Raw genomic sequence first — 144,179 nt, 5'->3', positions numbered from 1 at the left:
GCACACACACACACACACACACACACACAGTTGAGCAGAAACCTGTACACACTGCACAAACAGACACACAAACACACACAGATGTGCATGTTAATGACACCCTGAGTCTCTTCTACAACAACAGGCTGCGTTAACTCGTGTGTGTGTGTGTAAGAGACTAACACCAACTCCTGTGTGTTGTTAAAGGGATAGTTCAACATTTGGTGCAAATTGGCCCATTGCCATAATCCCTATAGTCATAGCAGTAGGTTTGTTACCTTTAATTGTCGGTGCAAGCTATTTTTAGAACAGTGGAGCAGAGCCGTGAGCTGCTCAGAGCTACGCTACGGAGGCTCATTATGGGATTTCTTGGTTTCCCTCATCATCAAACTCATTAAATACACAATCCAACAACTCCACAACGCTCTGGTGGACAAGTTGTGAGCTGCACATTCACCACGCTATGAGATAATAACACAACGTTACCACACAGAGTTGTTTTAGAGGGAAATACAGAGACTGATGATGAAAAACTGTCCCTGAAGGCAACGTGCATCAGTGGTTTTGCATGAATTTACCATGAATTTAGTTATTATTATGTATGTAATGTAACCCCCTTTGTGTCTTTGTTGTTGTGTTGAATTGTATTGTTTTGCACAATTGTTAATAAAGTTTTGCTATAAAAAAAAGAGGAGGAGGAGATTTAAACTGAAGAAACAACATGACAGAGAGAGAGCAGCAATAATCTGATGTTTAAGTTTAAAGAAAGAACAAATAACTTTTCAGGCTCATGTTGTTTCTGAGCTGCTGCTGCTGCGTTCAATGTCTGCGTGTAAAACCCAGATGTAATAACAGAGCCAGAACAAGTAAATAACAGGCATCAAATCACCTGAGAGTTCACGGGGTTCCTGTCAGTCAGCTAACTTCTCTCTGTAACCCTTTCATTCACAGGCCATAAGTTACGTTAGATAATGTCAAGAAATAGCCGAGTACTAACGGTCAATTTCATAGTAGCCTAATGTTGAGAAATATCGGCAAGAAATAACACTTGATTGCGAAATAAGCCCAGAAATAACGGTCACTTGCAGAACTTGGCCTTTCCCAAAGAATCGCATGACAAGCATTTACTTTTGCCTTTAAGAAAAAAAAAATGACATTACTATGAAATCGGCTGTTATTTCTGCCATTTCTTGACATTTCAACACAGCTAGTTAGGCTATTTCTTGACATTATCACGTGATTAACGGCCTGTAAATTAAAGGGTAAACTAATTTAACACAGTTCGTTTTAAAAAAAAAACTGTTTCTACTTGATTTTCTCCGTGTTTAACCTCTGCAGGGTCCAACCAGAGCGATTGATATACCGCATTGAGAAAAAAAAAAGTTTTTTCACAGACTTCTGGAACTAAAGTCATAGTTTTATGGGAGAATAAAGTGGAGATTTTATGAGAAAAAAGCAGCGCTTGGTTCTTTCTGCGGAAACAGCTACTAGATGCATTCTTGCATGTTCTTTCCAAAGACCTGAAACTGACGACAACGGTGCTGATGAACCAAAAGATTAACTAGGCTATCTCCTGTTTGTGAAACACGTCCCTCATTTAACAACTTCCCTCTTATCTTCTAAAACAACAGGTTTAAATATTATGACTTTTTTTCCTCGTAAAACTGTGACTTTATTCTCGAAGTTTGTGATTTTTTTTCTCAATGTGGCCCTAATACTCTGTCATAACGTGGAAAATGATTGTTATATTTTCATAATTAACCACCGTCAGCAACAGTTAGCAAGCAGTTTTCTTTCCTGACTAGGGATGTCACGATTATACATTTTCTTGGTACGATTACTGTCAGAGAAATAATCACGGTGTTACGATTATCAAGATTATTACTGTATGCATTAATTAATTTCACAACACTATGAATGTGTAAAATAAAACACAGTCGAAATATATTTACATTACTCATTGTTTACACAAAACATTTCAAGTATCTATTAATATATGACCAATTATTAATCCCCAGAGGAAGTGTTTGAAATATTCAGGTCATAAATTGTCATCTAAACCAAATGTTTGCGTTTGTTTTAATCGTTTTTTGTTTTGTTTTGCTTTTTTTTAAATTAAAAATGACACACTAACATTTAAATTCCTATAAATTCAATGTTACGTTGGTTAAATGGACCAGTATCTGTGCATTTACTTTTATTCTTGCACACATCTGCCGATAAGGTTCCAACATAACATTTTTGTGAAAGTAACGGTAATTAGGAATCTTTACGATTAAATTATTGTGGCGTTTAATACCACGATTAATTGTGAAAACAAGTAATCGTGACATCCCTATTTCTGACACCATGGTAACTGCTGTGATGTGACGTAAGGGAATGTGGTTGTCTTGTCTCTGATGAGCACAGAAGTGTTTATTTTTAATTTAAGTTGTTGTTTTTTAAAGGTGCAGGATGCAGGCGAGTCGTCCAGACCTCGTCCTCAGGTCGGTGGCTGCTGGTCTGGGGCTTCACCACCGGCCCAGTGGAGGAACCAGCTCCACTAAACCTGCTCCAATAACATTTTATGGTGAGTTTCTGCAACTGGTCCCAGAACCAGAACCAGAACCAGAGGGAAACCAGCGGATCAGAGGAGGGAAACTCCTCCGTACTGTGATCGATCTGGACCTGGTGCCGAAGAAGGAAGCTCCAGTTAAAAGACACCGGGCATCAGCCTGTTGCAGCAGCTCTGTGTGAGTTCGTTTTGGCAAATTTTCCCATCGCCATAATCCCTATAGTCATAGCAGTAGGTTTGTTACCTTTAATTGTCGGTGCAAGCTGTTTTTAGAACGGCGGAGCAGAGCCGTGAGCTGCTCAGAGCTACGCTATATACAAAGGCTCATTATGGGATTTCTTGGTTTCCAACTCATCAAACTCATCAAATACACAATCCAACAACTCCACAACGCTCTGGTGGACAAGTTGTGAGCTGCACATTCACCACGCTATGAGATAATAACACAACGTTACCACACAGAGTTGTTTTAGAGGGAAATGCAGAGACTGCTTGATGAAAAACTGTCCCTGAAGGCAACATCATGCAAAAGTCTGGGCACCCCTGGTCAAAATGTATGTTAATGTGACACGCTAGTGAGGCAAGTGGAAAATGAAATGATCTCCAAAAGACATAAAGTTCAGATGACACATTTTCTTTACATTTTAAACAATATAAATATATTTATTTTCATCTTTTACCACATCTTTGGAAACTATCACAGTGTGTAAATAGTAAATATCTTGTCTGATACCTTGGTCAAAGTTATTTGAGAGCTCAAGTCTCCTGAGTTTCCCGTTCTTCTGCAGGCTGCTGCTTTGTTTCTCCTTTTTCACTTTGAAACTGTAGAAAACTAAAATAATACACTGATATAGATTAAAATATTGAAAAAAAGTGTTTCATGTTTAACTTTATGTCTTTTGGAGATCATTTAATCTTCTACTTGATGAACTCTTCACATGAACAGAAAGATTTTGACCAGCGGAGCCCAAACTTTTGCATGACACTGTATTTAATTTACAAAGAGAGGGGACAACATCTGACAGTGATATTCTCAGTTATCAGGATGTACCCATCACACACACACACACACACACACACACACACACACACACACACACACACACACACACACACACACACACACACACACACCTCATCAAACCAACATGTGTGTGCGTGCGTGTAGAACTGAGCCTGAGCAGCAGTGAAGTAGGAGGACAAGTGCAGAACAAAATGTGTGTGTGTGTGTGTGTGTGAGCGTGTTCATAACAAATCGAGTCCAGATTGTGAAATTCTCAGGCTGCTCAGACCCATCTGCCAAACACACACACACACACACACACACACACACACACACACACACACACACACACACACACACGCACACACACGCACACACACACACACACACACACACACACACGCACTCTCTAAACAAACAAATGTTTTTCTTTGCGGTCGATTCGTCCAGAAAACAAAACGTTTCTCTGGAGAAACTCGGATGTCAAAACGTCCGTGACGGTGTGTTTGTGTTGGTTCACACGCTAACACACAACACAAACACACATTAACACACATTAACACACATTAACACGCACACAGAGCTGGACCGACAGGACACAGAGGTCGTCTCTCTCTCTGTCTCTCTCTGTCTCTCCACCTCGGACAAAGAAAAGTGCAGTTGTGTTATTGTTGCCATGTGGACCAGGTGACTGTAGTTAACTCTGATGATCAGTCTGATGTGATGGAAAAACACCGGCTTCTCTCTCTCTCTTTGTGTGTTTCCCACGACACAAACACACTCGGTCCGTCTGTTTAAAGGTATAATATGTAGGAATTACTCCCATCTAGCGTTGTGGTTGTAGTCAACACACAATCAGAGTGACCTGAAGATGTAAATGTTTGTATTATTATTATGAGTTTGTCTAAATGTATCACAGAAATGAGTTAAACATTTTTTATTCATCTGTTATTGTAACTTTAAAAAAAAAAGAATATCAGAAACATTGAATGAATTTAAAGCTGTTTTAAGTATTTTGAGGAATTGTGTTAAACTAAATGTAAAAGAGATGAAAATGAACAGAAACATGAAGTAAAAATGAGAAAACCCAAACACTTTCTTTCTTTAAAAGTATATTGTGTAGGAATTCCTCCCATCTAGCGTTGTGGTTGTATATCACAAGCAACTCAGTCGTATTTTTCATGCTGCATTCACCTGAAATTGGGCAGACGGGAGACGGACGACAGCCGCTGCAGGTAACGGCATAAACAAGCCTCGATGTAAACAAGTGGTCGGTCAGCACGAGGCAAAACAATACACGTGACGATATGTTGTCATGGTGATGTGGTATTGTTTTACCGTCTTTCTCTGGACTTCATACGGACTTCTGGACGCTCATATGACAAACTACAAAAATGGGGGAAATAAAGTAGATAAAACAGCACGCAGACAAAAATAAAAATAAAATAAATAAAATAAAAAATAAAAATACAACATACAAAAAAACAAACAACAAAAAACACCAACAACAAGAAAACAAAATAAAAATAAATTATAATAATAAGAAACAATAAGAAAGCAATTTATAAGACCACAGTTTACCTAGATACATCTTTCATTTACTAAGAGTAGTACTAGTAGTACTAGTAGTACTAGAGTCATTCAATCATCATCTCTCGACTTCTGTGACTGACAGAGTACTCGACCCCCGTACTTGAGTAAGAGTACAAATACTACTGGTCAAAATTTACTCTGTTACAAGTAGAAGTCGACATGTTACTCGAGTAAGAGTAAAAAAGTACTTGCTTTTAAAGGTACTTAAGGATCCAAAAGTACATGTTTTTAAATGTACTTTAAGTCAAAGTCAGAGTCAGAGTAAATGTCTTATTGTTCACATCAATGAATGACTCTAATAGTTTGTAAATGAATGTAAGGAGCTTTTAACTCTTGTTAGTGAGAATGAACTCTTTGAAAGCAGCTGCACTGATGTGCTGCTTTTAGGGGTTAGGGTTTCCTTCACAGACAAACACAGCTTGTGTCCAATAGGAGTTTAGAAAAAGACCTGAAAGTAACCAGTACTTTTCAGCCGAACTACAAATTAACTCCAGTAAAAGTAAAAAATATTTGTCTTGGAAATGTATTCAAGTAAGAAAAGGAACACTTCACTTTGATGTTGATGGGGGGGATTACTGGTTAATGAAAAACAGACTTTTGAACCAAATAAGAAGTTACACAATGTCCCTTTAAGGCCCGACACGCCCATCAAGTTTGACTTTTCATCTTCTCTTGACGGTCCACAGAGCATGACTCAGGAGACGAGCATCGACAGAAGAAGGAGAAGAGGGACACCATTCATCTGTAAACTTCTGCTCCTCCAGGGTCTCTGACCTCCCAAGGCATGATGGGATATCGTGCTGCTGTGGGCGTCTTGTTTAAATGGCGCTAACGAAGGCTTAACACTGTTTGTCACAGGTGCGACCTTTATCTTTGACCTTTATCAAAACAAAGTGCAGCTCCTCCTGGGATTTGAATCCTGCACAACTGTGATTTCAAGTAACCGTGAAGCTTTAACGCACAACAAGCTGATTTATTTTCCTTTTTTTTCCTCTTTCAGTGAACAACGAGGCCGAAAAGCTGCGATAGAAATAAAAGTCCTGCATCCTGCATCAAAGTCAAGTTGTATATACATTTTTATTACATTTTACATTGCTATCTATCTATCTATCTATCTATCTATCTATCTATCTATCTATCTATCTATCTATCTATCTATCTATCTATCTATCTATCTATCTATCTATCTATCTATCTATCTATCTATCTATCTATCTATCTATCTATCTATCTATGTATTATCGTTTTTTATTTAGCCTTCTTTGTTTTGATGCTAATGCAGCATTACACTGCAAAAACTCAAGTATCTTAGCAAGAATATTTGTCTTATTTCTAGTCAAAATGTCATTTCTAGTCAAAACAAATCTCATTCTACTTTAAATAAGACTCATCATATTAAAAGTAGCTTGTTTTTAGACACTTTTTACTTCTTTCAAGCTGATTTTCACTTGGAATAAGTAGAAAAAATCTGATAGTGGAGCAAGTTTTTCTTCCTTATTACAAGCACAAAAAACTTACTTTCACTGGCAGATTTTTCTACTTATTTCAAGTGAAAATTAGTTTGAAACAAGTGAAAATGATGTAAAAACAAGTACATTTTTTAGGTGATGAGTCTTATTTTAAGTGGAAAGAGATTAGTTTTGACTAGAAATGAGACATTTGGACAAGAAATAAGACAAAAATTATTGGAAAGATGTTGAGTTTTTACAGTGTACTATGAGTATTAGTCAGGGTCTTACGCAGAATAAATCAGTCATACAAAGATTAGACTACTGGGGTTTTTTATGGGCCCCACTGGGCGCTGGGCCCCTAGAATTATCATCACCTTTCTCCCCTATACAACGGCCCTGACCTACCTACCTATTCACCTTGCTTTGTCATTACATTTACGTAAAGCTGCACATGGTCGACTCGTCTGTTCAGGAAGCTGAGGATGGCGATTTCTACAACACTCAGAGATGACGATGTGAAAAGATGAATTATTATTAGTCTAGTTCACTTACAGTAATCTAATACTGTCTGTTAGGTCCCTTTCACACCAGAGCTGTTAGGTCCGCTTTAAACGGTCCAGGGTTCGTTTACTGGGATTATAGTCCGCTTCGTTTGGGCAGCTGTGAAAGCTCATCTGAACTCTGCAGCGGACAGAACAAGCGAACCCTGAAAACGTGGGTCTCGGTTCGCAGTCGCTCATCGGACCAAATGCATGCAGGACCGAATGTAGAAAGTGTGGCAATACACAGTGCAGCTGTAACGTTAGCAACACAAACACCTCGTAGTCCGTCATCAACCATATTTTCCTTTAATTTTCTCATTGTAAGAGTGAGATGCTTTCTGCCTTTCTGCCACGATTATTTAATAATAAAAAGAACAATTCTGGCGGTAACTGTGGTTCTATGAATGGCGGCCAACCAGCCACATGCGGTGGCGTATATGAAATAAAACAGCTAATTTAAAGTAGAAGTAAGCGATATATTTGTGTTAATATAAGTCTTAAATAGTTGTATCTTCCGACAGCAATCACTTCTATAGAGTGTTTGGTCTGAAACACGGGTCTGTCAGTCACTCTGCTCTGCTCTGAGCCGAGGAGAAAACTTTCCTCGTATCCTACAACCTTTATCCAATGAGGAGAGAGAACGGCATAAAGGGGCAGTCCTCTCTGTGTGTGCAGCCAAGGGATGCGCGTGAATGTGGTGACGTAGGGACGAGGACCAATAGATCCATGACGAGGGCGGGGGCTGCTAACTCCATCTGCTGACAGGAAGTTAGACAAAACCACCGGATCACTGACTTCTGCTTTAACTGCAAATTCGTCCAATCAACGAGCTTCCCTTTTCAACTGTCTGGTGTTATTCAGAAACTTTGGTGCGCTTCAGAAATGAAAGCAGGCGTGAAAGCAGAACTGAAACAAGTGATAAATACAACAATGTTACAACTTTCAGCTCCTCAATGGGCTCTTTGCAGCTCCTTTGTTTCCTGTCTTACATTATTGGACAAACTGATTAATCCAGGTGTGTCTGAGGAGTCACAATGGTCAGTCACACCTGGATTAATCAGTTTGTCCAATAATGTAAGACAGGAAACAAAGGAGCAGCATTAAGTTCAGGAAGTGGAGCTGTGCGTAGAGCCCATTGAACCGAGTCCTTTCGGTCAGGTGTGAAAACGGCCGTAGGGAATAACAGCGTGCTGTAATACACACTGCAGCCTCTAGAGGCCGCTAAGGAGAGGGCTGTGTTCTGCAGGTAACGATACACTGTACGTCTAGCTTATATCTGCACACAGTCGACTAAAGCTCTGGAAACGAGTGTTTATCACAAATTTTTAGACTGAACGGTCGATTAATATTGATTCAAAATAGGGGTGGGCAATATGGCAAAAATATCATATCATGATTTTTTTTAAATGAAGTCACGATTTCGATTTCATCACGATCTTAAATTGAAAAAAGAAAAACAGACAATTTAGGCCAAAGAACCTTTCTGAACAGATTTTAATCTAAATAGTTGAAGTTTTGCCAACATGTGCAAACAACGTAAACATAGTAAAAGGTAAACAACACTCTGATAAAGTGGACTCTTGCAACATAAAAGGTATAGCGTTCAATAAACATGAAAGTAAAATATCAATGAAGACATTACTGTTTGTTTTATTCAACACAGTTATTTTAACAGGATTTTAAGTATCAAAACACTAAATAGCTGATTGAAAAGGGTCAAATAAAAATACAAACTAAAGTAACTGTTGTTATCTCTTTTAGCAAACTTTGCAAATGTCCTTTGTTTGCGCTTTGCAGCATAGAACTGCAGTTTATAGAATGAGCCCCAGACGATCCTACGATCTCTGCACTTTGGCAGATCGTCTACACGCTCTAATCCTTCACGATCTAATATCGCCATATCGCCCACCCCTAATTCAAAACATTAAAAACTAAACTTTATGACTTTATATATTTTTGCACAAACACAAATTGTGACCAAACACTCTATTAAAACCAACACTGAAACATATTTAACAATCTGAGTTCATGCGACAGAGCTGATTCAGCTGGCGTGGGCTTCGCTGCATAATGAGGAACGACTGGACCCACACACACACACACACACACACGCACACACACACACACACAGACACACACACATATAGACACACACACACACACACACATGAGCATGAACATGAACATGGGTAATCAGCTGTGCTACAGGTGTTCAGCTGTTCGAGCTGATTGCTGTTATGCAACAAGATGATTCACTGCGAGCCTGGACACGTCTGCACACACACACACACACACACACACAGACACACACACACACACACACACACACACACACACATTTACTGGCCTGGTTTTAGGTTTAACGTGTAGAAAGCTCAGTCACAGGTGCAGATTTCTGTCTTACCGAGGTCTACGACACCACTTATAAAGACTCCTAGTGTTGAGATGTGACTGACTGATGCAGCGGAGGAAACTGAATCTTATTTATTGACTGAAATGTTGAATAAAGTGACATCACACGGCCTCGGGGCTGAGAGAGTAAAGTCAGCAGTAAATTTACTTGATTACTCTCGGGGACACAGTGACAGTGCAGCAGCCTCCTCCTCCTCCTCCTCCTCCTCCTCTTCCTCTTCCTCCTCTTCTTTGAGCCACATAATCAAATGCACAACGATGACGGCGTTGCGGTGACAGAGGCTAAATGCTGGTTCTGTCTCTGTGCCAAGCGAAGCACATATTTTACTAAACGCCCTGAGGCCGGCGTTTCCTCAGAATCCACTTTGCAAATTCTCAGGAAAAACAGTCGAGCTGCTTTGAACTCGACTCGTCTGACCGCCGCCGCTGCACAGGCAGAGAAATCCTGAAATGCTAAAAAAAAAAGAAAAAAAAGCGTAAAACTACTACTAATAAACTACTTTATTCTTTAAAGGGATAGTTCACCCAAAATTGAAATTTCTCATACTCATTATCTCCTCCCCCTCATGTGGACTAAGGGCTGGGAGAAGTTTCAGAGTCCTCCATGGCTTCTCTGAGTTACAGGGGGTCTCGGCGTAGCAGTGCATGTCCATATAACGGTTGCAAATGGATACCAACTGTCCAAAAAACATCCAAATACCTCCATGCTGCTCGTATGTAATGTCCGTCTTGTATTGAAGCCCCGAAATGCGAAATTGTCCCGAAAAAAATTAAATAAGTCTATATTTCGAGCTTGTTTTGTAGTGGAAGCTTCTTGAAGCTCCTCTTCCCGGTTCGTCAAATTTGGACGAACTGGGAAGAGGAGCTTCTGCTTGAAACATAGACTTATTAAATTTTTTTCGGGACAATTTCGCATTTCAGGGCTTCAATACAAGACAGACATTACAGACGAGCAGCATGGAGGTATTTGGATGTTTTTTGGTGTGTCTTTTTGTTACGAAGACAGTTGGTATCCATTTGCAACCGTCATATGGACATGCACTGCTACGCCGAGACCCCCTGTAACTCAGAGAAGCCACGGAGGACTCTGAAAATTTCAATTTTGGGTGAACTATCCCTTTAAATGGCTGCACTGACACAACGAGAACAACTAAATTAGGTTTATTAGCTTTTTAAATGAGAGGACAATCCTAATCCAGGAGCGTTTCTGTCTCCAGAGTTTGATGAAGTGATGAAGATGTGAGCCGACACCGGGTCGACCAATCAGCCGGTTTCTACCGACTGAAACCCGTTAATCTGAGCGGTGGACTGAACAGGTGGTCCCCCGACTCGACCTGCAGCTCAGTGCATCATGTGGAGCAGCAGAGCCAATTAGAGACGATCAAGCTGAAAGGCCGTTAGTTAGTTTAGTAGAGGCAACAAAGACAAACCTCAGAGCTGCTGCAGTGGAACCATAGTACCTCTCTCTCTTTCTCTCATGTTGCTTTTCTTTTATCTCACACTCAGAGGTTTTATTGTCATTGCAAAAACAAAAATAAAAGGAGAAACAGTTTGGCAGTGAGAGCAAACAAAAACATAAAGATAAAAACTTTAAGTATTTAGTTTTAATTTCATTTAAAGGGGACATATTATGCAAAACTCACTTTTTCATAGCTTTAGTGTGTGTATTAGCCTCCTCACCCCTTAAACGTCAGTTTTGACAACTACGTCAATATTTTGTAAACTGCCATAGTCAGAAAATGTGTCTCTTAACGAGCCGTTTTAATTTCACCCGGTTTATTACATCACAAGCCGGGTGATGTGAATATTCAAGCCCTCGCTCCCATGGTTACCTCAGCTACCAGAGCAAAGGTTCTATCTAAATCAGGGGTGTCAAACATGTGGCCCGTGGGCCAAAACCGGCCCGCCAGAGGCTCAATCCGGCCCGCAGTATGAATTTACCAGATTTAAAAATTACATAGAAGACAGAAGAGGCATTATGCTGTTGAAATTGCATGTATTTTTCTCAAGAAATTTCAGGTTGGTCATAATATGTTTTGTAATAGGATAGTTCTTTAATGTAAACATCTTAATAATGCGCTTCTTTGCACTAAAACAAAGAGAAAAGTTAGAGTTCTTATTATTTATAGGATATTATTTTACCGGTCCGGCCCACTTGAGATCACATTGCACTTCATTTGGCCCCTGAACTGAAATGAGTTTGACACCTCTGATCTAAACCGACCGTTTAGAGCAGGGCTGTGAAACTGGTGTGTAAAGAACCCATCTGTGCTCAATCTTTTGGTTTTTCTGACCAAAGCATGTTACTAACATTACTTTTAGACATCAAGGTACCATGTCAAGAAGCAGAAATGAGCATATGTCCCCTTTAAATAAAGTATAAATGAGTTTTTTTATGAGTAAACGTGGCACAGGCTGTAAATAAAGATGGACGCCGCCTCTGTGACGGTTTGGTTGGTGTTTTAATGATTAATAATAAACAAGCTGAACTTGTTACACTGTTAGATTAGATAAGATTAGATTAGATTAGATAATACTTTATTTATCCCCGAGGGTAAATGAGTTCATGACAGCAACAGCAGCCTTAACAGAAGAAAAGCAAAACAAATTATACAAATAACAAGATACACAATTCATGTTACTTTAAACTTGTATGAGGTAGATAGATAGATAGATAGATAGATAGATAGATAGATAGATAGATAGATAGATAGATAGATAGATAGATAGATAGATAGATAGATAGATAGATAGATAGATAGATAGATAGATAGATAGATAGATAGATAGATAGATTTACTTTATTAATCCCGAAGGAAATACAGGTAGAAATGGAGCTGATTTTTAATCAACCACCTTATAAAAAGTGTGATTTTATCGTTTTTATACATTGAGGTTTGATCAGGTTTTAAAGGTCCAGTGCGTAATATTTGTCAAGGTTTATTGGCTAAATCTGAATAATCTACTACCCATACCATGAATACATTTGTCTAAGTGTATAATCGCTATAAAATAAAATCTGTTTGGTTTTCGTAGCCTTATAATTATTCTTTTATATATACATTTATGCTTTAGAGAGTGTCGCCATCTTGCGCGAATGAGTTAGTAGAGAATAGTGAGAAGTAATAGTGGAAGACGCCATTTCCACACAAGCTTTTTTGTCCTCGGGAGCCACCGTAACTTTGCCAACGGGAGGGGTGCAACCAAAATCTGAACGCTAGATGTCACGGTTTTCCTGGACCTTTAGCATAAAACAGAAGCTTTACTTTTGTTGTTTAAAGTTTAGTTGTTTGGTTTATTATTTAGCATTAGTTCTTAACGAGGTCCGTCACTTTTTTGCGTCCCTGGAAACAACCTTTTTGTTTGGTACATTTGTGTTTTTGCGTGTGTTTTCTGCTGTGATTTGTTCCACAGGAAATACCTAAATAAAAGCCTGTGTGGACATTAAAGGAATAGTTCACCAAAAAATGAAATTCAACCCTCATGCTGATGAATACTCCAGAGTAGTTTTTTATTCCTCAAAGTGCATCTGGAGACCCGGGAGGCCGGTTCCTAGTCCAACCATAACTTTATATGAGAGAAATAGGGCCCGACACAAAAATGTCCATAAAACTACACAAAAACCATTTAATATTCCTCCACACTGCTCGTCCACTGCAATCCAAGTGTCCTGAAGGGAGACAGTCCAGAGTTTACTGGAAACAACCTCATTTAGGACATTTTTACAGCCTCAACAGTCCTGGATTGAATTTGCCTGGTGGGCTCGCTCTCGTGTTCACATGCATGAACGTCAGAGCGCAATCCAGGACTGTTCAGGCTGTAAAAATGTCCTAAATTACGTTGTTTCCAGTAAACTCTGCATGGACTATCTCCCTTCAGGACACTTGGATTGCAGCGGACGAGCAGTGTGGAAGATTACGGTGCGTTCACACCGGACGCGAGTAAAATATTCGCCTCACTCTACTCGCTCGAGTTTGCCCGCTGGAATATTTGTTTTTACTCGCGGAGTTCATATTTTGAACTCGAGCGAATGGGCGAATTTTGCGTTTTCGCTTCATTTGCGTCATTCGCACCGCGCCATTCGCGCCGCCGGCACAAATTTGCGTCCATTCGCATCTGTACTTTGACTTTGTATGTAATCTGGTCGCGCGAAAAATTTGCCTCACGGCGTTACAAGGTTTTTTGAATGTATTTTTTTGGTAAACTATTCCTTTAATAAGAGAAAAAAAAGCAGCACAGCAGTTATTGGAGGTCAACATCTTGTTTTATACTTTGTGTTCACGGCTTCACGGCTCAGTGACCTGTTGACCTGCTGTCATCATCATGACACACGACTGTTCCCAGTAAAACGCGTCCGTCACTCCGTTGTCAGGCAGCGTCCGACCGAAGAGACACACAACGTCCACGTCCACTTTACCAGAGGAGACAGAATGTTCCTTTAAGAGGAGAGAGGTCGAGCAGAGCAGAGCAGAGCGTCCTCGCTGTAGAGGATCTCTGTGCCTCTGTGAGAACATTTGGTTCTGGCGGAGGAAACACAAGAACACACACACACACACACACACACACTAAGTCAAGGCTGCTTCCAGTGAGCAGAAGGAGCGACTGACTCACACACATTCAAATCTCACGACTGCGTAACAACGACACTTCACAGCACAAAAAGGACCGAGAGCCAACTGCAGGGTTCAGATCAGAGCATCTTTTTACATTATTTTTCCTCTTTTTTTATTTATTTATTTTTTTAGTCATTTTTATTAATTAATATGACTCAAAGTGTATTAATGACTATTAATAGTTTTGTTTGGAATTGTTTTTTTTTTTTTGCCGCACCAGAATTTTTTTAAATTATTATTATTATTATTTTTTTACACTTTATTATTTTATTTTACTGCAACTTTATTGCTATCATCATTGTTATTATTCTTTATTCAATTTTTGACATTTATTAATTTATCTTATTCTTTTATTCCTTTCTATCTTTATTTATTTTTATTTTGTCATGTGTGCATCTGATCTGGTTCTGTTCCCCTTTTTGTTTTTGTTTTTATTGTTGTTGTCCTGTTTGTTAGTATTGTCTATCGTTTATCTATCACACTCCCTTGTGCCCTGTATTATTCACTATGTTTTTTGGTTTTTTTTCCTAATGTTTTGAGGAATTAAATAAAATTTTGATCAAAAAACTTCAGGGTTCAGAGCCGAGTCACAGTTTTCTGGGCAACTTCCTCCTCTTCCTCCTCCTCCTCTTCCTCCTCTTCCTCCTCCTCCTCCTCCTCTTCCTCCTCACACCACCACAGAGATTAGAGATATTATTATTAATAACGTTAACGTTTCAGCCCCATCTTATCTCATCATCTCCAAATGTTCACGCCTGAGGCTGAAACACGTCTGTTCACGTCCAACCAGTGTGTCACCATCCTCTCTACTGGAAACTACGGTGGCCCCCGAGGGCTGAACCTGAACGCACCGCAGCTTAAATAAAGTTATGCAAACTAAGCCCATAAACGTCCATAAAACAGAGAGAGAGATAATAAATGAATATATATAAAATAAAACATGCTGTCAAATAAAAAGAGTATTCTCTATTGAACTGGACATTTTATTATGTTTTAAGTTTCATTTTAAATCTTTTAATCTCACACGCACGTTTGCAGATCTCGCAAATCTGTTTCCTTGACTTTGCCTCAGACTTTATTGCTCTGTGACTCACTCCCCTGTATAAACTACAGCTGCATGTCTGCTGTGTGAGATCAATAAAGTTTTATCTCTATCTTTTATCTTTCTCCTCATGGTGGTCATACACACTCTAGCTACAGACAAAACACTTCCCATACTATAAACATACAACTATAAACATCTGGACAAAAGACAAAACACACACTCATTCATCCACAGAGTGTTGGAGCAGAGCCGCGAGCTGCTCAGAGCTACGCTACCGAGGCTCATTATGGGATTTCTCACAAATCCAACAACTCCAAAACGCTCTGGTGGACAAGTTGTGAGCTGCACATTCACCACACTATGAGATAATAACACAACGTTACCACACAGAGTTGTTTTAGAGGGAAATACAGAGACTGTTGATGAAAAACTGTCCCTGAAGGCAACGCGCATCAGCAGGTTTTGCATGAATTTACCTCAAAAACAACTCTTTTGGAGTTGTTGGATTGCGTATTTGATGAGTTTGATGAGGTTCTAAAAACAGCTTGCAACGACAATTAAAGGTAACGAACCTATAGGGATTATGGTGATGGGCCAATTTGCCAAAATGTTGAACTATTCCTTTAAGATGGAGCAGAAAACTCCCAGTGAAACATGTTCTGTGTGTGTGTGTTTTGTCTGTTTGTGTCTTTGTGTGTTTTGTTTTGTTTTAACCTGCAGTGAGTTGAGCCTTCAGGGCCACCGTACAAACACATTATCGTCTTTATTCTCATCTTATCTTAAATATATATTTAATGGAGTATTTTTCCCAGTGAGTTGACACCTTGACCCCCATAAATAAAGTGATTATCTTTAATTGACACTTTGACTCAACGACTCACTAACTAACAAACAAGTGTTTAATAATAATCACAACGAAGCCACAGCGTTCGTCCACTAAGAAAAGTCCCATCGAACACACACACATCTGTTGGAAACATCTGTCTCTCCAGAGAAGAGTTCTTCTAAAGACACAATGTCTGTCTGTTTCTTTTACTTTGAAAAGAAGCCGTGGGCTGTCCACACACACACACACACACACACACACACACACACACACACACACACACACACACAAACACACACCAGAGAGTGAAACTGTGTCACTTTCATCGAGGAAGGAAAGAAAAACCCAACAACACTTACAGTAAAAAGCCGACGAGATGAAACCAGGAGAAGGGTAGGGCAAAAAAAAAAAAAGTAGTTTGTAGACGTGTGAAATATTGACAGTAAAACAACAAACTACAAACTCTTTCCGAGCAGCAGAAAGAGGAACGTCCCACACGGCGCTTTCATTTTTTTGTGTGAGCGAGGTGATTGGATTTTGGCTGGAGGACGACGAGTGGGTGAGTTGATGGAGTGATATCACAGATAATGGAGTCATTATTCTGTGGAAAAACCTCCCTGACAACCACATGTCTGGTTGTCAGGGTGTCCTGCTCTTCCTAGGAATCCAGCTCACAGCGTGTGTGTGTGTGTATGTGCATGTGTGTGTGTGTGTGTGTGTGTGTGTGTGTGTGTGTGTGTGTGTGTGTGTGCATGTGTGTGTGTGTGTGAGCCTCCTTCTAAAACCAGCCAGAAATCTGATCAGATCAGGTTCACTCACACTAAGATTTGTTCTTCCTATGAATGATGATGAAAGATTTTAAATAAGATAAAATACTTAAAACGTGCACGTGCATTGTGCATTGTGTCTATGTGTGTGTGTGTGTGTGTGTGTGTGCTTGTTATTAACTGATGTTTACACACCCCCTTTGCATTGGAAATTGACTGCACAGTCCACAGTTGGCAGGTTTCCACTGCACCACTTAAAGGACAGTGTGTTACAGTGTGTGTGTGTGTGTGTGTGTGTGTGTGTGTGTGTGTGTGTGTGTGTGTTCATTCTTTCCAGTGAATTTCCACAGAAACTTGTCTGTGTGTGTGTGTGTGTGTGTGTGTGTGTGTGTGAATCTCTCCCTGACCCTTTGTCCACGGTTACTGTTGGACAAACAATGGTCACGAAAGGGTTAACTGAACTCCCATTGGAAACCATTGGAAATGAGGCAGATTTAAATTGCTTGTAAGGGAAATTTGAATTAACTTATATATCAGAAAAATGGTGTTCGTGATAGAAGACAGACGTGGCTAAAGAGCGGTTGAACGGGCTTTACATGACTTTTCCGAAAACTGGTGAAAAATCATTGTTTTGGTCACTAGCTAGTAGCTAACAACGCTAGCTAACGTTAGCTACTAGCTAACACTTAATCTCCGCCGATCTCTCGATTTCTCTTCGTAAAACTTCACAAAGTTCAAAAGACATTAGCAACGGTAACGTTAACGTTTGCTAGATGACTTTGAAGGTTAACGTATAGCCTACTATACATAAGTAGCCTATGTTTGTTGATGTCTTGGGTTTGGGGAATGGGATAAGACGTTCCAGATATCGTGAGTCGCTATCGCAGGAACCCCAGGGACATTTTAACCATATTGAAAAGTTAAAAAGTAGTTTTTGCCAAAAAAATTGCTGTCTACCCATCTCGTTTCATACGGTTTCATCCCAGGGTCGTCCAACCTTACTGTGCATTCACACCAAAAGCTTCCAAAGCGCCAAGACGCCGGAAGTCAATTCATTTTCAATGAGAGCCCAGCGACACTGAGCGACCAAAGTGTGGGTGCATGACGTCTGTCCGACTACCCATTTCTCCGACCATACATTTCTTTATTTTTGCGTCCATCAGTCCGACCTCCCACTTCTCCGACTTAAGTAGCCCTAACCCTTAACCTTACCCTAAACCTAACCCTAACACTGTAGAATGGGTAGTCGGAGAAATGAGTCGTCGGACTTTTGGGCAGTCGGACTGACGTATGCTCCCCCCAAAGTGTCACCAGACAAGAAGTTGAGCCTTGGTTAACTTCAGGGTAATAATAAGCTATGACGCGGTTCGGCGGCAACCTGTCAGAATATAGAGACGTCCTTCTGCTCCCCAATGACCAGCGTGATCAAACTTTGACATCGGTCACGTGACGAGCGACCAAAGCGGCTTTGGAAGCTTTTGGTGTGATCCAAGGGGGCAGTTGTTGTTGTGGGTCTGAGAAGTGAAGTCACTTCCTCGTTCAACAAACTGCAATCCCCTCTTCTTCCTCTGGGGGCTGGTGTCAGAAAGCAGCATTCTCCATAGACCCCCATGTTAAAATCGCCGGCTTTACATCCTCAGTAAACATGTTAAAAGCCTGGTGTCACAACGTTTTTTGGTCTCAACCGATAGTTTCTACCCCCGCACACACTCTGAGGGGGGTGAATTTTTTAAAAACTCTACCGTTTTACTGTTATTAGGTTAAAACTCTGACCAATTAGGGCGCAGCAACGTTGAATGACAGGTCCGAGCAGCTCCGTGGACAGCTGCTTCGAGGCCAGTGGGCGGGTTCTCGGCCGGCCAATCCAACATGGCGCTGTTCAGGCCGCCATATTGGAGTCACAAAAACGACTCCCCAAAACCAATGGGTGACGTCACAGATGCTACGTCCATGTTTTTTACAGTCTATGGTGTGAACGCACAGTTAGATCGCTGCGCAACTCGTGACATGGGGAGAAGCGCTCTGATTGGTGGATCAGCAGACCAATCAGAAGGCCAACACAAAGGGTCAAAGTTAATAAGTTGGTAAATCCTTCATGAGGCGTCGTCTGATAAACTGAATAAACACGTACGGTGGTTTGAGGAAAATGTTTAAACGTTACAGAGGAGGTTTTCTGTCTCTACCGCTGACTCTCATTAACACAACTCTCTCTCTCTCTCTCCCACACACACACACACACACACACACACACACACACACACACACACACACACACACACACACACACACACACACACACACACACACACACTCCTGAGTACATCCTTAGTGCAGTGAGAGGTGGAGGTGGAGAGAACCAGGCTGGGAGTGTCTATAATTAGAGGAGCGTTCAGGAGCCGTACTGCTGAGTTGTTGAATGTTTAATGTCGGGCCTGCAGGCAAAACCTCTGAGCCACACACACACACACACACACACACACACACACACACACACACACACACGGTGCACGGAGATGGATGAGCTGTAACTGTAGTAAAGTGGAGGAGGGGGCTCAGGTCTCAGGGAGGAAGCAGCAGCACAAAGCTCCGACTGGGACTCGGACACACGCTCGGTCCATGTGACAGCGGAGCGTGTGATTCCCCACTATTGTCTTGTAACCTGAACCTCCCGTAACGACCCGGGAACCAGAAACCAGACCCTCCTCCTGATGAGGTAATGGTCACGCACATGGACACACACACACACACACACGGACACACAACATCACAGCCTTGGTTAAATCTGCTGGTTTTTCTACTCTGGTTTAAATCACTGATTAGCTATGAACAATAACAAAATATTCTTCTATTATCGTACAGTACACGTTTTGGAAATATCAAAAATACCAACGTTTATCATTTGATACCTTTAAATGTTTCAACAATAAGTTATTTTATCAGGAAACGTTCGAACATTTTATCTCAAATACAAAGATTTGATGATCTTCTGTTTAATTAATGGGCAGTAATATGAATACATTTGGGTTTTGGACTGTTTGGTCAAGACAAATTAATTCATTAATTGATAATGACAATAATCGTTAGTTGGAGCTGTTTTTGTCACTTTTATTAAATAACATTGTAAATTTGCATTAGTATTAATTTGTATTTTCAGGAACAAAGTGAGGAGTTGTGTTAAACCAGATCAGTGGGTTTTAATGGAGGAGATAATGATGACATCATTATAAACAGATGTGGTGTTGTCATCACTGACATCATTGAACTATGTGGAAAAAATGAGATTAAAATTTGGAAAACAGATTTAGTCTAAAAGTTAAATTTACAGACGACCTGCGGTCAGTGAAGTAACCACAGTTTATGTCGTCCACACAGAAAATAATGTGATTGGGTTCCAATGGGATCAATACTGATATTGGAGAAGCTGAATATTATATTTGGATCGACTTTATTACCAACAATTAAATCAAAAATTGTGTTTTATTAAAAATTATAGGCCTATTTGTCATATGAAACTGAACTGGACTCTTCAGCGCTCTCTAGTGGACAAGCTGTGTTTTACTGCTTTGTCAGTGACCCTGAACGCATCGTTAACATTTTTACACAGTGTGGATTCTTCTATTTCTTGTATCAAACAAACATTATTTATGATTTTCTATAAATATACATGAAGTGTAATGTCCACACAGACGGATTTGGAGACTAAAAGTGTTGATGGTTACGTGTCTGTCTACCTGCCCTAAGACAACAGACACTAATTTAATTACCTGTTAGTTTTGACACAACTACATTGAACAGTGTGCTGCTGTGTCACTGTAAACTTCATTGCATGAACAGATATTGATCAAACTCTTTGTGATCAAATCATGACAAAGCAGAATCAGAGTTTGCTGAACTCACTGCATCATCATCATCATCACACCTGAGCTGCAGGTGAGGTGATGTGACGTCACATGATCAGCTGCTTCTCCTCCAAAACAAAACACCAACAACCTCCTCAAATATTAAAATGTCATTATTATCAGTAACAACAACATGAACATGTCCATCACCACAGACACAAGACAACAACTCTCTGACAGGTCTTTATCTACCTGCTCACTGTTTATGTTGCTTTTTTAACAACATATTTCACATTTTAAAACAGAATATTTAATTTATTTTACAGTTCCCAGACCCTCATGCTGCTAAAACCTCCTCCTCCTCCTCCAACCTGACTGAGTGCTGTGACCATAAAACTGAAGTGAAAGCCCAAAATGTTCCTGTCTCTCAGCTCCTCCTCTGACACCACATCCACCGCTGTACAGTCACACTGCTGCTGCTTCCTCTTTAATAATGCACATTCATTCTGGTATGTTATGTTATAATAGGCTAATATTAGTTATCATATTATTATTATTATCATTCTTATAATAATGTGTCCTGACAGTAAAATAACAGCCTGTCCTCGTCAGACCTGCTGCTGGTGACCAGGGAGGGGCAGAGCAGACTGGACACACTCAGCTTTTATTTTAACTCTCTAACATCCTCAGAAAAACCAAACTGGACCTGTTCTGTTCTGGTTTCAGTAGCCTATTATCAGACTGGACCTGCTCCTATAGCTGTCAGTGTCCCAGTCTGACACTATGTATGTGGTCCTATATGGTCTGAGGAGGATCCTCCAGGTTCTGGTTCTGGTTCTGGTTCTGGACTGAGCTGAGCTGAGCTGAGCTGACCTTCCTGTGTTTCTGCTCTGCTACACTGAAAAAAAAACACAAAACAAACTGTTCTATCTGGTTTTATAACAGCCGGGTCTCAGAGCTCCGGGGAGCCGCCCGCCTGTCCAGCCCTGACTTCCCCGGGAACAGCGCAGCAGCAGCGGCTTCAGCCACCGACACTCACCGCGCTCTGGGTCCGGGTTCTGAGGCGCAGGCAGCGGCCGTGGAGCGATGCGACGCTCCGGTCTCTGTGGTGTGGCTCTCTCCGCGGAGCTCCGGCTTCTCTCTGCGGCTCTCTGCTGCTCTGTACCCGCCTGGCAGCTCTCTGTCTGCGGCTCTCTGCTGCTCTGTACCCGCCTGGCAGCTCTCTCTCTGCGGCTCTCTGCTGCTGCTGTATCCGCCTGGCAGCTCTCTGTCTGCGGCCTCTGGTTCTTCCTGCGCCGCGGAGCGAAGCAGCGAAACTCTGACTAATCTCCGCAGCTCTCTTTCTGTCTCTCTCTCTCTGTCTCTCTCTCTCTCGCTCGCCTCGGGCTGCTGCCGCCCTCTGACGTCATGAAGGAAAGCCCCGGCCGGTGACGTCACGCCGTCAAGGCCACGCCGCCCCCCCCCACGCGCCTTTGAACTTGGTGGTTTACAGTAAATGAGGCAACAAACTATACACGGAAGAGGAAGGATATGGGTCAAATAATCCTAGTGAATTTTTGTTTTCATATCCCCCATCTTTATCTTCAATCTATTAAAATGATGTTATATATGTTCTTTTGTCAAGTTGTTAATTTGCTGTGCATGTTTGTAGATTGCCTTGGCTAATAACTTTGTAATTTTAATCATATTCATATTCTGTTTTCAGGGTGACTTTTTAACATCCGTCTGGGGACTACAGATGAAAAACAGCCTCTTGGCTAATTCTGGTGCATTTACAGTGATGTTATTAATGTGCACTGTCCCTGTTTTCAAATAAACTAAACTAAAATAAATAAAAAAATTAAAAAAAAAATAATAATTTAAATTTTCATTACCTGTGAGGCTCTTAAGACAGTTGATGTTTAGTTTTATTTGTTGCAATGCCTCGACGAATCAGAGAATCACATAACTGAGGCTCTAGTCAGCCCATTGAAAAGCTGCTACCCATTCACTTCTAGGCTCAGGTGGCATTGGTGCAATAGACTGTATATTTTATGAAATGCACACTCCTCTTGGACTTTTGTACTTTATTTTTATTTTTTGATTGATTGATTGATTGATTGAAAACTTTATTGAACAACATTAGACGGGTGTTCAAAAGGATTAAAAACACAATAAAGCCCAAAGGCTTATTTCCATTGTGGTCCTATTTGATGGTAGACAGTAGTTACACATGGATTTAAAAACCAGGAAGACAAACACACAACACATGGACTAAAAACATGGGAGAGAGACACTAAGACACATAGACTACAACACTGAAGAAAAAGAACAAGATGAAATAGATAAAACAAGGGATTAGGTCCCAAAGGTTTTTGTACTATTTATATTGTTTGACTTGTGATATGGACCTGTGTCTGAAATAAAGCTTATATATTATTTAGGGGGAAAAAAATAGTTTTCAAATTTTTAGTTTTTTCCTCAAAACGTGTGAAAAAAGTCAATTAATTTTGTTTAAATTCTGCAAATAATTTATAAACTGACTCAACATGAATCAAAGAGCCGGACAAAGGTCACACTAAACAGTCATTTAAGATAAAAGCAACACGAGCAAACACAAAATTAAACATTAAACCTGTTGCTCATTTCACCTCATCAATAATCAGTAATCCAGCCTTGTTTAATATTAACATGAATTTGTTCTAACGGGGTGTGTGTGTGTGTGTGTGTGTAATAACCCATTTCTTCCCCACCAGGCCGGTGGTGTGACGTTTCATTCTTTACTGTCATTTCTGGACTGAAACAAAAGTGAATTCAACTTGTGGTTTAAAGAGAAATTCCTGTTATTAATAGACTTCACTTCCTCAAACAGGATTTCTCTGCATCTGTGTGTGTGTGTGTGTGTGTGTGGCTGTCACATTTACTCTCACAGCATCAAAGGGTCATTTCCTGCTGCTACCGTGTAAAACGAGTTTTATTTATTCATCAGAAATCAGTAGAACAGGTTCAAAATATTAAATAGTATTTATGTGGAGAAGGACAGAAGGATTTTAGTGTTATATTTTATGAAGTGGAAACAAAAGGTGACAATTATTTCTTGTCATTTGCTCACAAGGACATTTTTTTTGTTCTTATGTTTCCTTGTATTGTTTTTATTTATTATTAAATTACCATGATTCATTTTATTGTATTTTTATAACTGTACAGCACTTGGGTCAACTGAGGTTGTCTTGTGTGCTTTATAAATAAACTGTGAATTGACTTGGTGATTCAGCAGATTGAATTATTTTAAGTTTCTAAAGACAATGAAGTATTATATGTATTCAAGGTTAAAGCAGTTATTGTTAGAGTCCAGGGGTTGAATAGTTACAATAGTTATAAACAGGGCCGGTCCCTGACATAAACCCTCTATGTGGTTGTTTAGGGCCACAGCCGTTAGGTGGGGGGCCACATGATCAGAAAGGTACCGGGGTTCATCAAGTCATTTAAACATCCTGAGGTCTGCACGTGCAGCTATGAGCTTTATATGTAATGTGAAGTCAATATTCAGCTTCTTTTATCTCACATTTGAGACATTTGGTGAAAATAGAACGGCAGAATGACAACATTTCTGCTCAAAAAACAATCTTACAAAATGTCATTTTAGACTTGTTTTCTACACGTATCTATTACTGTATTCATATCCTATTTCAAGCACCAAAACAGTTCATTCTCATGACTGAAGGAGTGTTTTCACAAGGGATTGGACATTTTTCAAAAAGCAGACCTCAAATTTTCAGCATTTGGCCTAAATTATTTCTTTCTACAGTGTTCTAGGACAAACTGGCCTCAGTGTGCTTACAGCGGAGGTTCTAATATTTAGACATAAAACACTTGAAGTATCTTAGAAAGATAAATTTAAGAAAATGTGTAAAAGTCGAGAAAATGGCCTCAAAACTCAACACGTCTGTATTCAGTTTTAACCAGTGATTTGGTGTTTACGCTTAGAGTGCAGGGCCACAAACAAAAATCTTGTTTAGGGGGCCACCAAAATCCTAGGGCCGGCCCTGGTTATAAATATGTAACGTTTTAAAAAGGTAAAGTCTGTAATATTTAGGGGTGTCACGATTTCGATTTTTTATCGAAATCGATCGAAATTACGTCACGATCTCGACCATCGAAGTCAAAGAGAGGATCGACGGCCCCTGGATCATGATTTTTGGGGGCATGTTACCTTTATATTGTAAAGAAATTATTTAAATGTGACCATTAGTGCCTAATGTGATACATTATAGAAATTGCATCACTTATATGTATCCCATCTTTTGAAATAAGATTTACTGTACAAAATTTGATGAATAAAACCAATGATCGTAGACTAGACTAGTCTGAAAATAGCATAGGTGTCTGTGCTGTAAGAAAAAGAAAAAAAAAAATCGAGAATCGAATCGAATCGTGACCCTAAAATCGAAAATCAAATCGAATCGAGGATTTGGAGAATCGTGACACCCCTAGTAATATTCATTTCTCAGCAGGAGATCTGGGTGAATAAATAATAAAAATAAATAAATGAATAAAAGCATGACGCAGACAGACGGCGATAATTTAGAAAAGCATCAGATTTATTGGAGGGGAACAAGAGGAGACGGCTCAGATAGAAACGTGCTGACGACAAGAAGCTCCACAGCACAGCGCGGTTTATCCCGAACTTACACCAAGTCTTAATAAGACAAACACCCCCCTCCCCCCCCTCCCTCTCCCTGTCTGACCCCCCCTCCATCTGTCTGTCCAAACACCGAGCTCCTTCTGCAGCGCCGCTCCGTCGCCTCGGTGGAGACTCAACCAGCTGGAAGAGAAGGAGGAGAGAGAGAAGGAGGGAAGAGAAGTTCTGGGTCAATCACAGAAACTAAATAAAACAAAATAAAAATAAAAACATGATGCCAACTCTGTTTCCTCTTCTGTTTGTTTTTTTTTTGGTCGTTTAAAAAGCTGCAAATGTCAAAAAGTGCCGTCCGTCGTCTCACAGTGAAACCAGGTCGGTCGACTCGTCTGCCTCCAGTTTTAAAGTGCAGAGTTTAAAATTCACATTCATTTAAGGACAAATAAATAAAAAAATAAACACATTTACACACAAATGCAACAATAAGTGACAAAATGATAACAATAATAATAATAATGAAAAAGGAACAGGCAGAATATTAAAGCAAATTTAGCATGAAATCGCCTGGTTGTCTGAGCGGCGCCTGCTGGGAATGCTGAACATCTGCCCATGTTTTTCATCACAACCGCCCCGGGAGGAAAGAAAACACATCAGTATTCAGAGGGAGGAGCAGGTAGCGCGGTCGGCATGAGAAACACAAAACACCAGGTGACTGCAGAGCAGGACGGAGGAAGAGAGGAGAGGAGGAAGAGGAGGAAGAGGAGGAAGATAGAGGAAGAGGAGGAAGAGGAGAGGTCAAGGTGGAGCAGAGGATGAAACATCGTCACCAACACCGATGATTAAAGACAGACTGACTGATTTAAAAAATTTCCCAAAGTGACAGGAAATGTGAGTCAAAGAAAAGTGCAGAGCCGAGAGGAAACTCTGAGTTTGACTCCAGCTGCGTCCACACGACTACGATTAATAAGAGTCACTTTCACTCTGTTGTTTTCACTCTGGAGCTTTAGCATCTGGAAACTGAAGTTGGAATTTCTTCATTAGATTCAGTTTCACTCACAGTTTCTACTAAACTCAACTCAGTGCAGTGACTGTAACTATGACTGTCCAACATGACCAGTAGTTCAGAAATCACAGCTTCTATCGTCTGGACACTGAAAACAGAGACGTGATCAAGTCTCAGTCCGTACGTTTACATGCACAGCTCAATCCAGCTCAATCCAGCTGTGCTCAAAATTCGATTTTGGCGTCTAAAGCTGCGGAGTTTACATGTTAAGTGAATGCAAACGAGCGATTGAGCGTTTAATCGCCCAGACGGAAAATCTCGGAGGGCTCGGAGCAACAGCAACGGAGTGTTTTTTCTCTCTGTCTCTCGAGATGAGAAATCCCAACTCTCCGGCCGCCAGTCGCTCGTCGCTCAGCGCTGATTGGCTGCCGTAATCCCGGTGGTGCCGGTGTAAACAGAGACACATGGCAGTGGGCATGACGCCATCAAAGCCAAAATGTGCGTCTGTGCCAAACTGACGAGCGACTGCAGCTGAGCGACGGAGCGGTTTTTTTCGGAGCGATACGAGCAACAGCGACAAAAATAAAAAGGTCCGGTGTGAACGCAGCTTAATCCGACTTCTGTCCTTGTCCCAGTTCACATGCAACTGAGAAAATCTGAAACTGAGGGAACGTGTTCTCCTTCTAAACACCAGGTGGCGATGATGCGTCGTCAGCGGGTTAATACGGCCTCTTCTCCGGTTCACCTGTTAGCCAGGCGGCAGACTGGCATTTTCAAACGACAGCGAGATGGTTAATCATACGGCTTTGTTCATCGCATACGTAATGTGTGCGTTACTTATTGTGCAGATAAGGTGCTCGCCATCTATCTGGGGGCGGGACTAGATCAGCTTTTGCTTCTCCCGCTTTCCCTTTCGCCCATGTGTGTTGTATTATTTGAACTAAGATGAAGTGTGCTGACGATGATTTAAATTGACATGCCCGAAATAAACAAATTGATTGATATCTCTCGTGGTCATGGTGATTTCTAGAGGCTGAAACGCTACAACAGCTTTTGCGACCGGCTTTCTGGGATGTTTTTGTTCCAGGGTCTAACGCCAGCGCGGGGGGGATGTAGAGCATGTGCACATGCGTTGTCCAGTTAAACTCCGATTAAGACGTATACATGTGCCGGAGGAAGTCGAATTCCAATCACATCATCTGGGCGTCTTAATCGGAGTTGGAGAACTCAGATATTAGTCGGACTAACGCGTTTACGTGCACTCAGTTGTCCAGTTAGTCGGATTAAGGCAATAATTTAAAATAAAAGGTATATTTGGGTTCTATGATGTTAGATTAAATTGTAAATTTTATGAATTTCTTATTGTTATTGTAGATGGAGATACATATTTTATTTTCCTCCAGAAATAAATCATTTAATGCAATTTCTCCTTAGTGGCTCTAATGTTTGTATTCATGGACATTTTTGGGGGCTTTTATTTGAGTGGATTGACCAACAGTGGATTGTGGGTTGGATTCAAACCGAGGCAGCTGCTGCCCCTGTGAGGAAGGTATGCAGCAGGATTTTGTTTTTAAATAAAAACGTAGTCGTGTGGACGCGGCCTCATGTGTTAAAAACAAAACTCAACATTTCTCAGTCTAAAATCAAACTTCACATTAAAAAAAAGAAAAGTGCTTCATACATGTGATAAATTACATTCCAGTGCAGGTTTTGTAACGTGCAAGATTTAACATTAAACACGTGTTTCTAAGAATAACATCAGAAAGAGAAAAAGGAAGGAAGGAGGAACAGGAGAAACAAAAAAAAACAAAAAACAAAAAGGAGAAGCGTTGATAGGCTGAGGAAACGATGATGTCACTTCCTGCTTCATTCTAACTGTGATGAGTCTGCAGCTGTTCTGGGATCTGCTGTTCACTGGAAACACATTCACTTCCTCTGCTTCCTACAGACCAGAGGTCAGAGGGGGAGATGATGCAGGAAACCATGACGACGCAGAAAAAACATCTGCTGTTTTGGTTTCCCAATTAGTTTAATCTAATGATGTCATGTTTTTGTTTTGTGTAGTTACTCATTTCTTGACATGTTTCTGTTTTTCTATTGAACTGTGTAGAACTTCAAGAGAGTTCACAGTTTCAGATCAATACATGGTGTTTCTCAAAGTCAACTTAAATCATTGTGATCAATAGGGATGTCACAATTACTTGTTTTCACAATTAATCGCGGTATTAAACGCCACAATTAATTGATCGTAAAGGTTACTAAATACCGTCACTTTCCAAAAAAAGATTATGTTGGAACCGTATTGGTAGATGTGCACCAAAGTAAAGGTAAATGCACAGATACTGGTCCATACGTAACATTGAATTGGTAGGAATTTAAATGCTATAGTCAGTGTCTTTTGTAATAATAAAAAAAAATATTAAAATTAACTTAAACATTTGGTATAGATGACAATTAATGACTTATATATTTCAAACACTTTAATAATTGGTCATATTTTAATAGATACTTTGTGGAAATAATTAGTAATGTAATTATATTTTGACTATATTTGATTTTACACATTAATAGTGTTTGAAATTAATTGATGCATAATAATCATGATAATCGTAACACCGTGATTATTTCTCTGACTGTAATCGTACCAAGACATCCCTAGTGATCAATGAAAAATTTTTAATATTTGTGAATCGAGTTGCTCTAATTAAAACGACACATTTTAGATAATGACTTTGTTATTTCAGCTTCATGCATCATTTTATTTTCCTCTACACTGTCACTGCAAGTTTAGATGGAGAGATGAATATTATATATCCATCACTTTATATCCATCCCTCTGGTTTTCTGACCTTTCATAAAAACAAACTGCACCCAGTGTGAGGACGAGACAGTTTAAAGGTGTACAGAAATGGCCGTTTGTCCTGTTTGTTGCGCCGAGTTGTCACGAGCTGCAACACGAGTTTACCCGAGTAATGAAAACGAATTTGATTGGTCGTTATTGAGCGGGCGGGATATTCAAAGTTTGGGGCGAGACTGAGCTCCGTGTGCGTGTCTCAGACGTTTGAATGACGGATGACAGATCCAATATCAGTGGCTGGTGAATCGTGAGCAGGCTGACGTATAATCCGTGCGCCTGCATTATCCAATGCGAAAAAAAAAATACACACTTTCATCCTGGATTTACTCAAAAATAGAATTTTGCACAAAGTTTGGCCTACACCGTCTGAAAGATGAGTTATTACTAGGGCTGTCAGAGTTAACGCGTTAATCGCGATGAGATTAATTAAAAAAATTAACGCGATTACATTTTTTAATCGTGGTTAATCGCGGCCCATTTTGTCCTCTGTCTGCTGGACTGGAGGACTGGAGTGTGGGACCTCCAGTCCAGTAGGTGGCGGTAAGCCACCTTCAAGTTGGTTGCTACACAAATATACACAGTCTAACATATATCCACAGCTCCATCCATTGATTTTTTGAAGGCTTTGTTGTCAACAAATGCACATGGCCAGGCAGAGGCGTAGCAAAGTAAAGGGCAATTTCCACTGGATGCAATTCGTTTCAATTCTGTGTGAGTTTCATGCATCACGTGTTATGATTAGGTAGGCCTGCTAGGTCTGGTCTAAAAGTTGCTTGTCTAGAGATTATAACACTTTCGAGTGTTGAAAGTCCAAAGCGCCATATATAATATTTTTAATAGAGATTAATCGCGAGTTAACTATGGAAAAAATGCGATTAATCGCGATTAGAAAAATTAATCGTTTGACAGCCCTAGTTATTACACTAATTTTATGACCCAGAGTGGGCTTAAATTCAATTTTCTTTTCTGTACACCTTTAAAAAGTCAAAGTTCGGCTGCAGTTTGAGGAGGAAAAAAAAGAAATAAAAAAAAGGGAAAAGGAGGAAAAGTCATCGATTAAACAAGAGCGACCTTTGTCCACTACGGCAAACAACATGCAACACACGTCAGCGTCTTCAGACACCGGGTTGAGAGCAGCAGCTGTTGGAGGCAGCGTGTGGTGCTTTAGGCTCCGCCCCCTTTTGATTTCACCTCTCTAATAAAGGTCGAAGGTCGAAGCAGCAGCAGCAGTTTTTTGTTTTTTGCTTAATGAGGCGTGAGCTCCTGTTTTTACAACAGGGATCAGAGGCGTGGAAGTGGGTCGAACCTCCTGAAACGTCTTCCACACTCACAGCGCCGTTACATTTTGTTGCCACGTGACAGTCGGTCGACTCTTGTGTAAAGTTCCCGCCGTGAAGGAAGGTCGAGGAGGAAGAAGAGGAGGAAGAGGAGGAGGAGGAGGAGAAGAGAGGTGTTTAAATGAAGAACACGTGGTCTTTACAGGCCGTGGCGCGGGCGGCGGTTTCCGTGGCGGCGGTGAAGGCGGCCACGATGGAGGCGAAGACGACGCTGGGCTTCTGGGCGGCGTCGACGGCGGCGTGCAGCCCCCGCGCCTGGTAGTAGCGCACCAGCGGGACGGTCTGGCGGTGGTACGCGTCCAGACGGGAGCGCAGCGTCGTCTCGTTGTCGTCGCTGCGGCGCATCAGCGGCTCGCCTGTCAGCTGGGAAACACACACACACACACACACACACACACACAGTCAGAGAGAAACACACAGTCAGAGCCATGACATCATCTCAGAGACCAGACTCATCATGTTTTCCTCCATCAGCTCCTTCAAACTTCTAATTTCATTTAATTCATTTTAATTAAATTTCTGCTCCCTCTTCCTTCTTTCATCCTTTGTTCTTATCGTTCCTATTTTTCCTTCTTACTTTCAGAATTATTACTGTTATTAACACTATTATGAGTTATGTTATGTTTGCTTATGTCAAGCTAATGCTATCACAGCTGTTCTTAATACCTGATCCTTAATACCATTTATACTGTTATTATCATTATGACCAATGTTACTACTTACTACTATTCTTTCATTTATTTCTTTATTACTGCAATATTACAATCACCACACTACACTTACACTACACTTACACCTTGTGCACACTGTGTGTATCCATTGCTGTATGTCTGTTATGTTGTTGGTCTTATATCTCACTATAAAAAATCAGTTTGGGGGAAAGTGATTTAATTGTAGAATAATCAAAAGTTAATTTTATTTAGTAATCACTGTTACGTTTTAAAAATGAGGTGCAAAATATAAATCAATAAATGTGCATATATACTACATTATAAATATTGTTTATTTGACCAGTTTGAATTTAATTTAAAATCACATTTTGTTCCTGAAATCCACCTTGAATCCCCCCCGACTGCTGGGATCAGAATAATCCTGTTTTCCCGATCCTACTAAAAAGTTTTGAACGACACAAATTGAGGGTTTGATCCAGATTGATTACATGATCTGAACTAATCTCAGAATCCGTTTCTGGTTTTCAACCCATTTTCAAGATTTGATCCGATCCATTATCCAAAATTCGATCAGATGACTTTTGAACAACTGGTGATCCGAGTCTGAGTTTAAGAAGTTATTTTTTAAAACCTTTTACTTCCAAAACATAATGTTGGAAATTTACTTTTGATTTCACTTTCAAGTTACTTATTACTTAGGTTTTACTTTAGTATTATTATAGCAATAAAACAGCCTCAGTTCCCTAATTAAACAACCTTTGCTCTGTTTTATGCATCGGTTTAATAATTTTCTGAGCTGCGACTTTAAACCTCGACTTTCATCAACCTGTCAAACCTTTTTTATTCCCGTTAATAAAGTCGGCGTTCGACAGTTCTATTTCTTTCTCACATATATTTTATTTATGTATTAATCTTCATTTCTGTCTGATCCTCTTGAACGACGACGCGTTGCTTTAACGTCCAGCTGATTCTGAGTTTAATCATCCAGAACATTTCTCTACACGACACTCGTCCTCCTGCTTCTGTTGCTCTCTCTTTGCTGCTTTTTTTTTTTTTAAGTAGGTGGCTCTTTAGCCTGAAGTGGTTTCTAAGTGGGTTGATCGTCAAACTACTTACGTCATCCTTCATGGGCTCTTTGGGGGGGTTGAACTCCTCGTGGTACGAACGGCCGCTCGGCTGATGGATTAGTCTGGGGAGACGGAGGGATGAAGATGGAGGACGGGACGGGGACAGAGGAGAGAGAGAGGAGGAAGACGAGGAGAGATGAGGAGAGAAAGGAGGAAGAAGAGGAGGAGGAGGAGAGATGAGGAGGAAGAGGAGGAAGAGGAGGACAGATGAGGGTCAGCAGCCACAGTGACTCACTAACTACTTCACCGTCCTCTTCAGATCCCGTCCTGCCCTTGTCCTACTTGGGGCTGCAGCGGCGACAGCAGCCACTTATTGTGTCAAACCAGGACAAACATTTTACAAAAAACAAACCCATACAAAAGGGTTTTTGTATTTTTTTTTTTCTAAAGCGGCTGCGGCGACAACACGTGTTCAGGTGGAGAGAGGTCTGTGAACGCAACACGAGGGGTCAGATTCACAATCAGAGCACGATGGCGGCGGCAGCAGGTGGTAGTTATATAAAAGAAGCTACAGAGACGAGTTATAAAACCTGGAAACGACGAGACAAACGTTATAAAACCGGAGGTGACGCAGTTTTAACGTATTTATTTATCAAATCTCAACTGATCTGTGATATGAATCAATCAGTCCTCTATGTATTCTCTCAATTAATCAATTAATTCTGGTGAATAAACACAGGTGGAGCTCAAACTATTATGTTAATTTAAAAAAAATGTTGTAATATTTTGAGTAGGGATAGTTCCTCTTTGGTTAAACATTTGACATCTCAGCACGATGCAGAATATAAAGAGTCCACTTTTGTTTTGTTAAATTTCAGACACTATGTTTGGCAGTGCCATGTTTATAAAAGCACAAATGTTGAATGTCAGGAGGCTAAATGACAATTTTGTTACATTTGTGTTTGTACTGCAGTGACACTTGTCAGTCACCGATGTGTAAGAAAAACACAAATTTGAGGAATGTTTATTTAAATAACAGACGATATCTGTGGAAAAATAAAAAAAATTTCAAAGTAACTTTATGTGAAATCGATACTTGGTATCAGTGAGTACTAAAATGCAAGTACTCGTACACTACAGGTTTTGGAAAAAAGTGGTATCGGGATTGGGAGTTTTGATTTTGATGATTTTCGGACATAATCATCAAAATGAAAACAAAAACAAAAAAAAAGGTTTGAAATATTTCACTCTGCATGTGATGGATCTAAAAATTAAACTTTCAATGAACTTTTCCAAGAGTTTCATTAGCTACAACTGTAACGTAACGGAACAATGTTAAAAACAGCTGTAAGTAGTGAATAAATAGTTATATACATTTTGATTTAGTGCTATTGAATTATTTAAATAGTCATATATCAGCAATTTTTCTCACTCAGCGGAGACTGATAAACACTGATTGATCGTCTCTCTCTCTCTCACCTGCCACAGATCCGGCGAACCAGCAGAGAGTCGTCGACGGAGAACTCGATCACAGAGTCGAGCTGCTCGCGTCGTTTCTCCAGCAGGTCGTCCAGCTGCAGGAGAAACAAGACGAGAAGAAGGAGATGAAGTCAAAATGTTCTGCAGGATTTTAACTGTAACTGATATGTTCAATAAAACAAGTCAAAATCCTATTTACTTCTACTTAAAGGGATAGTTCAACATTTTGGCAAATTGGCCCATTGCCATAATCCCTATAGTCATAGCAGTAGGTTCGTTACCTTTAAGTGTTGGTGCAAGCTATTTTTAGAACGGCGGAGCAGAGCCGTGAGCTGCTCAGAGCTACGCTACGGAGGCTCATTATGGGATTTCTTGGTTTCCCTCCTCATCAAACTCATCAAATATACACAATCCAACAACTCCACAACACTCTGGTGGACAAGTTGTGACCTGCACATTCACCACGCTATGAGATAATAACACAACGTTACGACACAGAGTTGTTGTAGAGGGAAATTCATGCAAAACCGCTGATGGGCGTTGCCTTCAGGGACAGTTTTTCCATCAAGCAGTCTCTGAATTTCCCTCTAAAACAACTCTGTCTGGTAACGTTGTGTTATTATCTCATAGCGTGGTGAATGTGCAGCTCACAACTTGTCCACCAGAGCGTTGTGGAGTTGTTGGATTGTGTATTTGATGATGACGACATTTGAAAATGTTGAACTATCCCTTTAACAAGATAATTTGCAACAGGTTATTATTCAGTTTGTGCAAAACAAAAACTTGAAGTCTGGATTTTTCCTCTTGATTATGAGCTATGACATTTTGGATTTTTATTCACATTGTAGATGAACTCACTAATTATCTGTTTTCATCCTTAAAAGCTAAAAGGTTTAACTTCATTACACAGTTTGGTCTTATTTATTTATCTCATTAGTGACCATGGTGATTAGCAGCATTGATCTGAGACTAATTATAGATGGAGTTAGATAACTGTGCATGAATCATAATCTGAGACTCCAGTTTTGGTTAAAAAATAAATAAATAAAAATGAAAGCTGTATTTAAGATGCAAAGTGATGCATGAGCAGTTTGTCTCATTACACCATGGCTTCTCTTTTCAGCTGTTACTGTGACCTGAGGAAGTTTAATTCATAGTTCAACAGGATTTAGAGCGTTACAGTGAGCGTTAGCACTGGAACCAGGGGAAACGCAGTGACACGTTTATCTCTATAGACCCCTTCACAGATTGTAAACATCCGGGTGGGCGGGGCTTAGCTGGAGGCAAAACATCTGAAACACCGTAGCTTGTCAACGCTGGTCAGCATGTTTTAACGGACTGTTTTTCAAGAATGGACGAGGAAAAGTCATATTTTAGTGAATATGTTAGTACACCCACCCTCAGAGACCGCGAGTGTTATTTTAAAAAGTTGACTCCAGACCGTCATATGTACCGTAAATTCTCAAATAAAAGCTGAGTCTCAAACAGACACCGGGCCGGGTCTATCTCTATTTTCTGCTACAGTAACTTAGTTCTTGTAAATGTAGTAAGTTGAACCTCAGAAAGCCCACGATCGCCTGTTTGAGCCCTTTCTAAGCTGCTTCAGTCCTGCGACAGTTCTCAAAGACCCGACCTCGGTCAGATCCGCAGGCAAGTGTTGAAGCCTGGACCTGATGCGGCCCCGGGCTCACATCACGAGCATTAACTCTAGACTGGACCGCGGCAAAAAACAAAAAAAAAAAAAAAAAAAAAAAAAAAAAGAAGCCGGTGGTCCACCGACCCGAGCTATTAAATGTTTTCAACCTGAACCCGGTACGTCCGGTCGTGTTGTTCGGTCCGGCCCGTTGAGACCTCGGACTGAGGAGAGAGCCGGGGGCTATAACGTTACAGTCTGTGGGCAGAGTTCACGTTTATTTACAAGAAGTTTAATCAGTGCTTGTAAATGAATGCTGCGCTGGATCAGACTCTTTCCTTCTATTCTTACTCTTTTAAACAGAACCTGTTATATATTTTCCATGTTTGCTGAGCATAACATTTGTTCAAAATGAATTTAAAACCTGTCCCGTACACAGCAGGCGCCTGTCTAAACAGATGCTGGGTCAGTTGTTTTGCCTCCACAGTGACGTAGGCCGCGAAGGGGTCTATAAATGTGAAACGACTCCTTTAAACTTTCTCCTGCGAGCGCTGAGTTTTCCCTGGGCCAGTGAAGGCACCACGCGACCCGACGGCGTCCTCACCATCTCGGCCTGCTTGACCGTCCGGGGGAAGCCGTCCAACAGGAAGCCGTTCCTGCACGGCGGCGTGTCCAGGTTCTTCTCTATGAGCTCCACCACCATCTCATCACTGACCTGCAGCACAACAACAACAACAACAACAACAACACATCGGTCACATGGAGGAGACGGTGTTGTGTTGTTGTGTTCATGGAGGCGAGCGGAGGAAACGGCGACAGACGGACAGACGGAGAGAAAACAGTTCTGAGAAAATCACAATGAGAAATGAGTCACATGCTGAGACGCTGAGGAGGAGAGTTACGCAACAGCTGCACAAACACACACACACACACAATTACTGCACTTACACATAAATACACAACAAGACACACAATTATCTTCATCCCAGGAGACGCAAAACACACAATCACCTGCATGTGCTGTGTTTACACCGAGCCGCTGACATGATGTTGTGTCTCACTTCAGAACCCAAACACAAGTATGTTTGGTAACACTTTGTAATGTAAGTATAAACTATTAAACATTAGTTAAGCATTAATAAATATTGAATTCTTCATTTTAAAGCAGAAGTAAGTGATATATTTGTGTTAATCTAAGTCTTAAATAGTTGTATCTTCCGACAGCAATCACTTCTATAGAGTGTTTGGTCTGAAACACGGGTCTGTCAGTCACTCTGCTCTGCTCTGAGCCCAGGAGAAAACTTTCCTTGTATCCTACAAGTTTTATCCAATGAGGAGAGAGAACGGCATAAAGGGGCAGTCCTCTCTGTGTGTGCAGCCAAGGGATGCGCCTGAATGTGGTGACGTAGGGACGAGGACCAATAGATCCATGACGAGGGCGGGGGCTGCTAACTCCATCTGCTGACAAGACGTTATGGTGCGTTCAAGGCAACTCGTAACTCGTGTTTTTCCGACCTGTGAAGTGGTACCAGTTCGATCTGGTACGAGTTCACAGGTCAGAAGTTACGAGTGGCCGTTATAGTGACTTTCACAGGTAAAACAGGTCGGAGAAACACGAGTGGGTTGCCTGGAACGCTACAAAGTCGTAAGTTGTGACTTGAAGCTGTAATTTACGGTTTCAAAAGCCTGCCTGGAACGCAGCATTAGCCAAAACGACCGGATCGCTTACTTCTGCGTTAACACATGAATACTCATTAGTATGTAGTTTATAAACACAGTTAGTGTTTATCAATGATGAGTAACATGTTATAAATGAAGAATTCAGTATTTATTAATAATAAACTAATGCTTAAAGCAGAAGTAAGTGGTCCGGTCGTTTTCGCTAATGCTGCGTTCCAGGCAGGCTTTTGAAATCGTAAATTACAGCTTCAAGTCACAACTTAGGACTTTGTAGCGTTCCAGGCAACCCACTCGTGTTTCTCCGACCTGTTTTACCAGTGAAAGTCACTATAACGGCCACTCGTAACTTCTGACCTGTGAACTCGTACCAGATCGAACTGGTACCACTTCACAGGTCGGAAAAATACGAGTTTCCTTGAACGCACCATAACAGTCCTCGTCGCTACGTCACCACATTCACGGCGTCCCTTGGCTGCACACACAGCCCTGCATGCCGTTCTCTCTCCTCATTGGATAAAAACTGTAGGATACGATAAATGTTTTCTCCTGGGCTCAGAGCAGAGCAGAGTGACTGACAGACCCGTGTTTCAGACCAAACACTCTATAGAAGTGATTGCTGTCGGAAGATAGAACTATTTAAGACTTATATTAACACAAATATATCACTTACTTCTGCTTTAATAATGTGTACTTATTATAAAACGTTACCATATGTTTTTGTTTTAAAACCTGTCTCCTCTCGTCGTACCTTTGTTTGTTTTTTTTAAATAATAAATCGATGAGAAAAGAAATTTAACGTTTTATATTTCGACCACATCCCCCTGCTCGAGCTCCCCGATATAATTTTTTGCAACCAATCAACTGCAGAGCAGAGAATCTACTCTACTAACTACTACTACTACCTTATTTCTATCTTGTTTGTTTATCATCTATTTTATCTATTCATGCTTTACTCTTGGATGTCTGTATTTTGTTTTTAATGATAATGATGCCAAGCTGGAGCTGCTAAACAATGTTTCATTGTTTTTAACAGTGACAAATAAATTCTTTTCTACTCTATTCAGCTCAGCGACGGTAAACGATGATGCATGTGTATATATTATTTGCTTTTTTATTATATTTTTGCACAGATACTGCATGACACATCTGTTTGTTTCTTTTTTAATGGAAAACTTTATTTATTTTATTTATTTTTTATTATTAAAACAGACATTTTAAATTTCTAGCTTGAACTGCGACTTCAACTTCTAGTGACGATCATGTTGTGTTACCGAGAAGACAATCTACTTCCTGTTTACACCGGCTCGCCCTCTCTCAGTGGAGGTGAACGATGATGCGTGTGTGTGTGTGTGTGTGTGTGTGTTTTCACAGATCGTTTCTGGTGTAGATGAACTGAACATCCAGACGGATCATTTCAGTTAAAAATAATAATAATAAACCTGATAATGTTAAAGCAACAACCTGTTCACACAAAAGACGAAACACAACAACAGGAACAGACATGTCGGCTCTTTTCCTCCTACACAAGTCCATGTGCACAGATTACACAATGCACGGACACACACACACACATCTCGTACAGATCGATCATGTAACGCCTGCAGGGAGAATCTGATTGGTCCCAAATTCATTCTGCTGCTGCTCCACAAACAAACACACAAACAGACAGAGGAACAACGAGTCCAGCAACAGATGGTCCAGCCCCCACAGAGACAGAGACACAGAGAGACAGACAGAGCATCTCAGCATATCCGAGTCGCTCTGGGATTAGATGGAGAAACTAAAATCCACAGACGAACCGTGGAAACGACTCAGAGACGCCGAAACAACCGACTGAAAACTGAAGATTCAGTTCTTTCTCTGTCAAATCAAATGTTGAAGCATTTCTCACTTTTAGTGGCTTTAAAATGTTTGGCACAATAAAAGACCTGTTGTATTTATGTAGTTTTTACTCATTTGCTCTTAGTTTTCTCACTATTTCAGCTCTTTTGTAATTTTTTTAATGTATATATTTTGCACAAACATATCATTTAGAATAGCATGAACAATTATTATGATTGAGATGTGCAAAGGGGAGGTATGAAACCCATAAGGGCTTATATGAAAACCTCACCCATGAGGAACATATTCAAAAAGTAAAGACAAGGAAATAAGGAATAATTAAATGATAAGATGATAAGAAAAAATACGTTTTAAAAAAGGTTAGTGATTATACAGAGAATATAGGGGAAAAAGGAAACATTGTGAATAATGCAAAACAATAATAATAATACATGTGACAATGAGAAGAAAAGCAGCGGATTCAAAAACACAGTAAAATCTAAACCATGTGGGACCACGAGGGGCCGTGGAGTCTACGGAGCCTCAGAGGGGCCAAAAGGACAGAGAAACAAAAACACAGAGATCGTGAGAAGCAGGAACAGATGAGAAACAGAAACGGAAACTTTACCAGTTTTCCGGCGTCCATCGTCGTCTTCAGCCTCTTCCCGAGCTCGGAGCCCGAGGCCACCATCGCCCGCAGCATGTCGCCGGTGGCCAGGTGGCAGACGCAGTACTGCTCGGCGAGGCGGGGGGCCTGAGGTGGGGGAGGAGAGACAGGTTAAACACCATTAAATAATAAGAGCTTTAGTATTTGTATTTTAAAAGGGATAGTTCAACATTTAATCAGATCCTCCTCTCACCATAATCCCTATAGTCATAGCAGTAGGTTCATCGCTTTTAATCATAGTAGGGCTGCAACGAGTGGCATATTTCACTATCCAAATATTCAAAAAGGTAGTTCCGGCTGTATTTACCTCTAAAACAACTCTGTCTCACAATGTTACACGATTATTTCATAGCGTGGTGAACCTACTGCTACTGCTGTGACTATAGGGATTATTATGGTGAGAGGAGAAATTTGACAAAATGTGTGAACTATCCCTTTAAAAGTTAATCTGTTTGCTCAACTTCCTGTTGAAGTGGCAGAACCAGACTCGAGGTGGGCGGAGCTACCTGCCTCCACAGGTGAGGTTAGAGAGAAGAGGGGAAGACCAGTGACTAATTAGACTGTGTCATCATTAGGGATGTCACAATTACTTGTTTTCACAACTAATCGCGGTATTAATCGCTACAATTAATCGATCGCAAAGATTCCTAAATACCGTCACTTTCCAAAAAAAGATTATGTATGAACGTGTCGGCAGATGTGCACCAAAATAAAAGGTGAATGCTCAGATACTGGTCCATTTACCTAATGTAACATTGAACTGGTAGGAGTTTAAATGCTAGAGTGTCATTTGTAATTAAAAAAAAAAAAAGATTAAAATGAACTTAAACATCTGGTATCGGTGACAATTAATGACTTGAATATTTCAAACACTTCCCCTGGGGATTAATAATTGGTCATATTTTTTATAGATATTTAAAATATTTTATAATTAGTAATGTACATTTTAACTATATTTGATTTTACACATTCATAGTGTTGTGAAATTAATTCATGCATAATAATCGGGATAATCGTAATACCGTGATTATTTCTCTGACAATAATCGTACCAAAAAAAAATCTATTATCGTGACATCCCTAGTCATCATAATAATAGTGAAATATCAGCAATTAGTTTTTACTGTGAAGCATCTACTGATAATAATCAAAGCTAATTACAGTAATAACTATTAATGACAGCAGGAGGAGCTTAGAGGTAATGTACAGTCAGACAGGGTTGTTTTCATTTGTCATTTGGCCCCCTAACTTAAAATTTCAGGAGCACAAGTAGAAAATTTGGGGGGCGTAAATCGACTTTCAAAGCAAATATTCAAATTTCCTTTTCATTCATAATGCTCACACACATTGGCCTGACACCTGTGATGACAGATTCCTGATTCTTTCAGTCGTCCCTTTCACATTTCACAGTGTTTAAAAAAAGAAAAGAAAAAAAAACAAGGTAAATGTACTGGTTGCAGACAGAACTGATCCAGGCCGAGGGGCGTTAAGTTTCAACATGTGCAGCTGATCTGAGAGCAGACAACGATGTGTGGAGGTCACAGTCACACCAACAGACCGACACCACTTCACCCACATCTGCGTTTGTGTCGCAACATCCAAAACTGAAATTCCTGGATCATGCAAGTGTGACGCTGGATCATACGTCTTCTCCTCTACTGCTCTTTGAATAAACTGTTCTGTAGTTCTGTCCTGGTTTTCCTTCCTTCCACCTGAGCTTCCTCTGATCCCAGACCAGCTCCTCCTGACATCCTGAATGAGAAAGAGCTCATTGTTCCAGATCTGTGAAACCTTTCCTCTATTTATTAAAAATAGACAAAGTGCATCTGACCTTGTTCAGATCAAACTCCAACAAACATTCAGTTTATATTGAGCCTGGATTAGACTAGATCAGATTAGAGGAGGAGAAGTCTGATCATATCAGACCTGGACTGGATAATAAAAAAATAAAATAAATGACAGACTCACAGTCTTAGACATTGAACCAGGCTTCATCCAAATAAAATATGTTAACAGGTGGACTGTGATGACAGGTTCAAAGACATTTTCAGTTTAACGCATTCTTATTCTCTTTATAAAAAACGCTGAAAACTATGATAATATCACTGTTTTTTCCTCTTATTTAAACCAGATCAAGATGAAAAACTCAGTCAATTCAAACTCAAACAATCCTGACATAAAGATACAGAGTAAAGACAGTGTCAGGTTTGTGGAGACCAGACGGAACCGAGTCTGAACTTCACTTCGGCGTCGTTTATTACAAATAAATTAAATAATAAAAATGTGTTGGAGAGAGAAGAGAATATAAACCCAGAGCAGCTGCTAAACGAGCTAACTGTTTGGTTTAACTATATAAAAACACATGGTAACATCCTTGTTTATGTTTTTTTTTTCTTCTAATATGTCCGGTTTGTTCTGGTGATGCACTTCACCATGTAACTGGAGCCGAGGTGATGAACACATCAACAACCCGCAGGTAAATCCAAGGTAAGGTTACTTAGCATTAGCATTAGCGTTAGCATTAGCCTGTACCATGCGCTTTACACTGTGTTCTGCAGCTAGCGGCTAACAGCGGCTAACCGTTAGCTCCGGGACTTCACCTGAGTCCCCTTCCCGGCCCCGGGCGGGCCCAGCAGGATGGCCCGGATCCCGTCCTGCACGTCGGCTATCGCCTCCTTCAGCTGCGCGCTGGGAGCCATGGTGACTTGGACCGGGACAGAAACTTTAACTTTCACCGAAGTCCGACCGAGCGACCGAGTCCTGCTGCTGACACCGCAGCCGAAAGGACGCAGCCCCGCCCCCTTAACGCACACCACGACCAGGCCCCGCCCCCTCCTTGGAAGACGTGGCTTCTGATTGGCTGTCGCGCGGCTCTGTCAAGGGTTCTGCGCGTTGATTGGATGGAGAAGAGCGTGACGCCACATTGTGTAACATCCGAAGGAGATTTCAATGATCCGTATTATTTGCTACCATGTCAATCCAGAAGACCGCGCTCTTGAACATGGTGATGAACTTTACCATCATTTATGCTTTTTTTTTTATTCACAAACAAAAAATCTTTCAATTTGATCGACAACAACAAAAAAGCAACACATTAGTGAGTCTCTATGAAAAGTTTTGACTGACCCTCTTTTTGTTGTTTTGTTTGCTGTTCTAATTTCTCTATTTTATTTTAATCTTTACCCTTTTTTTTTTACCCTTCTTTGATTTATTTATTTACCTTTTCTTTTAACTACATATTTTTTGATCACCTAATATTATACAATGCTCTGACTCTGTTTTTTTGATTTCGCTGTTCTGCATCAATGTTACGTTGGTTCTGAATATTATACTTATTAATAATAAATAAATTCAAAATGTCAAAATTAAATTATATGTAGAGTCAGCGTGAAAGATGTAAAAGTATTTCTTATGCAGAAAAAGTACAGTACATTATGATCAATCAATGAATGTATGTTTTTGTTTTTTTATTAATAGGAGTAATCAGCAAATTAATATAAGTAAATCTATATTCAATATTGTCCTCTGAAATTTAAAATGTATACGTATACTGTATATTATCATCTTAACAACTTGGCTAACTTTCACATTAATGAAAGAAAATTTACTAAAGTTAAACTAAATAAAGTTTTATCAATTCCTCTGTTCAACCCTCAGACATCAAACTGACCAACAGACGAGAGTCCAGAATATAAATGAATATTGAGGAAGTGAAACACTGAAACAACTTGAGGAAATTCTCACTTTAACTTTAGGGAACAACAGGAGGTTTTTATCTTTAGTTGCGTTTCAAACTCTCTGAAGGTCACACAGCAAAATGCCTGAAGCTGAAGTTCTGCTGTACAGCAACGTCCAGTATGAGAGGGTGACCGGGAGACCCACCAATGGTGAGTGTTATCTTTTTTTTTTGTCTTATTGGTGCAGAATGAAATCAAAGATGTATCCTGAAGGAAGTGAAATGTTCATTTTAAAACCATCTCCTGTCTTCAGAGTGAACTGATGGACCTGACTCACTTCTCTAATATGTAAACTCTAAATACTTCAAGAGTTGTTTCTTTTGTTTGAGATGTGAAACATTTTAACATTCACCTTCTTGAAGGTCTGCATGAGTACACACACACACACACACACACACACACACACACACACACACACACACACACACACACACACACACACACACACACACTCCTTTAAACACCTGTTTGGTTTTATGTTGCAGCGATCACTTCCTCATCAGATGAAACAACTAACTCTGAGGTTCAGATCTTGGAAAGTGAAGCAGCTGCAGAGCTGCCAGGTCAGTAACCAACAGTGTGGAGTCAAGATGAGGCCGTTACCTGATTGATTGATTGATTGATTGATTGATAAAATCATAATTAACATTATTAAATTAATAAAATATATAGCTGAATCAGAGGAACTGGTGTGTGGATAATAACACGTAGGAAAAAAACACATTTTGTGTTGACGCCTTGCAGTCGTGGGAAATGTTGATGTGTGATATTATTTTCATCCGTTCAGCACTATCACTTCCTCTGATTTTCCCATAAACTCAATAAGAAGAAATTATGTTAGTTTGCAGAGATGTTCACAAGTCTTTTTTTGCAAGTCCAAGTCAAGTCTCAAGTCTTTGGTCACGAGTCCGAGTCAAGTCTCAAGTCTTTGAGGGGTGAGACTTCATCAAGTCTCAAGTCTTTGGTCACGAGTCCGAGTCAAGTCTCAAGTCTTTGGTCACGAGTCCGAGTCAAGTCTCAAGTCTTTGGTCACGAGTCCAAGTCAAGTCTCAAGTCTCTAAAAAATAAAAGTCTCCTGTCTCTTCTGGTTGTAATGACCCTTTATCATCTGCTGCTATCCGGTCTACTAAGAATACTGCACAGCTATATCTAGGAGATTCAAAGCATTTACTGTAGAATATTATCACTCCTTTATCTACATTTATACAGTATTGATTAGTCGTTTATTATATGATCACTTTAAACAGGATATTGCAATGCAATATGAAGAAAACACACAATGAAAGCTTTCCTTTAAAGGTGTGCAGAAACGGCCGTTTGTCCTGTTTGTCGCGCCGAGTTGTCACGAGCTGCAACACGAGTTTACCCGAGTAATGAAAACGAATTTGATTGGTCGTTATCGAGCGGGCGGGATATTCAAAGCTTGGGGCGAGCCCGAGCTCCGTGTGTGTGTGCGTGTCTCAGACGTTTGAATGACGGATTACGGATCCAATATCAGTGGCTGATGAATCGTGTACAGGCTGACGTATAATCCGTGCGCCTGCATTATCCAATGCGGAAAAAAAAATACACACTTTTATCCCGGATTTACTCAAAAATAGAATTTTGCACAAAGTTTGGCCTACATCGTCTGAAAGATGAGTTACTACATTAATGTTATGATCCAGAGTGGGCTCAAATTCAGTTTTCTTTTCTGTACACCTTTAAAAGGAAACTGTATTCTGAGTCAAGAAAGAATCAAGGCTGCTCTGCCCCTCTGCACTGGCCTTTTCTCTTTTTTTTTTTGCTTTGTTGAATTCAGAAAACCCAGATGAACAACATGGAAAATGATTTAGGCTGTTAATTATAGGTCATAAGATCTGGATGGTATAGCTCACATCTTTATGTGCAGCAAAACCTTTCTGGAACCGCATGTTTCTGAGAGAAGAACTGGTTGTTATTATTTTTTCTAATTAGCTCCGTCAACTCATGGGGGCGTGTCGACACATGCAGACTTCCATACATAGCCTACATGCCTTCAGTCATATTTCGCAGCAAAAACATAAATAAACAGGAGGATTTAGCCTACAGTAGCCTGATATGTGCCAGTTATGCAGCAGCTAGTCCCCGTGAAGGAAGGTCTGACAACAAACATGTAGGCTACGGACGGTGCCGCTATTTAAAAAAAAAAAAAAAAGGGGGGAAGTTCACAGTCACCTGTCACTCACCTGCAGCTGACTGCGCTGTCAGAGGAGCTCTGCTGTTCCTCTCTCTTTAGACACTGCTGTTTGGCTGCACTCTGTAGGAGTTCAATATGAAGATCTAACCTCCATCTGAGTAACGTTACCGGCCATGTGGCGCTGCTCCGCTAGTGGTGTGTTAACGGCAAAAAAAAAAAAAAAAAAAAAAGAAGATCGTCGGTCGTCCTGTCAGGAGGGAGGCACGAGCCAAAAAAATAATGATTGTTCACGAGTCTCAAAACACGAGTCCGAGTCGAGTCTGAAGTCTTTAGGGCACGAGTCCAAGTCAAGTCTGAAGTCTCTGTGGGTGCGACTTAAGTGCGACTCGAGTTCGAGTCGCAAACTCGAGTCCCCATCTCTGATAGTTTGATTTCAAAGTATCAGGAAGCAGCTGTGCACACACTGATCCAGATGTGACTCTTCCAGATGCAGGTGAGCAGAGCTGAGCAGGAGCCCCCTCCCCACAGTGATTCACCTGTTCACTACACTCACAAACCTTTTCACCACAGCAGCAGCAGCAGCAGCAGCAGCAGCAGCAGCAGCTCAGCTTCCTCTCTGTTCCTCTCTGGTCTCATGAGCTGTGTCTTTGCTGTTGGTCAGTCTCCCAGCAGGGGGCAGCAGAGCTGAAGGGACCAGCACAGGTGAGACGGCGGGACGTGGCCCTCCTGGTCCTCAGTCTTCTCCTGGCAGCTGCCGTCAGCGCTCTGGCTGCTTCCTGTGAGTCTCCACTCTTTTCTCAGAGAGTCAGTGGATGTAGATCTGTCTCAGAGTGAACAGCAGAGTGGAGTTAATGTGGGGGGTCGTTAAGGTTACTAGATTAAATAAGATGGACAACAACTGATTGATTAGCAACCTCTGTCCAGTCAAAAACTGTACACAACACACACATTAAAATCAAACTGGAGATGTCTTCTTCTTTCTTCTCAGTAAATCAAAACGTTCAAACTAAGGACCAGCTCCAAAAGCTGCAGTTTGACCTCGAAGCTCTGAAGAGAAATCTCTCAGGTCAGTTTGTTCACTTTTATTATTCAGACAGGTGAAGACTGATACAGACATGATTTAAAATGTATCACTTTATGTTTCTCATGTGAACAATGAGAAGAAAATAAATAACTTTTTCTACTTCAAATTACCTCTTACATTCTACTGTCCTATTATATAATAAACTGTCACATTGGTCAAGTTTTCCTTTTATAATCAACAGGTTCAGTGAACAGCTGTAGTGTTTTGTTTTGTTTTTTACAACCAAGGGACCATGTTGGCTCTGGCACATTTACATAGATGTGGAATCTGAAATGTTTAATTCCAGTGAACATTTGTAGTGGGGCAGATAAGCTCATATATGGAAGGAATTGTGCGTTTTAATGACTAAAGCATGAAACTTTCAGCATTTCATCTACATACCCCAAGGTTTATTTTCAGACGTGGAACCACTTTGGTGGCTGACCTTTAGGGGTCTTAAGGGGTCTCTTTCCACATTATTCCATTATTCTCCATTGGAAACCTATGGAAATCTGGGAAGTAAATCATTACCAATAAATTTCTTCACCATTGTGTTTAGGAGGGTGTGTAATATCATGTAATAAAATGTTGACATTCAACTCCAGTGGGAAACCCCCTAAAAAACTACTCAAAATCTACCGTAACCAGATTTTGCGAAAATTCCGAAATGTTAAATTTGGCCTAAAGTATCTTGTGAGGGGTCAAACTAGGGGTTTTTCATGATTCTGAGTTGATCACAAACATTAGTTTTACACCCAAAGCATTCCTTGGTGGAAAAAAACAGCCACACCCACTTTTCCTGCTCATCGGAACCCCCCCCACCACCAATAGAATGTATTGCAGAGAAGCCATTCCTTAGCATGGCAGAGGCTGTGTCACATATTACTACTAAATACTCAATAATATAACTTATATTCTAGCCTTTTCTTGTAGGACATTATACAGACCCTCCAGGATTTTGTGATGTCGCTAAATTTATATAAAAAAAATAATAATAAAAATAAGAAAGCAACCTTTTAATTTACATGTAGGCTACCCAATAGTGAGAAGGGTGTGTGTATGTTTCAGTTTTTACTGGTATGTGAAATCTGGTGTGCACCTGATGTCTTTCCTTCTCTCTCACTCCCAATCTGCATAAAACTTAATGTTATATGAAAACAATAACTAGTAATAAAAACATAGACACGCAAAAAAACATGTAATGGAAACATTGTGACCACAGCGGTCTATGACAGTAAATTTGCAGAAAAGTTGCAGTGGCAAGGCCAAAGAATTCATAAATGAATTTGCATTAATAGTTGCAATCATGACATCACAAAATCCTGGAGGGTCTGTATAATGTCCTACAAGAAAAGGCTAGAATATAAGTTATATTATTGAGTATTTAGTAGTAATATGTGACACAGCCTCTGCCATGCTAAGGAATGGCTTCTCTGTAATACATTCTATTGGTGGTGGTGGGGGTTCCGATGAGCAGGAAAAGTGGGTGTGGCTGTTTTTTTCCACCAAGGAATGCTTTGGGTGAAAAACTAATGTTTGTGATCAACTCAGAATCATGAAAAACCCCTAGTTTGACCCCTCACAAGATACTTTAGGCCAAATTTAACATTTCGGAATTTTCGCAAAATCTGGTTACGGTACCCCAATTTTGAGTCGTTTTTTAGGGGGTTTCCCACTGGAGTTGAATGTCAACATTTTATTACTGATATTACACACCCTCCTAAACACAATGGTGAAGAAATGTATTGGTAATGATTTACTTCCCAGATTTCCATAGGTTTCCAATGGAGAATAATGGAATAATGTGGAAAGAGACCCCTTAAGACCCCTAAAGGTCAGCCACCAAAGTGGTTCCAGGTCTGAAATTAAACCTTGGGGTATGTAGATGAAATGCTGAAAGTTTCATGCTTTAGTCATTAAAACGCACAATTATATTGCTTATCTGCCCCACTTTTGGTCTGAAGTGGAACAAACTGATTATAATTACAATAACTATCAGCTTTTAACTGTCAAATTAAACCACAGCTTCATTAGTTTTCAGTAAAGTCGACTACTGATTCTTTTCAGTCCTGAGCTTCTCTCACTCTGCTCTGTTGTTTTAAAGACTTGGAAAATGTAAACACTGAAATTAAAGACAAGCTGCAGTCATGTGATAAAGATCTGGAAAAAAAAGTCTCAAGTAAGTTTGTGTTTTAAAATTGTTTAGTGTCACGTTGAATTTACTCTTCTCAACATTTTTCAGTCATGTATAAATATTTTTCTCCTGATAAGTGAACAAACACTGTTGCACTGACAGATACAGGAAGTTAGAGTGTAGTTACCTGATTGATGCCTTGTTCATCTCCTCCAACAGATGAATCATGTCTGAAGTATGAAGGAGACTGGGAACAACATGGAGGACGGTGCTACAGGTTCTCCTCCATTCATTCATCCTGGACCAAGAGCAGGAGGAGCTGCAGAGATCAGGGAGGAGACCTGGTGAAGATTGACAGCAGAGAGGAGCAGGTAGAAAACACAACTTTATGTTTCATCGTCTCACAACAGAAACATCTGAGCAGAGAGAAAATCACCAAACGTTTCCTCTTCAGACGTTCCTGCAGAACAAAGTTAAAGAAAGACAGAAACATGCTGGTGATTTCTTCTGGATCGGTCTGACGGACTCAGACAGAGAGGGAGACTGGAAGTGGGTGGACGGCTCAACACTGAATAAAAGGTTTGACTCCTTAGTAAGAACATTTTTTTCATTTCCAGGTCAAAGTTTCCTGTTGTTTCTGATCCAGTTCTTTCTGCTCCTCTTCTCTTAGACTGAGTTTCTGGGGCGGACAGCCAGACGACTGGAAAGAGATGGATCCTGATGGAGAGGACTGTGTCATACTGGGAAATTGGTGGGGGGATTATTCCTGCAAAGCACAAAACAGATGGATTTGTGAGAAACAAGCAGAACAAAAAGAACAGCTTCATGTCTGTAATTCAGTTTAGTTTTAATGAACTGTGGTCTGATGAAGTTTGAGTCAAAACGATGGAAGAGCAGAGAAACATTTAAAGGACCACAGCTTGTTAAATTATATTCACTCCCTCATTTAGAGTCTGTAAATAATTCAAATTTCTGACTGGATACAATTTTTTCTCAGCTTCATGACAAGAATAAGTCTTAAAGGGACAACTAGGAGTTTTGGAAAGCGAAGTGTTTTCACACTACATTTCCCATGAGCCTCTGCACGCACGGTGAAATTCTTGGAGACAAGTCGGACTAAAGCGAAAACATTTGCCAAGAATGTTTTGATTGATCAAGAATAAAAGTCGGAGGTTGGAAGACGATCAGATACCGTCGTAGTTCCGACCATAAACGATGCCAACTAGCGATCCGGTGGCGTTATTCCCATGACCCACCGGGCAGCGTCTGGGAAACCGAAACTAGGAAATTCTGGGTGAGCCAACCACTAAATAATAACAAAATAACTACTTGGCCAGGTCTCTCTTGCAAAAGAAATCTTGGATCTCAATCATAGACTGTAAAAAGAATGGACGTAGCGTCCGTGACGTCACCCATTGGTTTTGGGGAGTCGTTTTTGTGACTCCAACATGGCGGCCTGAACAGCGCCATGTTGGATTGGCCGGCCGAGAACCCGCCCACTGGCCTCGAAGCAGCTGTCCACGGAGCTGCTCGGACCTGTCACTCAACGTTTCCACACCCTAATTGGCCAGAATTTTAACCTAATAACAGTAAAACGGCAGAGTTAAAAAAAAATTCACCCCCCTCAGAGTGTGTGCGGGGGTAGAAACTATCGATTGAGACGAAAAAACGTTTTGACACCAGGCTTTTAACATGTTTACTGAGGATGTAAAGTCGGCGATTTTAACATGGGGGTCTATGGAGAATGCTGCTTTCTGACACCAGCCCCCAGAGGAAGAAGAGGGGATTGCAGTTTTTTGAATGCGGAAGTGACTTCACTTCTCAGACCCACAACTGCCCCCTTGATCTCAATGGGACAAACCTGGTTAAATAAAGGTTATAATAATAATAATAATAATAATAATAAAAGACAAAACCATATATTTATCTAAAATGGACCCTTTAACAAGTGGTAATGTAGATTCATCCACATAAATATGAGACTCTTTTATAACCAAATACAAACTCCTCGTTGTCCCTTTGGGCTCTATTTTCGTAAACTAGCGCAGGCGTGGCGGTCTGCCCTGCGCTTCGCCAACGAGGAGTGTCCAGGAGCAGTTTGCAATTTTCCTTCATTGCATGGCGAAGCGCATCCCGCCTACTTCCCTCCCACCGGCGCAAGTGGCATAGAGGGAGGAGAGAAGGCGTGGAGTGGGTTTAACGCAGCCGAGTCAGAACATCACCAATCAAATGAGCTCCTCTCCTCGCCTTTAAATCCGCCGCGCGCGAGGCGGAAGTTTGATTTTACCGTGGAAGAGGGAGGCAATTGACTCACCAAGACCTCACAGGCAGGTTTCCACAGTTCCAGGCACATTTAAATGCAATTAATAATCACAATAACCCCAATTTATTGTAACTATCTGAATCAGCACATACACGTATATCTATACCGATTGTCCCGTCACACTGATGACGGATCAAAGGCTGTCGGCATGCGTAATGGAAACTCAACCTGACTGAATTAACACAGATGAAACCGCTATATTTATTTATTTACTTATTGATTTATTAGCGGGCATCGTCACGCGACCATAACAAATAAAACTGAAAACAAATAAACAATCATCTCTCACAGCAAGTGAGACGGGAGGAAACTGATGTTCTGGTCCGGTCCAAGCTGGCAGTGTCCGAATATATGGTCGCGTGAACAGACCTCACGGGCTGATGATGCAAAAGTAGTCTGGGAGGGAGGAGGTTATGATGTTATCCAGGTTTGCTCTGACATTGAGAGTTGTTGCCCAGTAAAAAAAAAATAAATAAATAAAACACACACACACACCTTTTCCATTAATAAAGACACTCATATTTAGTAACCTATATTTAAACCCGTGTGCACAGATCACAACATAAACAAACAGCTGTGCGTAACGGAGGCATCACGGAGCGTCTCTCTTTTTCTTTTTTCTTTAGAATTTACCTGAGATGGGAGATGTGAATATCTGCTCACTATCTGATGCCGAGGCTGATTGTGGTTTGCTGTGAGAGATGATAGTTTATTTGTTTTCAGTTTTATTTGTTATGGTCGCGTGACGATGCGGCCGCTCGCCCGCTAATAAATCAATAAGTAAATAAATAAATATAGCGGATCATCGCAACGGCACAGTGTGTAGTGTCAACACAGCAGCGACATGCAGTCATCCACCCTCACTGTCCTGCTCTTGGGACGTCCACGGCTGCTTTTTTGTCCCAGTCCCTCCCTGGTTTCATCTGTGTTAATTCAGTCAGGTTGAGTTTCCATTACGCATGCCGACAGCCTTTGATCTGTCATCAGTGTGACGGGACAATCTACCGTATTTCCTCTAATAGAGGCCGAGGCCTTTATTTACTTCAGCTGCCCAGGGGAACCGGCCTGTATTGGAGACCGGCTTATATTTGAGAGAGGCTATTATTTCTTCCTCTGTTTCATGCTGGTGCTCAAATTTGACAGTTACCGTGCTCAGTTTTCATTCTGCCTACAATTAATTATATTTTTTTACACATTACTGTAGCAGGTACCGCAACAGCAGCGATCAGCTGGACAGGATTAGGCTAATAAACGCTGGAGCACAAGTGACCAGTTTTGTCACAGATCGGGTAGCGTCGCAAATCGGGTAGTGACACGCCATGCTGCTAAAGCTCTCTTCGGTCGAGTTGTCAGTGACTGTTTCCTTGAAGCGTGGGTTCATGTGGCACTTCAGATCTAGCTACTGCCATCTGCTGGCACTTGTGGGTTACTGCATCCGTGTTTGGCCGCCTGAGACCAGTGCATCCACAGTGACTGAAATTCAGGTTTTTTCTGTTTGTTTGTTTTTTTCCCATTGACCCGGCCTGTATTTGGGGCCGGCCTTTATTTGTTCGTGTAAACCACGCCCCCGGCCATTATAACAGACCCGGCTATTAAATAGATACCGGCTACTATTAGAGGAAATACGGTATATAGATATACGTGCATGTGCTGATTCAGATAGTTACAATAAATAGGGGTTATTGTGATTATTAATTGCATTTAAATGTGCCTGGAACTATGGAAACCTGCCTGTGAGGTCTTGGTGACGTGTGCGCACTGCGTGCTGGGCAGTCAAATTGCCACTGCACCTGCTGCGCTTCGCCTTGCGCTGACATTAGACCAGGTTGGAGCTGGCGAGCTTTCGGCGCATTCTCGGCGCGGTCTATTGTCAACAAATTGTCACTGCGCCAAGGTGAATCTGTCGACACCTCCCCCTGCTGCGCGACCACTCCCATCTCAGCGCACAGCAGTCTGCCAATTTACCAAATCCGCTGCGCACGTTGTTGCACCGGAGGAAAATACCACTGCACCGGCTGCGCCAGGGTTCGCCTCGCTGCGCCCCCGAGTTGCGCCAGGAAAATAGAGCCCTTTAACTTTAAACGGTTTAAAGAAAGAAAGAAATAGTTTGAATGTTTGTCGATTTATATTCATACTTACACAAGCATTTTAATTTTTGCTTATTGTTTCTGTTTATTTTCATGTCTTTTACGTTTAGTTGAACGCAATTCCTCAAAATACTCAAACCAGCTTTAAATTCATTCAATGTTTCTGATGTTTCTTCATTCATCTGTTATTGTAAAAAAAAAAAGGAAAAAAAAGAAAAGAATGTTTAACTAATTTCTGTGATATATTTAGATAAATTCATAATAAAACATTTACATCTTCACTCTATTGTGTGTTGATTTACAAATGTGTTTGTATTTTTCATGTCAAATGTTATATTGTATAATATTTAGTCACTCAAAGAGGCCACGCCCCCTTATTCTCCATCACTTCAGTCACTAATAAAGTGTTCAACAGGTGAGTTGTAGAAACAGTTTCTGTTCCAGGATGTAAACATGTTTATTTTAACATGGGAGTCTATGGAGACTGACTCACTGTTGGAGACTCACTCTAGTGGTCAGGAGAGGAACTGCAGCTGCTGCTTCTTCACTGTTGATGCTTCATGTTTCAGCCTCAGAGGTTCAAGCTGGGATTTAAGCCAGTACAAAGTAGAGCAGACAACAATATTATTATTTAACACATTGGTATTGAAAAATATTGAATATAACAGCTTCATGTTGAACAAGACTAAGACAAAGTTTGACCATCATGGATGAATCCAGTCCAGAGAGACAAACCTGACAGGTGAAGAAAGTCTGGTTGTCAGTGTTTTGAATGAGTTTATTAAATAAAACCTGAGAGAAATGAGACTGAAGAACAAACAAAACATGAATGTTAACTTTATCATAATTTTATAGATATAAGACATAATATTAGTCTGTATATCCCAATAAATATCACAGATAATATCTAATACTTCTTCAACAAGAGGAGATGCAGTGAATAAAGTTAATCATCTGGTACACCTATGGATGGGCACCTTTCACATCTGAATTGATACAGTACCTGTTTTCGGTACTTTTTGTGCGTGTGTGTGTTAAAGTTATTTTGTCTATAAAAAATAGTCAAAATTCTGAATTTTTAATATTTATTTCTCAACAACATCACAACTCCTCAGCCTTTGAGAGTATTTTATGTTTTAGAAATGGTCAATGATTTTTTAATAATCAAATAGTCATTCAATGAAAAAAAATAAAAAAATAAAAAATAGGTCATGAGACTATCTTGTCTGAAAATATGTACGTTCCCTTGTCATTGTGGCAGGAGAAACATGGAAAGATCAGAAAGTTCTGTGTGAAACTGTGCAAATGAAACTGAGGAGCAGCACAAACACTGCACGGTGCCGACTGTGATGAGAAGCTACCGGAGAATGTTCACGTGAGAGGAGATTTCGAGGTGGTACCGGTACCGATTCTCCGAAACAGTTTTTCAGTCGTTGATTTAAAACAAAGGCGCGCTGTTTTAAATGACAGACGAGAGAGAGAGAGAGAGAGAGTGTGTGCGTTTGTGTATGTGAGAGAGAAACGTGTGTGTGCGTATGAGGTGGTGGTGGGGCTTTCATATTCGCGTCGCGGCAGATCCATATTGGATCCACTCTCGCTGACGCACGTGACGTGAAGATGCGTTCAGGTACCGAAACGTGGTACCGTTTGACTTCATGTGAATCGGTACTCTACTAGAAGGTAGAAAAAATAATTTCATCACTTCCTCTGTTCAACCCTCAGACTATCAACCAACCAACAGACCGGACGTCACTATTGGAGAATATAAATGACTTTGTTGCTGAACATTGAGGAAGTGAAACACTGAAACAACTTGAAGAAATTCACACTTTAACTTTGTGGAACAAGAGGAGGTTTTTTTATCTTTAGTTGTGTTTCAAACTCTCTGAAGGTCACACAGCAAAATGTCTGAAGATGAAGCCCTGTACGGCAACATCCAGCTTCACAGCAGAGCCAGGGGATGCACCAATGGTGAGTCTTTAATTCTAATGTCTTTTCGGTGCAGAATAAACTAAAGAAATGTTCATTTTAACTCTAATATGTAAACTCCAGATACTTCAAGAGTTGTTCCTTGTGTTTGAGATGTGAAACATTTCAATGTGCACCTTCTTGAAGGTCTACATGAGTTCCCTCTCTCACACACAGTAGGGCGGTCAGAACGAACTTCGCTATTCGAAGACAATTCGAATGTTAGTCAAAATGAGAACATTCGAAGGAGGAAACTGATGTTCGAACGTTTGCCTTCCGTAACGAGGCAAATTAACGTAGTGCGTTGTGACGTTCGGAGTAGGTAAACATGTTGATAAAACAAAATGCAGTTGTTGTTGTGCACAAGGTAAAGCTGCAGCTTCAAATATACCAGCAGAGTTTTTTTTAACTGCCCGTTCATTCAGCTGCCACGGTGCGCGCATGTGTCCCCACACTACACGCACACCTTTTTTTTTTTTTTTAAATCAATCGATCCGCGGACCACTAATGTGCCGATCACGGATCAGCTGTGATCTGTTGCACCACTACTCTGTGCCCTCCCTGCAGCCCCCGAGAGGAGGGAGGTTTCCACCGAATCAACAATCCTTTTTTTTTTTTTTTACACCGTAACATATGGTTCACGTCAAGATAACTTCTGTATTTTTGCTATTCAAACTTCCACAGTCCATAGTTCTCTTTGTTTAACACTTCAAGAGACTTTTGGTTAAGTAACCATGGACAGCTCTTATGCAGGATTGTTCTGCTGTGTCATTGTTGCCACCGTCATCGCTGGCAAGATGAGGCCGTTACCTGATCGATAGAAAAATTAGAAATAGAATTAATAAATATATAAATAGATTATTTTATTTATTATAAATAAAGTGTGTTTTATTTTCTGGAATCAGAGGAAGTGTTGTGTAAATATTAACACAAAGTAAAAAACACTCTTTAAAACAAATGTGCATTACGCAGTGTGCAAAGGCACATTAATTAACACACAAGTGTGTGCAGTCATGGTAACACTTGTCAGTGGTGTGATATTATTTTTGTCTGTTCTGCACCATCACTTCCTCTGATTTTCTCAGAAACTCAAAAAGAAGAAATTATCTGTTAGTTTGTTGTTGATTTCAAAGTATCAGGAAGCAGCTGTGCACACACTGATCCAGATGTGACTCTTCCAGATGCAGGTGAGCAGAGCTGAGCAGGAGCCCCCTCCCCACAGTGATTCACCTGTTCACTACACTCACAAACCTTTTCACCACAGCAGCAGCAGCAGCAGCAGCAGCAGCAGCAGCAGCTCAGCTTCCTCTCTGTTCCTCTCTGGTCTCATGAGCTGTGTCTTTGCTGTTGGTCAGTCTCCCAGCAGGGGGCAGCAGAGCTGAAGGGACCAGCACAGGTGAGACGGCGGGACGTGGCCCTCCTGGTCCTCAGTCTTCTCCTGGCAGCTGCCGTCAGCGCTCTGGCTGCTTCCTGTGAGTCTCCACTCTTTTCTCTGTCAATAACAGATGATTCACACGTCAAGTAGCTACAGACAAACAACATCTGCTCTGTGACACCAACAACTCATCTCTCTACAACCTCCATCAAGTCAAACACTGAACAAAACCACTCAAGATCAAACTGGATGTTCAGATGTCTTCTCCTCCTTCTTCTTTCTTCTCAGTAAATCAAAACGTTCAAACTAAGGACCAGCTCCAAAAGCTGCAGTTTGACCTCGAAGCTCTGAAGAGAAATCTCTCAGGTCAGTTTGTTCACTTTTATTATTCAGACAGGTGAAGACTGATACAGACCTGATTTAAAATTAATGTCTTCACGTCTCTTCTTTAGGAGGAATTTGCAACTGCATCATATTGTATAATAAAGTGTGTAATTTTCCTATAGACCGTTTCAGAGAGTATAAACAAATACAGGTGTTACCAAGGATACTAATTAAGGCTCCATTCCATTTAGTGTACCAGAGCGTTTTCTAATGAGCCACACCTGTCTTTGTTTATACTCTCTGAAAGGGTCTATAAATGATTTTACTGGTGTGAACAAACAGCCTCATAGTTTTCAGAAAAGTCGATTTTAAAGGGGACCTATTATGCTCCTTTTTGCACAAACTAAAATAGTTCCTGGGTGTCTTAAAGACATGTCTGTGACGTGCCTCGGTCAAAATACCCCAAAGATCAAACATCAGTGTTTCCCCTACCGTTCTATTGGCGGGGCGGCCCGCCCCGCCTGCACGGGCCCCCGCCCCCCATGAAAAACGGGACATCAAGGAGCCAATCGCGGTCAAAGCGGACCTGTTGGTCTGATCAAACTGTAGAGCGCTCCACCTGAAGCACCCAAGCTGCCCAAGCAACCAAACGGCGCTATTCGCACTCTGCCATCTGATTTTTAAATACCAGCGCTCACGCCGGGTACACACCGGGCGCTTCGCGTATCAGATTCACCGCGGCGTGCACCTCCGCGGCCGGCTCGCGCCCTGCAGCAGTCGTTTTGGCGTCTGGTCTATTTTGTTTAATCATAAAACTGGCGATAAAAGCACCGCTGTTTCACTATTTAACTCATTATCAGCTGCGTCAGCTTTACTTTGAAAGTCCAGTGGATCAGAACGGAGCGTTTGTACGGAGGGAGAGATGAGCTGATCCGCTGCTGTTGACTTTCTCTCTGAGCGTCTCCGCCTACAGTTGTTCTCCTCACCTGCTGAGCGTCAGGAGTTCATTATAGGGATGCACATTTTGAATTTTTTTTCTGACCGATAACCGACGCTCGTTAACCGATTATTAACCGTTAACCGATAAGATTAAGAATCTTGCGGCGCACGGCCAAAAAAAGAAAAAAAAAAAAAAAAATTTTTGTTTCAATTTTTTTTTTTTTTTTTTTTTTTTGCCGCTAAATACACACGTGCGCCGCGACAGCTGATCAGTGCGCTCTGTCTCAGCTGATCAGTGCGCTCTGGAGGTTAGATCGTCCAATGTAGAACTGTTTTTATACAAAGTGCAGCCAAACAGGCTGAAGGAGCAGCAGAGCTCCTCTGACAGCTCCTCCGTGGAGCTGCAGGAGAGCTGCAGGTGAACCGGCTGGAGAGCAGCGACGTCCTCTTTTTTTTTTTTTTTTTTTCCAGCGCCGTTGTTACAGGTGATGCACATCTATGTCCGTAGGCTACATTTATTGTCTGACCTTCCTTCATGGGGGCTGCTGCTGCACATACTGTCAGTCCTCCTGTGTAACTTTTTGCTGCGAAATATGACTGAAGGCACGTGAACTCTGCACGTGTCGACACGCCCCCATGAGTTGACGACAGAAGGAGCTAATAAAATAAATAAATAACCGATAGTATTAATCGGTCAAAGTTCTTGTTATCGGTTAACGGTTAAACATGTGCATCCCTAGTTCATTATATATTAGACTACAGCCTATATCTTATTTTTTATACAGTCAGTCACCACTGAAAGAAGTTGTCCACTCACAGCAGGACAGATGGATAATCGGTAAAGTTAATAATTTCACTTAATGTGGCCATGAATAAATCAATTTTGATGTTTTGCCTGTTATATTTCAGTGTTGCCCAAACGCAAATCTTGAATAAGTCTTTGTTGTCTTTGTACAGAGACAATATGAAATTTGCTTGTAGCCACAGCACCTAAAAAACCCACTATTTTCATACGCACACTCAATAAAACACACACTCGTAGGCCTATTCTATAATTTCGATCAGTAAAATATATGAAAACAATATAAAATACTAGAGGCCAATGTGTGTGTTTGTAGCCTATTTGTGTTTATTTAATCCAAACAGAGCGCGCGAGAGATGAACACACACACCTTCACATACACCCCCCCCCCCGGACTCATCGACCCCCACCCCCCCAAGACAAAACGGCTAGGGGAAACACTGAACATCACAGCATTCTCAAAAACAGGGCTGTGCAAAACGGTCTGTTTCAGTGGCCCCTCCCTTTAAATGCAAATGAACCACTCCCTCAGCATTGCGTTACCATGACGATGTCTACTACTAGTAGATACTGATTTGGCCAAAATGTAGTATGCAAACAAAAGCTAAATCTGCAGTAGGCAAATTGCCAGATCTCCAGTCTGCATCTGACCAGTCTACATTGTGTAATGAAATGTGCCCATGACCTAGTCTCACCCTAACCAAAGATGGTATCGTCTTTGCCATGTAGGCTACTGTAACCATGTAACATGTAATATAAAAATGCAAAAATAAATATATAAAATAAATTAAAAATATATGCAGACTGGTCAGTTCATTGTAAAACAGTTATTTATTGATGTAAATGTGGTGATTTGTGCACATAGACTACAGAGCTCCGCAGCACTGCGCCTCTCCTCTCCTCCTCCTTCTCACAGCTTCACTTTTCATTCAAACTAATTCAACTGCCACAATTGTAAGATTTCATCAATGAGATCAACATTTATCTCCTAAAAAGACTAACCACACGGTGGTAAACGTCTAAAAAACATGCAGGTATGTTTATTAGCGATGGTTTTCTCTACCGCGATGAGCACGGGCGTCTGCCCGGCCGAGGAGGCCTGCAGATGGGCTCTGCCTGTGTGAGGAGCCGCTGCAGCTCCGGAGCTCCGGTGCTCCGTCGGTCCAGCGTTACGTCGGTCCGGCGAACAACGTTGCCCCGGCGGTACGTCGCTTCTCACACAGGTACAGCTTCACTTACATGAAACGTCGGCGTAAACTTCTAAATAAAACTTAGTAAAGTGACGCTACAGCGCTACAACATGCAGGGAAGAAGCAGGAAGTAGACCACTCCGCTCTCTGCTGTGACACCAGGCACAACAGAGCAGCATGGGAGGAGGCGGGGCCGGCTGGAGCAGAGACCTCGGCATGACCATGTAGGGGAGTCCGGCACGCCATGACGTAGACGCGAGCTCATGTCAAAAAAAAGTCAGCGCAACTGAGTGTAACAGGTGTGCAGAGAAATCCAAGAGAAATCCCAATCATCTAGCAGGGTTTACCTCCAAATGCATTAACCTCATGATATGACACTTCCACGGCCTCTAGAACCATTATCCAACATTTTAAACATATAGAAAAGTCTGAAAAGCTGGAAAAGCATAATAGGTCCCCTTTAAGGCCCTGAGCTTCATGGCCGTAGCTACCATTGAGGACACCGAGGTCATGACCTCGGTATTTTTTTCGGCCGAATGAATGAAATTAAAAAAAAAAAAGTGCGGTGAAAGTATTAGGGAGGACAGATGGAAGGTGACTGAGTGACTCCTCTCTTGTCCAAACAACAATTCCGGTAGGCCTATAATGCTATTGTTTATTGACGCCCTCACGTACGCTGGTGTTTGTTTACTGGTCGCCTGAAAAAAGGCGATTCATTCTGAAAAAGCGAGTGACTCAGCGCGTCGCGGAGCCTGCGTGCATGGAGGAGAAGGCTACTGAGTGAGTTGGCTCTAGATAAACTGCTCTTTCCAACCAGTTGTTACACTGTAAAAGTTTCGTACATACAGTACGTGCACTTGAACCGCTGTATTATTTAGGGACGGGTCCTCATGTATGCGGAGAAAACAGCTGTTTAATAGCGTCAATTCAGCGCTGTTTACTGTCTGTGTCCTGCACTATGCACTAGTTGAGCTACAGTAAGTGGGGGAGAGCAGAGACCTCTTTCCTGCAGATAATATACTGAGGGGGCATCTACTGCACTGTCCATTCTTCCATCAACATTATGTGAAAAGCACAGTGACACGATACATTTTATGTTTACAGACAGGGGCGTCTAAGTTTTAAGGACGGGGGGGCTTAGCCCCCAGGAGATGCCAAAGATGTGAGCATATGTGGTGCACGAGCACAAAATTTCACAAACAGCAAAGACTGTGAAATTGTTTCTAAAAAAATTTGGACAGATTTAACAAAGAGCATATGGTGTAAAATCTTTAGGCAACCATTAGTTTTATTTCAGTCTTTTTTATTTATTTATTTAAAGAAAGCTAAGACCTGTGAGATTACTACAGACATGTCTGGAGTACAGTAGAAAATGTAAATTTTTCATCTCTGCCTAGTAAAAAACAAAACAAAACTAAACATTAGAGTAAAATCTACCTTTGAATCATGGGATATCAGGCAAATGAATAAGTAATGTGTAGGCTAACTGTGTAAAAGTAGATGCTAAAAAAAATGAACTTGAGCAATTTTGCAGCTGTTTTACAGTAGGCTATTATCAGAGATGTCCAGGTGGAATTTGACCTTTGGAAAACTAATTATATTTCACTAATAGCCTGTGTCATAATATTCACTCCATCCAAATACAACTGTTTTTGGCTCATTTTGATTTCACCTAGACCTCTTCATATTTTCCCATTCAAAGAAGACCATACAACTGAAATGAAGTTTGACACCAATATTTTACAAATAAAAAATATGCATAGAAATGTGAAATACTACATAGCTAAACAACGTGAATAACCAATTATAACACAAAACAAAATTTGCTTCAAAAAGGAGCAGTCAGATGTATGTTTGTGGTAACTATAAGGAAAAGCAAACAAACTTCCTGGGCCTGTTTCAAAGTGAGGAACACAGCTGACGCTCCAGAAGGAAGTCACCCCAAAAATAGTAGGCTATAGCTATGGTAAAAAAGAGTGCACACTTCACCCTAGAAACCTGTTCATCTTTATGTTAACAACCAGGACCTTCACATTGCATTTCAGACTTTTTTTTCGAGCTGGAATTAAACTTTATAATATAATATTTTTGCTACTCTGTGGCTGCTACGAGTGTGAGGAGCTAGTCTCCTGTTTGTAATAGATGGTGTGTTCTCATCAGAATTCAGTGAAGTTGGGTCTTCTCTGGAATATCATAAAAATGGGATTAATCTAATATGATGTGTGTAGTTTTTATCTGTCAAAGTGCACCAGATTGAAGCCTTTTAATATAAAATTGCCCCAAATTTCTGACAGCCGCCCCCCCGCACACCACGACTAAATGACCTCGGTATTTCAAAAATCCTGGCTACGGCCCTGCTGAGCTTCTCTCACTCTGCTCTGTTATTTTTTAAGACTTAAAGGTGTACAGAAAAGAAAATTGAATTTGAGCCCACTGTGGGTCTTAACATTAGTGTAATAACTCATCTATCAGACGATGTAGGACAAACTTTGTGCAAAATTCTATTTTTGAGTAAATCCGTGATGAAAGTGTGTATTTTAGTGTAGTTTTTTTTTTTCGTATTGGATAATGCAGGCGCACGGATTATACGTCAGCCTGTACACGATTCACTAGCCACTGATATTGGATCCGTAATCCGTCATTCAAACGTCTGAGACACACACACACACACACACGGAGCTCGGGCTCGCCCCAAACTTTGAATATCCCGCCCGCTCGATAACGACCAATCAAATTCATTTTCCTTACTTGGGTAAACTCGTGTTGCAGCTCGTGACAACTCGGCGCGACAAACGGGACAAACGGCCATTTCTGTACACCTTTAAAAATAAAAACATTGAGGGCGGTGCGTGGCGCAGTGGTTAAGGCGGCTGCCCCATGTAGAGGCTACAGTCCTCAACGCAGGCGTCCCCGGTTCGAATCCCGCGTCGGGCAGACCTTTCCTGCATGTCATTCCCCCTCTCTCTGCCTCCCCCTTTCCTGTCTATCTCTACTATGTACTATCAAATACATTTTAAAAAAGCCAAAAAACATACTTAAAGGTTGAATATGTAGAATATTTATTAAAAGCTATATTTAAAAAAAAATAACAATACATCCACAGGGCATTTTGAGGGGTACAGAATGAAAGTATTGCTTTTCCATGAAACATTTTTTTTTAGTCTGAATTAAAGCAGAAGTAAGCGATATTTTTGTGTTAATCTAAGTCTTAAATAGTTGTATCTTCCGACAGCAATCACTTCTATAGAGTGTTTGGTCTGAAACACGGGTCTGTCAGTCACTCTGCTCTGCTCTGAGCCCAGGAGAAAACTTTCCTTGTATCCTACAACCTTTATCCAATGAGGAGAGAGAACGGCATAAAGGGGCAGTCCTCTCTGTGTGTGCAGCCAAGGGATGCGCCTGAATGTGGTGACGTAGGGACGAGGACCAATAGATCCATGACGAGGGCGGGGGCTGCTAACTCCATCGGCTGACAAGACGTTATGGTGCGTTCAAGGCAACTCGTAACTGGTGTTTTTCCGACCTGTGAAGTGGTACCAGTTCGATCTGGTACGAGTTCACGGGTCGGAAGTTACGAGTGGCCGTTATAGTGACTTTCACAGGTAAAACAGGTCGGAGAAACACGAGTGGGTTGCCTGGAACGCTACAAAGTCGTAAGTTGTGACTTGAAGCTGTAATTTACGATTTCAAAAGCCTGCCTGGAACGCAGCATTAGCCAAAACGACCGGATCGCTTACTTCTGCTTTAATATTTTTACATTTTTCGACGGGCTCGACAACTGACTTTCTGTCAACGTTCTGTTTACATTCGTACCTGCCTGTAGCCGACATGTGGCTCAACTCTCCGCTGTTTTCCTGCCTCCTCCCGGTCGTATGCGTTTGTTTCCAACCAAGCCTTTTTAATAATCAATCGGTGGATCAATGGATTATCATATACTTGTTAGGATGGGTGTATTTGTGTAGTCTTATCTGTCATAAACACGTTTACTGTCACGGACTCCAGTGCCACCGAGCTCCTTTTTTTTTTTTTTTTTCCAACTTGACGAGAGCAGTGACAGTGGAGGCTCTGAGCGCAGGTTTGGTTTTCAGCAGAGAGTCTCCACTCTCCCTGTAACACGCTACAAGTCATTTATTATTTTATTTATTATTATTATGCTGTTAATGACGGTAAAAATGAAACTTAAGGTAAATATCCTGCTTAGTTCTCCTCCTCTGCTGTCCTCTGATCAGAGCGGAGTCCCTAGCAACGGCCCGTTTTACCTAGCAACGGTCTGGCAATCGACTGCTGGAATTCTTTTTCTGTTGTTGTTCTACATAGTCAACCTTTAAAAAAAATAAAAAATAAAAACATTGAAATTAAAGACGAGCTGCAGTTATGTAATAAAGATCTGCAGAAAAGTCTCAGGTAAGTTTGTGTTTTAAAACCGTTTAGTGTCACATTGAATTTACTCTCTCTCTTTACATTTCTTCTCAACATTTTTCAGTCATGTAGAAACTATTTTTCTCCTGATAAGTGAACAAACACTGTTGCACTGACAGATACAGGAAGTTAGAGTGTAGTTACCTGATCGATGCCTTGTTCATCTCCTCCAACAGGTCAGTCATGTCTGAAGTATGAAGGAGACTGGGAACAACATGGAGGACGGTGCTACAGGTTCTCCTCCTGTCATTTATCCTGGACCAAGAGCAGAGACAGCTGCAGAGATCAGGGAGGAGACCTGGTGAAGATTGACAGCAGAGAGGAGCAGGTAGAAAACACAACTTTATGTTTCATCGTCTCAGAACAGAAACATCTGAGCAGAGAGAAAATCACCAAACGTTTCCTCTTCAGACGTTCCTGCTGAACCAAGTGAGAGAAAGACAGAAACATCCTGGTCAGACGTTCTGGATCGGTCTGACGGACTCAGACACAGAGGGAGACTGGAAGTGGGTGGACGGCTCAACACTGAACAAAAGGTTTGAATCTTTAGTAAAAACATTTTTTCCATTACCCTGGTCAAAGTTTCCTGTTGTTTCTGATCCAGTTCTTTCTGCTCCTCTTCTCTCAGCTTGAGTTTCTGGGCCGACAATGAGCCGAACAACGAGAACCCACATGATCCTGATGGAGAGGACTGTGTCATAATGGGAGCTCAGTGTAACGATTTCACCTGCAGAGCTGAATACAGATGGATTTGTGAGAAACAAGCAGAACAAAAAGGACAGCTTCAAGTCTGTAAATCAGTTTAGCTTTAACAAACTAAACTGGCCTGATGAAGTTTGTGTCATGTGTAAATAATTCAGATTTAGATTCTTCAAGACAAGTCAAATCTTAACTTTAAACGGTTTAAAGACAGAAATTGTTTGGGTTTTTTTATTTTTACTTCCTGTTTCTGTTCATTTTCATCTCTTTTACGTTTAGTTTAACACAATTCCTCAAAATACTCAAACCAGCTTTAAATTCATTCAATGTTTCTAATATTCTTTTTTTTTTTTTTTTTTTTTACAATAACAGATGAATGAAGAATGTCTAACTCATTTCTGTGATACATTTAGACAAATTCATAATAAAAACATTTACATCTTCAGGTCACTCTGATTGTGACTGGTTTGTATGTGTTTGTATTTTTCATGTCAAATGTCATATTGTATAATATTTAGTTAAAACATGGCTGACCTGATCAGAGTGAGCTGCTCTGCTGCTGCCGCCATCTTGGCAGCGTCTGACTCCGCCCCCTAACTCCTGGTCAGTCCTAAAATGGTCAAAGAGGAGGAGCCTGTGTGGAGCTGAGACTCCTCCACCTGTCACTCCAAGAGGCCACGCCCCCTTATTCTCCATCACTTCAGTCACTAATAAAGTGTTCAACAGGTGAGTTGGAGAAACAGTTTCTGTTCCAGGATGTAAACATGTTTATTTTAACATGGGAGTCTATGGAGACTGACTCACTGTTGGAGACTCACTCTAGTGGTCAGGAGAGGAACTGCAGCTGCTGCTTCTTCACTGTTGATGCTTCATGTTTCAGCCTCAGAGGTTCAAGCTGGGATTTAAGCCAGTACAAAGTAGAGCAGACAACAATATTATTATTTAACACATTGGTATTGAAAGAAACATTGAATATAACAGCTTCATGTTGAACAAGACTAAGACAAAGTTTAAAATGAGAAATGAGACTGAAGAACGAGCAAAACATGAATGTGGCGTTATCATAATTTCATATAAACATAAGACAACATAAGTCTCATGCATATCATCATAAATATCAACTATAATATCTAATACTGCCTCAACAGGAGGAGATGCAGTAAATTAAGTTAATTATTTGACACATCACTGTACTACAGTAGAATAGAATAGAAGTTGAAAAAATAGTTTCATCACTTCCTCTGTTCAACCCTCAGATTACAAACTGACCGACAAACGTCATAGAATATAAAAGACTGTCTGAACATTGAGGAAGTGAAACACTGAAACAACTTGAGGAAACTCTCACTGTCTTTGTGGAACAACAGGAGGTTTTTATCGAACATCTTAACAGAATTTGAGCCATTTGCTGCTAAAACCAAAACTCTCTGAAGGTCACACAGCAAAATGCCTGAAGCTCAAGTCTTGTATAGTGAGATCCAGTTTGAGAGCGGAGCGAGGAGATGCACCAATGGTGAGTCTTCAATTCCTTTACAACTTAAAGGTACAGAATAAAATAAAAGATGTAGGACACAGAAGAAAGTGAAAAGTTTGTTTTGAAAATCATCTTCAAGAGTTATTTCTTGTGTTTGAGATGTGAAACTTTTCACCGTGCACCTTCTCCAAAGTCACTGTGAGTTTGCAGTTGTTTCATCACCTGTTTGGTTTTATGTTGCAGCGATCACTTCCTCATCAGATCAAACGACTTACTCTGAGGTCCGGATTCTGGAAAGTGAAGCAGCTGCAGAGCTGCCAGGTCAGTAACCAACAGTGTGGAGTCTGTGGTTTGGTTAGGATGAGGTGGTTTCATAATCGACAGAATATTAGTCAATAACAATCATTTCAGACATTAGTCGTGCAGAAATTGTAAAAATTCAAGAATTCACACTTCTCAGATGTGAATGTTTTCTGGTTTTCTTAGTCGTAATATAATACATAATTTACAATCATACATATTATAACTTATTTCTTTAGATGTCACTTTGCACATCTCAAGGACATATTTTTTATTACCGTAGTTGCTGACATTTTTAGAGGAATAAACTGATAAACAACACAAGTTGAATCAAACCCACGACCTTAAGGCCAAGTCAGAGCTTATGGACTCTAATTTCGTGGCGCAGTTTGGTAGACCGAGGTGCGCCGAGATGGGTGTGGCGGCGCAGCAGGGGGAGGTGTCGACAGATTGTGCTTGGCGCAGTGACAATTTTGTGCCAAAAAGCTGTGCCAAAGGTGTGCCGAATGCTTGCCAGCTCCAACCTGGACTACTCTCGGCGCGAGGCGAAGCGCAGCCGGCGCAGTGGTAGTTTGGCTGATGAAATCTAACAACTGGCAGCCACATTAGTTTGTTTTTGAACAGTGAAGCTTCAGGTGTGAACTGGACGGAGGAGCAGCGCTGCCGTTCAGGGCTCTGGATGTACAGAAATGGGATGGATAAAGGGGATGAATGAAGCATTTTCTATTCTATTCTATTTTATTCTATTCTATTTAACTGCTTAAGGTGCGTTCACACCGGACCTTTTATTTATGTCGCTGTCGCTCGTATCGCTCCAAAAAAATCGCTCCGTCGCTCAGCTGCAGTCGCTCGTCAATTTGGCACAGACGCACATTTTCGCTTTGATGGCGTCATGCCCACTGCCATGTGTCTCTGTTTACACCGGCACCACCGGGATTACAGCAGCCAATCAGCGCTGAGCGACGAGCGACTGGCGGCCCCAGTGATTTTTCGCCTGAGCGATTAAACGCTCAGTCGCTCGTTTGCAACATGTAAACTCGTCGCCAGCGAGAAAAACAAAAGGTCCGGTGTGAACGCAGCTTTAGGAGTAGCCTAAACACAAATGCATGGGAGTGCTTCCATTTTTTTTGGCTTTTCATGCTTTCATTAGACAGTTCAGTTGAGAGAGACAGGAAATGTGGAGGCAGACAGAGGGGGAACGACACACAGGAAAGGGCCGCCAGACACGGGACCAGAACCCGGGGTCGCCTGCAGCGAGGACCGCAGCCTCTACACACGGGGCGCCCGCCCAACCCACTGCGCCACCTGACGCCCCCGAGTGCTTCCAATTTATGACAAATCTATACTTAGCAATATTAGCAAAAACAGAAACTCAGAAGAAAAAAAAAAGTTAATTTGATTTCAAAGTAGCAGGAAGCAGCTGTGCACACACTGATCCAGATGTGACTCTTCCAGATGCAGGTGAGCAGAGCTGAGCAGGAGCCCCCTCCCCACAGTGACTCACCTGTTCACTACACTCACAAACCTTTTCACCACAGCAGCAGCAGCAGCAGCAGCAGCAGCAGCAGCAGCAGCAGCAGCAGCAGCAGCAGCAGCAGCAGCAGCAGCAGCAGCAGCAGCAGCTCAGCTTCCTCTCTGTTCCTCTCTGGTCTCATGAGCTGTGTCTTTGCTGTTGGTCAGTCTCCCAGCAGGGGGCAGCAGAGCTGAAGGGACCAGCACAGGTGAGACGGCGGGACGTGGCCCTCCTGGTCCTCAGTCTTCTCCTGGCAGCTGCCGTCAGCGCTCTGGCTGCTTCCTGTGAGTCTCCACTCTTTTCTCTGTCAATAACAGATGATTCACACATCAAGTAGCTACAGACAAACAACATCTGCTCTGTGACACCAACAACTCATCTCTCTACAACCTCCATCAAGTCAAACACTGTACAAAACCACTCAAGATCAAACTGGATGTTCAGATGTCTTCTCCTTCTTCTTCTTTCTTCTCAGTAAATCAAAACGTTCAAACTAAGGACCAGCTCCAAAAGCTGCAGTTTGACCACGAAGCTCTGAAGAGAAATCTCTCAGGTCAGTTTGTTCACTTTTATTATTCAGACAGGTGAAGACTGATACAGACCTGATTTAAAATTAATGTCTTACGTCTCTTCTACAGGAAGAATTTACAACAGTATCATATTATATAGTAAACTGTGTAATTTTCCTATAAATTATTTTATTCTCATGTAAAATCATAGCCTGCCAAGCCAGACTATATCATTAACATGTCTAGTCTGGCAACGAGCGGTAGACCTCGGCTCGATCCAGGGGGCGGGATGAAGGCTGTCTTTCAAACTGCCTCTGCACCAATAGGGTAGCGCTACGACCAATCAGAGCAAAGAGCAGGATGACGTTAGCCTGACAAGCCATTTAAAATGTATGTCATCATCGCGTTAAGCCGCCCAACGACTCTCTAAACAGATAGAGCGCTGTGATTGGTCAACACAATCGGTGTTCGAGACTCAAAAAGTTCCTATGGCTCGTTTCTAGACCCACCTACGGAGCAAATAGATTTGCTGCTGCTAGGGTGCAGCTAGATTTCTAGGCTAGTAAAATCAGTCAGTTTAAAACAATGTTATGTTTTGCTCTGTAAATATTCAGTGGTGTTCAGTTACAGTGAACATTTGGTCTGAAGTGGAACAAACTGGACATAATGAAATGTATCTATTCTATCCATCTAGTTGAGGTGAATACTGATTCTTTTCAGCCCTGAGCTTCTCTCACTCTGCTCTGTTTTTTGACTTGGAAAATGTAAACATTGAAATGACAGACGAGCTGCAGAAGCTGCAGTCATGTAGTGAAGATCTGGACAAGATAGTCTCAGGTAAGTTTGTGTTTGTAAATGTTTAGAGTCAAATTCAATTTATTCTTTTTCACCTCATATGAATCTGATTTCAAATAAATATCTTTATGTTTCTTCTCAACATTTTCCGTCATGTAGAAATTTATTTGCTCCTGATAAGTAAACAAACAAAGAGAGTTAGAGTGTGTAGTTACCTGATCGATGCCTTGTTCATCTCTTCCAACAGGTCAGTCATGTCTGATGTGTGAAGGAGGCTGGGAACAACTTGGAGGACGGTGCTACTGGTTCTCCTCCATTACTTCATCCTGGCATGAGAGCAGAGACAGCTGCAGAGATCAGGGAGGAGACCTGGTGAAGATTGATAGAAGATGGGAGCAGGTAGAAAACACAACTTTATGTTTCATCGTCTCAGAACAGAAACATCTGAGCAGAGAGAAAATCACCAAACGTTTCCTCTTCAGACGTTCCTGCTGAACAAAGTGAGAGAAAGACGGAAACATCCTGGTGACAGGTTCTGGATCGGTCTGACAGACTCAGACACAGAGGGAGACTGGAAGTGGGTGGACGGCTCAACACTGGATGAAAGGTTTGACTCTTTAGTAAAAACATTGTTTTTCCATTTCAAGGTCAAAGTTTCCTGTTGTTTCTGATCCAGTTCTTTCTGCTCCTCTTCTCTTAGCTTGAGTTTGTGGGGCCGCGATCAGCCGAACGACTTGAAAGGGGAGGATCCTGACGGAGAGGACTGTGTCAGGATGAACGAAAAATGGTTTGATAAAACCTGCAAAGATGAAAACAGATGGATTTGTGAGAAACAAGCAGAACAAAAAGGACAGTTTCATGTCTGTGAGTCTGTTCAGGTTTAACAAACTGAGGCCTGATGAAGGTTGAGTCAAAAACGATGGAAGAGCAGAGAAACATTTAAAGGACCACAGCTCGTTAAATCACATTCACTTGCTCCTCGTTTAGAAACTGCATGTAAATGGCCATAATTAACATTTCCAACTGTATAAAATGTTTTCTCAGCATTTATGACCTGGAAAATTAAGTATTTTTGAATTTATACTTGTACAAGCATTTGAATTTTTACTTCCTGTTTCTGTTCATTTTCATCTCTTTTACTTTTAGTTTAACACAATATGTCAAAAATATTCAAACCATAATGTGTTATTTATATTTTTTACAGTCACAAATAAAAAGAATGTTTAACTCATTTCTGTGATACGTGCTGCGGCTGTCGTCCGTCTGCCGTCTGCCCAATTTCCTGTGAATGCAGCATGAAAAATACGATTGAGTTACTTGCGATATACAACCGCAACGCTAGATGGGAGTAATTCCTACACAATGTACCTTTAAAGAAAGAAATTGTTTGGGTTTTCTAATTTTTACTTAATGTTTCTGGTCATTTTCATCTCTTTTACATTTAGTTTAACACAATTCCTCAAAATACTTAAAACAGCTTTAAATTAATTCAATGTTTCTGATACTCTGTTTTTTTTTTTTTTACAATGACAGCTGAATGAAGAATGTTTAACTCATTTCTGTGATACATTTAGACAAACTCATAATAAAAACATTTACATCTTCAGGTCACCCTGATTGTGTGTTGATTGTGACTGGTTTGTATTTTTCATGTCAAATGTTATATTGTATAATATTTATATTTAAAACATGGCTGACCTGATCAGAGTGAGCTGCTCATGGGAAATGGGGTCTTCCTTCAGGCAAAACACTACCGCTTTGGTCCACTGGCGCCTCCAAACTCAACCAAAACCAACTGAAAGTTCTTACGTATTGCTTTAAATCAGCTAAAATCAATGCTAACGCTATTGCCGTTAGCGTCAATATCCATACAAACGGCCAGTAACGGCCACCAAGGCTAACGGTTGCTAACCGCTGCTAATGCTAGCGCGGCTAATGCTAACGGTTACTTTTTTTTCCTTCTTTCCGTTAAATACACTTTAGAGTTGAATTGGTCTCCTTTATGAAGAAAATTGACAGGACTTACCAAGATTTCGATTGATTTAAAACAGAAGAATTATAACTGCTCCAGGATTATGTTGGTGGTTGGATGTTTCTCTGCTTGGTCTGGTTATCGTCTCTGTCTCTCAGGGTGCAGCTCTGAGAGTGAGCACCCAGTTGTTGTTGTTATGGTTACACTTGTCAAAAAAAAAAGAAAGAAAAAAATTATTCGTTACAGTAATTTAAACTGGTAAAAAAAAATAAGTCATGTAGCCTACATAGAATTAATAATTTTTATTTTATTTTTATTATTTTTATTTTTTTCAGGGCCCATCAGGGACATTTTTGTCCTTTTGGGCAAAATGTTCATCTTCTTTTTGCCACCAATTTATCTGTGTTGGTGATAGTGACCCAACTTTTTGTAATGAAGCCTTTCTCATGACAAACTGTTGTAGTCAAGTTTTGATTTTTCAATGGGAAATACAGGCGTAATGGGGAAATAGCACTATCTGCTGGTAAACTGTAAACATTTTTTTTTTTTTTTTTAATTAAAAAATGTTAGGGGTCGCGATTTGCACTGACGCCGGCACAAATCGTGCAAGATTTGGATGGACCAGGAAGAGCAGTGAACTGAGACACTGGGAGCTTCCGCTACAAACAAGCTTAAAATATAGACTTATTTAATTTTTTTCGGAACAATTTCTCATGTTGGGGCTTCAATACAAGAGGGACATTACAGACGAGCAGCATGGAGGTATTTGGATGTTTTTTGGTGTGTCTTTTTGGACGAGAAAATTGAGCCCCATTCGCTACCGTCATATGGACATGCAGTGCTGCACGGAGCCCCGCTGTAACTCAGAGAAGGCACGGAGGACTCTGAAACTTCTCCCAGCCCTTATGCTGCGTTCAAGACAACTCGGAAGTCGGAAAAAAAACGAGCTCCGAGTTGTAAAAAATGAATTGAACGGCGTCGAACTCGGAAATTACAGGTCGGAAACTCGGGTATCATTTCAGAGCTCCGACTTGACGTCACGACAACATCAAAACATGGCAGCCCTCGTCTTAAACGGTTAGAATTTAGACATTTGAAGTTATTTGTTGAGGTTTTAATGCATATTTTTGTGTATTATTGCAGTAGCCTATATGAAATACGTTTATATTAAGCTGTGATTGTTGTATGGTGTGAAATTGTCGTTCCTCGTATATGACGGAAATAATGTTTAACTGTTATCAAGGCTGTAACATTATATGTGCACTCATCTGCGGCGTCTCCTCTCCTCCAAAATAAACATAATTTACTGCTGGATTAATTTTCCGTATTCAGCTATGAGCCATAATACGCCAAACTTCCTTCAGGTATCCATGTTTTTTTTTCTTCCGAGTTCCTGCAGCGTGAATGCAATGATGTCGGAAGTCAGAAATTTCCGAGTTGGGAATTCTGACCTCCGAGTTGTTATGAACGCAGCATTAGTCGACATGAGGGTGAGTAGATAATGAGTGAAATTTGAATTTTGGGTGAACTATCCCTTTAATGCCGTTAGGTACACCACCAAAGTAAAAACAAATAGTTTCATCACTTCCTCTGTTTAACACTATTGGAGAATATAAATGACTTTGTTGCTCAACATTGAGGAAGTAAAACACTGAAACAACTTGAGGAAATTCTCACTTTAACTTTGCGGAACAAGAGGAGGTTTTTATCTTTAGTTGTGTTTCAAACTCTCTGAAGGTCACACAGCAAAATGCCTGAAGCTGAAGTCCTGTACAGTGAGGTCCAGTTTGGGAGCAGAAACAGGGGATGCACTAATGGTGAGTTTTTAATTCTTTAATGTCTTATCGGTGCAGAATAAACTAAAATTTATAATATATAATAAACTAAAGTGAAATGTTCATTTTAAAACCATCTCCTGTCTTCAGAGTGAACTGATGGACCTGACTCACTTCTCTAATATGTAAACTCCAGATACTTCAAGAGTTGTTTCTTGTGTTTGAGATGTGAAACATTTTAACATTCACCTTCTTGAAGGTCTGCATGAGTTCACACACACACACACACACACACACACACACACACACACACACACACACACTCCTTTCATCACCTGTTTGGTTTTATGTTGCAGCGATCACTTCCTCGTCAGATGAAACAACTTACTCTGAGGTCCGGGTCTTGGGAGGTGAAGCAGCTGCAGAGCTGCCAGGTCGGTAACCAACAGTGTGGAGTTGAGATGAGGCCGTTACCTGATCAACAGGAAATTAGAATTATAACCAATAAATATATAAATAAAACATTTTATTTATTATAAATAAAGTGTGTTTTATTGGGTGGAATTAAATAAAATGTGATTAGTACACTGGTGTGTAAATATTAACACAAAGGGGAAAACACACTTTAAAACAAATGTACATTGTGCTCTAGTATGCAGTGTGCAAACACACATTAATTCACACTTATTGAAGCTCTGCAGTCGTGGTCACACCTCTCAGAGGTGTGATATTATTTTGTCTGTTCTGCACCATCACTTCCTCTGATTAGTACACAAACTCAAAAAGAAGAAATGACCTGTTAGTTTGTTGTTGATTTTAAAGTAGCAGGAAGCAGCTGTGAACACACTGATCCAGATGTGACTCTTCCAGATGCAGGTGAGCAGAGCTGAGCAGGAGCCCCCTCCCCACAGTGATTCACCTGTTCACTACACTCACAAACCTTTTCACCACAGCAGCAGCAGCAGCAGCAGCAGCAGCAGCAGCAGCAGCAGCAGCAGCAGCAGCAGCAGCAGCTCAGCTTCCTCTCTGTTCCTCTCTGGTCTCATGAGCTGTGTCTTTGCTGTTGGTCAGTCTCCCAGCAGGGGGCAGCAGAGCTGAAGGGACCAGCACAGGTGAGACGGCGGGACGTGGCCCTCCTGGTCCTCAGTCTTCTCCTGGCAGCTGCCGTCAGCGCTCTGGCTGCTTCCTGTGAGTCTCCACTCTTTTCTCTGTCAATAACAGATGATTCACACGTCAAGTAGCTACAGACAAACAACATCTGCTCTGTGACACCAACAACTCATCTCTCTACAACCTCCATCAAGTCAAACACTGTACAAAACCACTCAAGATCAAACTGGATGTTCAGATGTCTTCTCCTTCTTCTTCTTCTTTCTTCTCAGTAAATCAAAACGTTCAAACTAAGGACCAGCTCCAAAAGCTGCAGTTTGACCACGAAGCTCTGAAGAGAAATCTCTCAGGTCAGTTTGTTCACTTTTATTATTCAGACAGGTGAAGACTGATACAGTCCTGATTTAAAATGTATCACTTTATGTTTCTCATGTGAACAATGAGAAGAAAATAAATAACTTTTTCTACTGTCATATTATATAATAAACTAGTGGAGTTAACCTTTTATAAGGATGAGATTCAGTGACAAAAAATATAGTGGCTGCCCGATTTTATCCTCATGTATCAGTTTGAAACCACATCATGTCTTATAAATCTTATAAATCTGTAAATATTCAGTGATGTTTAGTTCCAGTGAACATTTGGTCTGAAGTGGAACAAAAATATTTATCAGCTTATAATTGTAAAAATGAAACCACTGTGAACAAACAGCTTCATTAGTTTTCAGTAAAGTCGACTACTGATTCTTTTCAGGTCCTCAGCTTCTCTCACTCTGCTCTGCTTTTTTTTTTAAGACTTGGAAAATAAAAACATGACAGACGAGCTGCAGAAGTTAAAGTCATGTAATGAAGAACTGGAAAAAAGAGACTTAGGTAAGTTTGTGTTTGTTTGTAAATGTTTAGAGTCACATTGAATTTATTATTTTTCACCTGATGTGAATCTGATTTAAATCTATCCCTTATGTTTCTTTTCTCAACATTGTTCAGTCATGTAGAAAATAATTTTCTCCTGATAAGTAAATTAACACTGACAGATACAGGAAGTTAGAGTGTAGTTACCTGATCGATGCCTTGTTCATCTCCTCCAACAGGTCAGCTATGTCTGACGTGTGAAGGAGACTGGGAACAACATGGAGGACGGTGCTACAGGTTCTCCTCCATTCATTTATCCTGGACCAAGAGCAGGAGGAGCTGCAGAGATCAGGGAGGAGACCTGGTGAAGATTGACAGCAGAGAGGAGCAGGTAGAAAACACAACTTTATGTTTCATCGTCTCAGAACAGAAACATCTGAGCAGAGAGAAAATCACCAAACGTTTCCTCTTCAGACGTTCCTGCTGAACCAAGTGAGAGAAAGACAGAAACATCCTGGTGAGACGTTCTGGATCGGTCTGAATGACGTAACCATAGAGGGACGCTGGAAGTGGGTGGACGGCTCAACACTGGACGAATGGTTTGACTCTTTAGTAAAAACTTTTTTTTCCATTTCCAGGTCAAAGTTTCCTGTTGTTTCTGATCCAGTTCTTTCTGCTCCTCTTCTCTCAGCTTGAGTTTCTGGCGCTACGATCAGCCGGACGACTACAAAGTGCAGGATCCTGATGGAGAGGACTGTGTCATAATGGGAAATGACTGGGCGGATTACACCTGCAAAGCTGCATTCAGATGGATTTGTGAGAAACCATCAGAACAAAAAGAACAGCTTCAAGTCTGTAAATCAGTTTAGCTTTAATGAACTGTGGCCTGATGAAGGTTGAGTCAAAAACGATGGAAGAGCAGAGAAACATTTAAAGGACCACTCCCTCATTTAGAGACTGTAAATAATTCAGATTTCTGACTGTATTAAGGCTTTTCTCAGCTTCAAGACAAGAAAAACCGTAACTTTAAATGGTTTAAAGGGACATTGTGTAACTTCTCCTGCTATCTATTCATGAAAATCGATTATTTCGTTCAAAAGTCTGTTTTTCATTAATCAGTAATCCCCCCCATCAACAAACTGAAGTGTTCCTTTCAGCTCTGAATGAGCCATTCATATCATTCATATCTCCATGGAGACGGTAAGCTCGGTGCTGCTGCCATGTGGTGTCTCCATGTTTTTACGTTCAGTGGCAGCGTGACGGTAGGAAACCACGGAAACTCAGCGGAGACACCGGAGCTGTCGGCTCAGGTGGAGGTGGCGTCTGTGAAAAGTCACCGCGGTAACGCAGTGAGGAGGAATGGAGCGTTACACTGATGCTGCATTCACCTGCAGTCGGGCAGACGGCCGTCGCTAACAAACCAGATGTCATTTTAGTCACAGAAGTCCAGAGAAAGACGGTAAAACAATACCACATCACCATGACAACACATTGTCACGTGTATTGTTTTGCCTCGTGCTGACGGACCACTTGTTTACATAGAGGCTTGTTTATGCCGTTACGTGCAGCGGCTGTCGTCCGTCTGCCATCTGCCCAATTTCACGTGAATGCAGCATGAAAAATACGACTGAGTTGCTTGTGATATACAACCACAACGCTAGATGGGAGGAATTCCTACACAACATGCCTTTAAAGAAAGAAATTGTTTTTACTTCATGTTTCTGTTGATTTTATCTCTTTTACATTTAGTTGAACACAATTCCTCAAAATACTCAAACCAGCTTTAAATTCATTCAATGTTTCTGATTTTTTTTTTTTTTACAATAACAGATGAATGAAGAATGTTCAATTCATTTCTGTGATACATTTAGATAAAGTCTTAATAAAACATTTACATCTTCAGGTCACTCTGATTGTGTGTTGATTGTGTCTGGTTTTACAAATGTGTTTGTATTTTTCATGTCAAATGTCATATTGTATAATATTTAGTTAAAACATGGCTGACCTGATCAGAGTGAGCTGCTCTGCTGCTGCCGCCATCTTGGCAGCGTCTGACTCCGCCCCCTAACTCCTGGTCAGTCCTAAAATGGTCAAAGAGGAGGAGCCTGTGTGGAGCTGAGACTCCTCCACCTGTCACTCCAAGAGGCCACGCCCCCTTATTCTCCATCACTTCAGTCACTAATAAAGTGTTCAACAGGTGAGTTGTACAAACAGTTTCTGTTCCAGGATGTAAACATGTTTATTTTAACATGGGAGTCTATGGAGACTGACTCACTGTTGGAGACTCACTCTAGTGGTCAGGAGAGGAACTGCAGCTGCTGCTTCTTCACTGTTGATGCTTCATGTTTCAGCCTCAGAGGTTCAAGCTGGGATTTAAGCCAGTACAAAGTAGAGCAGACAACAATATTATTATTTAACACATTGGTATTGAAAAAAACATTGAATATAACAGCTTCATGTTGAACAAGACTAAGACAAAGTTTGACCATCATGGATGAATCCAGTCCAGAGAGACAAACCTGACAGGTGAAGAAAGTCTGGTTGTCAGTGTTTTGAATGAGTTTATTAAATAAAACCTGAGAGAAACGAGACTGAAGAACAAACAAAACATGAATGTTAACCTTATTATAATTTCATAGACATAACATAAGTCTGTATATCCCAATAAATATCACAGATAATATCTAGTATTTCTTCAACAGGAAGAGATGCAGTAAATAAAGTTAATCATCTGGTACACCACAGTAAAATAGAAGGTAGGAAAAAAAAGTAAGATCACTTCCTCTGTTCAACCCTCAGACTACAAACCAACCAACCAACCAACCAACCAACAGCAGTCAGAGAATATAAAAAACTGTCTGAACACTGAGGAAGTAAAACACTGATACAACTAAAGGAAACTCTCACTTTAACTTTGTGGACCAACAGGAGGTTTTTATCTTTCGTTGTGTTTCAAACTCTCTGAAGGTCACACAGCAAAATGCCTGAAGCTGAAGTCCTGTACAGCAACGTCCAGTATGAGAGAGGAGCGAGGAGATGCACTAATGGTGAGTCTTTAATATTTTTTTGTTTTATCGGTGCAGAATGAAATCAATCCTAAAGAAAGTGAAATGTAAACTCTAAATACTTCAAAAGTTGTTTCTTGCTTTATGCTTTTGAGATGTGAAACATTTCAACGAGCAACTTTCCCAAAGTCACTTTGAGTTCTCAGTTGTTTCATCACCTGTTTGGTTTTATGTTGCAGCGATCACTTCCTCATCAGATGTAACAACTTACTATGGGATCTTAGGAGGTGAAGCAGCTGCAGAGCTGCCAGGTCGGTAACCAACAGTGTGGAGTCAAGATGAGGCCGTTACCTGATCAATAGAAAAATAATCCAATAATCATTTCAGACATTTGTGGAGCAAAAACAGTAAAAATTCAAGAATTCACATTTCTTAGATGTGAATGTTATTTGGTTTTCTTAGTTTTAAAATAACATATAATTTACAATCACATAGTAACTTATTTATTTAGATGTCACTTTGCACATCTTTAAGCACTTTTTTTGTATTAGTTTCTAATATTTTTTGAAGAATCATCATGAGATTAACTGATTGACGTAAGTTAGTTGCAGGTATTTAATGTATTAAAAGAAATATAATAATCACGTTTTTAGTATTACTTAACGTGTTCGTTGTCCTGCACGTCAAAGCAAATTCGTATTTCGTATTTGTATGTGAAAATTCAATTTATCTCTGAGTGTTGAACTGTAGAAAAGATGATCACAGAACAATAAAAACAGCTGGAATCAGTGTAGATACTGTTAACACAAAAGGTAAAACACGTTTACAAACAAATGTACATTTGCAACTAGTAGGCTGCAAAAAGACATTAATTTTCACGCTCTGCAGTCGTGACAATACTCCTCAGGGGTGTGATGTTATTTTTGTCTCTGTTTCACCATCACTTCCTCTGATTTTCTCAGAAACTCAAAAAGAAGAAATGACCTGTTAGTTTTTTGTTGATTTTAAAGTCGTCTCATGAGCTGTGTCTTTGCTGTTGGTCAGTCTCCCAGCAGGGGGCAGCAGAGCTGAAGGGACCAGCACAGGTGAGACGGCGGGACGTGGCCCTCCTGGTCCTCAGTCTTCTCCTGGCAGCTGCCGTCAGCGCTCTGGCTGCTTCCTGTGAGTCTCCACTCTTTTCTCTGTCAATAACAGATGATTCACACGTCAAGTAGCTACAGACAAACAACATCTGCTCTGTGACACCAACAACTCATCTCTCTACAACCTCCATCAAGTCAAACACTGAACAAAACCACTCAAGATCAAACTGGATGTTCAGATGTCTCCTTCTTCTTTCTTTTCAGTAAATCAAACTAAGGACCAGCTCCAAAAGCTGCAGTTTGACCTCGAAGCTCTGAAGAGAAATCTGACAGGTGAAGACTGATACAGACCTGATTTAAAATTAATGTCTTACGTCTCTTCTACAGGAAGAATTTACAACAGTATCATATTATATAGTAAACTGTGTAATTTTCCTATAAATTATTTTATTCTCATGTAAAATCATAGCCTGCCAAGCCAGACTACATCATTAACATGTCTAGTCTGGCAACGGCCGGTAGACCTCGGCTCGATCCAGGGGGCGGGATGAAGGCTGTCTTTCAAACTGCCTCTGCACCAATAGGGTAGCGCTACGACCAATCAGAGCAAAGAGCAGGATGACGTTAGCCCGACAAGCCAATTAAAATGTATGTCGTCATGGCGTTAAGCCACCCAACGACTCTCTAAACAGATAGAGCGCTGTGATTGGTCAACACAATCGGTGTTCGAGACTCAAAAAGTTCCTATGGCTCGTTTCTAGACCCACCTACGGAGCAAAGAGATCTGCTGCTGCTACGGTGCAGCTAGATTTCTAGGCTAGTAAAATCAGTCAGTTTAAAACAATGTTATGTTTTGCTCTGTAAATATTCAGTGGTGTTCAGTTACAGTGAACATTTGGTCTGAAGTGGAACAAACTGGACATAATGAAATGTATCTATTCTATCCATCTAGTTGAAGTGAATACTGATTCTTTTCAGCCCTGAGCTTCTCTCACTCTGCTCTGTTTTTTGACTTGGAAAATGTAAACATTGAAATGACAGACGAGCTGCAGAAGCTGCAGTCATGTAGTGAAGATCTGGAAAAGATAGTCTCAGGTAAGTTTGTGTTTGTAAATGTTTAGAGTCACATTCAATTTATTCTTTTTCACCTGATATGAATCTGATTTCAAATAAATATCTTTATGTTTCTTCTCAACATTTTTCCGTCATGTAGAAATTTATTTGCTCCTGATAAGTAAACAAACAAAGAGAGTTAGAGTGTGTAGTTACCTGATCGATGCCTCGTACAACAGGTCAGTCATGTCTGACGTGTGAAGGAGGCTGGGAACAACTTGGAGGACGGTGCTACTGGTTCTCCTCCATTCGTTTATCCTGGACCAAGAGCAGGAGGAGCTGCAGAGCTCAGGGAGGAGACCTGGTGGTGATTGATAGAAGATGGGAGCAGGTAGAAAACACAACTTTATGTTTCATCGTCTCAGAACAGAAACATCTGAGCAGAGAGAAAATCACCAAACGTTTCCTCTTCAGACGTTCCTGCAGAACAAAGTGAGAGAAAGACGGAAACATAGTGGTGATTTCTTCTGGATCGGTCTGACGGACTCAGACACAGAGGGAGACTGGAAGTGGGTGGACGGCTCAACACTGGATGAATGGTTTGACTCCTTAGTAAAGTTTTTTCCTTTTCCAGGTCAAAGTTTCCTGTTGTTTCTGATCCAGTTCTTTCTGCTCCTCTTCTCTCAGCTTGAGTTTCTGGGGCGACAAACAGCCGAACAACTTGAAAGGGGAGGATCCTGATGGAGAGGACTGTGTCATAATGGGAGAAAAATGGTTTGATAAAACCTGCAAAGATGAAAATAGATGGATTTGTGAGAAACAAGCAGATCAAAAAGAACAGCTTCAAGTCTGTAATTCAGTTTAACTGTAACAAACTGTGGCCTGATGAAGTTTGAGTCAAAACGATGGAAGAGCAGAGAAACATTCAAAGGACCATGAGAGAAGGTGAGCACATACATTCATTTACACGCAGCTACATTCACCTGCACTCGGGTCCAGCTCCACTGCTCCTCTGCGGAAGCGCGCGCCGCTGCTGGGGGGTCTTTAATGAGCGCGGGCCCGGGTGGGCATAGCCCATGGTGCTCAGGGGTGTTTGTCTTTTGGTATTATATGGTTTAATGTGATCATGTTGCACAGGTGTCGTGTGGATATGTGAAAGATTTAACAAGGTTAAAATATGTTATGTATTGTTTATTCTGGTGTGTATTGATGTAAATGATGTGTTTGAGGGACTGTTATAGTGTTTGGTTTGCCCTGCAGTAATGGTTTGCCCCAATTAAGTTAACTCACAGCTGTATTTAAGGGAGTGGCATTTGGCTTCTGGGCGGCTCTGAGGAAAGGTGCTCTAACCTGGTGTGAGGTTAGGGTAGGGTCATTTTTTGGACCTGTTTTTGCCCTCAGAGGGTGTGTTGGTTATAGAGGGTATGCGTTTACGTCACGTTGCCCTCGGCAACGCTCCGTTCGATCGGACTGAGTGGCAAAACAAGCGTCCCTCAACATGCTGGCGGATAGCGGTGAACTCATAAACTGGATAAAATATCTTATATTGATGTCAAAAAGGAATCGACAACCAGCTCCCCAAAACCGTCTGCTCCACTGACACTTTCTGTAACACACAGTGTGACCGCGGTACCTGCAGAGTGACTGACAGGCTGCTGTTACTGAGCAGAGGGACGAGATTACAGCTGTTACTGTCATCCTGACACTGACTCCCGACACTAAAACACGAGCTGCTTTTATTCTGAAAAACTCTGAGCAGTCAAACTGTAGGATGTGTTAGAGGACTAATTTATCTGTCTAAACATCAGAACTACGACACCTGAAACTGTAAACACAGCTGATCGATCGAAAAAAATGACCGCTCCAGTGAATTTACTTTCTGTCATTGAGAACAGGTTGTTGAATGTAACTCGGTCAAAGTGAGACGTATCCTCAAGATTTTTAGCAGCTCTGTTAGGTCATGCATGCGTTACATGCTGGTAAAGCTAGACATGTCAGACTTGTGTGGGCTCGGAGGAAATCGCTCCATTACTTGCTCGTTTTTAAACTTTGGCGGCTCTGCCACTCGTCTTTTTGCCACTCAGTGGACGTTCCACAGCGACTTCCGAGTACCGTGACGTCATGTGCATACCCTCTATTGTTGATTTTTTTGTAAAATAAAAAAACCTTGTCTTTTGGCACTCAACGCTTCGCTGGCTCTATTTCCAACCTCCATCACCTAAGTCTGGTCTGCCCTGGTCTCCTTTACGTGGGGAGGCCGCTCTGGTCCCTCACAGACCACTCCCTCATTTAGAGACTGTAAATAATTCAGATTTATGAATGTATTAAGTTAGTTAGTTAGTTTCATTTATTGTCCACATGTGGAAATTAGTTTTTGGTCTCATAAAAACAACAAGCAGGACAACAACAACAACAACAACACTTACACACAGACATCTTCCGGGCAAAAAGCAGGACAGCAGTGGCAGTTACATTACAACACATCAACGGGGCATGGTGTTCAGTGCCCCAATTGCATTAGGAATAAAGGAATTTTTAAGTCTTTTCTCAGCTTCAAGACAAGAAAAACCTAAACTTTAAATGGTTTAAAGGGACATTGTGTAACTTCTCCTGTTATCTATTCATGAAAATCGATTATTTTGTTCAAAAGTCTGTTTTTCATTAACCAGTAGCTAATCCCCCCCATCAACAAAGTGAAGTGTTCCTTTCAGCTCTGAATGAGCCGTTCATATCATTCATATCTCCATGGAGACGGTAAGCTCGGTGCTGCTGCCATGTGGTGTCGCCATGTTTTTACCTTCAGTGGCAGCGTGACGGTAGGAAACCACGGAAACTCAGCGGAGACACCGGAGCTGTCGGCTCAGGTGGAGGTGGCGTCTGTGAAAAGTCACCGTGGTAACGCAGTGAGGAGGAATGGAGCGTTACACTGATGCTGCATTCACCTGCAGTCGGGCAGACGGCCGTCGCTAACAAACCAGACGTCATTTTAGTCACAGAAGTCCAGAGAAAGACGGTAAAACAATACCACATCACCATGACAACACATTGTCACGTGTATTGTTTTGCCTCGTGCTGACGGACCACTTGTTTACATAGAGGCTTGTTTATGCCGTTACGTGCAGCGGCTGTCGTCCGTCTGCCGTCTGCCCAATTTCACGTGAATGCAGCATGAAAAATACGACTGAGTTGCTTGTGATCTACAACCACAACACTAGATGGGAGGAATTCCTACACAACATGCCTTTAAAGAAAGAAATTGTTTTTACTTCATGTTTCTGTTGATTTTATCTCTTTTACATTTAGTTGAACACAATTCCTCAAAATACTCAAACCAGCTTTAAATTCATTCAATGTTTCTGATTTTTTTTTTTTTTTACAATAACAGATGAATGAAGAATGTTCAACTCATTTCTGTGATACATTTAGATAAAGTCTTAATAAAACATTTACATCTTCAGGTCACTCTGATTGTGTGTTGATTGTGACTGGTTTTACAAATGTGTTTGTATTTTTCATGTCAAATGTTATATTGTATAATATTTAGTTAAAACATGGCTGACCTGATCAGAGTGAGCTGCTCTGCTGCTGCCGCCATCTTGGCAGCGTCTGACTCCGCCCCCTAACTCCTGGTCAGTCCTAAAATGGTCAAAGAGGAGGAACCTGTGTGGAGCTGAGACTCCTCCACCTGTCACTCCAAGAGGCCACGCCCCCTTATTCTCCATCACTTCAGTCACTAATAAAGTGTTCAACAGGTGAGTTGTACAAACAGTTTCTGTTCCAGGATGTAAACATGTTTATTTTAACATGGGAGTCTATGGAGACTCACTCTAGTGGTCAGGAGAGGAACTGCAGCTGCTGCTTCTTCACTGTTGATGCTTCATGTTTCAGCCTCAGAGGTTCAAGCTGGGATTTAAGCCAGTACAAAGTAGAGCAGACAACAATATTATTATTTAACACATTGGTATTGACAAAATATTGAATATAACAGCTTCATGTTGAACAAGACTAAGACAAAGTTTGACCATCATGGATGAATCCAGTCCAGAGAGACAAACCTGACAGGTGAAGAAAGTCTGGTTGTCAGTGTTTTGAATGAGTTTATTAAATAAAACCTGAGAGAAACGAGACTGAAGAACAAACAAAACATGAATGTTAACTTTATTATAATTTCATAGATATCAGACATAACATAAGCCTGTATATCCCAATAAATATCACAGATAATATCTAGTATTTCTTCAACAGGAAGAGATGCAGTAAATGAAGTTAATTATCTGGTACACCACAGTAAAATAGAAGGTAAAAATAGTTTCATCATATCCTCTGTTCAAACCTCAGACTACCAACCAACCAACCAACCAATAGCAGTCAGAGCATATAAAAAACTGTCTGAACACTGAGGAAGTAAAACACTGATACAACTAAAGGAAACTCTCACTTTAACTTTGTGGACCAACAGGAGGTTTTTATCTGTAGTTGTGTTTCAAACTCTCTGAAGATCACATAGCAAAATGCCTGAAGCTGAAGTCCTGTACAGCAACGTCCAGTATGAGAGAGGAGCGAGGAGATGCACTGATGGTGAGTTTTAGTTTTTTTTTTCAACTTATAGGTATAAAATCAAATCAGAATAAAATCAAAGATGTATCCTGAAGAAAGTGAAATGTTCATTTTAAAACCATCTCCTGTCTTCAGAGTGAACTGATGGACCTGACTCACTTCTCTAATATGTAAACTCCAGATATTTCACGAGTTGTTTCTTGTGTTTGAGTGTGGAGTCGAGATGAGGCCGTTACCTGATCAATAGAAAAATAATCCAATAATCATTTCAGACATTTGTGGAGCAAAAATAGTAAAAATTCAAGAATTCACATTTCTTAGATGTGAATGTTATTTGGTTTTCTTAGTCTTAAAATAGCACATCATTTACAATCATATAGTATAAATTATTTATTTAGATGTCTCTTTGCACATTTTAATGACATTTTTTACATTAGTTAGAAGTTAAAGTGTTCGTTGTCCTGCACTATCACATCAAAGCAAATTCGTTGTATGTGAAAATTCAATTTATCTCTGAGTGTTGAACTGTAGAAAAGATTATCACAGAACAATGTGAGTGTAGATACTGTTAACACAAAGATAAAACACGTTTACAAACAAATGTACATTCGTGACTAGTTGGCTACAAACACATTGATTCTCACACTCTGCAGTCGGGGTCCGACCTCTCAGAGGTGTGATATTATTTTCGTCTGTGCTTCACCATCACTTCCTCTGATTCTCCCACAAACTCAAAAATAAGAAATGACCTGTTAGTTTACTTTCAAAGTAGCAGGAAGCAGCTGTTCACACACTGATCCAGATGTGACTCTTCCAGATGCAGGTGAGCAGAGCTGAGCAGGAGCCCCCTCCCCACAGTGATTCACCTGTTCACTACACTCACAAACCTTTTCACCACAGCAGCAGCAGCAGCAGCAGCAGCAGCAGCAGCAGCAGCAGCAGCAGCAGCAGCAGCTCAGCTTCCTCTCTGTTCCTCTCTGGTCTCATGAGCTGTGTCTTTGCTGTTGGTCAGTCTCCCAGCAGGGGGCAGCAGAGCTGAAGGGACCAGCACAGGTGAGACGGCGGGACGTGGCCCTCCTGGTCCTCAGTCTTCTCCTGGCAGCTGCCGTCAGCGCTCTGGCTGCTTCCTGTGAGTCTCCACTCTTTTCTCTGTCAATAACAGATGATTCACACGTCAAGTAGCTACAGACAAACAACATCTGCTCTGTGACACCAACAACTCATCTCTCTACAACCTCCATCAAGTCAAACACTGAACAAAACCACTCAAGATCAAACTGGATGTTCAGATGTCTTCTCCTTCTTCTTCTTCTTTCTTCTCAGTAAATCAAAACGTTCAAACTAAGGACCAGCTCCAAAAGCTGCAGTTTGACCTCGAAGCTCTGAAGAGAAATCTCTCAGGTCAGTTTGTTCACTTTTATTATTCAGACAGGTGAAGACTGATACAGACCTGATTTGAAATGTATCACTTTCTGTTTCTTGTTTGAACAACAGAAGTTAAAGAAAAAAACTTTTTCTGTTACTGTATATAAACGGTGTGATGCTCTTTAAATGATTTTATCCTCCTGCAACTTGAATCAGCCTGAAACCAAGACTTTGTAAATAATAACATTGAAATTACTAGGGCTGTTTTCGACTAAGGATTTTCATAGTCGAATCTGATTCGTCAGATTTTGCCATAGTCGACTGATCGTCGAACCTTTTTTTTTTTTTTTTTTTTAGATAGCAGCAAATTTGCGACTTTTTCCCGTTTCAAACAAAAGAGCTAAAACACCCCAAAAATATGGTAGGTGTAAAACAAATACCTTTATTTATTTTCCACACTTTGGATTATTTTTAGTAGCCATTGTGAGCCAGGGTATGCGTTTATGTTACGTTGCCCTGGACAACGCTCCTTTTGCTCGGACTGTGAGTCATCCCTCATCCCTCAACGTGGTGAAGGATAGCGGTGGTCGTGGACACAGAGAAACCGGGTAAAACATGTAGTATCAAAACAAACGGAGGTCAGAAGGACTCGACAATCCGTACATTACGTTAATCAATCCTGTAACACACACAGTGTGACCGCGGCACCGGCAGAGAGACAGACAGGCTGCAGAGGGACGAGATCACAGCTGTGACTCCCGACACTTATGGTGCGTTCATTACAACTCGGAAGTTGGAAAAAAACAAGTTCCTCTTCTGAAAAACTCTGACATGTCAAACTTTAGGATGTGTTAGAGACTAATTCATCTGTCTAACCATCAGAACTATTGACACTTGAAACGGTAAACACAGCTGATCCATCGAAAAAAAATCACCGCTGGAGTTAATTTATTTTCCGTGATTGAAAGCAGGTTCTTGAATGTAACTCGGTCAAAGTCAGATGTATCCTCACAATGTTTTGCTGTTCTGTTAGGTCATGCATGATAAATGCTGACAACATTAGACTGTCAGACTTCCTTGATTTTAAACTTTGGCGGCTCTGCCCCTCGTCTTTTTGCCACTCTGTGAGTGTTCTGCAGTGACTTCTGAGTACCGTGACTTTGACGGTCCTACTGCTCACCTCCGCTCATTTGAAAAAAAAAAAAAAAAAACCTCCGCTCATTTGATTGTGCAACTGCAGTGGGTGATTTATTAATACGTAGTAAGAAGCTAAGACTACCGTTTAAACGCACACATCATTTTGAACTCTTTATTAAGAGAAAGTAGGCAGATTTTTTAAATAGTCTTTTTATAACGAAAAAAGACATTCTATGTAACAATTTATGCTCAGCAGCCGTGGGCACCCCCATATAGTCAGAATGGTATGGTCTTGGTTAGATTCGACTACGAGGTTCATAGTCGAATCAGACCCCTCCGAATCGAATCGTCGAATAGTCGACTTTTGGAGGTCAGCCCTAGAAATTACAGATGAGCTGCAGAAGCTGCAGTCATGTAATGAAGCTCTGGAAAAAAAGTTCTCAGGTAAGTTTATGTTTATGTTTGTAAACGTTTAGAGCAGGGGTGTCAAAGTCATTTTAGTTCAGGGGCCGCATACGGCCTAATTTGATATCAAGGGGGCCGGAACAGTAAAATGATCGCATTCGCATATTAACCTGTAAATAACAAGAACTCCACATTTTTCCCTTTGTACTTTGTGCAAAGTACATTATTAAGATGTGTACAGTTTATGAGCTATCCTTTTTACAAAAAATTATGAACATTCTGAAATTTAGGGCTGGGCAATATGAACCAAAGGTAATATTGTGATATTTTTTTTAACTGAATGGCAATATAGCATATACTGTAGGCCTATAGCCTATTTATACTATTTCCATGAGGTAATTATGAGTTTCCACCAATTAGCAGCCAATAGTGGTTTAATATTTTTGTCAGAGGCAAACCCTTAAAAAGGCTGTCAGTTCTAGGTCAAAACCACATGTGGCTGATATTAAATTGTAGCTATTCATTAGATTCACATGACGTCACTGTGTTTCTGCGCCGCCATATTTGTGTCCGAATCAGGGCAACCTGGGCACAGATCACAGCGTCACGTTACCAGAACAAGTGGAGTAGTAGGAGGAAATCAGCAAGAGACCGAAAATTGACGTTATTTGAAAGATGCCAGGATTATATTGTGCTGTTGACTGTGATAGCAGTCGCCAAAAAAACCCCGGACTGCAGTTTTATTCCATCCCAAAAGACGTAAAGTTATAGGCGGAATAAATAGTTGACTGCAGGCAGTCTATCAGTGGCAGCATGGGCTGTGACAAGTCTCACAAAAAGAGGGGATTCACTTTTTTTTTAATAACATGAATATATTGAATTCTGCATTTTGATTACTTTCTTATTAATTACTCACTGATTCTGCATTCAGTCTTTTATTTCTGTATAACAGACCGTTGCTAAGTAAAACGGACCGTTGCTAGGGACGCTGCTCTGATCAGCGGAGCAGGGCAGAAGAACTATCAAGGATTTTTACCTTGTGTTTCATTTTTACCAGCTTCAGACTAATTGTGATGTTAGAAAAATGACTTGTAGCTTGTTAGAGGGAGAGTGGAGGCTCTCTGCCTCCCTCACCGCTGCTGGAATCAAACCTGCGATCAGAGGGGACAGAGCGGACGGGCCAGCGCAGTGTCACAGCTGTGACCAGCTGTGTCTGTGCCACCGCGAGTCCGTGACACAAACGTGTCCCGTATCGTAATCTCTTATGACAGACAGGACGACATAAATGCGCACATCGTAACATTTACATGATAATTCATCAATCTACTGATTGATTATCAAAAAACAACTACACACGAGTCGACCGGGAGGAGGGTGAGGAGCAAACAGTGGAGAAGTGACCGGACTTCGGACTTTGATCAACATTACATCTCAAATTAATTAATTAGTTAATTAATAAACTGTGTAATAAGTGGGATAATATAGAGTTAGTCTGTTGTTATAGAGATATAAACCCAGACAGGATGTATGAAACCCTGTCATTTTGTCAAGAAACTGTCATTTCCATCCTGCGGTTTGCATGCTGTCATATGAGGAGACCTGTCAAATCGGACACAAATATGGCGGCGGTCCCTTCGACGTGACGTCACTGCAACCTATGAAAAGGAAAAATGCATCTCCCTCTCTCTCTCTCTCTCTCTCTCTCACACACACACACGCACACGCACACACACACACACCTGTAGCTGCGCTGTCCCTCTCCTCTCTCTCACTCTTTCTGTTCTCCTCCTCTGTTGCTTTGAGCTCCCAGCTGTGCGTGGATACGTAACTACAGGTTATATCTGGCTTATCACCGGGCCGGTTCTGCCCCACCAACCCGACCGGACACGCTGGTTCGGATCGAGAATTTGCGCTTATGAGTCCGGTCGCGTCGGGGCTTCATCAGCAGGTCGGACCGTGTTGGGTTTTAACTTTCAGGCCCAGTGAGAACTCGAGCCGAGCTGGGCCAAGAGCAGGACTTTAGCGGTGAATGTCGGTGCTGTCCTTACACTACGCAACGAGCCGCTGTTGTTGTGTTGTAGTAGCCTAGTCAATACGTGAGAGTCGGTGGCTCTGTGTCTCTGTTGTCCGCTACAACTTTGTGAGGGAGGGAGGGGCGGGGGGGACAGGAGAAGTGGCGCTCACTCAATCTGTGAGGGAGGGGCGGGGGAGTGAGCTCAGCAGACTGCTGAGAGAGGACCGAGAGAAACAAAACTCCAAAGCTAAATACATATTGGCGGTTTAACGTTTGATGAACATTTGTCCCGCGGGCCGGATTGGACCGTCGGGCCGTAACTTTGACACCCCTGGTTTAGAGTCACATTTAAGTTATTCTTTCTCATGTGATATGAAGCTCATTTCAAATTTATCTCCATGTTTCTTCTCAACATTTTGGAAATTAATTTTCTCCTGATAAGTGAACAACACTGCTGCACTGACAGATACAGGAAGTTAGAGTGTAGTTACCTGATCGATGCCTAGTTCATCTCCTCCAACAGGTGAATCATGTCTGAAGGATGAAGGAGGCTGGGAACAACATGGAGGACGGTGCTACAGGTTCTCCTCCATTCATTTATCCTGGACCAAGAGCAGGAGGAGCTGCAGAGATCAGGGAGGAGACCTGGTGAAGATTGACAGCACAGAGGAGCAGGTAGAAAACACAACTTTATGTTTCATCGTCTCAGAACAGAAACATCTGAGCAGAGAGAAAATCACCAAACGTTTCCTCTTCAGACGTTCCTGCAGAACAAAGTGAGAGAAAGACAGAAACATTATGGTGAGACGTTCTGGATTGGTCTGACGGACTCAGACACAGAGGGAGACTGGAAGTGGGTGGACGGCTCAACACTGGATGAAAGGTTTGACTCTTACGTAAAAACATTTTTTTCCATTTCCAGGTCAAAGTTTCCTGTTGTTTCTGATCCAGTTCTTTCTGCTCCTCTTCTCTCAGCTTGAGTTTCTGGCGCTACAATCAGCCGGACGACTGGAAAATGATGGATCCTGATGGAGAGGACTGTGTCAACATATTGGGAGATCAGTGGGGGGATTACACCTGCAAAGGTGAATCCAGATGGATTTGTGAGAAACAAGCAGAACAAAAAGGACAGCTTCAAGTCTGTAAATCAGTTTAGCTTTAACGAATTGTGGCCTGATGAAGGTTGAGTCAAAAACGATGAAAGAGTAGAGAAACATTTAAAGGACCACAGCTCGTTAAATCACATTCACTTGCTCATCGTTTAGAGTCTGTAAATAATTAACATTTCTGACTGTATAAAGTCTTTTCTCAGCTTCATTACAAGAAAAAAACTTACCTTTAAACGATTTAAAGAAAGAAATAGTTTGGGCGTTTTTAGATTTATATTCCTACTTCCTACAAGCATTTTAATTTTTACTTCCTGTTTCTGTTCATTTTCAACTCTTATTTTTAGTTGAATACAATTCCTCAAAATACTCAAACCAGCTCATTCAATGTTTCTGATATTTTTTTTTTTTTTACAATAACAGATGAATGAATAATGTTTAATCCATTTCTGTAATACACAGACAAATTCATAATAAAAACATTTACATCTTCAGGTCACTCTGTGCGTTGATTGCGACTGGTTATGTGTTTGTATTTTTCATGTCAAATTGTTAATCTACTGCTCTGATATGTCAAGAAAACTGCAGTAACTGAATACATTTGTTAAATGGTAGATTTTGTTGAGTTTTATTACACAATACTTAACTGGTACTCTGATCTTTTTGCATCATTCAACTAACAAATTATGAAAAAACTAAAACTAATACTAAAACTAATAAAGACTAAACTAAAACTAAGCGTTTAGGGGGGGGAAATTAAACTGGCGCCTCCAAACTCAACCAAAACCAACTTTAAATCAGCTAAAATCAATGCTAACGCTATTGCCGTTAGCGTCAATATCCATACAAACGGCCAGTAACGGCCACCAAGGCTAACGGTTGCTAACCGCTGCTAATGCTAGCGCGGCTAACGCTAACGGTTACTTTTTTTTCCCCTTTCCGTTAAATACACTTCAGGGTTGAATTGGTCTCTTTTATGAAGAAAATTGACAGGACTTACCAAGATTTCGTTTGATTTAAAACAGAAGAATTATAACTGCTCCAGGATTATGTTGGTGGTTGGATGTTTCTGTGTCTGCTTCGGTCTAGTCTCAGGCTGTGGTATATGCTCATTATACCACGGCTAAGGGGCGTTGTTCGGCCCGACGCGAAGCGGAGGGATGACAACCCCCGAGTGGTAAATGAGCATATACCACCGACTGGAGTGATATACTGCTTTTATAAAACAGTTACCAATAATATGAAAGAGGGATACGCAATCAATTTCATGTAGTTTTATTTAACCAGAAATACATATTATCCAATAAAATAGCCTCACTGTGGAAAAAAATAGTCCCACCTCTCCAGACGTTAGCTCCAAGTTAGCTCTGCATCTCCTCTTTTCCTCCGCTTTTTTTCAGGTGAAAGTCACTGCTCAGTCCCCTCTACCATTGTTAACCCTCCCCGGAGGTGAAAGTTCACCTTAAACAAATGAATTCAACTACTTTTGTCCATTTTTTTAACATCGTAAAAACATCAGCTGTCTTTTGCTACGGACTGCAACAATCCGTTGTCATGGATACATGACAACAACTTCCATTCATACCAGACTGACGACGCGGAGTGATATGAGCCTATGCTGTGATGAGGTTTTAGAATAGTAGCCGTGGTCTATGCTCATACGGCTAACAACCAATCAGATTGCCGGATTTCACCTTTCCGTTTTATAAAGTGACCACGCCATTTTGTAGTGGGGTCCGAATGTTTAGTGATTATTAATGTTCAGTAGGGAGTAGGGAATGAGTGAGTGATTTTTTGATTTTGACGTGCGTCGCTGGAGTTGGTGTGTCTGCACCTTGAGCCGACAGCTCCGGTGTCTCGGTGAGTTTCCGTGGTTTCCTACCGTCACGCTGCCACTGAACGTAAAAACATGGCGACACCACATGGCAGCCAGCACCTAGCTTACCCGCTCCATGTAAGTTATGTATGAATAATATAAACGGCAAATTCAGAGCTAACCGAAACACTTCAGTTTGTTGATGGGGGTGATTATTGATGAATGAAAAACGTACTTTTGAGCGAAATAATCGATTTTCGTGAACAGGGGAAGTTGCACAATGTATGGGATATAAGGACCAGACCAGAGTTTTGGTGTGATGAAGAGAAGAGGACGGTCACACCAGGTAGGAGAAGGAGGAGGAGGGGGAGCTAAATGTTTTTTTTTTTTTTTATAAATAAGTGGTGTAAAACCTCAGTCCCCTCTCCCTGCTGATTTGGGATGAATCATACATTTAAGTAAGCGGAATGTTTGTGTTAATATAAGTCTTAAATAGTTATATCTTCAGTTCTGACAGCAATCACTTATATAGAGTGTTTGGTCTGAAACACGGGTCTGTCAGTCACTCTGCTCTGCTGTAAGCCGAGGAGAAAACTTCTTGTATACTTCCTTGTATCCTACGACCTTTATCCAATGAGAAGAGAGAACGGCATAAAGGGGCAGTCCTCTCTGTGTGTGCAGCCAAGGGATGCACGTGAATGTGGTGACGTAGGGACGAGGGCGGGGACTGCTAACTCCATCGGCTGGCAAGAAGTTAGCCAAAACCACCGGATCACTTACTTCTGCTTTAACATCCCATAGGCTATTGATACATTGCAATTAGGCTACATCTGTAGCTCACAATTGAGGCTCTTATTATGGGGGAATTCTTATCATACTATGAAGATATGAAATAAACAGTAGAAGAGTTGATATGTTTTATTAGTTTATTGTAATCGTAGCCTCATGACTTTGACTTGACAAATAGGCAGTCATATTTACACTCATCTTTCATCACTTAATTATCATATTGTGGCCAGATGCAATGCTTTGCTTCTTTCAATTCCTTGTTTATTTATTAAGTAAAATAAAGTTCTTCGAGCCCTTCACTACCAGCTCTAAACTATGGAGAGCAGAAGATACCAAAGAGCCACACAAACAAGCTGTAGAGGAGAGACAATGAACAAGAGTGGAGGGAGGGCATCATAGGAAATGTACTGGTTGTGTTGTATGTTTATTAGGTCTGTCAATCAATTAAAAACAAAAGAAAAACGTAGGCTAATAATCGCACAATTTTCTGTAATCGTGATTAATTAACCAATGAATTAATTGAATTTTTTTTACTTAAGACTGAAGCTTATAACAAATATATATTCATGTAAAATCATCAAATTAATGTAGATTAAACACAAAGGAAGTATATTTAAATTCAATGACTATTTTAACGGATTTCTTTAAACTTCTTTAAACACAACACTTTTGAATGGTCCAAAACACAGACTATGAAACATCCAGATACCTCCATACTGCTCGTCTGTACTGACCCAAGTGTCCTGAAGCCACCACATGAAAAAGTTGTTCTGAAAAAAATAATTTGATCCCAGTGGCTCTGTTGATATTTGTGCACATGCGCGACATTTGCTGTGAGATGTTCTTCTGTGTTTACATCCACGGTTTATAACGATAGGCACTCTAACAACGATGAACAAACATCTCGCAGCAAATTGCGCACATGTGCACAAACGTCAACAGAGCCACTGGGAGCTGCTGCTAGAACAAGGCTGAAAACAGAGCTCAAATTAATTCTTTCCGAACAGCTTTTCATGTGGCAGCTTCAGGACACTTGGGTCAGTACAGACGAGCAGTATGGAGGTATCTGGATGTTTCATAGTGTGTGTTTGGACCATTCAAAAGTGAACTCTATCCGCCGCCATTATATGAAAATCCGTTGCCAGCCGGACCCCCCCTGCAACTCCTAAAGCGTTTTAATGACGATGAAAGTTCTCCAAACCCTTCTTTGGCATGACGGTGAGTAGAAAATTGGTGAATTATTTATTTCGGGCCAAGTATCCCTTTCATTTTAAAAAATGTGTTAAATGTTTGAAATATTTGCAAAAATTAACATGTTAACTTTGACACACTAATGTTTATATTTTCTCATATATATATATTTATAGACAGTGAAGCATGAAGCAACGGGGTAGCTGTTATTAATGGCTAAATAAACTATTTACATATAGTCAGGAATCATCAGGTGACTTGTGACAGACAATTCATACAGATTTCCTCTCTGCTTTCCCTCAGATTCAGAAAGTCCCAACAGTCCTGAAGACGATGATCCAAAATCCAGGTTCACTTAACTTTGGATGAGATTATGAGGGGAAAAAAACATTCATAACTTTGCCTATGAAGGCAGCGTTACTGCTCAGTCTCTAAACCAATAAATGAGTGTTGTTTCTCCAAGAGATACTGTGCTGCAAAAACCAGTTCATCACATGAGAATGAGAGGAGAGATGAAACCACAGATGATTTCCTCCCGCAGGATCTCAGTGACACTCTAAAGGGAACATCTGAGGGACGATGCTGCATCGTTGACTGAGCTGATGGACAGGTGTGTGGCAGCCGACGAGTCTGGATGTAAAAAGACAAGTTGCTACTCTGCAGCCTGGACTCCTTCTTCTTCAGCTGGCCCTCCCTCGGCTGTGGAAACACCCAGGTTGAAAAACTGCAGCTCTTTGGCCTCCTGTTGGCCCGGCTTCTGCCCCCTGGTGGCCTGGAGAGATGTGGCAGCACACAGACAAGAGACTTCAGTTCAACACACAGGAGCTGAGAGCTTCATGTCAGACAGAGCTCAGGTCAACAAAGGAGAGTCTGGTACCTTAAGGATGAGACAGATGACGGTGATGAGCAGCAGCAGCAGCAGACCAAGAGTCAGGACGACCAGTCTGATGATGCGACCCGTTGGATCTGATGAGACACATTCAGTCATCACGTTACATCACATGACATGAGTACAACAGCTTCATTAACCTGGCAAATCCAACCTGGTGCTACAATTTACTAATATTTTACTAATATTTTAGGTCTACTAGAATATATCTGAAGATTTTCTTTTGAATTGCTCCTGTTTTGCAGCAGCGATGAATGGGAGCAGACCGATCTTACGCTGTTTGGGCAGTTTACATCCCACAAATCGCTTTTTTCTTTTTCACAGACAGCGTCAGATGGCTGTTCAAACATGCACAGGGATTTGTTTACTCCAAGAAAGCCAACATTTCAGTAAACAGAGCTGCAATACAAAGTCTTGTGGGATGTAAACAGTACTATACAGAACTACTGCATAACAGTCTGAGACATTAAAAAGAAAATCTCCAGATTCATTCTTTTAGACCTAAAATATTAGGAAACTGTAGAACAAGGTAGAATTTGCCTGGAATTGTCCTTTAATCAGACCTCTGTGATGTGTCTGAAGTGACCTCAACATGTCTGAGTCAGTTCTTAGAGAATAAGCACAGACAGGTGAAATGTGCTTCAACTCACCTGAGACGGTGAGGGACAGTCGACGGCTCTCAGAGGAGAAGTTATGAGAGAAAACGTAGAGGTGATAAACACAGCTGTAGTTTCCTTGGTGGGCGGGCTCTGCAGCAGGAAACAGGAAGGAGGCGGAGTGATTGACAGCTGGCTGGGTGTAGTTGTCCGTTGTGTCTGATGAGGTGAAGGTGAGCTGGAAGGAGCCTCCTGGGTACTGTGGCTGGATGGAGCAGCTGATGGTGAAGTTGGAGCCCATCAACACTCCTGAATAACCCTGCTGCTGGGCCTGGGAGACCCCGTACATGGAGGACACAGAGATGATTGGCTGGACCAGCAGGTCTGCAAACAGAGAGATGAAATCAGTTTCTAAAAGTACTCTAATCTTCACTGAAGAGATAACAAGACAATATGTATATTTTGGGGGGCTTTTGCCTTTAATCAATAGTGTAGAGAGACAGGAAATGGGGAGGCAGAGAGAGGGGGAATGACATGCAGCAAAGGGCCGCCCGAGTCGGGATTCAATACGGGGCTGGCTGCAGTGAGGACTGTAGCCACTGCACATGCAGCACCGAGCTAAATGACGCACCTAACAAGACAATATTGATCTTAATTTAGGGCTGCAACTAACAATTATTTTCATCATCAGTTAATCTGTCGATTATTTAAACGATTAACGATTAGTTGTTTTTGTCAATAAAATGTTAAACATTTTTGAAAAAATTTGACTTTTTTTTCTTAAAAAAAACCACAAACCGATTATTCGATTATCAAAATAGTTGACGATTAATTTTATAATTGAGTATTGTTTGTTTGATTAATTGATTAATTGTTGCTGCTCTATCTTAATTATTCTATTATAAATCAACAGTAAACTGAACTCCCGGTGCAGTTATAATTCATTATTAATTTTTATTACTGTAATTTCCCATCAATGGGATCAATAAAGTATCTATCAATCAATCAATCAATCAATAAATTAATACGAAAACAAATACGAATGAGGTACACGAAAAAACAAGCTAGTCGCACCAAATTTCCCTCTGTTGTATTTTTATTTAGATTTAATTAAATGTAGACCGTGTTGATTGAAGCTGCAGCCAACGTGTCTGGCTGTGGTAAATAATCCTCAGAATGGATTTCTCATGGCTCCGATCCCGTTCTTCCTTTGGAGTGAGCAGCGTTTCAGACACACAGACAAAAAACATCCAGAGAGCATCGTGGTTCACCGATGAGTATGATTTATGGTCAGACAGGAAAATCAAAATAAGATGTAATATGATGCTTCTGGTGGAGAGACGATGTGTCTGTTCAGTCCAGTGATGCTGCATTAATTGGATGGACCAATTTATGATAAAGTTGTTCTACAACTTAGGTTCAGTGGAGACGACCGACTGTCACTGTAGTATACAGAAATATTACTAACTGAAGGACTTACCTGAACAGGTGATCTCCACGGTGGAGGAAGAGGAAGCTGATGATGAATGTGAACACTCCCTCAGGGTTGATCCATACTCAACACAGTCAGTGTAGATCCCCCACACATCCCTCTCTGAGGACTCCTCCTTTCTTCTTCTTGTTGAAACAGCAGAGCCACAGTCCAGCTCTCTACAGGCTACAGATGCTGCCTTCAGGTTCCAGTTCCAGCTGTCCACTGGTCTCCACTCTCCTTGTTTCAGCTGCAGTTCACCTGCACAGCGACTGGCTCCTCCCTCCAACCTGACAGGCTCTGAACACAGAGAAGAGAGTGAAGAGTAAAAGAAGTGAGTTTAATTAAAACAGAAATGAAGCAAATCCAACCTGTAGCTCCACTTGTACCTGAGCAGGTGAGTCCAACAGCTTTGCCAGGTGAGCAGCTGGTTCTAGTTGAGCCTGAGCTTCTACAGTCCAGGAGAGCTGACTCGTTGCCTCCACACTGGAACTCTTTGGTCCACATTGGAGCCTCCACTGCTCCATAGAGCGCCCCCTGGAGGACTGAAGGAGCCCCACAGCCAAGCTCCCTACAGACCACCTCTGCATCCTGCTGGTCAAAGTCATCTTCACACACTGAGGACCACCACTGGTCAGACTGGTTGGACTTGACCTCCAGTCTGCCTGAACACACACTGGTCCCATTCACCAGCCTGACAGGGTCTGCAGAGAGAGACACAACATAGACAGGACAGATTATGCACTGCTGATGTTTGTATCAAAAGAGTTCATATATCATGAAATATTAGAAAACAACACGGTGACGACAAGGTTGGCAGTAGATGTGTATATATATCTATATATATATAGATATATATATGTGTGTGTGTGTATATATATACATACAAAGATTGAACAAAACAATAAATGATTGGCTCTGACCTCCCTCAAGCGAGCCCCTATAATGTGGACATAACACGGATACATAATATACATAATATTTGTTTAAACCGATTGAATGGTTTGTAAGAAGAAAAAAAAAAGACTAGGCAGATAGATACTGATAAATGCATACAAGATGTGTATCTTATCCATGTAACTGCAATAAGGTAACAAGTATTTGTTTGTATTTGTCTGTCATAAACATCAATAAAAAATAAATAAAAATAAACCGATTGAATGAGGACCAATAAAACACAAAGGAGAATGGAACAAGGAACATTGCTGATCTCTCCTTCAGAAGGAATACAGGCTCATTAAAGCAGATATCAGTGGAATGTTTTTGTTAATATAAGTCCTAAATAGTCCTATTTTCCGTCAGCAATCACTTACATGAAGTATTTCAGCCTAAACACGAGTCTCTCCGTCACTCTGCTCTGCTGTAACCCGAGGAGAAAATTTTCCTTGTGGGATACAAGTGTTATCCAATGAGGGGAGAGAACGGCATGAAGGGCTGTGTGTGCAGCCAAGGGATGCGCGTGAATGTGGTGACGTAGCACGAGGACCAATTGATGCCTGACAAGGGCGGGGGCTGCTAACTCATGGTGCGTTCAAGGAAACTCGTACTTTGTGTTTTTCCTTCCTGTGAAGTCATACCAGTTCGATCTGGTACGAGTTCACGGGTCGGAAGTTACGAGTGGCCGTTATAGGGAACTTTCACAGACAACAGGACGGTAAAAACACGAGCTACGGGTTACCTGGAACGCTACCAAGTCGTAGTTGTGACTTGAAGCTGTAACTTACGGTTTCAAAAGCCTGCCTTGAACACAGCATTAGCCGAAACGGCCGTGCCGCTGTTATCTGCTTTAAAGAAGACCTATGCAAGATTTTTCCCATGGCTATGCTACATTTTTACTGTACCTTGATTAAAAAGGTAAAAGGTATTAATTATATAATCGTTTGCATAACCCCTGCCATATATATACACATATATATATTGACCCCTTGCACGTGACGTCACGTTCCACTCGCGGTAGCTACGGACGCCATAATGGACGGCAAAAGAACAGTGGACGTCAATTTAATTCAATGGGCGCGTTATAGTTTTGTGACATACCGTGGTTGTAGGGTTTCCCCTCCTTTTCCACTGAGCTGGTTCGAGTGCTGGTTCGGAGCCAGAGCTTGACTAGCACCGGTTCTTTGCTTTTCCACCGCTTAAGAACTGGTTATTGGTTCTTAAAACTGGTCCCAAGCACCAACTCCTTGCTGGGCTAGAGCTAAGAACCGGGGGCTGGCCACTGGCAGCGGGGTTACATGAGCAACAGGACCAGTGCGAAGATATACAGACACGTTATCGATGCCATTATAAGTTAGTTTATCTACAGTGTATAGTCGATGTAAACACAGTTGAAGCTAACTAGCTGAGCTACATGCTGTGGCTAACAACAGCTAACGCTAGTATTAAACATAGCACCGTCACAATGTAGTTGCCGCCGTCGGATCGCGGCGATTACAACATAGACGGCTTCCTGTTTTCTTTTCTTTTTCAGCCGGGTTTAATCAGAGAATGATCACTAATTATACAGACGTCAGGTCTTCAACAACCACAGGTCGGACCAGGTTTTAATTTCCAGGTCTGTTAACTGTAGTTAGCAGCAGCAAAGACAGCAGCAGCTGCTGTATGGGGAGTGTGGCACTGACTTGACGTTAGCTCCTTAGCAGTGGAAAAAGCACAGAAAATAGATATTCTGCGGCGAATAACAAATAAACAAACAGAATATTGCAACGGATGAGTAAATATTCTATTTTAAATAAGGGATAATGCTGTGAGGTTGTAGTGTGAAGTGATCGAGCCACATTGTTGGACGGCACCCATACACAGTACATCAGGGGTAGGCAACTATATTTGTCGAAGGGCCAGAATTTTTCTCAACAGACACCCCGAGGGCCGGACATTCAAATAGGCCTAGATTGAAATTAAATTCACCTTTTTGCTTAATAATTTGGTTGTTTATATTTTATATTTGTATTTCTCTTGTGCACATCATTTTTTATTTATACACATCGTTGGTGTTTTGTTTTGTATGATATAAAATTAAAAATCTTGACATAGCCCATCATATCATCATTTACATATCATGCTGCTGGAACTTTACACTGCTGGCTTGTATCCTGAGACATGCCCTGTGATTTTCAGCCTAAATATGAAAGGAGGCTGACCATTAGGCTACAGGGCAGGTCCGTTCTCAAGTTATTGGTCCTGACACGTGTGTTTCTCTTCTATAACACACATTCTACATCTCAGAGGCGACGTCTTTCACGGGCTTCATTCACCTTTCAAACGAGGCAGAGCTCAGTAGGAAACTTTAGGAGAGACACGGGCCGAAGGCACCAGGACACAACACCGGGGGAAAAGCAGGTCCGTGCAACCACGTGCAGCTGTGCGCCGCGGACGTGCACGGAAAAACAACCGCGTTGCATCAAATGCGCGCCGCTACAGCTTTTGAGTTGGGAGCGCACATGACGCGCGTCTCCATCTGAACGGCCCCCCATGCATGAAGTACACACACCTTCGTGTCTGCAACAGGCAGGGAAAACCCTGCAGTCCAGCCGGCTCCCCAACGGCTGCGGCCCGCTGCAAGGCGTTTCCTTAGCCCAGTGCTGGGGCTCACAGGCACACACAAACAATGCGCTGGGACCATAGGCTGGGACATGTGTCCCAGCGCATTGACTTACAGGCGCCGTAGGCACAGAGACCGAGAAATACAGTACTTAAACAATTAGAACTCAGTCGCGGGCCACATTGGAAGGTCCGGCGGGCCACATTCGGCCCGCGGGCCGCCTGTTGCCGACCCCTGCAGTACATTATCACTGAGCACTTTCTGCCGTCCGTCATGGCGTCGCCTCTCGCGTCACGTGATAATTGTGACGTAGCTGCAAGGGGTCAATACTAGGGCCAGGACTCGATTAAAAAAATTAATCTAATTAATTAGAGGCTTTGTAATTAATTAATCAATCGCATTTTAATCGCATATAAATATTTGACCTGAGAACAGTGAGAAGCATTTTTTTGTCACATGGATTTCAGTATACCATTGAATGACTGAATACATAAGCTTAAGCAAGGTGGTACTTAACCAAGACCAACAGACTAGGGATGCAAATGATCAATTAATTAATTAGCCTAATCGATATTTGATACCCTCCTTGAACCGCCACCTTACCGTGGTGGAGGGGTTTGAGCACCCGAATGATCCTGGGAGCTATGTTGTCCGGGGCTTAATGCCCCTGGTAGGGTCTCCCAAGGCAAACAGGTCCTAGGTGACGGGTCAGACTAAGAGTGGTTCCAAAACCCCTTATGAGTGGAACAATACCGAGGACGTTCACGTCGCCCGGATCGGCGTCACCGGGGCCCCACCCTGGAGCCAGGCCTGGGGTTGGGGCTCGCAGGCGAGCGCCTGGTGGCCGGGTCTCCGCCCACGGGACCCGGCCGGGCCCAGCCCGAAGGAGCGACGTGGGCCCGCCTTCCAGTAGGCCCACCACCCGCAGGAAGGACCATAAGGGGCCGGTGCCGTGTGTTTTGGGTGGCAGCCGTGGGCGGGGGCCCCGGCGACCCAATCCCCGGACAACAACTCTGGCTTTAGGGACATGGAATGTCACCTCGCTGGGGGGGAAAGAGCCTGAGCTCGTGCGGGGGGCTGAGAGGTATCGACTAGAGATAGTCGGGCTCACCTCCACGCACAGCCTGGGCTCTGGAACCCAACTCCTTGAGAGAGGCTGGACTCTCTTCCACTCGAGCTGGTGTGGGTTTGCTCATAGCCCCCCAGCTCAGCCGCCATGTGTTGGAGTTCTCCCCACTGAACGAGAGGGTCGTTTCCCTGCGCCTTCGGGTCGGGGATAGGTCTCTCACTGTTGTCTCGGCCTACGGGCCGAACGGCAGTGCAGAGTACCCGGCCTTCCTGGAGGCCCTGGGAGGGGTGCTGGAAAGTGCTCCAACCGGGGACTCCATCGTTCTGCTGGGGGACTTCAACGCTCACGTGGGCAGCGACAGTGTTACCTGGAGAGGTGTGATTGGGAGGAACGGCCTCCCCGATCTGAACCCGAGCTGTGTTTTGTTATTGGACTTCTGTGCTAGTCACGGTTTGTCCATAACGAACACCATGTTCAGGCATAAGGGTGTCCATCAGTGCACGTGGCACCAGGACACCCTAGGCCGGAGGTCAATGATCGACTTTGTAGTCGTGTCATCTGACCTCCGGCCGTATGTCTTGGACACTCGGGTGAAGAGAGGGGCTGAGCTGTCAACTGATCACCACCTGGTGGTGAGTTGGATCCGCTGGCAGGGGAGGAAGCTGGTCAGACTTGGCAGACCCAAGCGTATCGTGAGGGTCTGCTGGGAACGTCTGGCAGAATCCCCTGTCAGGGGGTCTTCAACTCCCACCTCCGGGAGAGCTTTGACCGGATTCCGAGGGAGGCCGGAGACATTGAGTCTGAATGGACCATGTTCTCCACTTCCATTGTTGACGCGGCCGTCCGGAGCTGTGGCCGTAAGGTCTCTGGTGCTTGTCGTGGCGGTAATCCCCGAACCCGGTGGTGGACACCAGAAGTAAGGGATGCCGTCAAGCTGAAGAAGGAGTCCTACCGAGCCTGGCTAGCTCGGGGGACTCCCGAGGCAGCTGACGGGTACCGGCAGGCCAAGCGGACGGCAGCCCGGGCGGTCGCGGAAGCAAAAACTCGGGTCTGGGAAAAGTTCGGGGAGGCCATGGAGGAGGACTACCGGTCAGCCTCGAGGAAATTCTGGCAAACCATCCGACGCCTCAGGAGGGGGAAGCAGTGCTCCGCCAACACTGTTTACAGTGGAGGAGGGGAGCTGTTGACCTCGACTGGGGATATCGTCGGACGGTGGAAGGAATACTTCGAGGATCTCCTCAATCCCACTGACACGCCTTCCGTCGAGGAAGCAGAGGCTGGGGATTCAGAGGCCGATTCATTCATCACCCAAGCTGAAGTCACTGAGGTAGTCCGGAAGCTCCTCAGTGGCAAGGCACCGGGGGTGGATGAGATCCGCCCTGAGTACCTCAAGTCTTTGGATGTTGCGGGGCTGTCGTGGCTGACACGCCTCTGCAGCATCGCGTGGCAGTCGGGGACAGTGCCTCTGGACTGGCAGACCGGGGTGGTGGTCCCTCTCTTCAAAAAGGGGGACCGGAGGGTGTGTTCCAACTACCGGGGGATCACACTCCTCAGCCTCCCGGGGAAAGTCTATTCCAGGGTGCTGGAGAGGAGAATTCGGCCGATAGTCGAACCTCGGATTCCGGAGGAACAATGCGGTTTTCGTCCTGGCTGTGGAACGCTGGACCAGCTCTACACCCTCCGCAGGGTGCTCGAGGGTGCATGGGAGTTTGCCCAACCAGTCCACATGTGTTTTGTGGACTTGGAGAAGGCTTTCGACCGTGTCCCACGTGGCATCCTGTGGGAGGTGCTCCGAGAGTATGGGGTCGGAGGCCCTCTGCTAAGGGCTGTACGGTCCCTGTATGACCGGAGCAGGAGCTTGGTTCGCATTGCCGGCAGTAAGTCAGACCTGTTCCCGGTGCGTGTTGGACTCCGGCAGGGCTGCCCTTTGTCACCGGTTCTGTTCATTATTTATATGGACAGAATTTCTAGGCGCAGCCAAGGGCCGGAGGGGGTACGGTTCGGGAGCCACTTGATTTCATCTCTGCTTTTTGCAGATGATGTGGTCTTGTTGGCTCCCTCGAGCCAGGACCTTCTGCATGCACTGGGGCGGTTTGCAGCCGAGTGTGAAGCAGCTGGGATGAGAATCAGCACCTCTAAGTCCGAGGCCATGGTTCTCGACCGGAAAAAGGTGGCTTGCACCCTCCAGGTCGGGGGAGAGTTCCTGCCTCAGGTGGAGGAGTTTAAGTATCTTGGGGTCTTGTTCACGAGTGAGGGGAGAACGGAGCGCGAGATCGACAGGCGGATCAGTGCGGCGGCCGCAGTAATGCGGTCATTGTATCGGTCCGTCGTGGTGAAGAAGGAGCTGAGCCGAAAGGCAAAGCTCTCGATTTACCGGTCGATCTACGTTCCCACCCTCACCTATGGTCATGAACTCTGGGTCATGACCGAAAGAACGGGATCCCGGATACAAGCGGCCGAAATGAGTTTCCTCCGCAGGGTGGCGGGGCGCTCCCTTAGAGATAGGGTGAGGAGCTCTGTCACCCGGGAGGAGCTCGGAGTAGAGCCGCTGCTCCTCCACATCGAGAGGAGCCAGCTGAGGTGGCTCGGGCACCTGTATAGGATGCCCCCTGGACGCCTCCCTCGTGAGGTGTTCCGGGCATGTCCCACCGGGAGGAGGCCCCGAGGAAGACCCAGGACACGCTGGAGTGACTACGTCACTCGGCTGGCCTGGGAACGCCTTGGGGTCCCCCCGGAAGAGCTGGAGGAAGTGTCCGGGGAGAGGGAAGTCTGGGGATCCCTGCTCCGACTGCTGCCCCCGCGACCCGACTCCGGATCAAGCGGATGAAAATGGATGGATGGATGGATGGATATTTGATACATAAATGGTCTTTCCTGCCAATACACTATGATGATTACTGTATTCAACTAGGCGACTTAAATCACAGTAGCAAACTGATTTGTTGAAGGGCGTCAGTTTACTTTGAAAAGTGGTGGGGACAATGATCATATGTAGCCCCCCCCCGCCGCACCGTACCATCGCACCTGACAACGTCTCCCAGACGTAACCGTTCTCAACCAGACTCTGGTCTCCTATAGTGGACCGTCTGGCTCCAAGTTTAAGCAAATAAATGAGCAAAGACCCGACCAGGTCCGACCAGTGTTGAAGCCTGGACATGTTTTTTAATTAATTCTGCGCCGGACCGCGGCAAAAAAAAAAAAAGAAGAAGCCCGTAGTTGTGTACATAGAGACGTGACAGGTGTGGCACGACAAGCTGGTGATCAGCTGTGGTCAGTGAATTGTTAGACTATACTAGGTCATTTCGATTTGCGCATCTGTGTTTTTTCCTTTTTATATTTTTTTTATAACATTTATATGCGCATCGAGAGCGAGTGAGCAAGCGCGAGATAAATAGCGGGTGCACACCAGATGACTGCCAACCGGCAAAAACTGAAACAAGACGGTTAAAGAGAGGAAAAACACGGAATATACAATAGGCCTATATGTCCAAAAGACTTTGTCCCGTCGTCACGACGTGAACGAGGGAGGATCTGATGGTGGCTCAGGTTTAGTGATGAGGAAACCGTCACTGCAGCTGCACATGTCCGCAGCTGCTCCAATAGACACGTCACTAACTTTATTTTGAAGGGACAGATTAGATGTTGATTTTGTTAACAGTGACTTTGGGTGCTGTCCGGTACAACTGACCTCCTCCCTCCTCCCTCCCCCAGCCCCCCTCCCCATGGTGCGGCTTGAAAACTCCTCTTTCTCCAAAGCGGGAGATGACAGAAAGAGCCTGAGAACTACTGTAACTACTGTAACATCGAAGCTACGTTGTTGCGAGTTATTGGCTCTGGCAGAAGCTCTGCGCCGTGCACACTGTAGGTTCCTAATCAATGAAGCCATGAGCTTGACGCTCTCCTCCCTCGTAACATCCACTTTAAAGGCAAAAAAAACTCCACACGTTCTTTCGTTCCTTTTCATAGTTTACTCCGAAAAATAAAGCGAGATACAATCCAGCATGATGAAAATAAAAAAGGCCAGAGCAAAATATCTAGAAAATGCTGAGTAAATGCAGAGGTAAAGGCAGAGAGGTCAAAAAACTGTGTGGCTCCACTCCATGACGACTGACCTGACTGACTGCTTCACGTGAATCACGCACACACGTATCAATCCGCATTAAAGGTTACATGTGCGATTTTTAACCTCTAAACATCCACACATTTTTAAGTGAAATGAATTAAATAGTAACTTATTAATATTAACTGTTCACCTGTAAATAATGTAAATAACCCATTTTTATCATAATTAACAACAACCTCTTCTTAAATGTAAACTTAAATTATTATCCAAATACTAATGAACTAAAAACAGCATTTAGGCTCCTATATTACCGGCCCCTAATTGTTATCAATGTCCTTTAAACAATTACTCCAAAAGTGTCAACTTAAATTAAAGGAGCCTGAATAACATTACTATCACTTATTGAAAGAAGCTTGCTGTTCTTAGTCCCATTCAAGATGAGATCTTCATAACAGTCCATCAGTTATCCTCTGATTCCTGAAGAAGACAAAGCTTTGTTATAGGGCGACAAAGCTCGTTGGTCTTGGTCTTCACTTTAACCTGACGAACAAGCCCGTTGCCATCAGGAAAAGTCTCCACAATCCTTCCAAGTGGCCAGGAATTTCTGGGTGACGTATCGTCCACGATCAACACTACGTCGCCGACACAGAAGTTTCTTCCAGGTGAAGACCATCGCTGACGTTCTTGGAGCTGTGTCAGATATTCTTTGCACCAGCGTTTCCAGAAGACATCCGCGAGGTACTGAATCTGTCTCCATCTGCGATTAACGTATTGGTCATCTTTATCAAATACTCCTGGTGGTAACTCGGGTTTGACTTTGAGCAACAACAGGTGGTTGGGTGTGAGGGCCTCTAAATCGTAGAGGTCTGTTGATGCCTTTGTGATGGGCCTGCTGTTTATGACCACCTCAGCTTCACAAAGTAAGGTATGGAGACCCTCTTCGTCCAACAATTGCTCCTTAACTGTGATGTTCAAGATTTTTCTGACTGAACGGATTAACCGCTCCCAGCTGCCTCCGTGGTGAGAACCTGCAGGCGGGTTGAAATTCCACTGAACACCTCTCTGCTGCAAGTGTTTCTCAATCCTGTGGGTGTTCCATTCCTTGATCGATTTCCTCAACTCACTGTCGGCTGACCGAAAGTTGGTTCCATTATCTGAATACATCTCTCTTACTTGTCCTCTTCTGGCAAGGAATCTTCTGATGGCGTTAAGACAGGCATCAGTGTCGAGTGAAGATGCAACTTCCAGATGCACGGCTCGTATAGCAAGACATGTGAAGATAACGCCGTATCTCTTTACTTGGACTCTTCCTCTTTTCACTAGGAACGGACCGAAGTAGTCGACGCCGACTCTTGTAAAAGGAGGATCGTCTGGCAGGACCCTGCATGTAGGTAGATCTGCCATGAGCTGCTTGCCTGCGGCTCCCTGTAGTCTTTTACAGACAACGCACTTGGACAGGAACCTTCTGATGGCTCCACTGGCTCCAGGGATCCAGAATCGCTGCCGTAGCTGAGCCAACATGTGATTCCTTCCGGCGTGAGCTGTAATGTCATGAATGTGTCTTAACACCAGCCTTGTGATGTGTGAATCCTTGGGCAAGATGGCTGGCTGCTTGGAGTTATCAGGCATCGCCGCGCGGCTCAACCTTCCGCCGACTCTCATAACTCCATCTTGGAGTACTGGATTTAACTTAAAGAGTGAGCTACTTTTCTTTACTCTTTGATGTTCCTTTAACGCAGCCAAATCTTCTTTGAAACTTCGCTTCTGACAATACTTCACAATTTCTGTTTCTGCTTCAGTCAAGTCGTTACAAGTCAGATACTTTCCTTTAACGGCTTTCTTGAATTCCGTCATCCTGCTTTCTCCGTCTACTGCTTGTAGTTCCTTTCTCTTTTCCTTTAGCTCTTTCAGCAAATCCTTAAGTTTCAGAAACCATCCCACAGCCCGCTTCAACGCTGTCCAGGAAGAGTAGTGGTTCATCCACTGATCCATGGAATCCTCGAGCTCTTGTGCCTGAATGACATGCACTTGAGTCACTCTTTTGACCTCTGGGTCGTTGATATCCAGCATGCCAGGATCTGGATTTTTAGGCCACTGGTCTTGTGAGCTGAGCAAGAAACTTGGTCCTGAAAGCCAGCTCTCATTTTTCAAAAACGCTTCCACAGTCTGTCCTCTTGAGACGAGATCAGCGGGATTCAGAGTGGTGTTGATGTATCTCCACTGAGATGTTTGAGAGTGATCCAGGATTGCTGAAACCCTGTTTGCAACGAACGTCTTGAATCTGGTGCTCTCACTGTTCAAGTACTTTAGCACAGCCGTGCTATCGGTCCAAAAGATCGATTCATGAAGCTCCAACTCAAGCTCTTTCCTCAGAAGCTTGTCCATTTTTATTGCGACTGTGGCCGCAGTCAATTCCATCCTGGGAATAGTTGGGGACTTCAAGGGCGCGACCCTTGTCTTTGCCAGGATCAAGGTGGATTGAGTTTCACCAGTTGAAAAGCGCAGCAGTAAGTAGCTTGTGGTTCCGTAGGCATCTTCACTCGCGTCAGCAAAGTGATGAAGCTGCGCAAAGACTGGCGTACCAAACTGCTTCAACTTGACACATCTGTCGACTCCAAATTTCTCAAGCTGTGGCAAACTTGAGATCCACTTATTCCAACTTTTGACCACAGTGTCTGGCAGGTCTTCATCCCAGCTATACTTCTGCCGACATAAATCCTGCAGGATTCTTTTCGCGGGCAATATTACTGGAGCGAGAAAGCCCAGCGGATCAAAAATTGAACTGACCAAGGAAAGCAGGCCTCTCCTAGTGTGTGGTCGATCTTTGAGGTTGATCTTGAACCTGAACTGATCCGATTCGGCACACCACTGGATGCCCAATGCTCTCTCCATTGGCAGATTGTCCTCATCTAAGTCCAGATCTTGAAACCCTTGAGCTCTTTCCTCTTCCGGGATTGAGTTAAGCAGCTTCCTGTTGTTGCTTGACCACTTTGTCAGTCGGAATCCTCCTTTTGCCAACATGCTTCTCAACTCAGCGCACAGTGATGGCTGTATCTTCATCAGAAGCCGACTTAAGACAGTCGTCTACATAAAAATTTTTCCTAACTGTTTTAGCCGTCTCTTGTCCAAACTCCTCTGCAAAATCCGTTGCACATTTCTGAAGCGCAAAGGTGGCGACACTTGGCGAAGATGTTGCGCCGAAGATATGGACCAGCATCTTATGTTCAACGAGGTCCAGCTCATAGTTGCCGTCGGGCCACCATAGAAATCTGAGGAGATCCGTGTCTTCGTTACTCACTCTGACTTGGTGGAACATGGCCTCCACATCAGCCATGACCGCCACAGCCTCCTGGCGGAACCTCATGAGGACCCCCACCAGCGAGCTTGTAAGGTCCGGACCCTGTAGGAGCTGCTGGTTCAATGACATTCCTCGGAAGCTTGCGCCACAGTCAAACACGACGCGCAACTTCTGCTTGGTTGGATGTCTGACTCCATGGTGAGGCAGATACCACGTTCGCCCCTCAGCAGGTTCACGCTCATCACCATCAAGCTTCACTGCGTAACCTTTCTTGAGCAGGTCGTCCATGAAAGCCACATATTCTCCATAGAACTTGCCGTCCTTTGAGAACCTCTTCCGTAAGTTCAATGCACGTTGCTCCGCAACTGCTCTGTTGTTCGGCATGCACAAACATTTCTTCCTCACTGGAAGACAAACGTCGTAATGACCGTCTTTAAGTACAGCAGACTGTGACACCATGTTGATAAACTGATGGTCGTCCTTAGACATTTCGATGTCTTCGTCTTGTCCAGCATCAGGAAAGTCCTGCTTGAATTGTAGCTGCCAGAGCTCTTCAAGCTTGGCTACTGAGATTCTGTTTGCAGTAATTCCTGTCAGTGTGTTTGCCTCCACCGTGTCACTTCCACCTCTAAGTGGTCCGTTCACTGTCCAGCCTAATATCGTCCTGACGGCGTATGGTCCATTGTCCACGCTGTTGACCACTTGCAGCGGCTCCATCGCCTTGGGAACATTGCTCCTATGAGCAATCCAACTTCTGCTTGGATAGTGGGGATTTTCACCTCCTTTAGGTGGGGCCAACTGTCAATATCCTCTTGACGGGGAATATTGTCCTTAGCTACGGGAATGTCCTTTTGTGAATACACCTCAGAAAGTTCAACAAACTGGTTGCTGTCCAAACTGCTGATCTCCAGACCAGCCACAATGCGCGTGTTCACGATAGATTCATTCCCCATAGTTCGCAATGAGATGCTTACATTGCGTCCATTCATGTTCAGTTGGTTTATCAGTGACTCTGTAGCAAAAGTAGCCGAGCTACCGGGATCCAAAAACGCGTACGTAGTCACTGTCTTGGTTCCTTTTTGTGCCTTGACACACACTGGAATGATCGAAAGAACACAATCGTCTTTACCGGCCCCTGTGACCCCAAAAGTTTCAGCCGTTTGTACAAGGGCACTTGAAACAGATTGCTGTTCACAATAGTCCTTTCCTGCTTCTTCTCTTGAGTCCTTGATGGTAATGTGCAATGGTGTGGGATGCAGTCTGGAGCATTCTTCACATTGAAGTTTCTGTTTGCAGCTGCTGCTCATATGACCATGCTTTAAACATGCAAAACACAAACCTTTGCTCCTCAAGAAACCAATCTTGTCTTTATGTTGCTTGCTCTTGAATTTCTTGCAAACTGTGAGACTGTGTTGCTCTCCAGTACAATAAACACAGGGTTTGCTGAAACCGTCGACTGAGACAGGTTGTGTTTTTGCTACTGTCTGTTTTTCATTTTCCATCCTGGGAGGCACAACAACTGTTGTGAACACTTTCCTTGATTTGAATGTCTCTGAGTATTGTGGTTTTGGTTTCTGTTTTACAGGATCTTTCATGTTTATTGTGTTTTCCTTTATGTTTCCATAGAGTGGATGCAGAAGATACTTAACTTGATGATTCACAAAGTCAACAAAATCCTTGAACTTAACTCTTTTCTTTGTTCTTTCTTGCAGGTCGCAAGCGGATTTCCTCCAAGACTCCTTGAGCTTATATGGAAGTTTGTTTGCCAGTGCCTTTATATTAGCTGTGTTGTCCAAGTCTTCCATGTAGCTAATATCTGTCATTGTGTTAGAGCAGCCTGTTAGGAACAATGCGAAGGATTGAAGAGAAACTCCATCTTCTGGCTTGATTGTGGGCCAATCCAAAGCCTCCTTTATGTATGCTTCCGCTATCTTGAAGTCATCACCAAAGAACTCCTTTAACATTTGTTTTGCTTTAGTATATCCTGCTGAAGACTCCATGTGGATGCAGCTCTTAACCAACTCATGTGGTTGTCCACTTGTATACTGTAGCAAAAATTGAAGACGATCACGATTGTCACCTGTGCGGCCTTCAATCCCATGTTCAATGGCCCTAATAAAGGAGTTGTATTCCAGTGGGTCTCCTGTAAATGTTTGGATCTTCAGATCAGGAAGTCGAGATGCTTTGTGACTCTTCACGAGATACTCTGTCACGTTGGCTTGCTGAGAGATGGCTTGGCAAAGCCCGTCGAGCACTGGTCCCTGTGGGTCTTTAATTTCAGTCTTTGGTGCAGACGTAGCCAATTGGCTCGTTGCTGCTGGAGTATTTTGTTTAATCCTGGGTGCTGGTAAGGTGGGTCTTGATGGTGGTTGAACGATGGGTTTTGTGTCTGTTTTACCATCCTTATCATAATTTATCTTCTTGTACGTTCTCATATTTTTGTAAGACCTCCATTTTAGCATCAGACTCAGCCAGTGCAGTTTGCATTGCATGCATTTCTTTTCTAGCCTTTATTGAAGCTTCGATTCTTTTTTGTTGGGCCTCAAACTCTGCTTCCCGCTGCTTTTCTTCAGCTTGAATTTGAGCCTCCCTGCATTTTTTCTCTGCATGCCAGTCTGCTTCTTCCTGCTCTATTGCCAGTTTCTCCCATAAAGCTGCAGCCTTTGCTCTTAATGATGCTTGCTCCATTTCCGCCTTTAATCTGACTGAAGACGCTGATGAAAGTGAGCTTCCACTCTGTGATGTAGCTTTACTTCGACTTCTAGTGGTCACTTTTGTTGATGTAGACCTACTGTTTGCAGGTGTTACCTGTCTGTCACACTCTTCAGCCTGCTCAACACGTTTCAAAACATCTTTCATCCAATCCTCACATTTCCAGAAAAAGTCATCCATTATTTTAATCTTTGGATCAAACCAGCTCCTTTGATCATCCACAAATTCCACTTCATCCATTAATTTCTGAAGGTCAGAATTAAGGTTCACAAATTCCTGATGCAAGCCAGTAAAATCAACACGGAGCTTATTTTTTACAGTGTCCACATTTGCATCGTCTTCCATTAATTGTTCAATATGTTTTGTCAAGCTAGTTATCTGTGATAGCTTGTACCTGCGTGCCTGCTCCTTCCTGGCTTTGTGATCTTCAATGGCCTTCTCAGTCATTTTTATTGTCCTTTTTTCACTGTCTTGTTCATCCATAGTAAGCCAGTATTTCCACGTTTATTCAATAAAAATGCCAAAGCACCACAAAGTCTCACTTTGTTATTCAGCCGAACAACAATCCTCTTTTTCCTTTTTTTTACTCACATGCGCCGGCGAGTTGACTAGCGTCAATTAACGATCCGACGCCAGGCTGACGAGCTCCCTCATGCAGCTTGTGACTTTTTCTTTTCCAAAAGTCTCCGTGACATTTCCTTCTTCTGTCCTCCGTTTACCGTCAGGCAGTTCCACGTACCATTAATCCACGAAGAGCGAGTTTTTTGACTAATGTAGGTTCCTAATCAATGAAGCCATGAGCTTGACGCTCTCCTCCCTCGTAACATCCACTTTAAAGGCAAAAAAAACTCCACACGTTCTTTCGTTCCTTTTCATAGTTTACTCCGAAAAATAAAGCGAGATACAATCCAGCATGATGAAAATAAAAAAGGCCAGAGCAAAATATCTAGAAAATGCTGAGTAAATGCAGAGGTAAAGGCAGAGAGGTCAAAAAACTGTGTGGCTCCACTCCATGACGACTGACCTGACTGACTGCTTCACGTGAATCACGCACACACGTATCAATCCGCATTAAAGGTTACATGTGCGATTTTTAACCTCTAAACATCCACACATTTTTAAGTGAAATGAATTAAATAGTAACTTATTAATATTAACTGTTCACCTGTAAATAATGTAAATAACCCATTTTTATCATAATTAACAACAACCTCTTCTTAAATGTAAACTTAAATTATTATCCAAATACTAATGAACTAAAAACAGCATTTAGGCTCCTATACACACTGTTTCGGCTGCCTATTCTGTCATAGTTTATCAACGTTTTTTCGTCATTCTTCATTAGGATCATGTTAAGTTCATTTTGTGGTGGGGACAAAATTGTTCTTGACAAAAAGTGGTGGGGACATGTCCCCAGCATCCCCAGCGTAAATGACGCCTATCAGCCTGATGTAAACATTAATAAAACTCAGTAACCAATCACACAGGCAGCTCCATATTGTCCCTGTGTGATGTTCAGGGACAGGTCAGGACAGTCTGAAGACAGACAGCTCTGAGCTGAGGTTGAAGTCTTATGCACCGTGGACAGTGACAGGTCTGTAGCTACATCTTGACCACATATCAGCTGTTCAGCTGCAGCAGAGGAAACTCCGCTGTTCTCAGCTTCCCCCGCGACGAGCGCTTTTTTTTTTTTAACTAAGCGACCGGCTAAACTACGGCAGGATACTGTAAACCAACGCGGATCAGGTGTGTTTATCAAACCTTGGTCGCTGTGCTGAGGCACCGGGTCGGTTTGAGCTGCCGTCAGGCTGCATTAAAACTCCTCAGGCAGCTCCGTGTCGGTGGCTTTTTGACTCGTTACTCACTGGTTTCTGTGTGTTAGCGATGGTACAGGCTGAGGCCAGTATACAACAGGTAACAGTGTTGTTGTCTCTTTTCACCTCCTCTCTCCCTTGCAGTGATCAGTGTCGGCGGCTTGTTAGATGATTGTGCTCCTAATCAGTACGCCTGAAACTCATCCAGTGAGAAACGTTCCGCGGTGCAAAACAAGTGCGATTAAAATGCGTTAATTTTTTTAACGCGTTAATTTTTGTGTAATTAATTAATCGTAATTAACGCGTTAAAGTCCCGGCCCTAATATATACTGTATATATCTCTTATGAAACATCTTGTTGATCAGTTGAATGGCATCAAAGTATGGAAGTTGATTTGTTGACTAAAGACGTTGCGATATTAAATGTCTTGTTTTCAGACCTTCATTCACTCACATACAAAAAGAACAGCACTTTGAGATTGCTTAGATGTAAAGTGCATTGCAAATAAAATGTATTATTGTTATTATTTAACATGTCACTAAACGTTTCTGCACCACAACAAAGGAAGGAGACACTAAACCTGACTGTCACTGGTGATGTCACTGAAGGACTTACCTGAACAGGTGAGCTCCACAGTGGAGGAAGAGGAAGTTGAATGTGAACACTCCCACAGGGTAGATCCAGACAGAACACAGCCAATGTTGATCTGCCACACAGACCTCCCTGAGGACTCCTCTCTTTCTCTTATTGAAACAGCAAAGCCACAGTCCAGATCTCTACAGGCTACAGATGCTGCCTTCAGGTTCCAGTTCCAGCTGGCCACTGGTCTCCACTCTCCTTGTCTCAGCTGCAGTTCACCTGCACAGCGACTGGCTCCTCCCACCAACCTGACAGGCTCTGAACACAGAGAAGAGAGTGAAGAGTAAAAGAAGTGAGTTTAATTAAAACAGAAATGAAGCAAATCCAACCTGTAGCTCCACTTGTACCTGAGCAGGTGAGTCCAACAGCTTTGCCAGGTGAGCAGCTGGTTCTAGTTGAGCCTGAGCTTCTACAGTCCAGGAGAGCTGACTCGTTGCCTCCACACTGGAACTCTTTGGTCCACATTGGAGCCTCCACTGCTCCATAGAGCGCCCCCTGGAGGACTGAAGGAGCCCCACAGCCAAGCTCCCTACAGACCACCTCTGCATCCTGCTGGTCAAAGTCATCTTCACACACTGAGGACCACCACTGGTCAGACTGGTTGGACTTGACCTCCAGTCTGCCTGAACACACACTGGTCCCATTCACCAGCCTGACAGGGTCTGCAGAGAGAGACACAACATAGACAGGACAGATTATGCACTGCTGATGTTTGTATCAAAAGAGTCTATATATCATGAAATATTAGAAAACAAAGATAATTCTATATAGAATCAGATGTTCAGCAGCAGGGACCACCCCCATATAGTCAGAATGGAACGATCTTTTTTCATACGCACATTGTGCGACGATTTGACAACAAGGTTGGCAGAATCAGACTCAACAAATCAACAACAATTCAGGGTCTATCCTATAAACACTGTATATAGTATATATACAGTATATATGTATATATATATATAGTATGTGTGAGCCATTTTAGCTTTTATTTTGGTGTTTTGTATGTGGCAGTTTTATTGTTGTAACTCCGTTGGCACTGGAAGTGGTGTCACGCACTTCCGGGTGACAGGGGTGATTTAAACCCAGGACAGTCAGTGCCAGGTGTAGCTGGTCCAAGGCAAACAGTTTTTGACCGTGTCATTATGCCTTTTGTGTCCTGCCTGCCACATGGAATGAGGTATTGTGTTGTCAATAAATGTGGTGTTTTTACCATTGGAACCTTGTTTTTGGGCACTCATTGTTTACGCACGCGTCCGAACACCAAGACCAGCCACCGTGACGGGGAAGAGGGCCACTTCAGTATGTGTGTGTGATATATATATATATATATAGTATGTGTATATATATATATAAAAAGTGACTTCCAAAAATTCACACCACTTTTTTAAACACGGTTTGAAGCTAAATGTGACAAAATGTTGCTGTTATTTTCAGCATGAGCAGCTTTACAAACGGCACCTCATATACACATATAGATTAAACAAAACAGTAAATGATCGGCTCTGACCTACCTCAAGTGAGACCCTAAAATGTGGACATAACCCAGATACACAATATAATATACGTGTTAACCCATTAAATGAGGCTCAATAAAACACAAAGGAGAATGGAACAAGGAACATTGCTGATCTCTCCCACAGAGCACATTAATGAGAGGGAATACAGGCTCATTAAAGAGGACCTAAGCAAGATTTTTACCATGGCTATGCTACATTTTTACCTTGATTAAAAAGCTCTGGAGTAATTGTGATACATGACTTGTAACTTGTTACGAGTGAGAATGTAGTTTCTTTGCCTTCCACCTGGCGTCTCATGGCTGAAAACCAACCTTGCAACATCAGTGTACCTGGCCACCGCCCCGGTGTCCCGCTCTCGTCTCTGCGGCACCGCAACACAAACGCTCCGTAACGCACAATCTTTGGTTCATGAAAGTTAAGACTACACAATGTCGAGGAGAGTTGAGGGTCCCGAGCTCAGCCTTCAGATGTATGCTGTGATTTTTGATATGGTTATGGTATTAAAGGTACTTTATTAGTCACATATACAGCTAGTACAGTGAAATTCTTTCTCTGCATTTAACCCATCCCTGAGGAGCAGTGGGCAGCCACGGTGCAGCGCCCGGGGACCAACTCCAGATTATGAGCCAGTGCCTTTGGTCAGGGGCGCTGACTGGAGGATTAACCTAGCCGACATGTTTTTAGTGGTGGGGGAAACCGGAGCGCCCGGAGGAAACCCACGCAGACACGGGGGGAACATGCAAACTCCACACAGAAAGGCCCTGGGCGGCCCGGGATTCGAACCCAGGACCTTCTTGCTGTGAGGCAACAGTGCTAACCACTGTGCCACCGTGCCCATTATTATGATTAAAGGAAATTATTTTTGCTAAATGTAACTAGGGGAAAGCATTATGAAACCTGAACTGATGGAATAGTTGCTGTAATCTGTTAAAAGGGGAAGTAGGATGAGTCAGACAAAGGTTAGGAACCGGTGACGTGTCCGGGAGACAGGCTGAGGCAGGTCAGGAGAGTAAAGGTGGCAGGGGTTAAAGATAGGGAAGTACACATTGACCAAATAAGACAAGTACCGGTGCAGAATGATGGAGAAATTGTCCCATGATGCAGGAGAGAGTGTTGGCTGCTCTGGGCCTATAAAAAGGTAATCCGACTTGAAGTCGAGGAGTGTGCGGCAGGACTGGGTGCGAGAGCGAGCTAGTCAGACCCTACTCCTGCGAGAACTGGTGCATTTATAGAACTTAGCCATCAAACGAAAAGACTGCACTCAGTAATTTGGTCTCGGGTGATCCCCACACTCCCTGCTATCGGGGTTGGCTGTTCCGCTCTAAGGGGTTCTCAGCCCTAAACATCACCCCAGCAGAAAGGGTTCAGGAAATTCGTGACTGGCCAGCCGAAGCCTGTATCCTACCAAAATTGTAAATCGGGCAACTATTCATCAGAGGTAGGGTTGATTGATAGGGTCAGAATTGGTTTTAATTATTTTTTGTTTTATGCTTTGATGCTGCTTTGTCACTGCTAAATTCCTAAAATAAATATTCAACCTAAAAGACAAGAGAACTGTTATCCTCATCTTTTTGTCTGAGGTTTTAATTCAATTATCCCTGTTATGCTGTTCATGATCGTAAGAAGCTAAGCCATAGTGTGCACAACATCTTTAAGGCAAGGCAAGGCAAGGCATCTTTATTTATATAGCGCATTTCATACAAAGGCAACTCAATGTGCTTTACATAAAGACAAAACATTTTTAAAAAAAGAAGCATAAGACAGAATAAAAACCAGTGGAGGCTGGTCCATAGAGTCAGAGGAGGTTGGTCCTCCTCTATTTTTGAGCGGCCAGAGGAAGATCAACATATGTTCAATAAAGAGTAACTGGTTGAAATAAACCATTACCAAATCATTTATAATATATTTTTAATCTCTTTTATGGAAGAAAATCCACTAAATCCACTTAAAAAGGTTCAACAGCGCCGCCTGCAGGCGGAGGAGACAGAGTAGTCTGTGTGAGGAGCAGGGAGCAGGGAGGTGGGGGCTTAGGGGAGGACGGAGGGCTTCTGTCCTCCTCTAGACGCCTCGGGGTGGCCATTCACTCAATGCATTTAGGATTTTTTCATGCTGATCTGTGATTGGCTAAAACACGTAAAATGACGCGCTAAGGGAGGACGTCCTCCCTTACCAATCAGCAACCAGAACACAAGATTGACATCAGGTTGGTCCAATGACAGTTCTCCAACCCCCCTTGTTTACTGTTGCTATGTGCGCCAAACTTTTACTCCCAGCCGTGCTGCTCATGCTGCTCCTAGCACAAGAAATACGGAGTTTTCAGCGATTTGGCATCGATTTGAAATGAAATATCAGCAGATTTCTGGGATAAACTGTCCGGAGATATCAGAGAGAAGCAGTCAGAGGGATTGTTCATAGTTTTCAGTTACGTGACCCACTCAGCTGGAGGGTAAACAAAGACACGACCAGACTCTTTTTTTTTGTCTTTTTTTTTCCTCCGCCGTATGTCAGCTCAGGTAAAAAAGCCAAATATGGATGTAATTTAAGTGGAACACTTTATTTTGTTATTAATAACTACAGGGGTGATGTGATCTGATCTCTTTGTTCTGGTTAAAACTCGAGCTGCAGCGTTCTGAATGAGCTGCAGCTGTTTGATACTTTTTTGGGGGAGACCAGTCAGAAGACTGTTACAGTAGTCAAGTCTACTGGAGATAAAAGCATGAATCAGCTTCTCCTGATCAGTTTGGGACATAAAACCCTTAATTCTGGATATGTTCTTAAGTTGATAAAAGGCTGATTTGGTGACTGATTTGATATGGCTGTTGAAGGTCAGATCTGAGTCTATCAGCACGCCAAGATTTCGGACTTGGTCTTTAGTTTCTAAAGACAGTGACTCAAGGTGTTTACTGACAGCAACCCTCTTCTCTTTATTTCCAAAAACAATGACCTCAGTTTTTTCTTGATTTAACTGAAGGAAATTTTGGCTCATCCAATTTTTGACCTGTTCTAAACAGTGACATAATGACTCTATTGGACTGCAGTCATCTGGAGACAGTGCAAGATATATCTGTGTGTCATCTGCATAACTATGATAGTTGACATTAAAATTGTGACGGAGCGCCGTCACGGTCCGTGCCCAGCGCATGGCGCATGGCGCACGGGGAGCAGCGCGTGGCGCTGAGAGACGCTGATGCTCGCACACACATACACACACACACATGCACACACGCCACACTCGTTTTCTTCCCTCTGTTCATCTCAGTTCAGTATGATCATGTTAACGATCCCTTTTTCCTCCCAGCTCTGTAAGGAGACCATGGGTGCACACTTGGTCTCTGTTGTAACTATTATGCATACACTTACCTGCATCGTAACTCACCGGGGTGGGTGTGTCTTTTCCAGTTCACTGTGATGCCCTTTGGCTTACATGGTGCCCCCGCTACCTTCCAGAGGCTAATGGACAAAGTCCTCCTGGGTTGTGAAAGCTACAGCGCAGCCTACCTGGACGACGTGGTGATATACAGCAGAACCTGGTAGGAGAACGTTCACCAGCTGTCCATGGTTCTCGGAAGGATCCAGGAGGCGGAATTGACCCTAAACCCTGGCAAGTGTGAGTGGGCACGGCAGGAGACACGGTACCTGGGATACCAGCTGGGAAGAGGAATGGTCCGTCCACAAGTGGATAAAGTGGAAGCCATCAGAAACTGCGCTCAACCCAGTACCAAGAAGGAGGTACGGTCTTTCCTGGGATTGGTTGGCTGGTATCGACGGTTTGTTCCCCAGTTTGCCACCATTGCCGCCCCTCTCACAGCTTTGACCTGCAAGGACCAGAGGAACCCAGTCACCTGGACAGATGAATGTGAGGAGGCTTTTAACCATTAAGTGGGCTCTGGAGAGCCTGCGGTATTACTTGCTGGGGCGGGAGTCCGACCTCGAGACTGATCATCAAGCTCTCACATGGATCAACTCCATGAGGGATCACAACAGTCGCCTGACCAGGTGGTACCTCTCGCTCCAACCATTTAGGTTCATGATCCGACACCGGTCAGGCAAGACCAACGTGGTTGCCGATTACCTTTCCAGACTGACACATTCTCAGCCTCTGGGAGGAGAGGGATGATGTGACGGAGCGCCGTCACAGTCCATGCCCAGCGCATGGCGCATGGCGCACGGGGAGCAGCGCGTGGCGCTGAGAGACGCTGATGCTCGCACACACATACACACACGCCACACTCGTTTTCTTCCCTCTGTTCGTCTCAGTTCAGTAAATGATCATGTTAACGACCCCTTTTTCCTCCCAGCTCTGTAAGGAGACCATGGGTGCACACTTGGTCCCTGTTGTAACTATTATGCATACACTTACCTGCATCGTAACTCACCGGGGTGGGTGTGTCCTCAGTCAAACCGGGACAAAGGATTTCCCGGTGTTATATACGTCACTTGGCGGGGTTTGTGGTCATGTGACCGGCGGTGATTGTGCCGTTATTGTTTTGTTTCATTTTTCATGTTTATATAAGGCATGTGGAGTTGACATTGCATCTGGTAAATCATGGAAATATATTTGGTAAAATAATGAATAACCCTGAATGGTGAAATGGTTTCTCTGATATGAGTATGTGTGTTGATAATTGTTTTCATAGGAATATCCGGCTCTGTGGGAGGAGCCATACCTTTAAAAGAGGGCTGCTTTGGCCCGGCCCGGTCAGTTAGTGTTGGGCTGCTGCTTTGAGCTGTTGCAGAGCTCCTTGTATGTCCTGTATCGTTTGTGTTTTGCACTGGGTGAAGCAAATAAATCCACCAAAGGAAATACTTCTGTTGTCGACTACGCCATCATTTATATGTCATCTGAACCTGGTTTAAGGTCCCCGTGACAAGAATTCTGTAGAATTTGACCCAATGGAAGCATATACAGGTTAAACAGAAGGGGTCCAAGGACTGACCCCTGAGGAACTCCACATGTCATAGCCACTCGATCGGATTGATAACTACCAATGGTCACAAAATAACTCTGTTCCTCTAAGTAGGACCTGAACCATTTTAGGACTGTCCCGCTGAGTCCTGCCCAGGTTTCCAACCTGTCCAGCAGTATACTGTGTGACAGTGTCAAACGCAGCACTGAGATCCAACAGGACCAGAACTGACACCTTGCCTGAGTCAGTGTTCAACCTTATGTCATTTAACACTCTAATAAGAGCTGTTTCTGTACTGTGGTGAGGTCGGAAGCCTGATTGAAATTTGTCAAAGAGTCCACTGGAGTTCAAGAAGTTGCTGAGTTGATTAAAAACCACTTTCTCAACGATCTTGGCTATAAAGAGAAGATTTGAGATGGGTCTGTAATTGGTTAAAATGGTAGTATCCAATGTTCTCTTTTTTAAGAGTGGCTTGATGGCAGCTACTTTCAGGGGTTTAGGAAACATGCCTGATTGAAGTGAGCAATTTATTATTTGCTGCAGATCTGTTTGGACAGAGCTTATAATAGTTTTAAAAAAGTCAGATGGTATTGTGTCAAGACATCATGTCGATGTTTTAAGATGCTGAACTGTTTCTTCTAAGGTTTTTTGGTCACTGTATTAAACTCTGACATTACAGTTGATTTATTCCTAGGTGATTTTAGGGATTGCATCACTGTATTATTTTGCTGATTTGTGTTGATATTGAGCCTTATAGATTTGATTTTTTCATTGAAGAAGTAAGCAAATTCGTTGCATTTTTCTGTGGAAAAGAGTTCTGAAGCTATCTCTTTTGGGGGGGTTGTAAGCTTATCAACCATAGCAAACAGAGCACGAGTGTTTGATGTTCTTACTAATCATTTCAGTAAAGTGTTGCTGTCTAGCCTTGAAGAACCCATGGTTAAAATTACAAAGACTTTGTTTGTAGAGGTCATGGTGGATTTGAAGTTTAGTTTTTCTCCATTTACGCTCAGCTTTCCTGCATTCTGTTTTCAGAGCCTTTACCATCAAAGTGTTCCTCCATGGTGTTCTCTGTCTGGTGACATAGACAGCAGTTCGGCAAACTCATCAAAGAATTTTCCTGGGTATCTTGGTGGTCTGTAAATAATTAGGAGGAGAACTTTTGGATCCCCCTTTACTAAAAAAAAAAATATATATATATAGGTCATAATGGTGTCATTTACTAATAAGGATTTGTTGGCTAGTGATCTGATAGTAGTGAAGTAGAGCTAACCTTGTGGAGATAACAGGAGACACTGGTGAGTTTCGAGGCTGACAAGCTATACTCACTAGATTGGTAGATTTAATTGAACCCTTTTTTGTCAGGTTTCTGTCTGTATGTTTTGGACTTCCTGTTTTATTTTGTAGTTTCATTCCCATTTTGGTTCATCACTTCCTGTCAAGCTCCTTTGTTCTGTTTCCCGCCAATAATCACCACACCTGTATTTAAGCCCATGGTCACGCCCCCTCCCTTTGCCAGATTGTCATTGTTACCTTTGTGTGCTGTGCTCTCTCGCGTTCTTTTGTGAAACCCTTTATGTAAGACCTGTTTTTCGTCATTTTGGTTCTTGGAGATCTGCCTTGCCCTTTTTGGATTTTGTTTGCCTGTTTAATGGACTGCCTTCCCGTGAATGACCCTGCCTGCCCTCCAAGTAAAGGTTTTTGAAAGTTGGACTGTGTTGTGCGTGTGATCACTCTGCGACTGAGTCTCTGGTTAGTCATTGGCCTTGTCATTTTTATTTCTCACCAGTTTGATCACTTTTCTGTTACCCGTCACCACAGGGATTGAGAAAGCTGCCTGAACTCCATAGGGCCCTGACTTTTCCTGGGAAAGAACATTCTTGATATCAGTATTGCAACCTGGACCCGGCACATATCAGTCAGACTCAATGATATGATGATTCAGAGACTCAATGATATGATGATTCTGACGCGGTGGAATGGGAGGGGGTGGACGATGTGGGGGGTTAAGCCCAGCATACACTGTGCGATTGTCGGCTCGTTTTGAGCCGATTTTCCAGTCGTGCGACTATTTTTTGGATCGGGCCGAATTTCGAGCCAATCGTGGGTCGTGCTTCGTGCAGTATACGTGGGGTAACGACGAGAGATTAAAACCTCACGACGAACTCCCGATCACAAATCGTGTGCTCGCAAGAAAATCAAACTTGTTTGAAATCCTGGTCGCTCCTCGTGAAGGTATCGCACAGTAGAAGCAGCGCTACGAGCCGATTTGCCTCATCCTCTTGCAGAGAGCATGCGCACTCTCTGATGTCACGTCAAAACACGGAGGAACATGGCGGCGCAGAGAGTGATCTGGACCCAGGCAATGGAGGCACAGCTGGTGGAACTGTGGCAGGCTCACCCAAGCCTTTTTGACGTGGCCTCCCAGACTTATCACGACCGGAACAACCGGGAAAAAAGTTGGACGGAGATTGCCGCACAGTTGCAGCTGCCTGGTAAGTTAATGTTAACATTAGCTAATGCTAGCTAATTAAGGAGCTATTGTTTTTAGCCCCTGCTGCTGTCATTGTGTGTGTGTGTGTGTGTGTGTGTGTGTGTGTGTGTGTGTGTGTGTGTGACTGTTGTGTGTGTGTGTGACTGCTGTGTGTGTGTGACTGTTGTGTGTGTGTGTGACTGCTGTGTGTGTGTGACTGTTGTGTGTGTGTGACTGCTGTGTGTGTGTGACTGTTGTGTGTGTGTGTGACTGTTGTGTGTGTGTGACTGTTGTGTGTGTGTGACTGTTGTGTGTGTGTGACTGTTGTGTGTGTGTGACTGTTGTGTGTGTGTGACTGTTGTGTGTGTGTGACTGTTGTGTGTGTGTGTGACTGTTGTGTGTGTGTGACTGTTGTGTGTGTGTGTGACTGTTGTGTGTGTGTGTGACTGTTGTGTGTGTGTGTGACTGTTGTGTGTGTGTGTGACTGTTGTGTGTGTGTGTGTGACTGTTGTGTGTGTGTGTGACTGTTGTGTGTGTGACTGTTGTGTGTGTGTGTGACTGTTGTGTGTGTGTGACTGTTGTGTGTGTGTGACTGTTGTGTGTGTGTGTGACTGTTGTGACTGCTGTGTGTGTGTGTGTGTGACTGTTGTGACTGTTGTGACTGTGACTGCTGTGTGTGTGTGTGACTGTGACTGCTGTGTGTGTGTGACTGTTGTGGGTCAATCAGATTGTGTCATCTTTGAATAGCAAGCAATAATTACCAGTAGCAAATGTCATTAAGTGTTAATTTGACATTTTCAGTTAATGAGGTGAAAACCCGCGTGGCCAGCTTGCGGACGCAGTACGGGAAGCTGCTAAAGCCCAAGCCCAGCGGCAGTGGCCATAAATCCCTCACTCCAAAGCAGGCGTGGCTCCTACAACATTTGGATTTTTTGAGGGCTCATGTTGTACATAGACGAACAGAGTCCACTCTTTCAGTAAGTTCATTACCAAGCTTAAATTCACACTACATAAGGTGTATTTGTATGGAAATGATGGGAATTATGTCAAAGTTCAAGTCAATGCCCAGCAAAAAAAAAGTTTTTTAGCCAAATGAATGCCACAAAATTAAGTAATTGTTACATTTGTTCTATAATAGAGCAGGCCAATGTTCAATGTAACTTACTGCCGACATAGTCTAGGTGGAGTGATAATACAGTGTGTGAAATTAGTATCTGACCTAAACAACACTGATTACATCTTCACATCTGGGTAATCACTTTCTCTCTTCTTTCTGTGGTGTTTTGTACAGCTTGGCACAGAGTCAGAGGACATGGGCACAAATGAGGAGGAGGAGGAGGATCAGGAAATTGAAGCAGATGTGCATACTCCTTCGAACACCACCAGTCCGGTTTCAGTGGTGCAGGAAGAGGAAAACTCCTCAACCAGTTCACAGGTCATGGAGTCCACAAGTCAGCCTGTCAAAAGACCCAGACTGACCAAAACTACACCAAAATCAGCAGAGCACAGCATAGAGATGGCCAAACTTTCCCTGCTTCAGCAGGTCCAGCAAACCCTATCAGGATCTAATGCAGATTCTGAGGAGCTGTTTGGCCAACAAGTAGCCTCAGAGTTGAGAAATGTTAAGGATAGAGCTCTACAGTTGAGGCTCAGGAGAAACATAATGAACATTATTTATGACACACAGGAGGTAGAGCATGCTGGCCGTACTCAAATTGCTAGGCCACCTTTGTATCCCATGCAGCCTTATCATGTCCAGTCACCCTCCCAAGACAACCAGGCCCCATCAACCCAGCCAATGTCTTTTCTGAACATGCTTAACTCTGAATAGCTGGGAACCTTAAAACCAAAATGACCTTACTTTTTTTAGGTTACTGTTCATGAGCTGACCAAAGCTTTCTTCAATGCACTAAGTTCATGTTAATGTTCTTGATGTCACACACTATGACAATGATAAGTGACTTTGCCGTCTACCTCAATATTGCTGTGTGGTGCAAAATATTTTGTACATTTTGTTACCAATGTTGTTTCATCTATTTAATGGAGCATTTTTGTTATTTCCCACAGAGGTAGATTTATTGTTGTTTTTACTTACAAAGGGGATTTTTTTTTATTTATTGACTTATTTATTTTCTATACAAAAAGAGAAACATTTTTTTGTTATCTACCACAAGTGAGAGAGACCACTGATTGTGTGGTACTAAACAGTGTTTCTAAATACACAACATATTTTCAATAAAGATAACATTTGTGCAAATATTGTGACATTTCATTTCAAAACCAAAAATACTGAATTGAAAGGAGCCAAAAAAGGATAAGTCAGGTGTGAATCAATCCATAGCCCTATTGTTTGAAGTCACAGATTGCAGTCATTAGGAAAGAAAATGGTACAACAGACCGAACAGTGAATCAGCAGCTAACACTATAAGAATGGGGAAATTTCAGTTTCATTTACCTATGCCCAATTCAATTGATGTTACCTAGTGATTGATTCACATTGGATTTTAAAGGTCATTTCCAGTGGGAGTATCACTTTAACTTAGGTCTCTGATCTACCTAGACCATGTCTGCCTGCCACGACACACTCCCTGCAGGTGAGATAAAGTACTGGCAAAGGGCCTCCCGTTGCTTCTTTGCTTCCACTGAGGGGTTCCTTGCCCGGCTCATTGACACAGACTGAAGTACTCCCTCCATTCTCCATGCTCCTTCGACCAGCTGATGGTTTGCGTCTTCAGAATCCACATAACCTGGTGGTACATAGGCGTCAGATCTCTGCTGGCGAAGGAAGTTGTGAAGACAAAGGCATGCAAAAACAATGTTGACAACCTTGTCTGGTTCCAGGCACAGAGTTGTTCGGAATACTCTGAAGCGATTGGCCAGAATTCCAAAAGCGTTCTCCACGACACGGCGTGCTCTCGAGAGACGATAGTTGTAGATTTTCTGATTGGTGTTGAGGTTTCTGAAAGGATAGGGCTTCATGAGATCGGGACGGAGGGGATAAGCCTCATCACCAATGAGCATGTACGGCATCATGACATCTGTGCCTGGCAGAGTATCATCAGGAGGGAAGTTCAGCTTGCCTGTGTCCATAGCATCTCTCAGGTCAGAATGGGCGAACACTCCAGCATCAGACACCCTTCCTTGTGTGCCTGCGCTTGCATATACAAATCTGTAATTGGCGTCCACAACTGCCATAAGTAGGATGGAAAACCTTGACTTATAGTTGTAGAACATGCTTCCACTCTTTGCTGGGGGCTGGATGAAGATATGTTTACCATCTATCGCCCCTAAGCAATGTGGAAACTGCCACTTTATTGCAAAGTCCCTGGCAATGGCCTTCCACTCGGAATCAGTCGATGGTGTCTGTGAAACACAAGTGCAAAGTGTCACATCAAATGAGTCTGAATTTATGTTTTTTCTTTCTTAACCTTCCTGTTGTCCTCCTGAGTCTAGGGAGGGAGGGAGGGAGAAAGGAAGGAAGGAAGGAAGGAGGAAGGGCCAAGGGAAAGAAGGGAGGAAGGAAGCGAAAAGGATGGTGGAAAGAAGGAGGGAAGGGAGGAACAAAGAACAGAAAGGAGAGAGAGGGGAGAAAGGATGGATGGAGAGACAGAAGGAAGGGAGAAAGAAAGGAAGGATGGAGGAAGCAAGGAACAAATTAGGGAAAAGAGGGGGGAAGGAAGGGAAGAAGGAAGGAGGGATGGAGGGACAGAAGGAAGGGAGAAAGAAAGAAAGGATGGAGGAACAAATTAGGGAAAAGAGGGGGGAAGGAAGGGAAAGGATGGAGGAAGGGAGAAAGAAAGGAAGGATGGAGGAAGCGAGGAACAAATTAGGGAAAAGAGGGGGGAAGGAAGGGAGAAAGAAAGGAAGGATGGAGGAAGCGAGGAACAAATTAGGGAAAAGAGGGGGGAAGGAAGGGAAGAAGGAAGGAGGGATGGAGAGACAGAAGGAAGGGAGAAAGAAAGGAAGGATGGAGGAAGCGAGGAACAAATTAGGGAAAAGAGGGGGGGAAGGAAGGAGGGATGGAGGGACAGAAGGAAGGGAGAAAGAAAGGAAGGATGGAGGAAGCGAGGAACAAATTAGGGAAAAGAGGGGGGAAGGAAGGGAAGAAGGAAGGAGGGATGGAGAGACAGAAGGAAGGGAGAAAGAAAGGAAGGATGGAGGAAGCGAGGAACAAATTAGGGAAAAGAGGGGGGAAGGAAGGGAAGAAGGAAGGAGGGATGGAGAGACAGAAGGAAGGGAGAAAGAAAGGAAGGATGGAGGAAGCGAGGAACAAATTAGGGAAAAGAGGGGGGAAGGAAGGGAAGAAGGAAGGAGGGATGGAGAGACAGAAGGAAGGGAGAAAGAAAGGAAGGATGGAGGAAGCGAGGAACAAATTAGGGAAAAGAGGGGGGAAGGGAAGAAGGAAGGAGGGATGGAGAGACAGAAGGAAGGGAGAAAGAAAGGAAGGATGGAGGAAGCGAGGAACAAATTAGGGAAAAGAGGGGGGAAAGCAGGGAAGAAGGAAGGAGGGATGGAGAGACAGAAGGAAGGAAGGAAAAGACGGACCAGGGTCAATTTGACCCAGGAGGAAAACATCACTTAACTTATTTGATTACACTTTACACAAAGACTGAATAAATAAATCATTGACTCAAAGAATTGCTTTTGTTAAAAAAGATTGTATTAACAGGATATTTGAAAATGTGAAAATTGATATGATGTTCAGTAACATTAGTGTATTTCCAGTCAAATTTACCTTCAAGTAATCTGCACGCAGTACGGAGGTAAGGGCTGTGCATGTTTCCATCACAATCCTGCTTAGAGTGGTGCTGCCGATCCTGTACTGGAAACTTAATGAGTTGAAGGTTTCACCTGTCAAAGTGCAGAAAGTGTTAGGTGTCAGGTGGATTTATATATGATTATTATAGAAAGGTGGACATGGATGGATCTTGGTAGATTGATAGATTTTAGTTGATGGATGGATGGATGGAGGAGAACACAATGTAGCAGTAGTATACAGGTGAATACATGTAGATATCGGGCCAGTGTAGCTCATCTAGAAAGGTGAAAAAATGCATGACGTAGCTTGGATGTATGTAATTCAATGGTTGAATTGATGTGAGATCGATCACCTTGCCTCATGTCCACCTTTATATAGTTTAATAAATAGTGTCAGAGAAGTGTAATTTGTATGTGCATACACTTGCCTGTTGCCAAAAATCGTAGGGTAACAGAAAGCCTCTCCCTGGGGCTGATGGCCTTCCTCAGATGTGTATCCCTCTTGAGGATGTGAGGAGTTACCTTCTCCAAGAGATAACTGAACTCCTCCACAGACATTCGGAGAAGGTCCCGAAAACCTTTCATATCATCTACCTATGAACACATGACATCCCATGTTAATACACCATCATAATAGGCATAATTGTATGATGTTATTGGCCATTTAAGAGTCTGTAACTGGTTTGTGGTGGAAGCCTTTATGCTGTAGAATTAAGAAAAGGTTGATATTTAACTAATTTTGTATAAAGCACCTAGAAGTCTCATAAGTAGTACTTGATATTGATATACCGGTATGTTGAATATATGCCAGTCAAGTAAAGCTCAAGTAACTTGGCTAGTAGTTAGTTACTGTCCTTAACTATGGCCAGTAATTTATAATTAAATGTAGCCTAATTAAAGTAGAATTAACACTCGGAAAACATACTGTGAACTATCTCTAGATTTAACTGTGACTGGCTTGAACATTGGTGTAAAAAAAAAAAAAAAAAAAGACAGAAAAAGTGCCAAAACGTACGTAAGTTATAGATAGTATTGGTCTAAAGTGCTATATTTAGCTGTTGCTGCTTACCTCCAGTTCTCGCTGAAGGATTGAAAGACCGTACTGCCCACGTCTGCCCAGCCAATTCCTTGTCCAAACACGACGTCGTCTTCTCTTTTTGGATTTATCGCCACACAGAATGGCACAAATTGCCAAAGCAGCGCGTTTGTTTTGACTGAGCATCTTCGGTGTCTCCCACTTCCGGGTTCATCCTCTTCTTCTACCTCTTTTTGACGTTGCAGTTCCGGTATACAGAAGTCCGACGTGAGTATTATGAACGTATAGTGTGAGCAGTCAGGTCGCATCAGAGCATCGGGTCGTACAGTGTGAGATCATTACTCGTGGGCTGCGAACATTTGAACTCAGCGATCTAGTCGTGCAGTTTGAGATGGGGCTGAATCAAACGATTTAAAATATCGCACAGTGTATGCCCGGCTTTAATGGGGGAAAGTATGAGACCCTGGCGTGGTGTTAGTAGGATTCCAGTAGTGACGAAGCTCTTCATCCTGTCAGGGAAATCCAGAAATGGGGAGTCAAGACTAGATGAAGAGAGTTGGGGGCTGGATGGAGTCCGGGGGGTTGAATGTTGGGAGTCTCCTGTTGGGGCCGGGGGAGACTCCCCCTTTGGGGCTTTTGGGGCTAAGGGAGATTTCGCTGGCTTCATAAAAAAAAAAATGCACATGGCCAGGCGGAGGGTTAGCAAAACAGTGGAAAAGCGACCAGACTTGTAGACTAGTTCCTCTTTAGGAGTAGCTCACAACCAGGTAAGTAAACATGAAAATAAAATTTTGTGTAATTATATAATCATTTGCATAACCCCTGTTTTTTATATATATATATATATATTTTTTTTTTTTTTTTTTTTTTTTTTTTTTCTTAATAAAACATCTAATGAAACATCTTCTTTATCAGCTGAATGGCATCAAAGTATGGAAGTTGATTTGTTGACTAAAGACGTTGCGATATTAATTGTCTTGTTTTCAGACCTTCATTCACTCACATACAAAAAGAACATGTCACTAAATGTTTCTGCACCACAACAAAGGAAGGAGACACTAAACCTGACTGTCACTGGTGATGTCACTGAAGGACTTACCTGAACAGGTGATCTCCACGGTGGAGGAAGAGGAAGTTGAATATGAACACTCCCACAGGGTAAATCCAGACTGAACACAGCCAGGGTTGATGTCCCACACAGACCTCTCTGAGGACTCCTCTCTTCTTCTTCTCATTGAAACAGCAGAGCCACAGTCCAGATCTCTACAGACTACAGATGCTGCCTTCAGGTTCCAGAAGAAGCTGTCCACTGGTCTCCACTCTCTTCGTTTCAGCTGCAGTTCACCTGCACAGCGACTGGCTCCTCCCACCAACCTGACAGACTCTGAACACAGAGAAGAGAGTGAAGAGTAAAAGAAGTGAGTTTGATTAAAACAGAAATGAAGCAAATCCAACCTGTAGCTCCACTTGTACCTGAGCAGGTGAGTCCAACAGCTTTGCCAGGTGAGCAGCTGGTTCTAGTTGAGCCTGAGCTTCTACAGTCCAGGAGAGCTGACTCGTTGCCTCCACACTGGAACTCTTTGGTCCACATTGGAGCCTCCACTGCTCCATAGAGCGCCCCCTGGAGGACTGAAGGAGCCCCACAGCCAAGCTCCCTACAGACCACCTCTGCATCCTGCTGGTCAAAGTCATCTTCACACACTGAGGACCACCACTGGTCAGACTGGTTGGACTTGACCTCCAGTCTGCCTGAACACAGACTGGTCCCATTCACCAGCCTGACAGAGTCTGCAGAGAGAGACACAACATAGACAGGACAGATTATGCACTGCTGATGTTTGTATCAAAAGAGTTCATATATCATGAAATATTAGAAAACAAAGAAATTCTATATAGAATCAGATGTTCAGCAGCAGTGACCCCCCCCATATAGTCAGAATGGTATCTTTTTTCATACGCAAATTGTGCGACGATTTGACAACAAGGTTGGCAGAATCAGACTCAACAACTCGACAATTCAGGGTCTATCCTATAAACACTGTATACAGTATATATACTGTATGTATACACAGTATATATATGTGTGTATATATATATAGTATGTGTGTGTATATATATATAAAAAGTGACTTCCAAAAATTCACACCACTTTTTTAAACACGGTTTGAAGCTAAATGTGACAAAATGTTGCTGTTATTTTCAGCATGAGCAGCTTTACAAACGGCACCTCATATACACATAACAAAGATTAAACAAAACAGTAAATGATCGGCTCTGACCTCCTTCAAGTGAGACCCTAAAATGTGGACATAACACGGTTACACAATATAATATACGTGTTAATCCATTAAACGAGGCTCAATAAAACACAAAGGAGAATGGAACAAGGAACATTGCTGATCTCTCCCACAGAGCACATTGATGAGAGGGAGAGTTTTGTTGGGACAAGGGCCTTGATAGAAACAGGGGGTTACCCCAAAAAGGAACGCAGGGAATACAGGCTCATTAAAGAAGACCTAAGCAAGATTTTTACCATGGCTATGCTACATTTTTACCTTGATTAAAAAGCTCCGGAGTAATTGTGATACATGACTTGTAACTTGTTACGAGTGAGAATGTAGTTTCTTTGCCTTCCACCTGGCGTCTCATGGCTGAAAACCAACCTTGCAACATCAGTGTACCTGGCCACCGCCCCGGTGTCCCGCTCTCGTCTCTGCGGCACCGCGATGCAAACGCTCTGTAACCCGCAATCTTTGGTTTATGACAGTAAGACTACACAAGCATACACGTCGTAACATTGTAGGCCTATATATTAGGGATGGGACTTTTTGTCGACAAATCGACAAAAAATCGACACATGCTCCCCTCGACAAAAAAAATGGAGTGTCGAAATGTCGAGGGGGCGGGGCTTGTGGGATTTCCATGTGTAAATTGCCTTTTGTCTTTCAATATTTCCTATTCAAATAAACAGCAGAAAGTGCCACTTTTCCCCTAATGAAATAAAATATTTTAAATAAAACAAATCCACTTTTTCTAAATGGGATAGCTACTTGACCCTCATTCTGCTTCACATGTGACGGGAGCGTGCGCGCATGCTGACAGGCGACAGAGTGAAGAGATCAGCTGTCCGGGCTCCCTGCAGTCTAGGTGATGGTGCTGTTGATGACGAGTCCGGCTCCACAAAAAGGGCAAAACCATCGGCAAAACATGTGGATGCAATGGTTGCATTCTTCGTAGAGGACCGTGGACATGCACGGAAGAAAAAAAGAAAGAAAGAAACCGAATGCGTGCTGCCTCGTCCGCTCGTGCCGACAGCAGTGTTAATAAACCACAACAAAAGCACGTGTAGCTCCCCCCCCCGCCCGCATATCTGCTGCTGCTGTTTAAAAAAAAGGGCCGACAATTCGACAAAAAGTCGACACATGGGCCTCGACAATCGATTTTCCAAATCCTGTGTTGTTCCCATCCCTACTATATATGTTATATAACGTTATCCACCACTCCATGGCGGAGTTAGGATTAGCTCACAATCACCAGGTGTATAAACATGAAAATAAAATTTTGTGTAATTATATAATAGTTTGCATATATATATATATATATATATATATATATAAAAAAAACATCTTATGAGACATCTTGTTGATCAGCTGAATGGCATCAAAGTATGGAAGTTGATTTGTTGACTAAAGACGTTGCGATATTAAATGTCTTGTTTTCAGACCTTCACTCACTCACATACAAAAAGAACATGTCACTAAACGTTTCTGCACCACAACAAAGGAAGGAGACACTAAACCTGACTGTCACTGGTGATGTCACTGAAGGACTTACCTGAACAGGTGATCTCCACGGTGGAGGAAGAGGAAGCTGAATATGAACACTCCCTCAGGGTAGATCCAGACTGAACACAGTCAGTGTTGATCTCCCACACAGACCTCTCTGAGGACTCCTCTCTTTCTCTTATTGAAACAGCAGAGCCACAGTCCAGATCTCTACAGGCTACAGATGCTTCCTTCAGGTTCCAGTAGCTGTGCACTGGTCTCCACTCTCCTAGTTTCAGCTGCAGTTCACCTGCACAGCGACTGGCTCCTCCCACCAACCTGACAGGCTCTGAACACAGAGAAGAGAGTGAAGAGTAAAAGAAGTGAGTTTAATTAAAACAGAAATGAAGCAAATCCAACCTGTAGCTCCACTTGTACCTGAGCAGGTGAGTCCAACAGCTTTGCCAGGTGAGCAGCTGGTTCTAGTTGAGCCTGAGCTTCTACAGTCCAGGAGAGCTGACTCGTTGCCTCCACACTGGAACTCTTTGGTCCACATTGGAGCCTCCACTGCTCCATAGAGCGCCCCCTGGAGGACTGAAGGAGCCCCACAGCCAAGCTCCCTACAGACCACCTCTGCATCCTGCTGGTCAAAGTCATCTTCACACACTGAGGACCACCACTGGTCAGACTGGCTGGACTTGACCTCCAGTCTGCCTGAACACAGACTGGTCCCATTCACCAGCCTGACAGGGTCTGCAGAGAGAGACACAACATAGACAGGACAGATTATGCACTGCTGATGTTTGTATCAAAAGAGTTCATATATCATGAAATATTAGAAAACAACATGGTGACGACAAGGTTGGCAGTAGAATCAGACTCCTCTAAATGAAATCGACAACGATTTAGGGTCTACCATATATATATATATATATATATGTATGTATGTATATAGTATATATAGGCTCTGACCTCCCTCAAGCGAGCCCCTATAATGTGGACATAACACGGATACATAATATTTGTTTAAACCGATTGAATGAGGACCAATAAAACACAAAGGAGAATGGAACAAGGAACATTGCTGATCTCTCCTACAGAGGGAATACAGGCTCATTAAAGAGGACCTAAGCAAGATTTTTCCCATGGCTATGCTACATTTTTATAGCCTGATGCATCAGCCGCTTATTTCATTACATTTCATGTAGCGTCTGAACACGAGCCATAGGGATTCGTTTGCTTCCGGGAGGCGGTTGCTTACATTTGCTTCAACTAATCGCTGCTGCTTGGTGGTCACGTGTGCTATACACCGGTTAAGCTCATAGGTTAATCTTGAGCGCTTGAGTTCAACGTCATCGCCTTCACTTACCCGTCTGTTCGCTGATTGGTCCGTCCGCTCTGGCGGACGGAGCAAACCAAAACGCATTGCTAGTTTCCTGACTACATGGTTGAGGCAAATTAAATTTGCCGGAACCAGTAGGCGGCGCTAGCCTGGCTAACATTTTTACTGTACCTTTATTAAAAAGCTCCAGAGTAATTGTGATAGTTAAATACATGACTTGTAACTTGTTACGAGTGAGAATGTAGTTTCTTTGTCTTCCACCTGGCGTCTCATGGCTGAAAACCAATCTTGCAACATCAGTGTACCTGGCCACCGCCCCGGTGTCCCACTCTCGTCTCTGCGGCACCGCGATGCAAACGCTCTGTAACCCGCAATCTTTGGTTTATGACAGTTAAGACTACACAAACATACACGTCATAACATTGTATATGTTATATAACGGTATCCACCTCTTCATGGATCGATTTTTCGCCGGCTTCATAAAAAAAAAGCACATGGCCAGGCGGAGGGTTAGCAAAACAGGGGAAAAGCGACCAGACTTGTAGACTAGTTCCTCTTTAGGAGTAGCTCACAATCACCAGGTAAGTAAACATACTTATATAATCGTTTGCATAACCCCTGTTAAATAAAACATCTTATGAAACATCTTGTTGATCAGCTGAATGGCATCAAAGTATGGAAGTTGATTTGTTGACTAAAGACACTGCAATATTAAATGTCTTGTTTTCAGACCTTCATTCACTCACATACAAAAAGAACATAACATGTCACTAAATGTTTCTGCACCACAACAAAGGAAGGAGACACTAAACCTGACTGTCACTGGTGATGTCACTGAAGGACTTACCTGAACAGGTGATCTCCACGGTGGAGGAAGAGGAAGTTGAATATGAACACTCCCTCAGGGTAGATCCAGACAGAACACAGCCAGTGTCGATCCCCCACACAGACCTCCATGAGGACTCCTCCTTTCTTCTTCTTGTTGAAACAGCAGAGCCACAGTCCAGCTCTCTACAGGCTACAGATGCTGCCTTCAGGTTCCAGTACCTGCTGTCCACTGGTCTCCACTCTCCTTGTCTCACCTGCAGTTCACCTGCACAGCGACTGGCTCCTCCCACCAACCTGACAGGCTCTGAACACAGAGAAGAGAGTGAAGAGTTAAAGAAGTGAGTTTAATTAAAACAGAAGTGAAGCAAATCCAACCTGTCGCTCCACTTCTGTCTTGTGGTAGCATGAAGAATTACACTGGTATAAAACATTAGGGAGAAAACAAAACCTTGATGTGCTGATGGAGCAAACCCTTCCATCTGTTGGAGATGTTCACACAGTAAATGGAGATTTGTTAGTGGTTGTTCCTCTTCCATAAGCAGCAAACAGACCAGACTCAGATGATCTGGAGGCTCAGCAAGTCAGTAATGTGACTCTCAAAATCACTCTATTGCAGGACCTTCAGTAACCCTTGTAAACTATCCTTACTACTTTTTCACTCCTTGAACTAAATGTACAGTAAATGAGATGATCTGTGACCATGGAGGAGAAGGACCATCAGCCGATGATCAGTGGGGACAGTGAAATCATGCAGTCATGCTCATGTCAGTGTTGAGACATAGACACCACACTCATCCATCCACCAGCACCTTCATGTGTCCTCATCCTCTCTGTTTACCTGTGGAGCTGTGGCTTCCTTCAGCCCAGAGTCCTGAGGAGAAAATCAGAAAGGAAACATCGGTGAGATCTGTGAAGACAGCGACGTCACTAAGAAGCAGAAACAGTCGCACCATCAAACAGAAACAGGTCAGGAACAATGAAATGAATCCCCATCACATCCATCACAGCAGCTTCAGCTCCCACAATCCCCCCAAAACAGGCCCCTGTTTTGTGAATGGAATAGCTCCGGGTGGGCCGATAAGGTAACGCTGAGCGGCTGGTATGGGAGGAGCAAATGATAATTCGTCCAATCACCTTGATACCTGTCAGTCATGATGAGTGGCGGTTTGAGCCCAGGTCAGGGCAGGCTGTTAGGTAAGTGTTGATATGGAGCCGCTGTCCGTGGTGCTTAAAGGTGTACAGAAATGGCCGTTTGTCCTGTTTGTCGCGCTGAGTTGTTACGAGCTGCAACACGAGTTTACCCGAGTAAGGAACACAAATTGATTGGTCGTTATCGAGCGGGCGGGATATTCAAAGCTTGGGACGAGACCGAGCTCCGTGTGTGTGTGTGTCTCAGACGTTTGAATGACGGATGACGGATCCAATATCAGTGGCTGATGAATCGTGAGCAGGCTGACGTATAATCCGTGCGCCTGCATTATCCAATGCGAAAAAAAATACCACACTTTCACAACGGATCTACTCAAAAATAGAATTTTGCACAAAGTTTGGCCTGCATCGTCTGATAGATGAGTTATTACACTAATTTTATGACCCAGAGTGGAATCAAATTCATTTTTCTTTTCTGTACACCTTTAAAGGCCCCATGGCATGAAAAATGTGATTTTTGTTATTTTTTTGTGCTTGGGGAGGTCTCTGGGCCACGTATATACCTACTGCCCCATGCATCAAACTGGTCATAAACGGAGAAACACACACCGCCCATTTGTAGGAACTGTCTCTTTAAGACGAGCAGATAGCACTCCCTCCTTTCTGTGATGTCACACACAAGGTAACTCCGCCCACCGTGACCAGTTGTTTTCTTTCCATTTTTATGAATGCAGCTTAGGTTTCAGTTACTTGCCTGTGATTGGCCCGACCACATGCCACTCAAAAACAGTGAGCCAATCAGAGGAGAGGTTCTCATTCTCTCTTCTGATTGGCCAAATGACCTGTGCCTGCTAGAGCTCCAGAAAGAGGCAACAGAAAGGGGCAGTATGAACATTATTAAGCAGATCACAGGTACTCAAAACCAATGATACATCTTGTTAGGGAAATAAACCCAGAGAAAAGTGCACAGCATGGGCCTTTAAACGATGGTTTGCAGTGAGAGAACTGATACCTAGTCAGCACCAAGTCGATCTTGACATGTAAAAAATACGCCAGTACCTGCATTTTTTCTCGGCGGACAGTGTCGATCGCTGTCGGGACTGACACGGAAAGAATAAGCACGTGAGTCTGAGCAGCGCGTGGTCTCCGTGCGGCTGCAGTCGAGCTCGCGGCCGGACCTCGAGCCTCCAACTGCTCAGTGTGCGCCACAAGTTTGAGCTCATGTAAACATGACGACGTGTCGTGTGTCTTTCTCCCCTCAGTTGTCATGATGGAAACATGACGCTCTGACAGTGGTGCAGCGTGTGAACCATAATGATGTTACAATTGGACATGTTCTGGGACGTTATGTACTTTGTTTTTATACTTCAATGACGTCATGTATGTTTTGAGATATCATGTGTTCCAATTTAGTACTTGAACGCACATAACCTGATGTGTGTGAACATGAAGCCAGATAGTGTGACTCTAGCCTGATAACCAAGGACATAATGTAACTGCTGAGTTCTCTTAGTCTGTCAGTTAGGTCTGTTGCATTAGATACACGCCTGAACAACAACACACACATCATGTTGCTTATCACATTCTGAGAACATCCAACCTCTGTACGGGGCAGGCCCAGCCCAAGAAGATAAATGTGACCCATTTCCTGAAATCTGGACTCACTCCTGACCGAGATCCTGCGAGAGCTCTGTCACTTTGAGTCCAGCGCTGATGTACTTTATCTGTGACCTGAGTAAACACTACTACTTTTGTACGAAAGACTTCTCTGGTTTGTTCTTGGGCTTCCAATACAAAGAATCGGGACTAACAGTATGGACCAGAGAAAATACAAACGTATGTGAACGTAGGCTAATCATTCTGCATACATATTACTCATGATGCAGTACACAAATTACAAGTATTTCTTGTCTATACATTATGGGCCGGATTTACTAAAGGTTTGCGTGTATTAAAACGTGTGCAAACGTGATTGCACGCGCAAACACATGTGCAACCTGATCTACTAACTGGACGCACCGAGGATTGCGTCCCTCACACGGGCAGAATAGCACGTGCGATCCATTTAGCGTGTTTGCCTTGATGAATATGTAAATATGGGCGTTTCAGCCAGAACGTGCAAAATACTGGGAGGAGTAGATGCAAATAGATTTATTTAGCACACGCAATGTGATTTACCAAACCAGGAAGAGATTGCGGTGGCTGTTTTTGCGTCTTTATTCACCACGTCTGAAAACCATGTACTAACTGATACAACTTTGCCAAAACGTATGAGTTTATTGGTTTGATACCTGTCAGAGCCCCGTGATCTTACATCTCTGCATTTCCTCACGTCTGGGTCATTCTGTAACAGTTTTTCAGCCGTGTTAAAAGTAATTTACGCGCCGTTACGCACGGGGCACGTCTGTCCTGCAGTGCGCTCCTCTCCTCTCCTCTCCTTTCCTCTCCTCTCCTCTCCAGTACCTGGCTGCTCAGCTCCGACTCTCAGTCCCGGTCCCGGACTGAGACACATCACCGCTGCCTTCACCCGTCTTTGATCCCTCTGGTCAGTGGTCAGAGCGTTTAGATCTGTGTGTCCCACCTGAGCTCTCTATTAATCCACTGGATCATGGGCAGCACACACACACACACACACACACACACACACACACACATATTATAGGTGTGTGATTGTCGCTGCAGCTGCTGCCTGTTCGTCACTATATGACGAGTTGGGCCCTGTAGCGATTTGTGTTTATTTATCTAAACAGAGCGCGAGAGAGATGAACACACATGCTGTCATTGTGTGCATCGGATCAAATGTCATTCTGTCCCTTCGTCCGTCCAGCTCTCTGTCCACTCTCTCCATGGCGGAAACGATTATGACGCGCAAAACCCTCATTTACATATTGCGGTTTGCACGTGTTTTCATTTAGCGGGTTACTCTTAGTAGATCACCTGTTTTGCGTGCACTAACCAAACAAGCAATATTATAGCGGGCGCAAACAATATAGCGCCCATTATCTGGGATCTTAGTAAATCCGGCCCTATGTTTAGCTGTACTGTCTTTCTAAGATAAAATTAGTGTTTGTCCATTTTTCAGAACATTGTACTATTGTTTTCCATACTTTAGCCAACTAGCCAAAGTTCTGATTTCATGCAGACTGATTATGTGCATGTAATCTTGTCCATACTTAACTTATTCCACACTATTCCTCTACTTTGTTGTATATTGTATATCGTTTAGTAGTGGTGTTATTAACTCTTTGACTGCCAGCCATTCTCACAGCAGCTTCCTCCAGCTTGCCAGGCATTTTCCAGCTTTTTGACTGATTTCCGTAGGCCCACCATATATTATGTACTGTTACTACATACACATTCAACCCATCAAAGGAAAGATGAGGGTCTCTAGTTTCCAGCAAAAAAACCTGTTTGTTTCTATCTTGTTCCAGTCTTGTGGAATTGGTGGTTGAATATAGGTTGGTTTAGCCCAAAATGCCATTTTGGCACCAAAATCTTGAGAAAAAGAGGTTTTTGTGTCGGCTGTCATTTTCAGGTGAACCAGTACAATTGGCTCCTTTATATTTTGCTTTAGTGATGCCTCAACATCTGTACAGTTGTTCTCTTGTAAACAACAACTAAATCAACACTGACAAATGACTTTTGATGACAAAAGACAAAACATTTAGCTACTGACACACACTACTGCAGCCTTTTTTCTTTCTTTTCTTTGAGTTACAACTTTTTCTTTTCTTTTTTTTAGTGTGTGTGCGTACGTGACGTGTGCGTGTGCATACGTGTGAGTGTGTGTGTGCGTGCGTGTGTGTCTGTGTGTGTGTGTGTGTGCGCGCGCGCGTGCGTGGATCAGTTCGACAGGTTTTTGTAGCCGAAACACGGCGCTTTAGATCAGATCCAGCTTCCTCTGGTCAGCAGGCAGCGGTCTCACTCACTCTGTCTCACACACACACATCTACACACACACAGCCTACAGCTCTGGCTGACGTGCCCCCTGAACTCAGCCACAGACAGTCCATGTGCGCTCACAACAGAGTACAGACACTCCCACCACGTTTACCTCTCCTCTCGTCACGTTCGCCGTCCGTTCCTCATCCACACTAGATCGCGGGATTTTCAAGCTGCTATCTGAGTGATTTCTCGCAAAATCTGGCGACTTTCCAAACGCTCTTGATGACTAACGACGAGCGATCAACGGGGTTGTTGTTACTAACGTTTGTGCTTTGTATCACGGAGCTGCACGGAGCTTCGACGAGCTGCCGAGCCGCCATGAGCCCCGCCGCCGCCCCCGAAGCTCTCACCGGCGGCCAGAGTGTCACGGAGCGGCGCCGCTGCAGTCAGACACCCGCTCCGCTCCGTGAGGGGGGAAAAACACGCTATATTTTTTTACATCTCTCAATCCAAATGTGTTTTTCTGCACTTTATTTTGATGATACAAGTCTGATCTTCACAGAGGAGTAGGGCAAGACATTCAACATGGCGTTGCCATTAAAAAAACGCAAAGACGAGTTATCTCGTCTTTGGCAGACTACGCTTGGATTCGTTAAGACGAGATAACTCGTCTTTGGCAGTCAAAGAGTTAAAGGGATAGTTCACCCTAGAATGATATTTCGCTCATTATCTACTCACCCTCATGTTGACTAAGGGCTGGAAGAAGTCTCAGAGTCCTCCGTCCCTTCTCTGAGTTACAGGGGGTCTTAGCGTAGCAGTGCATTTCAAGGCAACGGTTGTAAAGGGACACCAGAGCTCTTCGTAAAAAAACACACACAAAAAAACATCCAAATACCTCCATGATGCTCGTATGTAATGTCCGTCTTGTGCTGAAGCCCCAAATTGCGTAATTGTCCCGAAAAAAATTAAATAAGTCCACATTCCAAGCATGTTTGTAGCATTAGCTCCTAGTGTCTGTTGTCCGGTTCCGCTGCCAGCGCGCATGCGCAAGGTTCGCACTGAGACCGACTCGAGTCTCAGTCTGGTTGCGCATGCGCGCTGGCAGCGGAAGACCGGACAACAGACACAGAGCTAATGCTACAAACATGCTTGGAATGTGGACTTATTTAATTTTTTTCGGGACAATTACGCAATTTGGGGCTTCAGCACAAGACGGACATTACATACGAGCATCATGGAGGTATTTGGATGTTTTTTTGTGTGTGTTTTTTTACGAAGAGCTCTGGTGTCCCTTTACAACCGTTGCCTTGAAATGCACTGCTACACCAAGACCCCCTGTAACTCAGAGAAGGGACGGAGGACTCTGAAACTTCTTCCAGCCCTTAGTCAACATGAGGGTGAGTAGATAATGAGCGAAATATCATTCTAGGGTGAACTATCCCTTTAAGAGCTTTGTGTGTTTGTATGTACATCAACGGTGCTAGTTGGCAAAATATCCGCGCGCAGATAGTGGGCCGGTCTGGACCAAGTCCAAGTCCAGGGCCAAATGTTTATCCCAGTCCATCCCTGGCAAGATCTATTCCTAAAGTAAAAGCCCAATTTTACCTTAAGTTTAGAAACTAAGCTTGAAATATACTTGAAAGTTAGACGTTCATCAACATGGAAACCCAGATACTTATAGGACGAGACCAGCTCAATGGCTGTACCTTGACAGGTTAAAACGGGAAGATTTTTTGACTGCACAGTAGCCCTGGAAAACATCATAACCCTCGTCTTCTTACGCACACAGATTGAGATACACATTTGCAAATAATAAAGTAACAATAATTCATCCACACATTTCGTTAGTTTGATTTTTCCTTCAAACCAAAAACCAAAACACGAAAATTCAGGCTGCTTTTTCGTCTCAAATAACAGTAAATTTTGAACTCATACCATGCCACCACAAATCACAACTTTGTAGAGGTTTGCCATATCATTCAAAAGGTACTGCACAGGGAATCATCATTGTGCTCACCCTTCTTGTTTATTTGTCCTAAACAGCCAGTGCATATCACTGGATTGGATTGGATTGTACTTTATTGTCCCGAAGGGATACGAGACATCCATACAAAATACTTTCACACCTTTAACACGCATTCAAAACAGTGAAGGGTGCTTCCACTCTATTACAAATAGGTCAGTAAAAACAGTCTGTAGAACTGATCAAATCAACAGCTATTTAAGTTAAAGTGCTATGCATTGCTTACTTAACTGATATATTAGTAAATCATAATTTTTAGGGTCTCAGCCGGCATGTAATGTCTACTCACGTTCTTATCTTTTGCCTCCCTCCGACCCTCCCAGATCCCAGTGTATGGGACTACTTTATGCATGATTAACTGATATGGATGAAAATCAATATGAAGCCCTAAACCAACTGATCATGTTTTTACAATGCCAGTTATGCTGGTAAATGGTTCTACAAATATGTGAATTTTATCTAAAATGTGAAGAATGTGAAGTCTGAAAACACATTTGTTCAATTTTGAATAATTTAGGGTATTTTATTTGGGGGGACCATTCATGTTTTTCAGAAATTGGGGGACATGTCCCCCCCGTCCCCCCCGGGATCTGCACCCCTGGTCCTGATGTCTCAGCTATATCCAGCCGCAAGAAGGCGAGATGACTCCTTGTCCCATCACTTTCAGGAGTTGTAGGTCTAATTGGTAGACGAGGGGAATCACCTCCGCTGCGCGTAATGACAGCTCCTCGCCGGTGAAACACAATAAGCTATAATACCAGTTACCACTACAACTCCTGGAAGTGGTTGGACAAGAAGTCCTCTTCCCCTCCTGCGTCTGGGTGTAGCCGAGTTGGTTAACACATTGAAATTTGCAACAGGAATAAGTGACAGAACTACACATGTAGCTAGCTATCTTAAAAAAGAAGCAGCACCAAATGCCAAATAAATCAGAATCAGGCACTCGTAAAAGTAGAGGGACGGCCCAGAGTCCAGACCAGCTGGACAGAGAGCCGTGAGGAAGATGAACTGATCGATAAGCTTGGTCGCTAATGTGTACAAATAAACAGCTGTGAACATGTATCCATATGCTCAAAACACAACATTTAGAAAATGGAAGAAAAAAAAGATTTTAAAGGCTATTTATACAGTCTATGGCTATAATCAAATTCACTGGGCTTTTGTTCCGATGACACTTCCGGTCATCGACGTTAATATGTTGTTTAAGATCAAAAACGAAAAGACAATTAAAACTTACAGGTAGCCTATTTATATTTGATTCTGGTTTCCTCGTTTTTTCGTTTTAAAACCAAAAGCCAATGAACGGGAATAAAAAGCCTGAATTTTCGGGTTTTTTTTGGTTTTTGGTTTGTAACCACATAACTTACTTTAGTTTTCTGACAGTTCGGTTTAAAGGAAAAATCAAACTATCGACACGTACACAGACCCACGTCCCTCAGTCCTACCTGAGCTCCACAGCAGCAGCAGCAGCAGCAGCAGCTGGTGATCGACGTCTGTCTTCATCTCCGTCTCCTCTCTAACTGTTGGACTCGTCCTCTCCTTGTCTGGGTTACACCCCGCCTTCCCGACAATAGACTTCCATTCATCGTAATAGCGGGGTTTTCTATTTTTTCTAAAGACCCCGCTATTCCGAAAAGGCTATTGGGGGAACGCCCATCGCTACTTTGTGACAAGCTCTTCCATTGATAGGAGCATGCAGCTTTCTCTCTCTCTCTCTGTCTCTCTCTCTCTCAGAAACACACAGAAATGCACATCACACTCACACACGCGGCCCAGAATATCACCATATTCAGTCAGAGAGCCAGAAAGGAGCCAGATCATGTCAGATCACGCACAACAACCATCATAAATGCTGATCAAGATGTGTAAACTGATAATCAAAGCCCCCCCCCCCCCGAGAAATTTTGCTTTG

The 144,179-nt window shown here is 42.6% G+C and overlaps 5 protein-coding genes and 1 long non-coding RNA gene across 13 annotated transcripts; 1 reads left to right on the top strand and 5 right to left on the bottom strand.

Annotated features, from left to right (window-relative positions):
* Nucleotides 1-25,183: 25,183 nt before the first annotated feature.
* ak2 (adenylate kinase 2) lies at nt 25,184-42,244 on the bottom strand. 2 transcript variants are annotated; one of them, XM_085790637.1, is made up of 7 exons: nt 42,062-42,244; nt 39,419-39,549; nt 35,894-36,004; nt 33,657-33,751; nt 32,227-32,299; nt 30,583-30,802; nt 25,184-25,428 (listed from the first exon to the last, which is right to left on the bottom strand). In XM_085790637.1, exons 1-7 carry the CDS (start codon nt 42,153-42,155, stop codon nt 25,421-25,423), a joined length of 732 nt encoding a protein of 243 aa, XP_085646763.1. In that variant the 5' UTR covers nt 42,156-42,244; the 3' UTR covers nt 25,184-25,420. The 2 variants fall into 2 exon arrangements, with proteins under 2 accessions (XP_085646763.1, XP_085646762.1); XM_085790636.1 differs by lacking the exon at nt 25,184-25,428 and having other exon boundaries at nt 30,557-30,802.
* A 1,177-nt stretch (nt 42,245-43,421) lies between these two features.
* Nucleotides 43,422-48,863, bottom strand: LOC146977883 (uncharacterized). Its single transcript, XR_015037029.1, has 3 exons — nt 48,736-48,863; nt 45,909-46,171; nt 43,422-43,796 (listed from the first exon to the last, which is right to left on the bottom strand). It is a non-coding gene; the product is annotated as an uncharacterized LOC146977883 (long non-coding RNA).
* Nucleotides 48,864-49,233: 370 nt separating this feature from the next.
* On the bottom strand, nt 49,234-91,778 carry LOC146977881 (uncharacterized). 7 transcript variants are annotated; one of them, XM_085790643.1, is made up of 11 exons: nt 91,698-91,778; nt 90,083-90,214; nt 85,934-86,052; nt 85,558-85,812; nt 78,299-78,329; nt 76,979-77,054; nt 75,181-75,291; nt 73,953-74,220; nt 73,456-73,486; nt 65,209-65,284; nt 49,234-49,314 (listed from the first exon to the last, which is right to left on the bottom strand). In XM_085790643.1, exons 6-8 carry the CDS (start codon nt 77,011-77,013, stop codon nt 74,055-74,057), a joined length of 312 nt encoding a protein of 103 aa, XP_085646769.1. In that variant the 5' UTR covers nt 77,014-77,054; nt 78,299-78,329; nt 85,558-85,812; nt 85,934-86,052; nt 90,083-90,214; nt 91,698-91,778; the 3' UTR covers nt 49,234-49,314; nt 65,209-65,284; nt 73,456-73,486; nt 73,953-74,054. The 7 variants fall into 7 exon arrangements, with proteins under 7 accessions (XP_085646769.1, XP_085646767.1, XP_085646773.1 ...); XM_085790641.1 differs by having other exon boundaries at nt 85,558-85,819; nt 85,937-86,052; XM_085790647.1 differs by having other exon boundaries at nt 85,558-85,819; nt 85,937-86,052; nt 90,083-90,193.
* Nucleotides 80,337-81,029, top strand: illr4 (immune-related, lectin-like receptor 4). The gene is given in 3 exon segments (XM_085790528.1): nt 80,337-80,498; nt 80,501-80,712; nt 80,801-81,029. Coding segments are annotated over 3 exon segments (552 nt in total). The 3' UTR covers nt 80,979-81,029.
* Nucleotides 91,779-94,397: 2,619 nt separating the features above from the next.
* On the bottom strand, nt 94,398-107,751 carry LOC146977880 (uncharacterized). Its single transcript, XM_085790436.1, has 5 exons — nt 107,454-107,751; nt 97,459-97,749; nt 96,033-96,362; nt 95,371-95,459; nt 94,398-95,265 (listed from the first exon to the last, which is right to left on the bottom strand). The coding sequence occupies exons 1-5, from the start codon at nt 107,749-107,751 to the stop codon at nt 95,146-95,148; spliced, it is 1,128 nt and encodes a 375-aa protein (XP_085646562.1). The 3' UTR covers nt 94,398-95,145.
* Nucleotides 107,752-133,069: 25,318 nt separating this feature from the next.
* LOC146977879 (CD5 antigen-like) lies at nt 133,070-143,930 on the bottom strand. Its single transcript, XM_085790435.1, has 5 exons — nt 143,713-143,930; nt 136,049-136,081; nt 135,230-135,514; nt 133,479-133,793; nt 133,070-133,146 (listed from the first exon to the last, which is right to left on the bottom strand). The coding sequence occupies exons 1-5, from the start codon at nt 143,768-143,770 to the stop codon at nt 133,070-133,072; spliced, it is 768 nt and encodes a 255-aa protein (XP_085646561.1). The 5' UTR covers nt 143,771-143,930.
* Between the last annotated feature and the right edge of the window lie 249 nt (nt 143,931-144,179).

Source organism: Trachurus japonicus, chromosome 11 (assembly GCF_045865225.1).
Source record: "Trachurus japonicus isolate A0001 chromosome 11, Traja_1.0".
Classification (NCBI taxonomy): Eukaryota; Metazoa; Chordata; class Actinopteri; order Carangiformes; family Carangidae; genus Trachurus; species Trachurus japonicus.
This window is presented reverse-complemented; position numbering and strand designations above follow the sequence as displayed.

What these genes read in the sequence shown, in the direction of transcription:
- ak2 (XM_085790636.1), bottom strand. Translation starts at nt 42,155, where the DNA reads ATGGCTCCCAGCGCGCAGCTGAAGGAGGCGATAGCCGACGTGCAGGAC. An exon ending in CGGTCAAGCAGGCCGAGATG is followed by an intron (nt 33,752 to 35,893) that starts GTGAGGACGCCG and finishes TTTCTCCTGCAG; the next exon opens with CTGGACGACCTGCTGGAGAA. An exon ending in GTTCGCCGGATCTGTGGCAG is followed by an intron (nt 32,300 to 33,656) that starts GTGAGAGAGAGA and finishes CCGTCTCCCCAG; the next exon opens with ACTAATCCATCAGCCGAGCG.
- LOC146977881 (XM_085790643.1), bottom strand. Translation starts at nt 77,013, where the DNA reads ATGGCGGCAGCAGCAGAGCAGCTCACTCTGATCAG. An exon ending in GAGCAGCTCACTCTGATCAG is followed by an intron (nt 75,292 to 76,978) that starts GTCAGCCATGTT and finishes CTCTTGGTCCAG; the next exon opens with GATAAATGAATGGAGGAGAA. An exon ending in ATGAACAAGGCATCGATCAG is followed by an intron (nt 74,221 to 75,180) that starts GTAACTACACTC and finishes TGTTATTGACAG; the next exon opens with AGAAAAGAGTGGAGACTCAC.
- LOC146977880 (XM_085790436.1), bottom strand. Translation starts at nt 107,751, where the DNA reads ATGCCTGATAACTCCAAGCAGCCAGCCATCTTGCCCAAGGATTCACAC. An exon ending in CGTGGAGATCACCTGTTCAG is followed by an intron (nt 96,363 to 97,458) that starts GTAAGTCCTTCA and finishes CTCTGTTTGCAG; the next exon opens with ACCTGCTGGTCCAGCCAATC. An exon ending in ACTGTCCCTCACCGTCTCAG is followed by an intron (nt 95,460 to 96,032) that starts GTGAGTTGAAGC and finishes GTGTCTCATCAG; the next exon opens with ATCCAACGGGTCGCATCATC.
- LOC146977879 (XM_085790435.1), bottom strand. Translation starts at nt 143,770, where the DNA reads ATGAAGACAGACGTCGATCACCAGCTGCTGCTGCTGCTGCTGCTGCTG. An exon ending in GCTGCTGCTGTGGAGCTCAG is followed by an intron (nt 136,082 to 143,712) that starts GTAGGACTGAGG and finishes TTTTCTCCTCAG; the next exon opens with GACTCTGGGCTGAAGGAAGC. An exon ending in CGTGGAGATCACCTGTTCAG is followed by an intron (nt 133,794 to 135,229) that starts GTAAGTCCTTCA and finishes CTCTCTCTGCAG; the next exon opens with ACCCTGTCAGGCTGGTGAAT.